Below are 138,131 nucleotides of genomic sequence, written 5' to 3'. Positions count from 1 at the left end.
GGAGTTCCAGAAACTAGAAAAGATGCTCCCCGGTGTGCATACCCGCGCCAGGAAGCTGAGCTTCTGGTTTCCGGTGCGTGCCGGCTACCTAGTCTTTCGGTTTCTGGCATGCAGGCGTGCACAAATACCAGCTGGCCAGCGTGCATGCACAAACCAGGAAGCTGCTCTTCCCATTTCTGGCACTCCCGCACATGCAAAGACCAGCTGGCCGGCACATATGCGCGCACCAGAACCCGGAAGAGCAGTGGGCTAGGGCTGGCATGCCCAGAGAGATGGCTCTCTGTGTTACTTCTGGCATGCATGCCATAGGTTCACCATCACGGTTCTAGGAGATGTGATCAAATACTGAAAGCTTCTGATTTGAAGCGCTCATATGCAGTGGAACAATTGAGAAAGGTCAAACTTATGGAAGGATATAAATGACTATTTTATTTAGCAAAGCTAGTGGGTTATAATGAATTCTGGTCCTGTGCACCTGGTGCAGGCCAAAACAAACATCATAGGAATACCTCAAACCATCATAGGGATTTGATCAAAGAAACACAGAGCATGTGCTCAATATAATGAAACAAAGAAATGTATTTGTACCTAATGCAGGAGCAGGCTTGGAATGGTTTCAGAGTAGGAGAAGCAACAATGGTGCATTTTGAAAGGTAATATAACATCTTTGGTTCAAGGCAGTGCCAGCATTCTATTGTTATTCTAGCAAGCTTATCCATTGTCTCCTTCACCACAATAATTGCAGAAAAAGGGAAATAAGAGGCCAACTGGCACATTCCCATGTACTTAGCAATCTCCCACAACATTAAACATGGTTGTGAATTTTAAAGGTATTTGGAAAAGGACCTGTGGATCTTTAACTATGTATAGCCTTGCCATTATATTTGGTTGGTGTCTATAAGTGAATTTGAATTTGTCACCCCTGAGGAAGTGGACAAGGCCATGGGAGTGATGAGTGCCTCCACCTGTTTACTGGAGCCGTGCCCCTTCTGGCTGGTTTTGACCAGCAGAGAGGTGACACGAGGCTGGCTCCAGACGATTACCAACGGATCTTTGCAGGAGAGGTTTTTCCCGTAACCATTAAAGGAAGCAGTGGTAAGACCCCTCCTTAAGAAGCCTTCCCTGGACCCAGCTATTTTGAAAAACTATCGTCTTGTCTCCAACCTTCCTTTTTTAGGGAAGGTTGTTGAGAAGGTGGTGGCGCTTCAACTCCGACGGACTTGAATGAAACGGATTATCTAGACTCCTTTCAGTCTGGTTTCAGGCTTGGGTACAGCACAGAAACCGCTTTGGTCGCCCTGACCAATGATCTCTGGCAGGCCAGGGATAGAGGATATTCCTCTATCCTGGTGCTTGTTGACCTCTCAGCGGCCTTCGATACCATCGACCATCACTGTTGAGGTCCAGCCCCGATTAGAATGAATGTATGAGGGTGTTGCTGTTTTAAAACTGTTTCTTTTCTCGTTATATGTTTTTTTTCTCTTATTTTTTGTAAGCCGCCCGGAGTCTTTCGGGATTGGGCGGCATATAAATATATTTAATAAAATAAATAAATAAATAAATAAATAAATAAATAAGATACAAACATCACTGGCATAGAAATCAATCAAATTAATATAGAATGAGGGGGGGGGGAGAAAGGCACGGATACATAATATTTTCTAATGAATATTCCACTAATTTTCATTACTATAAATGATTCCATGTAGATAGGTGATACAAAATAGGATACAGAATATCAGAAGTCAATGCTTCAGAACACCATTTCTATTTCTTCCCCAGCTTTATATTAACATCGACACTTCCATCTTTTAAATTGATACTAGACAACTTGTGACCCATGTGTCATTGTTTCAGAGATATTTCCTTAATTGAACAGAGAAATATAGTAGCCATGACAGGCAAAAAAGCAGTGGGACCAACTTCCAATTTCCTTCCTTTTGAGTTTCTGGTAGAAAGCTGGCTGCTAGCCCTGGAAACCATTTTTAGCATTGGAGTTTCAAGGCTGCCTCATTTAGTGACCGGGAAAACGGGAGGTGGGATTGCACGGAGTGGTGGAAGATTAACCATAACAACATTCCTTTCTCTGGGAGTCAAGGGCATTCGGCCAGCATCTGGATAGGAGTGACTGGAGGTTGTCTCCAGTTGGGATGGTGAATTGATTGGACCATGTGATGGACTTGTGGGTGCAGGGCAGGGGTGAAATCCAGCAGGTTCTGACAGGTTCTGGAGAACCAGTAGCAGAAATTATGAATACTTCGGAGAACGGGCAAATGCCACCTCTGGCTGTTCCCAGAGTGAGGTGGGAATGGAGATTTTACAGTATCCTTCCCCTGCCACGCCCACCAAGCCACGCCCACAGAACTGGTAGTAAAAAAAAATGAATTTCACTACTGGTGCAGGGGATGGATCTTTGACTTTCTTTTGGGTGGGGAAAACCTGGAAACTTTCAGATTGGGGTTTTTCCAGATGTGCCAATATGACATCTCTAATAAAATGGAACTTTGAGGAACTTCAAGCCTTGGGGTCTTCTTTTGTTGAGGGTGTTACTTGCAACCCTGACATTAACAGAATCCTCGACACTGGCAGGGAACATTGGAAATTCCTTTCCCCTTGCATTCTTCCAGGAGACAAGGAAATAATTGCATAAGTAACCAGGAAGAGATCAAGGAACATTGTAAATGAGGATCACGTAATTGCAGTGACTGAAGCAGACACAGCTTCCCCAAATTTCATTCCCTTAGGAGTACAATGTCCTGGCATTTTGAAAGTTAGTCCATTTGAATGATCTCAGTTCAATAATTATTGATCTATACCATCTAATTTTGTCCAATTGAAAGTTGCAAAACACACATGACCATTGTACTCTATAGATGCAGCAGAAAGCTTGCATAAATACGAGAGTGGTATTTCTATGAAATTTAGAGCCCTGGATGCACCAAGTTTAAAACTGTTGGTGGTGGGTGGGGGAGAGGGAACACAACACAAAAAAATAATAGTAGCATCTTTATTACCCAAAAGTAATTTTTAATAAAGTATGTTACAAGATACATGCTATTTCATTTGCAAAATAAAATATACACACAATTAAAATCTAATTAGGCCTCAACACAACTCACAGTAAATGACTCTAGTCCAATAAGCTAAATCTAAGTGGCACAATATACTTAAACTAAACATCCTATCATATCCAAATAATAGACGTGAGTGAATATAATATAATCAGGTTCAAGAATCCTGCTTCCATGGAAATAATAATAAACAATACCATGTTGTTATTTGATGAATCAATCAAGTTTTACATTAGATCCAGAACCAGACTGCAACAAGTAAATTATATTACTAGATCCCTGCAAGAGAATACAAGTAGTCCTCAAAGTACGAGCACAATTGAGCCTGGAATGATTGTCAGAGGTTATAGTGGTTGTTAATGCCCATAGGATTGCCTTGTTTAAAGGCCACAATCCCAGCTCTGCCAAGTTCAGCAGAGCAAGGGGTGCCTTGGGTGGGTGGGTGGGGAAGACACCTTGGGAGACTTGGTGCAATCAGACTATGGATCCTACCCAGCTCATATGAGGCCTGTTAAACCCCAAAACTCACTCTCCCATGTGCTTTGTGCCCAGGACCTCAAGCCGTGTGATCTTGTCCACCATTAAAACCATCTTTTCAGGCGGCCACCATCTTCCCAGTGTCTTTCTCCCCACTTGGAATTGAACCTAGAAGGACATTTCTTCCAACAAAGGAAAATGCAGGGCAATTACATAAATCGAATAAATACCCCATTTCCCGGAAAATAAGACCTCAGCAGATAATAAGCCCAATCGGGCTTTGGAGCGCATGCGCTAAAATAAGCCCTCCCCCGAAAATAAGCCCTCCCCCCAAATATTGCAACTCAGCAGCAAGCCATGAGGTGACCACGTTCGCCGCCTCCTGTACCTCAAAAATAATAAGACCTCCCCGAAAATAAGGCCAAACGTTATTTCGGGGGTCAAAAGAAAATAAGACCCTGTCTTATTTTCGGGGAAACGCAGTAAGTTACAAAAAACAATACATGTTCCAAGCCTTCAGAGGGTTTTTTTTGTTTTGTTTTTAAGTACTTGAAATTAACCCAAATAATTCAAGATGTGAAACTGCATATCTGTAAACATTACCTGCTTCTTTCAACTGCCTTTAAAATAAAAATCACATCCAGCTTTTGAACACACTTACTTGGGAACCGCATTTTTCTACGTTTAGAATTTGCTGAGTTTTTAGACGAAGGAGCCAAGAATTCTGTAACTTTAAGGGGTTCTGACAGAGGAGTAATATGAGGTCAATGCAATTTAGCAAAGAAGCACCCTTAGTTTTAATAGGAGTGGAGCTGGGATTTGGTTGCTGTTCTGAACTCTTGATATCAATGCATTAATATGAATAAATAACAGCTAGGTCCAACTCCCCTAGTCTTTGTTTCTTTCTTGCAGGAGACTTGACTTAATTAGCTAAGACCTAAGTCTGCTCCCTTTAATTATGCCAGTCTACAATTTGAGATTCAGAAGAAGTTGGAAATGAAAGGGAAACCTGTTTGAGAAGTATATCCGTGTGTGGAGACGAGACTGGCTGAGGATAATGGCTTTGGTGAAGGTCAAAAAGAGAGCTGCAGGTAATGAGACAACATACTAACTAGTTGAAAAGTTGGAGGGCCAGGAGAAGATATAAAGTGAAAGAATTGGGTTAATGCTGCTGCAGCAGGGGCTTAATGGCGTCAGATAAATGAGCATGACAGTGGGAAGCTGAGACAAATGGTAGCCAATTAAATGGAGTCAGCCCAGTGGAATGGGAAGTGAGATGGGTGCAATTAAAATAAATGACCATGGGTAGATATTAAATATAGTACAGAAGCACAGCCATCACTCTGCCTGGCATGGACAAATAAGAGATCGCTCAAGTCAGTTGGGAAGCAGACAATTGCAAATGTCTGCAAAAGTAGTAGCTGGAGGCGAAAAAGGCGCATTGAGCACTGATTTAGAAAATATAGATGTATTTTGTCCACAGCCTGGCAGAAATCTGAAAATTGGGCTTTTTAATATGCCCTGTTTGTGAGTGACATAAAATACCCCATCAATTCATGATAGCAATTAAACGCTATGTATGAGCTATATTTAAATGAAGTGAATATCCAAGAAGAATGGAGAAAAGGCAGGGGTGAGATTCAGCAGGTTCTGACCGGTTCTGGAGAACTGGTAGCGGAAATTTTGAGTAGTTCGGCAAATACCACCTCTGGCTGGCCCCAGACTGGGGTGGGAATGGAGATTTTGCAATATCCTTTCCCCAGGAGTGGGGTGGGAATGGAGATTTTGCAGTATCCTTCCCCTGCCCCGCCCACCAAGCCCCGCCCACAGTACCAGGAGTAAAAAAAATGGAATTTCAGCACTGAGAAAAGGAGTCCAGATCTGTTGAGCTTCTAACAGTCTTTTGATCTATCAAAATCAATTGGTGAGGTTCTTTACTTACGCACTTAAATAATTCCTTATATTTTCAATGCTTAATCTTATTCAGATATTGACAAAATGTAATACTATTGTACACTCCAGAATGTTAGTATGCTAAATAGAGTTGAAGTTTACTGATTCTTCCTTTGAATAAGTCTGCTTTTTGCCATTAATCATATTTTGATTAATTTTTACCATTTATTCTGATTTAATTACCATAGTCAATTATATTGCAATGCTTCATTTTTTGTGCTTTAATGCATGCATCATTAAATATTATGATATCATTCAGTTTGTTAGGTAAGCTCCCCATTGGAAGAGCGAGTACGTTCAGAGAAGCGTTGTGAGAGTGTTGTTGGAGAACACACAAACCAGCATACAGAGACACTGCAGTTTAAATAGGCTTTTACGTTCATGGAAATAGAGGTATCAGAGTCCATCAAACAGTCCAAGTCATACAGGGATAAGACAGTCAGTCATCAATGTCTTTCAGTTAAGGGATAATCCAAATAACATAGTCCATAATCATACAAACAGTCTGGTACTCAGTTTGCTAGTAGTTGCAAAACTTACAATAGCTCATGGCACTTTCTAACAGCCAGCTTCCAAAACACTCAGATCAGATCAGCCCAGCATCTAACAAAACAGAGAGCTAACAGTCATTCTGGCTCCCTCTTATGGCCGATTGAGGAAAACAGCAAACAATCACATTTTACAGTATGATTTAAAGAAACAGGTACAGCATTGCTATATGACTTATATATAGCCAACCCAACCATTAGATTCTATTCCTAACAGAGTTTTTTCCCCCCAAAATTTGTCATATTTTTGCTTAACTGGTTTAAACTGATCTTCCCAGATGCTGGTTTGTTATAATGGGCAGCTTCCTGGAGCAAACCAAAATCGAGAAAATAAAGCAACCTGTAGCTTTTCATTGAATTGAACCATATTGCAATGTTTAGGTTTATGTTACTGTCTGACAACTGTTCCTAATTATTGACATATCTATTGAAAAATTGGCAAGATTACCATGAAACAGAAAGATAACAAAAGAGGCTCCTTCCTACTTCTTTGATCATTTACAGTATTTTTTTGGAGTATAAGCCGCACTTTTCCCCTCCCCAAAGTGGGTGGAAATGTTTGTGCTTCTTATACAGTGAATATTGCAGGAGGAGGATTGGTGTGGCGCTGAACAGCTGTTCTAGAATGGGCCGTGGCAGAGAAGAGACTGCGGCAGTGGTGGCGAACAGGCTGTGGTGGCAAACAGGCTGCAGCAGCGCCGAATGGGCTGCAGCAGCAAATGGGCAGTGGTAAATGTGCACCAGTGGCAAACAGGCTGCGGCTAACAGTCCAGATGAATATGGGATGGATGCTAGGAGGCAGAGATAGATTATTTTCCCTTGTTTTCCTTCCCAAAAGCTTGGTGCATCTTATACTCCAGAGTGTCTTATAGCCTGAAAAATATGGTAAATTTATATGCTACCCATCTCACTCTGCAAAACAATTAGTGTTAAATGGCATGCAAAATCTCTGCTATTTAGACAAAATAGCATTTTGATTGCAGTTGCTATGTAGTAACAAAGATAGCATCTGAATAAACTAAATTCAAATAAACTTTGGTGTTGAAGAAGACTATTGACCTCTTGAGTTCTGTGGACAACCCAGAAAACAAACTAATGAATCATCAAACAAATCAACTCGAAGTCCCACTTGGAGCACAAATGACCGGACTCAAATTATCCTACTTCAGACAGATTATACAAAGGCCCAACTCTCCAGGGAAGGCTCTAATGCTGGGGAAGATGGAAGGGAAAAGAAGAAGAACAGAAACAGCAGCAAGGTAGATGGACTTGGTTACAGTGGTGATGGTACACAACACTGGGAGACCTGAAAGGCCAAGTGAAGGGATAAATCGTCATGGCGAAAATATCCCTATGGGGCAGTTAAGAGTTCAAATGCATTAAAGGATTTGTTTGTTGTGTGAACAATAATAAATAAGTATGCAAAGTAATATTTATGAAGACACATGACATAATGACCTTTTTAACTTAACAAAGGCCAAATGATAATAATGTCAATTGTAATATTCATTAAATTTTGGTGCAAACTACCTGTATATTATCTATTATCTATCTACCTTCCTACCTACATATCTATCTATCTATGTATCTGTCTGTCTGTCTGTCTGTCTATCATCTATCTATCTATCTATCTATCTATCTATCTATCTATCTATCTATCTATCTATCTATCTATCTATCTATCTTGTCTGTCTCCCTCCCTCCCTCCCTCTTCTTTCTTCTTTCCTTCCTTTATTTCTTCTATCTATCTATCTATCTATCTATCTATCTATCTATCTATCTATCTATCTATCTATCTATCAATCATCATCTATCATCTATCATCTATCATCTATCATCTATCATCTATCATCTATCATCTATCATCTATCATCTATCATCTATCATCCATCCATCCATCCATCCATCCATCCATCCATCCATCCATCCATCCATCCATCCATCTATCTATCTATCTATCTATCTATCTATCTATCTATCTATCTACCTTGTCTGTCTGTCTGTCTGTCTCCCTCCCGCTCCTTCCTTCCTTCCTTCCTTCCTTCCTTCCTTCCTTCCTTCCTTCCTTCCTTCCTTCTTTTCTTTTCCTTTCTTTTCTCTACCTATCTATCTATCTATCTATCTATCTATCTATCTATCTATCTATCTATCTATCTATCTATCTATCTACCTACCTACCTACCTACCTACCTACCTACCTACCTACCTAGCTAGCTAGCTAGCTACCCACCCACCCACCCATCATCATCATCATCATCATCATCATCATCATCATCATCATCATCATCATCTATCTATCTTTCTATCTAGGATATGCATCTAGATTTGCACAAAAAATCTTTATTCATACAAGTTAGCTATTTTTCTTTTTAATGTTTTTTTCTTTTTCTTTTTTGCTGTGTTCTTCTACATGAAATCTAAGGAACTCATAATTTAATAAATACAATAAATTATAAATATTTTATAATCATGAAGTCAAGAAGAGAAATTCAATTTAGTGATAAAGCAGAATATTCCTGAGTGCTCATAGTCTGGTATCCAAGTTTTCTGTTCCACTAAACCTGAAATGTTTCCTGCAGCTCATGGATGGCATGGTAGAAAAGTGTAGAATGAAGGAAAGGGAAATTACTATTGCATTCATGGACTTCTTAAAGGTATGTACAGGTAGTCCTCAACTTACAACCACTAGTTTAGTTTGAAGTTACAATGGCACTGAAAATAGTGGCTTATGATTGGCTTTCACACCTATGATCGTTGCAGCATTCTCATGGTCATGTGATAAAAATTCAGGCGCTTGGCACCTGGCATGAATTTATGACAGTTGCACTGTCCCAGGGTCATGTGATCATCATTTGTAACCTACCTAGTTGGATTCCAATGAACAAAGTCAATGGGGGAAGCCAGACTTGCTTAATGACCATATAATTAACTTAACAGCTGCAGTGATTTGCTTAACAACTATAGTAAAAAAGATTGTACTCACTACTTTTGGGAGTATCTCCTAGAGAGCTTCAGGATTCAGAGCAACGTTATTAGGGGGGTTTACTCAACAAATATATGGAGTTTTCCAGATCCAAGAAACAATCTTTTCTAATGAAAGCCAGACATGAAAATGTGGGATGGCATTTATCTGTAATACCATATTCTTTCTTGAAAGCAATGAGAAGCTGCATGTGCCATCTACGCCCAGAAGCTGTACATTAATTAACTATGATTTGATCATCTGTGCAACAAAAATAAATTATTGCTCTTGTTAATGGAATAATGGTCTTGTTAATGGGATAATTCCAGATAAATGAATCAGTCTACACATTGAATTATCACAGTGATGGATGATTTGGCTTTTCCTGGAGCATGTTATGAAACCTTGCTTAAATAAGAATGAATAAAACATAAAAAAAAACTCTGCTCAGAACATGTGTAGAAATATTGGATCAACAGGATAGCTGGAAAAATTTTTTTAAGGGAGTGTAGAAAGTTAGCACTCACCACTCTCCAATGTTCCCTCTAAATTTTTTTCAGTGTGTGCGGAAAAGAATAGTGTTTGAACGGTACATTTTCATGCCTGAGCACCTGATTTTTTTTCACAAATGTTTCACAGAGCAATTGATTTATAGGATCCGAATTGGATTGGAGAAAAATGGTTGTGTGTGTGTGTGTGTGTGTGTGTGTGTGTGTGTGTGTGTTTGAGTGAGCGAAGGATCCGGTAAGGGAACTGTGCCTATTTAGAAAAGAAAGGAAGAGGAAGAGAGGAAGAAAAAAGAGGGAAGAGAGACAGAAAGAGACAGAGAAGGAGAGAGAAAGTGACAAAAGAGTGGGAAAGAAGGAGAGAGAGAGAGACAAAGAGGAGAGAGAAGGGGAAGGAGAGAGAAAGTGACAGAAGAATGGAAAAGAAAGAGAAAGAGAAGAAAGACAAAGAGAAAGAGGATGAGAGAGACAGAAAGAGACAAAGAGGAGCAAGAAGGGAGAAAGAGAGAGAAAGTGACAAGAATGGAAAAGAAAGAAAGAAAGAAAAGAGAGACAAAGAGAAAGAGGATGAGAGAGACAGAGAGAGAAGAGAGGAAGAGGAAAGAGGAAGAGAGAACATCCCATTTCAACTCTGAGGTACAAATATTCTCTTTGATTGGTAATTTTATTTGTCCATTTACTATCCAATACTCTCATTTCTCCTTAAGTTCATCAAGAATTCCCTTCTTTTTATTGAATTTATCACAATAGCTTGAGAACAACTTTTTCAGCATAGCTTTACAGCTATTTAAAATATATAGTAATTTAGGTCAGGTTTTCAGAACATTAGCCTACTATTTATAAGTCATTAAGTGCAAAGAAACAGAATTCAGAAAGTTGGCTTCCCTTTTTGTAATTGCCTATTGTCTGCTTAATTTTCTACCTACATTTTTGATAACTGATATTCACGTTGACCCAAGAAGCACATCGTAGAAAGAAACCCTCCCTATGAGCTTTGTTGGGTTTCTATGGAATGAAGTTTGATCTTTTTCTCAACCATACAGTAGCATATTCTTTCTAAGGAGGATATAATCAAGATAGTCCATAATTGCCTATCAATGTAACAGTATGGCAATTGACAATCTCTTTATATTTCAACTCTAACTCTTTCAGTCTTAAAGGTTTGGTGAGGAGAAATCCAAAAATTCTTTTAAAGAGGGAAAAAATGCGTGCACAATTTCACCCATGGAGACATGTATATATACACAATACACAGACAAACAAACTTAACAAAGTGCTAAGTCTACCCAGCAATTAACTAACTAACTAACTAACTAACTAACTAACTAACTAACTAACTAACTAACTAACTAACTCACTCTCTCTCTCTCTCTCTCTCGCGTGTGTATCCCTCCTTCCTTCAGCCCAACACTCTCGCTAGCATCCCGGCCAGATGAGAGGGCCTGCAGAGGGTCTCCTCGAGACTAGGGCAGTGAGTCATTCAATGGGAAAGTTGCCTCTTGGAAAGAATGACCCAGCTTCGATCTGCCTCCCAACGACCGGACGGAGAAGCGAAGAGGCAGGAGAGACGACGCAGGAGAGATGAAGCGGGAGCCAAGCCGGGTCATTCCTTTCAAGAGGCAACTTTCCCATCGAATGACTCACTGCCCTAGACTCGAGGAGACCCTCTGCAGTCCCTCTCATCTGGCCGGGATGGCAGCGAGAGTGTTGGGCTGAAGGAAGGAGGGATACACATACACTCTCGCTCTGTCTCTCTCTCTCTTTCTCTCCCTCCCTTCCTCTCTCTCTCTCTCTCTGGCAAATGGCAAATCCGAGCAGCCACTGCTGGGAGCCCGTCCCATGCCTTCTCCCAACCTCCACACCCCTTCTCTCAGCTACTTTCTGCCTTGTGATTGCTGTCTCCAGGCTGGCTCTCCTCTGCTATTATTGTGGAAGGCGTCTCACAAAAACCACAGCGCTGCAGTTGGAAACTGCTGCACGGTGTTTTGTTGCCACGTGCGTGGCTGCGCAGCCGCGCAGCTTAGAAGGAACATTTCCCCCTCCTAGGAAAATAAAATATTTTAGGAAATATTAAAAGGACAGAAAATTGATTTTTAAGCTTTCATTCTTCTCTACAATTGAGATCTTATATGAACCCCCATCTGAGACTTTTCAGACACGTCCAGCCAAGGAATCTAATTATGAGCAATGGTGGCACAGTGGTTTAAATCAGTGGGGGCTTTCCATTCCTTTTACTAACGGTTTGCTCATGCTGCATGTGTGCTTGTGCGATACTTGTGCGCATGCGCAGAAGCATCTGGGCAGGTTGGCGGAGCCTCCCACTGCCACCGGTTTGCCCGATCTGGGCCGAACCGGGAGCAACCCACCTCTGGTTAGAATGCAGTACTGCAGGCAGTTTGGCTGCCAACAGTTTGGCAGTTCGAGTCTCACTGGCTGAAGGATGACTCAGCCTTCCACCCTTCCAAGGTTGATAAAATAAGGACCCAAATTGTTGGGGACAATATGCTAATATTGTAAACTGCTTAGAGAGGGCTGTTAAGCCCTGTAAAGCAGCATATGTCTAAATGCTATTGCTAATTTGTAGAAACAGTGATTTATGACTGAGCTCAGGTGAGGATGTCTGACAGATATTAATGAAGATATATCATTACTAGCTGACTCCAGTCTTCCAAGTGATAGGATCTTCCAAGTCAAGTCCATATTTTCTTTAGGGAAACAGATAGAAACTGCCTTGTGTTGCCCTTCTAGTTTAGTAATCTAGATTCTAGCATAGATCTCCCTCATCACTTCCCTGATTCTTTCTAACCAGAGATTCACCCTGGAATAGTCTGCTTTACCAATGAATCTCAGGTAAGTGTGCACTAGATGGATTCCTTAAGTAATTGTAATTATAACAGAAAATCAAGTTAGAGAAAAATCACTTATAAATCTATGGTAAAGAAAGATTCCAGGTAGATTATTCCAGGTATATCTAGGGAGATATTCAACTTTTATGTTTTTTTATAAAATACTTTTCTACAAGAGAGGCTATCTATTTTTTTAAAAAAACAAGGCTCTGACCTTAATCAGAGCTGTTAACATTATTCTCTATTAATGATTGGCTATGCCTGAAGCCATCTGGAGTGTGAAGTTTTAATCCATCTGTTTAAATGTTCTAATGAAAGTGTTGTACATGTGTGGTCTCTGAATTGTGAAGGTGTTGGCCCCACTTTCTCATGTATATCAATGTATCTGAAAAACAGATATTTCCCCCAAATGGCATGACTCATAAAGGAAGAATGCTCTCCACAAACTTCTGGAGATTTTAAATATGGTGTCCACTTACTTCTACTGTTCTTAGGATTTACGCATTTTCCTGCTGGTGAAAAAAAAACCCGCTAGCCTTATAAATAGTGATTTGAGGGGTCCATCTTGCCGTTTGTCAACTCTTGACATAATGTAAGCTGCATTCAAAGATTGTACACAAAGGAAACTGTGCTTGTAGGGGTGTTTTTGTATTTTTTCAAAACATCTTACACAACTACAAAGATGGAACAAATTTCAGCTGACAGTATTTTCCCTTCAGTACAGTTCTTAATAGTACAGCCGATAACTCTTGATAACCCTATTCGTATGTACAATAGTGAGAAATATAAGGATCTTGTGCTATTGAGAACTTCAACTCCCTCAGACACTGAAACCAATAAGGAGGAATAATTGGAGCTGTGAATTTGAGAAGGGAAGTCTGAGATAAATCTTAGATTCTGCAGTAAATTCAATGACTATATTGAGTCCTTTTGATGTTAGATATATCATCCCTGTCCATCAAACTGTTTCTTTTATGGAGGAGAGATAACATGATGTCCTTACTTTTATCTCTCTTTTGCTGCTACATACTGTAGCAGTATGTCAGTGGTGGGTTTCAAAATTTTTTAGAACCTCTTCTGTAGATGTGGCCTGCTTTGTGGAAGTGGCTTGCTGGCCATGTGACCAGTGGGAGTGGCTTGCTGGCCATGTGGCTGAGTGGGAGTGGTTTGGCATTCATGTGACTGGGTGGGCGTGGCCAACTTGTAAAATGTGGTGAAACTCAACTTAACAATGCTCTTGCTTAGCAACCAAAATGTTGGCTCAGGAACTCTGGCATTGAAGTGTGCAAGTCTTAAAGCTGTCAAGTTACAAGACCCTTGCACCCCTAACCCTTTAGAAAAAAAACCCCAGGGGTGTTCAAACTTGACAGCTTTAAGACTTGTGGACTTCAACTCCCAGAATTCCTCCTCTCGCTCTTCATCTTGATGATGTGCAGACGGGCAGAGGGAGCTGGAAGCGGCTCTAAACAGCACTGTAGATTTGTGGAACTCTTCTATAAAAGAGGTTAGAACTGGCAGGAGCCCACCTCTGCAGTATGTGCACAAAAGTTGGAATAACCAAACTCCATGCAGGACTGTACATGGTAAATATGCATAGTATATTTCAAGTAAACCTGGAAAGTACTAGGATGTTTGTAGTTATAGATATAATATTTGGATTGTTGATATTAAGTCCTCTGACTATTTTATTTCCCAATTTCTTAGTGTTCTGCCTGCTTTTTGCTTAAATGTTTTGATGTTTTCTGAAACCTTAAACTATATATATATCTCTTTTTTTGCTAGCTTAATTGAGTGTTGTTTCTGCTTGCTCTGATCTGAAGTTGACTGGATGCGTGCTGGGGTTCAAACTAAACTGGAAATTACCCACTGCAATTTTCTAGCGCTTGTCACATTAGTATGTAATGGCAGGCTTGAAAATATCTAGATCTTATAGCAAAATGACTGTTAAAAATAGCAATATGGAGAAGATGGAGGAATATTAATGTGTGTATACAGATAGGTGTCATTGTGGCACAATGTAGTTACCGGATTTTGTTGAATTTGCTACACCTGGAACTGGCATTGTTAGCATACCCATCCTACAAGTAGGATTTTCCTGACAGTTAGAACAACTAGTCAGTGAAATGACTTGCCTCCAGAAGTTGTGTGGATGCTGCAATACTGGAGGTCTTTAAGAAGAGATTGGACAACCTTTTGTCTGAAATGGTGTAGGGTTTCCTGTCTGAGCCGAGAGTTGGACTAGAAGATCTCCTATGTCCCTTCCAAATTTGTCATTCCGTTAAGTCCAGATCCTAACCAAGGTACCATTTCACTCCCAAACAACTTGGCTCAGTTTTCTTTCTGGATTATTTAACAAATTTACGTTGCTGCTGACGTACCGTATGAAAGGAATTCTGAGTGGCACACAGAAATAAAACATAATCAAACTACACCAATCCAAATTAAAAGGAAGTGAGTGAAGCCTCCCAAAATGACATATAATACAAACTCCATCTATGCTAGGGTGCCTTTTTTTTAACCAACACAATTGTGGATTCCTCTATTTTTCACCTTTTCTAAGTTAGAAAAGGCTATACTCCTACACACCTGTTATTGGTGGGGTATGAGCAGTGAGGCCCAATTTCACTTACCCATTGATGGGTTGGTTTAGGCTTTTGGGGCCTATAGGATGCTATTATGAAGGCATTCTTCAGAAGATTTTGTTGCATAAAACTCCGTCATTAGAAGAACAAACAGCCAGATTCTGGGGTGAGAGGTGGAGGTGGGAGCAAATTATTAAGGTTAATATTCAAGGAATTGGTTGTGCTCCTTACAAAGCCATTTAAGGTGTGGGACTTCAAAGTCCCTCTCTCTCTGATTCTCTCTATCCGGCCTATTAGACCTGCAAGAAGTATGCCTCAGGTTAGCCACGTCCTTTGAGATTTGTTGCTATTGGTTTTCTATTTAATTGTATGTTGCCCAGAATCAACAGAGTCAGGCAGAAGGAAACTGAGTGAATGAATGAATGTCATGCCTTTCACTCATCCTCCATAACAGTTGAGCATCTGAGATTAGACTGGTCCCTACCTTGCTGAACTAATAGAACAGGCTATTTGGGCACAAAGAGTCCATTGGAGTTGGGCGAGCAAAAACTTTGAACGAATGAATAAATGTTAGCAGCACTCTCTTGTTCCATGCCTAAGTTCCTTTTTTGTAATATTGTACTGCAAACTAGGGCATGCAAAACCTTTGCTAGACCAATTCTCTTTTTTAAAAAAAATATATTTTATTCATTTTTCACATTCCATTTGCAATCACTTATATACAGGGTATTTACTATAAGAAAAGAAAAAAAAGAAAAAGGGAATAAAACGAACAAATAAAAAGGAAACACAACTCATCATTCACAACCCCACCTAACCCTTCCATCCTCCATACACCCCATCTACCCCCTCCAACTTTCCTTTCTCCCTCTAACACTCCCCTCCTACTTCCCTTTCCCCACAAACCTTTCTCCCCTTACTCCCCAGACACCCTCCTTACATTCCCCTTACTCCTTCCTTACTCCTCCCTCTTCTTTCCCTCTACCTCCCTCCTTGGTGTATGCCTTTATTCGAGTGTTGTTTGATCTGATAAAAGTAAAATGAACCAAGGAAAAAAAAAAATAAAAGAAAGAAAAAACCACCGTATATAAATACATTCTTATTCTTATTAAGACTATATTAACACCCCCCCACCCCCCCCACAAATCCCCATCCCCAATCCTCCCGACTTCCCAGGGCCCACACCTGGCACTACCTTCTGTCTAAAATATCTTGTATACATATGGATTAAAAAATAAAAGTAATATGTCAAAAGAAAGAAAAACAGAAAAAAAAGAAGAGAGAAAAAAAAAGAGAAAAGAAAAAAGAAGGAAAAAAAAAAGGGAAACCACTCTTTGTGTTGATCTCAGCCCCCCATCTTTATCTATGCTTAAATAGTATAAATCATTCTATCTATATTTTATTCTCGTCTCTTACTTCTTTGCTATTTACCCCAACCTTCTGTAGACTCTCCCGTTCCTCTTCCTAAACCTCATGATCCCTTCCGATAAGATTTAAGCAACGTGGTTCATGCCACATATTCAAATATGACTTTACAGAAGAGTAATCAAACTTTCCCTTCTAGTAAAATTTAAACAGCGTAAGTGATCTTTCTTAACCTCCTTTTCAAACAGTAATTCAAAATAATCTAGCCAAGCTTCCCCTTCTTAGTAAAATTAAGCAGCGTAGATCAAATATTACTTTACACAGAAATCAATTTCTATCTTAAGATAATTCCAACCGACTTTCTCTTCTAATAGGATTTAAATAACGTAGTTCATTCCACATGCATTTAAAATGCAAAAAAAATGCTAGACCAATTCTCAAATACAGCTCGTCTGCCTGGAATCCACACTGTATATATTGGATATTAATACAGTTGAGTCCAGAGGTATTTCACGGGAAGAGTACTCCACTCCTCTACTCATAACAAAATACCCTATGCCACCAGGCTTGAAATTTAGGGCTTGGAAAACTTAAAGCTACGCTGCCTGCAGTCTCACCTAAACGTAGTTCACAAAATTATCCACTACAATGTCCTACCTATCAATGACTACTTCAGCTTCCACCACAATGATACACAAACAATAGATACAAACTCAAGGTAAACCGCTCCAAACTTGATTGATTGCAGAAAATATGACTTCAGCAACAGAGTGGTCAATGCCTGGAATGCACTACTTGACTCTGTTGTTACACCCCCAAACCCCCATAATTTTAACCTAAGACTGTCTACCGTTGACCTCACCCCATTCCTAAGAGATCTGTAAGGGGTGTGCATAAGCACACCAGCATGCCTACCGTCCCTGTCCTACTGTCTCCATTTATTTGTACCCATCTGCTGTGTTCATACTTATGTTTATACTTATACCTGTTATCTTTCACATGTTTGACAAACTAACTAACTAACTAAATAAATTTACACCATTCCCCTTAGGTAGTGCTATCTGCCTATCAAATGAATGCATATCTCACCTAGATGACTGAAAGCACCCGTGGCAGTTAAAAATCATAATTCAGGGAAGTCTTTATAAGCACCAATGAATAGATATACATTTTCAATTCCCCCCTCCCCTTTATGCTATTATTGCACAATGTCTCACAGGCCCAAAACTGTTACTTTAATCACGGTGTATAATATTCCCACTTCTGTCTCTGTGATCCTTGAAAAAAGATCAAGAGTACTCAACGGAGAAATGGATGATATGGTAAAACAAGGAGATATAAATAACTGAACAAGACGAAGCTCCTTTTCAACAGAGGGATTGCCCATTTCTCTTCATATTGCCTTCCTGCCTTATGAGATATGACTCTGAATACTTTCTGAAATATATATATATAAGGTTTTCCCCCCACTTTGGCCACACTGGTGAAATCTTCCTTCCCAGACATTAAATATCCCATCTTTTTTTTCAATTGTCTTTTCTGTTTTTTAAAAAAATGTATGCAGTTGCTCATTGTGGAAATTGCCAGTGGCTCATGCTGTTTCTATCAGGGAGCACATTAAAACTCTCAGCTAAATGGGATATGGTGACTCACTTTGCAAAGGTTAATGCCTTCCTGCTGGAGTTCGTGTCATCTGAGACCATTGCCTTTTATTAACATGATCATTTCCCCCCAGCTACCAGAGAAAGATTATAGAACAAAGAGAAAATATTGTCTGCTTGTAACTATGAGGGCTAAACTTAGGTAAGGCTTTCCAAGTAGACAAATAGAAGAGTGCTCTTTTCTTGTCTATCCTTCATTTTGAAAGTGTTTTCTCTAAGGTATATTTATTCTAATATAAAAGGACTTTCTCACCTCCTGAAGATTTTGATTTAGGAATGCTTTGGGTGATTTGTTGTTGTTGTTAGTTGTGAAGTTGTGTCCGACCCATTGCGACCCCATGAACAACGTTCCTCCAGGCCTTCCTGTCCTCTACCATCCTCTGGAATCCATTTAAGCTCACACCTACTACTTCGGTAACTCCATCCAGCCACCTCATTCTCTGCCGTCCCCTTCTTCCTTTGCCCTCAGTCTTTCCCAGCATTAGGCTCTTCTCCAGGGAGTCCTTCCTTTTTATTAGGTGGCCAAAGTATTTGAGTTTCATCTTCAGGATCTGACCTTCTAAAGAGCAGTCAGGGTTGATCTCTAGGACTGACCAGTTTGATTGCCTTGCAGTCCAAGCAATGGTGGGTTGCAGGCGGTACACCATGGTACAGGTGTACCGGAGCCAGCCCCAAGCACCGGAGGGCCCACCTGCCCGAGCTCCTTACTGGAGTTTAAAGGCTTTTGTGCTTCCGCGCAGGTGCATGGCACATACTGCGCCTGTGTGACACTCCGTGGAGCAGCTGGAGCATTGTGGAGGTGCTTGAACGCATGCACACACTGCGCATGTGTGCATGCATGCTACGTGCATCCATGAGGACACTGTGGATTTGCAACCCACCACTGAGTCCAAGGGACTCACAGGAGTCTTCTCTGGCACCATAGTTCAAAGGCCTCAATTCTTTGGTGCTCAGCCTTTCTTATAGTCCAACTTTCACAGCCATACATTGCAACTGGGAAAACCTTAGGAAGGAACTGAACAAAGAGTTTCAGAGAACTATTAGAAAAGACAATTAGCAATATGACAAAAATCTGTATAGATTTTGAAATGGAAACAAACATGGAAAAAATAGGAAATTGTTTCAAAAGATCTCTAAACTCAGAACAAGTTCCAATCTCAAACCAGAATGCAAAAGTATGCCTATGAACTATCCCAAAGAATACCAACAAATATCAATAGGTGCTTTATTGATAATAGAAAAGCCTTTGATTGTGTTGGTCATATTAAACTGTGGAATGTGCTTAAAATGTGTTTACATCAAACCTCATATTGAGATATGTGTCCTGTGCTGTTTTAAATTCTGTACTCAGAAGGAGTGTCCGCCTCAATTCTCTAGTGTAAAATTCAAGATAAAAATTCTGAACCTATGGAATATATCATTTTTGAAAATGGATTTTTCCCTTAATAGAGTGACGCTTTGCCTGGTCCATTTGTCATCATAACTACAGGAGACTCTATTCTAATTCTGTCATCGCCTAAGAGACCATTAATCCCAAGGAACTGTAAATGATTTCCAAAATGGAAGGCCGATATGGGCAAATATTGTAAAAATATTCTCTATGCAGAAATAAATTCAGCACTTGTGTACACATCATGCTGTAATCGGTTTGAATTATTGACCCTGACACATCACATTTATTTTCTTCTGCAGACTGCACATGGGTAAAATAGATCTTCCTTAGCATCTCAGCTCATACAGTTGAAAGACGAGGTTTGGAAATTTGCCTTCTCTTATTTAGGATTTTATTGCTTGCTTTGAAAAAGATAAGTGTTTATAAGAGTATATGTCTCCTTTGAAAGCTATGTTTCATAACATTTCAGCTTGGTATCCTCCTTGACATTTCCTTGTGACACTTGTCTTCTTCCCAAACAGCCTCAAAATTATAAAATGATAAATTGAACATTTTGGTTTAAATTACTTTTTAAAAAACGGAGCAACTCATAAACTCAGCTACGTGCACAATGGTCCCAAAAATTTGAACAGATAGCTGAGGAAAGGACAAAGTAATGCCTCCTCCTCCTCCTCCTTTATACAAAATCTTCAGTATTTTAATGTTATTTTACCATTGGAAATGAGCCACTGTCTTCACTGTACCTTTCTTAGGAGGGAGGGCAATTGTTTAGTAACAATAAAACTCAAGTCACCCAATATCTTGGTTACTCCTGCTTCCAACAGGAAAAACTTAAAAAATAAATAAATCTGATTGATAGGATGGGATGACAGTCACTCGGGCCCTTGTGACCTCTAGGCTGGAATACTGCAATGTGCTCTACATGGGGCTGCCCTTGAAGAGCATCCGGCGACTTCAGCTAGTCCAGAATGCGGCCGCGCGAGTGATTGTGGGTGCACCTCGGTTCGCCCACATAACACCTATCCTCTGCGAGCTGCGCTGGCTACCTGTTGATCTCCGGGTGCGCTTCAAGGTGCTACTTACCACCCATAAAGCCCTCCATGGTAGTGGATCTGCGTACTTGAGAGACCGCCTCCTGCCAATTACCTCCCTGCGACCTATAAGATCACATAGATTGGGCCTCCTCCGAATACCATCCGCCAGTCAGTGTCGACTGGCAACTACACGGAGGAGAGCCTTTTCAGTAGCAGCTCTGACCCTTTGGAACGATCTCCCCGTGGAGATTCATACCCACACCACCGTCCAGACCTTCCGCACAGCCCTTAAGACCTGGCTATCCCGTCAGGCCTGGGGATAAGATCACAATCTGTCCCCACCCGAATGATGAATGAATGTTGTGTACTATTTTATTCTTATGTATTGTTTTATGTTTATTGTTAGTACCCCCCTCCCTATTTTATGTAAGCCGCCCTGAGTCCCCTCAGGGAAAAGGGCGGCCTATAAATATTAATAAAATCAAAAATCAAAAAATCAATGAGTTGGGTTGGAACAAAATAGAATGGAATACTCTGGGGAAAAATGGCTGATTGGATAGAATCCTGATTCCCTGTAACATTTTATAGCAAAGTTTTTAAATTGGGGGGGATGGTGGTTAACAGAATAACAGTTGAAAGGGACCTTGAAGGTCTTCTAGTCTAATTCCCTGAAAGCAGGAGACCTCATACCATTTCAGAAAAATGTGTTGGAAGAAGTATCCAGGTGCAGTTCCAAGCCGGGAGAAAGGCACTGAAGACAAGGCTGGAGGCCGATTGGAAAGATAGTCCATTTATTGATGAACAGAATCATGTTTGTGGTCCTGGTGCAGCTGACCACATGGAGTTGAGAATGGGGGGTATTGACACCTTCTCTTAGGCTTTGCACTTGAGCTTCCTGTTCCTGTGCAAGAACTTGTATTCTATTGGCTGTGGTAGGGGTCATAGCTGGCTCTGTAGGTTGTCTGAGCCAAGCTTGGAGCTTGGTCTGTTGATGCAATGAAGGGGCTTGTTGGGCAATTCTTATTGTGGCCGAGGCCTAATCCTATCTTTGTTCAGACCTTTGCTGCAAGGAATTTGCCTATGAATAGAGCTATATCTGCTGAGCGCCATCAAGAAAGGTGGGGGCTGCTTTCTGACTCCAAGAGCATGTTACTCAATTTCTCATCCAGGGAAATATAATATTCTGCCTTTTTAATATTTCTCATAGCATTTCATTCTTCTAGGAGAGAGGTGGATGCTAACTTTCTACAACTGGTAGTCCAAACTCCCAGTAATGGTGCACCCACAAGAGCCGAGGTGGCGCAGTGGTTAGGGTGCAGTACTGCAGGCCACTTCAGCTGACTGTTATCTGCAGTTCAGCGGTTCTAATCTCACCGGCTCAAGGGTGACTCAGCCTTCCATCCTTCCGAAGTGGGTGAAATGATGACCCAGACTGTGGGGGCAATATGCTGACTCTGTAAACCGCTTAGAGAGGGCTGAAAGCCCTATGAAGCGGTATATAAGTCTAACTGCTATTGCTATTTGAAGGCATTTCTCATTTCTAGATTCTCTCCTTGATTAGTATTTTGAGGCAATGTCTTGGGCATTAATCAGATTTTACTGAAATAAATTATATTTACCTATTTATCTGTCAAAAATGGCTACTGTGATGGGAATCAAAAGTTTGATTGGAAGTTTTTAAACTTCATTGCTAAAGAGTCAGAGGAATTGTGGAATAAAATGAAAGAAAGCAGAAAATTGGTAAAGACCCTTTATTGGAAATATAGCTAATATTTGGGGTCGATACATCATTTTTAATTTATTTTTCAGGACAATACTATTTATTCTACTCTGTAATATTAACATATTAATGTCTTAATATCAAAAATCTGTTTTTTAAAATTTAGAACTCATAAACATAAAAGGAAGTAAGTTTGTTTGAATTTATTAAAGGATTAATTGTAAAATCATTCATAAATAATTCAAATAACTGTAAAATTGCATTATATTGACCAAAATCTCTCTAGATTGTTCAAGTCTAGAATCCAGGTTTCTACTCTGGCCCTTCCTGAGTAATGCCACCAGATAAACTGAGACTATAGCACACAGAATTACAATTGTGTCAGTTGATATGCCAAGCTTTAGTTAGCCTATCATAATCATAATTATTAATATTCATAGCCTTCTCACATTTGTTCTCACCAAACTGTTTATCAAACTTTAGTCCTATTTCCTTTTTTCAGGTGGAAGATAAATATTGCCACACTGCTTGATTTCTTGTGCGCTGTGCTGTTTTTGCTTCATATCTTTAAAGACATGTGCTCTCAGTTGGTCTACAACTGAATTTTAAAAAGTTTATTCAACAGAATTGCATTAATTCCAATTCCCCCTTTCTCCCCCAAAAGGAGAACTGTTCTGTATGATGGGTTAGAAGATCTCCAAGGTCCCTTCCAACTTTGTTATTCTGTTATGGAGAAGACTGCAATTGTTGTTAGTCTAAACTAGTGTTTTTAACTTCAGCAACTTTAAGATGTGTAGGCTCCAACAGCATTTAAGACTTATATACTGCTTCATAGTGTCGGCATCACACTGGCTGGAGATTCTGGGAGTTAGAGGCCACACATCTTAAGCTTGCGGCAGTTGAGAAGCATTTGTCTATCATCAGAACTATTCATCTCAAATGCTATTTGAGAAATGAAAAGTCCTGGCTACTTGAATGGGTAATCCTTGACTTACGACCACAATTGAGCCCACAACTTTTGTTGTTAAGTGAGACTTTTTGTTAAGTTTTACCCCATTTTGTGACCTTTTTAACCACAGTTGCTAAGTGAATCACTGCAGTTGATAAGTTATTAACCCTGTTGTTAAGTGAATCTGGCTTCTCCGTTGACTTCGCTTGTCAAAAGGTCACAAAAGGTGACCACATGACCTTGGGATACACAACAACGGTCGTAAGTAGGCACCAGTTGCCGAGCACCTGAATTTTGATCACATGACCATGGGGATGCTGGAAAGGTTGCAATTGTGAAAAAGGATCCCAAGTCACTTTTTTCCGTGTAACTTTGAAAGGTCACTCAATGAAATGTTGTAAGTTGAGGACTACCTGTAGGAAACTGTTTGAATACTTTATACTGTAGTTCTATGGGCAAACCAAAAGCCACGAAGAAGAGGGGGTCAAGTTATTCTCCAAAGTACCAAGAAACAAGGACAAAAAAAACAATGGTTGGAAACTAATCAAGGAGAGAAGCAACTTGGAATTAAGAAGAAACTTGTTAACAGTGAGGACGATTAACCAGCTTGCCTCCAGAAATCGTGGCTGCTCCATCACTGAATGTTTTTAGGACTAGTCACTTATCTGAAATGATATAGATTCTCCTGCTTGACCAGGGGGCTGGACTAGAAGACCTCAAAGGCCCCTTCCAGCTTATTCTATTCCCTAGTCTTTATTCTCCATTCTTTCTCTCTACTCCTACTCTTTATTCTATTCTATTCCATTCCCATTCCATTCTATTTTAAAAGGCTGCCCACTAAGTCATATATCCCATATTGCCTGAACGGTAATGGTAACCACTTCCATACTTCCTACAATACATTACGGACGCCCGCAATACATCAAGCGACCACAAATAAAAAATGAACCCAGGGAAGAGACTTCAAAATATTGCAGCAACAACTCTATTCAGCCAAGAAGACGAAAAAGCATCAAGCGACTACTCCTGACGACTCCGACTACGCCTGCGCGGAAATGGAAGCCTTACAAGGTGAGTCCCCGTTCTTGGCGACTCCGCGTTGCGCAGGCGCACTAGGCTGTTTCCTTTACGGCAGCCACTCCCCCTGCCTCCCCCTCACGGAACAATCATGGCGTCCGGATTTGAAAGCGAGCGGGTCTTAGCGGCGCGTAAGGAAGACAGGCGTCGCCAGCGCGAGGCGCTGCTGCAGCAGGTGACCCACCGGCTCGGCTTTGCGCACCGCGTCCGGGGCCGCTTTGCTTCCTCGAGGGAGAGTCGCGCGTTTCTGAGCTTTAAAACAAACTCTAGGATTGGGACTCGCCTTCCCTGCTCTCTTTCTCTCTCTCTCTCGCTCTCTCTCTTTTAGGACATGACCGAGCCTTTCCGTCTAGCCCCCCTCGGCTCTCGGCTTGGAGACGTCGCCATAAAAAAATAAAAATAAAATAAACCCTTCGTTTTGAAGGACTGCGCCTTATGCCGGATGGGTCACCCGATGTAATATCTGGGCTGCTTTATCTCGTTTCCCGGAAATTATGGGAAATGTGGTTTGATCAATGAAGCCCTCTCTAGTATTGCTCCTAGAGAGATGCTCCCATGGATTGTAGTCACTGGCGGTTTAGGAATCCAGGGTGGGTGGGGGGCGCTGAGAAACCCCCTAGGGAATGCCCATTTAATAATGTAGACCCCCCACTTCTACCCAATGGCTCTGAGTGGTCCCCAAAGTAAAGTGATTGATGTAGAAAAGATGTGGAGACTCTAGAAAGAGTGCAGAGAAGAGCAACAAAGATGATTAGGGGACTGGAGACTAAAACATATGAAGAATGGTTGCGGGAACTGGGTATGTCTAATTTAATGAAAAGAAGGGCTAGGGGAGACATGATAGCAGTCTTCCAATATCTCAGTGGTTGCCACAAAGAAGAGGCAATCAATCCAAAGCACCTGTGGGTAGAATAAGAAGCAATGGATGGAAACTAATCAAGGAGAGAAGCAACTTAGAACTGAGAAGAAATTTCTTGACACTTAGAACAATTAATCAGTGGAACAGCTTGCCTCCAGAAGTTGTGAATGCCCCAACACTGGAAGTCTTTAAGAAGATGTTGGACAACTATTTGTCTGAAGTGGTGTAGGGTTTCCTGCCTAAACGGGGTTAGACTAGAAGACCTCCAAGAGCCCTTCCAACTCTCCTATTGTATTATTGTAAAGTATAAATCCACTGTTGTTTGATTCTCGGGCATCTTCATAAGGAAGTATTTTTGCATCTGTGAATAGAATGGAATAGAATAGGGATATAAGGAATAGGAATTGAATTTTTTATTGGCCAAGTGTGATTGGACACACAAGGAATTTGTCTTTGGTGCATATTCTCTCAGTATAAATAAAAATAAAATAGAATACTTTCATCAAGAATCATAAGCTACAACACTTAGTGATAGTCATAGGTTACTAATAAGCAGTCAAATTATACTAGGAAACAAATAAAATAATATAAATTTTAAAGATACAAGCAACATGGTTATATTCATAAGTGAAAAGAGATAGGTACTAGGAAGGAAGAGAAGAAGAATAGTAATACAGTCTTAGTAGATAATTTGACAGTGTTGTGGGGATTAGTTGTTTAGCTGAGTGATGGCATTGGGGGAAAACTGTCCTTGTGTCTAGTTGTTCTGGTGTGCAGTGCCCTAGAGCATCATTTTGAGGGTAGAAGTTGAAACAATGTATGTCCAGGATATACAGAATACCTGTACAGACTTATTTACAACTAAAATCTTTCACTGGATTGTTGTGATGTCTTAGGAAATGAGAGAATTATGCAATGTAGTCTTGTACAAAGTCCCCTTTAAACTGCAGGCAAAATATTAATACATTATTAAATCCTTCTGAGTGGGGGTATCATGCTGAGGTCCTTGATGCTCTCTGAGCTTGGTTTTGCTTTCTGCAGATGTTTCATTACCCATACTAGGAGTCCTAGTGGACAGTTGCTTAAATATGAATCAGTAGTATGGAGTGGCAGCCAAAAAAGTCAACGGAATCCTAAGTTGCGTTAATCAAGGGACAGAATCAAGATCATATGAGGTACTAGTACTTCTTTATAAAGCCTTGGTACTATCACACTTAGAATACTGCATCCAGTTTTGGCCACCATATTATAAAAAATATGTAGTAACCCTGGAAAGAGTGCAGAAAAGAGCAATGAAGATTATCGGGGCTGGAGATTAAAACATATGAACGGTTGCAAGAATTGGGTTTGTCTAGTCTACTGAAAAGGAGTAGGAGCGGCATGATAGCAGTGTTCCAATATTTGAGGGGCTGCCACAAAGAAGATGGGGGTCAACCTTTTTTCTAAAACACTAGAAGGCAAGGCAAGAAACAATGGATGGAAACTAATCCAGGAGAGAAGCAACCTAGAACTATGGAGAAATTTCCTACCAGTGAGAATGATTCACCAGTGGAATGGCTTGCCTTCAGGAGTTGTGGGTGCTCCATCCCTGAAGGCTTTTAAGGACAGCCACTTGTTTGCTAGAGGGTCTCCTGTTTGAGCAGAAGGTTGGATTAGAAGACCTCCAAGATCCTTCCAAGTCTGTTATTCTGTTATTCAGTGTATTAATGTTACCTAGTTTGGGTAATGAAACATCTGCAAGGAAACAAGCTTAGGGATTACCAAGAACCCATCATTTCAATTCTGAGCTACAAATATTTTCCTTTATTGATTATCATAGTATCATGTTTTCCTTTTTGTACTCCTGGTCTTTTTATTCCATAGTTCATTTTAAATTGTATGTAAGACAAAACAGTAGTATGGGCTGAGAAGTTTCCACAGGGAGCAAAGGGAATCAAATACAAGTCCACCCTCTGCCTTAGATGGTTATTAATGCCTTATCCCAAGGAGGGAGTTATAAGGCCTTGAGTTCTTGAACAAAAGGTAGGGTAAAATATTATCAATCAGTAAATCATTTCCTTTTTTTACTCCTTGGTGGTCAGAAAGAAGTCCCTTCTGATATACATGTAGATATGTGTTATTTGCAAGTCAAGTGGTGCCATCCTGCAACATATTTATTCACAAGGTATAAGATTCTTGGTAAGATTGAAAATTAGGGGAGCCAGAACCTGTGTTTTAAACTCCACAGCTTTGGTTTGCAAGAATCATGTCAAGTTATTTTTTTTAAAAAAAACCTGGACTTTATAAGAAACTACATTAGAATTATCCCACGAATATTGTTTAACCTAAGAATCAGTTTGAGGGTTTGTTAAAAACTAAAAAGACTGCACTCATGGAAACTTGAGAATAATTAATTCAGGCAGTCAGAGGATATAATCCTTTCATTTTTGGCAAAATATTATTTATGCAAAGAAATGGTTTTTTTGTGTGTTGGTTTCCCATCCCATAGTGTGGGAAAAGTTTTACAAATTAGAAACATTTTGGGGGAGTTTTATGGCTCCTATCCTTATATTTGGGGATGTGAAACTAGTGGTTTTATTTATTGTAGACCACTCCAATCCCAAAGGATTCTGGCAGTTCACAAAAGTCAGAAATAGTATAAAAATAAAGATTCCAAACCCAAGTAAGATTACAGGCAATGAACTCAAGGCTAAAAGTATGATGGAAAAATCTATTTTTTAGAATCTTGTGGAAAGCAAGGATGGAGACAATTATGCTCCATACTTGTGTGTTTGATAACATGGAGGCACTAACAGCTGAGAAAGCCTGCGGTATCAGTCTTTAATGCATACATCTCTCTATATGTGAATCAATAGCACAGAACTTCCATTATCCCAAGATTGCTGATAAAGACTTAGCAGTTCTACCCTTTGAAGGTGATAATGTGGTGCTGGAGAAAATTGTTGATGGTATCTTGAAGGATCAATAATTCAATATATGAGGGAAGACCAGACAGTATGTACTAATAAAGCTAAATTTTAAATAATGTTGATATGTAATGAGGAAGGTAGGCTGTTTGGAGATCATACTGATACTTGAAGAAACCAAAGAATAGAAAAAAGGGTGTCAGAAGACAAAACAGCTTAGTAGTATTTCTGATATGAGTTTGAGATTATAACAACTTGAAGTAATTATGGACAGAAAATCCTTGCAAACCATTATTTGATCACAAAGAATCAAATGATTCTTGAACATGGTGTCAAAATTATTGCTAAATGATTAGCAGACCTGAAACTTAATTTATTATACAGGAATATGGCTACATTGAAAGAAAACTTGGAATTCTGCTTTATTAGATAAGGGCCCCCAGTAATTATTTTCATATGTGTTATGAAAATGCTGTAAGGCTGAAATATTAGAGATTTATATAAAACAAAAACTTTGAATACCTCAGAAAAAGCTGATGTGCTGTGAAAGAAAGCAAGAGTATTACAGTAATGTGGCCTTCTAAACTAATAATAAAAATTAGAATAAATGATGGCTAATAAAGTCTGTAGCCTACATTTTCCTCTCCTATTCAGAATACAGTAAGTAGGCGAAATGAGTTTGAATCTTTATAGAAATGGAAATACGATTTAATAGGAATAATAGGTACTTAGTAGGATAGGTTCCATATTGGAGCTGAGATGGGAAAACCATTATTATTCATATATTCAGTTGAGCTGCCTTGCGAAAACATCTCCCAATCCTGCTTCAAGTTACCTGGTCATCTATGGATATATGAGATGAATTAGAAAGAGAGGTGGTTGGAGAAGCTGGAAGGGAATTTGACAGATCAATTTAATTGTTTTTTCAGGGGATGAAAAGTTTTGACAGTTGTTTTTTCTATTTTTATATGAAAATCCCATTCATGTACCTCAAATGGGTTAACATTTGGGATGGTTCACTGACAAGGGCGAACGACAAAACCACGCCCGACTAAACCGCGGTGACAAAACCGCGTGTTCTAAAGCGCTCCGACGAATGAGCGCTAAATCGCGCCGACAACAGCGCGGCGTCAGAAGCGCGCTGTAAAACTAAACCTAACCCTAAACCTAAACCTAACCCTAAACGTAACGCTAACCCTAACCCTAACCCTAAACTTAACCCTAAACCTAACCCTAAACCTAACCCTAAACCTAACTCTAACCCTAACCCTAACCCTAAACCTATCCCTAACCCTAACCCTAAACCTAAACCTAACCCTTACCTTAAGTTAAATCGGCTTTCTGTCTCCGCGCTGTTGTCTCCGTGCTGTTGTCGGCACGTTGATGACATCACAGTTTTAGCGATGTGGTTTAGTCGGGCACGGATTTGTCGTTCGCCTTTTTGTCGGGTCACGATTTGGGATAGAAGTAGAAATAAAGATAGGAATTAATTTATTTACAGTTTCTGCAAGCAGAAGGGATTTCTCCATTTTTGGCTGGTAGAAGAATTTAGGACGTGGTTGCAGTACAGGACTAGCTCCTTCTTTTTGCCCATCCTACCCAGAGAAACTATCACACCCCGCCTGTGGCTGCTTCTCTTTTCTACCTCCTCTGATCCTTTTCTGCATTCTTTCTTCCAGCCTAAGCATTCTAAGCAGTTGTCTGTAAAGTAACAAGAACCAAGCTTCATTTGATGGAGGCTTAACTCATATCATAGGTGCTAATCCACAGTGAACTCCTCTTGATTTCTTGTAAGCCTATTCTAATGTATAATTGTAAGCATATATTCTTGTGTTTCTAAATGATTCGGCTTATGTTAGTATGATAATGCTAGGTGTATGTAAAGATATTGTTTCAATACTCCGTAATGAATAACATGGACGAATAATTCTTAATAGGGTAGGCAAAGCTATTAATATATCTTAGAAGAACAAGGTTCTATCAACGGAACTAGAACTGGAGATGTTGGAAGCACTCAGCAGTGGCAATAAATTAATTGATTGGAAAAAAAATACACTAAGGCTGCTTGATATAGATGGTTCATTAGAAAGAGCTATATAATGATGTGCTATGACTAGAAATGTGATTGGTGCTTTCCAACAGTTGTTTAAATGGGAGTAAATTAAGAAAAAACATCAAAGGTATATATTTTTCTTATTCCGAGATGAATAGACCCCGAGGAAAGTTTATAAGAGATAACACAGTATATATGTTAGATATGGCAGTGATGGTGAAACTTTTCGGCACCGATTGCTGAAAAGGGTGCATGCCAGGGTGGGTTTCTGCCAGTTCTAACCTCTTCTATAGAAGAGGTTCCACAAATCTACAGTGCTGTTTAGAACCAGTTCCAACTCCCTCCGCCCATCCTCACATCATCAAAATGAAAAGCGAGAGGAGGAATTCTGGGAGTTGAAGTCCACAAGTCTTGAAGCTGTCAAGTTTGAACACCCCTGGTTTTTTTTTCTAAAGGCTTAGGGGTGCAAGAGTCTTGTAACTTGACAGCTTTAAGACTTGTGTGCTTCAAATGCCAGAGTTTCTGAGCCAACATTTTGGTTGCTAAGCAAGAGCGTTGTTAAGTGAGTTTCACCATATTTTACAAGTTGGCCATGCCCACTGTCACATGGCTGGCAAGACACTCCCACAAAGCAGGCAACACCTATAGAAAAGGTTCTAAAAAAAATTTGAAACCCACCACTGGTGCATGCGCATGCTTATCTCGGCCACAACTCAGAAGAGAAGCTGCCCAGGGGGCATGTACTCGCTGGAAAATGAACTTCCAGTTTTTAGCACACGTAGGCCATTCCAGTTGGGGGAGAAGGTCTAACTCTCCACAAAATACGCCCCAGTAGGAAACTCGGGCCATAGTTTGTGGGACTATTCCCCATAGTAAAGACCATCAACCCAGTCATGGTGTAGTTAAAATTGCTCCGACTGCTAGGGAAGATACATCTGGCATTCCATAATAGCTAGTCTTCTGGTTACTGGTTATTGGTGCACATGCCCACGCGACAATCAGCTGGCTGGTGCTCATGCTGGAAAACTGAAGACCAACTCTTCCAGTTTCCGGCTCTGCCGCACACACAAAGGCCAGCTGATCGTCGCACACGCATGCCCGCCAGAAACCCAGAAGGGGAATGGGCGATGCCACGTGTGCTAGGTGACATGGCTCTGTGTGCCACTTCGGGCACACGTTCCGTAGGCTTGCCATCAAGGCTCTATGGTAAGATGGCAATCAATAAATTTTATAAATAAATTATAAATAACTGTACTTCTAAAATGCCAGTTTTCTCCAACCTGTTATCCTTCACATACCAATTTTCAATCTGCTATTCTTCAAACTTCAAGTTGTCTTAGCTATCTGTTGATGTGATAGGGAATAATGTCAGTTGTGACTCTAAAATATTGGAAGAGGGACACACATTTGGACAAAACTGATCTTTGCCTTATAGTGGATTTGTATGTAGTTGAGTAAATCTTTATTACTTGTGTTCCAATCAATAGATATATATTTACTATACTTTGGAATCAAGAAGCAATTATCTAACACGTACCAGAAATGATGTAAGTCGCTTCAAATTAACCCTAAATCAGTCCAGATGTAACCTCAAGATAATTGCTGGCATTGCCTGATAAATTTATTCTTGAAGGTTAAAATGGAAAGGTAAATGAAAAAGGTTTTACTCTAGTCTGGTTGTTTCTATATAGCTAATGAAATGTTGAAGTTTCTTTTCTTTGGAAACATGAACCAAATCCTGGTGAAAGAATAATGTTGGATGGATAAACTGGGTAGCTCAGAGTTGCATGGATGCTATTCTTTCATGGACTGTTATCATTTGTCATTAGCTAATCGAGCAAGTGTTGTCTGAACAGGACCATACCAATTTTAGCTAATATTTTAAAGTTAATATTAAGTAGATGTTAGTATTATGTACATGTAAACAATAATATATAAAATATGTTCTTAGTGGTTTATTAGCTTTTTTGCAGTTAATATTTTTTCAAAATAGTTTTTATTAAACATTTTAATCTTTAAAAACAGAAAAAACGACAACAAAAATGCAGTAAAAAAACAAGACACGCGTAACAATATAAAGTAGTTTTACAGCCTTCTGTATCGGCTTACATATTTAGCTTTTATAGTTCTCTATTCTACATTGCCTTTCTAGCGGTTTTAACATCTGTAATCGTATAATAACAGTTGTATTCACAGTTGTAACAAAAATTTGTTCGTATCACCATTATATTTACATTATGGTCAATAGTTTTAAGTTTGATAGTAATTAGTAACTTTGGTTAATTTTTTTCAATACTAGTTTAGAAAAAGCTTCTGTTTTGTCTTCTGTTTTCTACAGTTAATAAATTACATAGATCAACAGCAAAGAACTCTAAAATAATTCACGTCCTACTCAAGGTGGTTCTTTGAGCTGGATGTTTGTGTATCTTCTTATTAAATTCGAATATGTATTCAAAAATTAATGAGCACAAACCTTCATTTGCACAAGATAGCATTAAATGAAAACAAGGCTATTAAGAAAACATAATCCTATTATATGTAATACGTTTATGGTTGTAGTTATTGTAATAGGATGTATTCATTTGCTCTATTTGTTAATTGTAAGCCTAGCTTGTGTTGCAAAAGATAAGGGAAGTTTATTCATGGTTGAAAACTCATTAATTCTTCCAGCGTTAGATATTTCAGTACCGTATATACTCGAGTATAGGTCGATCCGAATATAAGCCGAGGCACCTAATTTTACCACAAAAAACTGGAAAAGTTATTGACTCGAGTATAAGCCTAGGGTGGGAAATGCAGCAGCTACCGGTAAATTTCAAAAATAAAAATAGATACCAATAATGTTTTTGAATATTTATTTCAAAGAAAAACAGTAAACTAGCTCTGTAAGTGGAAAAGAGGGTCAATAAAAACAATATGGTATCAACAATAACTTTAAAAGTACAAAAACCTTAGCTCATTCAGCAACCAAGCTAAAACACGAGTTAAAATCCTTCAAAACTCATAGGCTCATAATATACATTCTACCAGTGTCCTGCCTGTGCCCATTGAATATACAGCCTGTCCTGTGTCCATTAATTACAGCCTGCCATTGCCCATTGAATAACATATACAGCCTGCCTGTGCCCATTAAATATACAGTAGCCATTGTAAAAATTTGCTCTGGATAACAAATTATTATCACACAATACCGGTGTATTCAATGAAATACTTCACTCACCTCATCTCCATGCAGTTTAAATTCATCTCCCTGGAACACTAAGTTCTCTTTTTATTTGCTAAACTGTTGGACTCCTACAGTAGCATGCAGCTTCATTTTCAGACTTTGCTCTATTGAATGATGCCAAATAAAACTTAAAAAAGAGGAGATTTCTGCAAAGTCCAAATGTATGCATGTACAACATACCTGTGTTAAAAATTCTTCTCTGACACACACACACACACACACACACACACACACACACACACACACTTATTTCTTGGTTATCCCAAAGGGCCACAAAAGCATCCCATTGCCACTGTTGCTTTCAGCATGTTACATTCCACCATGGATATCTTTAAAGAAAGAATTTGAAACTAATAAAGGATGTGCTGTCCAATTTCTTAAATGAATTATATTTGGTGTAAATAAAATGAACCCTGAAACAATTACGTTGGCCATTGATGTGTTTGACCCTTCCCTTGGGCTCAGCTTGGTCATCTCCTACAGCTATCAGTCTTTTGCATACGTGGATACCAAAAGAACAGTTTACAGATAATCCTTATTTAGTGAACATAACTGGGACTAGTATCTTGGTCATTAAATGGTTGTTAAATGAAACTGTGACTGGGCTGAGGATCCTATTCAGTTTTCCTTTGCTTTACAGGTCTTTTTCACCATCATTATAGCTGCAAACAAAACAATCACTAAACAAGGCAGCAGATACAAGGGGGTAATTCAGTCCACCTCATCCCTTTGTAAAACACCCCCCACCCCCAGCCGCTCTGTGAAACACCCCCCACCCCCAGCCGCTCCTCAGCCCCACCCGTTCCCAGACACCTGATGAGTCAGCACTACTTTCCCAGATGGGGACAGCGCACCCAACGCTTAGGTAGTCCGAGAAGAAGCGGGGAAGGGCCCCACTTCTTCTTCTTTCCACCCCACCTCCGCAGAAGGAAAACTCAAAGCATCACGGCGATCCCGGGAAAAAGAGGCGAGCCGGGGAGCGGCGGCATTTCTCTCTCCCTCTCCCTCTCTTTGCCGCGACCTGCTGCCGGCGGGCAACAAGGACGGCCACCCACGCCGCAGATCCACGTCCAGCAGGGAGGAGGAGGAGGGAAACCCACCCACCTGTCAGCCACGGGAGAAAGGAAGTCGGCGAGCGGAGGAAAAGACGGGGGAAAAGGAAGCTCGGCGGGTGAAATGCGGTCCCCGCCAGGATCTCACCTCGCCCTCTTAGCCTCCCCACCCTTGACACACATGCACGCACACGCACCCTCCGCCTAGCCCGCCAGAACATTCCCGGGTGGGAACAGCCGGGGGTGGGGGGAAGAGAGAGAGAGAGAGACGCGATCGCGTTCCCGGCAGTCCAGAGCAGGAGGCGCTTTTTTCCAAAAATAAACACCGTGGATCATCTATCTCAGTGTTTCTCCACCTTGGAGACTTGAAAGTGTGTGGACTTCAACTCCCAGAATTCTGGGAGTTGAAGTCCACATATTTTCAAGTCTTCAAGGTGGAGAAACACTGATCTATCTAATTAATATAATTAGTTATAATTAGTTGGGAGGGAAAAGCGCTTGGTGCAAAGAAGGACTTTCTTTCAACCAGCGGAACCCCCTGGCGCAATCGGGCTGCGATTGGCGGCCGTCCTTGCTACAATCCGCGCCGAGCTCTGATGAGGGGGAAATTAGATTCCGGCTGATGCGGCAGGGGCTGCGCTGGTGGGGACGGGTGGAGGGGATGGGACTTGGAGTCCTACCATCTTGGCGAGTGGGGAGTCTCATCCCACCCCGCCCCGCCCGTCCCCGCCAGCGCAGCCAGGCTGCGATCGGCGGCCGTCCTTGCTACAATCCGCGCCGCCCGCCTCATCAATGGGGTAAAGTCCTTACGTCCAGCTCTGATGCGGGCGTAAGGAAAGTCCTCTCTTTCCCCCTCATCAGAACACAAGCCCGGGAAGCGAGTGGAAGTTCTCTGCGCGACTGAAACGGAAGCCACGGCAGGAGAGTGAGGCTGCTGCCGGCCATTTCACCTCGCGCAGAGAACTTCCACTGGGTCCCGAAATGGAGGAGAAAAAGGGGCGCCCCTTTTTCTCCTCCATTTGGGCAAATTTTTCACTGACTCGAGTATAAGCCGAGGCAGCTTTTTTCAGCCCAAAAAGTGGGCTGAAAAACTCGGCCTATACTCGAGTATATACGGTATGTAGCTTCAAATGGGTTAAATGGCTCATTCCTAAATCTGTTTTGGATTACAGCTTTATCAGATGATTTGGGTAGCATTGAAGCATGCAGGTAGAATAAGAATTGTATATTATCGGTTTGTGTTTATTTTGTGATGTCCGATTTTTACCATTCCACCAGTAGGAGCTAATGAAATTAAATATAAGTAGCGCTGTTTATTCATAATTCTATTAGCCTTAATCTCACATATCTGTTGTTGACTAAAAAGAGAGCAGATCATGGTATCTGAAACAAAATGTTTGTGAACTTTGGGAGCTGGTGGCTTTTTGGGGTGTGTTATCTACTTTATGCAAAATGGCAGACAATCTGGAGTTTCATTATTTTCTGTTGCTAGGCAGGAATGAAAACTATGAATAATGTATAGAGACATGCATGGTCAGAATATCACAATTCGAGTTAAGGATGTCTATCATCAGCCAAAGTCTTACAATCACATAACATATACTGTATTTGTTTGGTTATTTTGGTAGGATAGAAAACAACTATTTAAATTTTTAAGTTGAAACCATCATCATATCTAATAAATGGAAGAGTATAGTGGGCCAAACATTGAAGGACATTGCTAAATGGATGTCTTGCTACTATACTTATCCCTCAGTGCTGACTGCCAGAGGGAATTATGGAAAACTTATTTAGAACAGGGTCTCTGTCCTTATGAAGAGAAGTATAGAAATACGTGAAAATGAGAGTGACAAGACTTATTTGTGTTCTGCTCACTGATTTGTGGCAGTCATCAAAATAGAAACTAGTTTAGGAGAACTGCAAATTCTGGGACATTTTTTGAAAAATAGTAGTGGCACCTGAGGGGATGTCAGAGGTGCATCTGTGGAGCTATCATTCCTTCTGTGACACAACTAATATTTATTTCATTTTGATTGTTATATTCATTTTATAGAAAATAGTGCCATTTATTTATTGATATATATGTAATTTTTTAATTAAGGATTTTAATGGTAAAATCCAATACAAACTAAACTTAGTGGTTTAAGGCAAGAAAGAGAATAGAAAGGAATAAAAAGTGTAACAAAAGAGAAGAAAAGGTAAGAATGTAATAAAAAAGAAATGTATAAAGTGACTTCCAAATTTATCACCTTTAAACAGAGTGAGTGTAAACTCTTCACCCCTTTTAAGATTACAAATGTTTATTTCTTCAACCCATATCCTCTCTGTTATCCATAAATAAATCCATAAAACATATTTTCCATTGGCAGTCAGAAAGTTCAAAAGGGCTTCCAGAATTAACCTAACTTGTTTTATCTTTGATCAAATAAACCAACTTTATATTTCTTTTACTATTAATAGTCTTAAGAGGTAGTTCATGCAAATATTGTCATAGGGTTTGATTTTTCTTTGTTTTTTCTTATTCCCATTGCCAGAATTCTCCAAGGCTTTAACAATCCAATAGGAAAATCCAATAGCAAAAGTGATTCAGGTCACTCTCTTGGTTTGTCATTTGTATTTTCCTTTTAAAATTTAAAACCTTAATTACTTTATTTCATAGATCATGTGAAACTTCCTTTTGTAAGTCATTCTCTCGGCTTGTCAGTTGTAAACCCACATCCAATACCATTTGCTTTCAATACAGAGCCGAGGTGGCACAGTGGTTAGAGTGCAGCACTGCAGGCTACTTCAGCTGACTGCAGTTCTGCAGTTCGGCTGTTCAAATCTCACCGGCTCAAGGTTGACTCAGCCTTCCATCCTTCCGAGGTGGGTGAAATGAGGACCCGGATTGTTGTTGTTGGGGGCGATATGCTGACTCTGTAAACCGCTTAGAGAGGGCTGAAAGCCCTATGAAGCGGTATATAAGTCTAACTGCTATTGCTATTGCTATCAATACGTGTCCAATAAAATGTGTCCTACATCTGTTATTTCTTCAACAACATCTTTTGGACATAGACATCATTACTGACATTGTTGATATTGTGACTACTATTTTCTGAGTTCCATTCTTCAAAATTCTCCTTTAGTATTTTTGTTGTTGCAGTGTTTTGCAACATTTTACAGGCTTGTAAGTCTTTCCCCCATGTAAACACTTCAATCCCCTCTTGTGTCCACTTTTTGAAATCATGAAATTGCTTATCTTCCTTTTGTCTTGTAAAACCAAATCAATATATTTTCCAGTGTGCTGAGGAGAATCCAAGGAATGGGTTAACTCTGCCTTGCTGCTCATTAGACTGAGTCTGTCAATCTTTTGTAGCCACACCTCTCACATCTGTGTTCCCAGTTTTTGACTCAGTCTTCAAAACTAAAGAGCAAAGATAGACAGAATTTCCCTTCCTTGGATTCACACTTGGCAACAGAGGAAAACAATTGGCTTCCTCCAGTGTTCACAGGGAAAGCGAACTGTCAGGCAGGATCCCTGGTCCGAACATAGCCACCATTATCTGGCTCAGTCCAGCAGAGCCGAGGCCCATTGAGGCTGACTGGCAGGTACCCTGGTCTGACTATTTTCCTTGAGAAGTTGTTTATTCTTTATAATTAATTCCAAAAATACACAAAAAGTTCAACATTCCCATTTTATCTGAACCCCAAGTTTATCACTTTCTAAGATCAAAATCTTCTTTAGCTTTTTACTGTTTATTTCAGATTCTTTAAATACTTAAATTTATGATTAATTTTTTTTTGTTCAAGATTGAAGGCACATTCACTCAGCATTTTCTAATTAGCTTAGAAGTAATTAATGAGCAATTTCTGAAGGTCATTAGAAAGTGAGGCTTGTAAACCTAGTGTTCTTTAAAAGTCTCTGCCATGGAAGTTCCCATCAATCAATTATATTTGAAACTTGTGATTCACAGTTGAATTAATTGTATCATATTTGATTACATTACTTTGGTAAATGAGGTTAAAAACAAGTTTTACTTTGCAGAGATATTAAAACTTCATTGACTGTAGAAAAGGAAAAATGCTATTTTACTATTTGTTTTTGTTTTTGTTAGCTCTATTTAAAGTGTATTGCTAAATGTCTGGAGATTCTCAGTCGTCCAGGTCACAGTTGTCCCAAAGGAGCTTTTTCAAGAGGCAGCTGTACTTTCTGGTTTTTCTTTGAAGAAAGTCTGCAAGGAGTATAAATCCTTCCATTCCCCACCATCCAGTCAGAGCTGAAGAAGCTTCTTGGATGAGAAGTGAAATGTCTCCAAAGAAAACCAGAAAGTCCAGTTGCCTCTTGAAAAAAAGCACCTTTGGGACAGTCATGAGCTAGATAACCGTAGACACTTATATCCAGAGATTTGATTTGAGTGAACAGCACAAATGGATCCTTCTGCACAAGAAGCATTTGGAAATGGACAGTTTCCCCTGATTTTCCAAATTCAAATACATAACTCTGTCAAGCTGTCAACTGTATGATCTGACATCTGCCAATATTATAGCTTCCTAACTAGTAAATGTGAACTATGGCTAATTACAATAAAATGACTAATCCAATGTGGCTTTTTAATAAGAGGTGGACATGGTGCTGGGCAGCCTTCTGTTATGAATGCCCAGGTTGCAGTTTTGAAAATGATAATTCAAGAGCTTGCATTTGTTGACTCAGTGAAATGTGGCCCCTTGATGTGCGGGCATGAGATTTTAAGAAGCAGGATACCTTCCTTCTGAATGCTCCTGCGGATATGTGAGCATATGCAGATATTTACATTTGAGCATCTTATTACTGTATATACTCGAGTATAAGCCTAGTTTTTCAGCCCACTTTTTGGGCTGAAAAAAGCCGCCTCGGCTTATACTCGAGTCAGTGAAAAATTTGCCCGAAATGGAGGAGAAAAAGGGGCGGGGCCATGCCGCTGGGTGACACTCGTGAATGGCCCAGTGCCCCTGTGAGTTTCCCCTCCCTCTGTGTCAGTTTGCCGCGCAGCGCGCACCGCACCATCCCCCCTCCTCACGTTCTAATGTAATGCAGGGCTGTCTTACGATTCCCCTTCCTCCCCCTCCTGCCGCTCTGCAACGATGTCCCACCTCCTCCTTGTTATGGCAAGCAGCCACATAGCGATGTCCCACCTCCTCTGGTACAGTGATCCAATGATAGGAATCACTGTGCCGTGTGTCATAGGAGGCGGGACATCGCTCCCGCGGCTGCACGGGACATCATCATCACAGCGGGACATCAGCATCATGAGGTGAGTGAAGTATTTCATTGAATACACCGCTAGTTTACTGTTTTTCTTTGAAATAAATATTCAAAAACATTATTGGTATCTATTTTTATTTTTGAAATTTACCGGTAGCTGCTGCATTTCCCACCCTAGGCTTATACTCGAGTCAATAACTTTTCCAGTTTTTTGTGGTAAAATTAGGTGCCTCGGCTTATATTCGGGTCGGCCTATACTCGAGTATATACGGTAAACATTCCTCATGTGCCTGGAACACTAGAACTTTTCTGTGATATAAAGATACTTCCAAGTTACTGGAAAGTAGATCTTAATCTATATTACACCAAACTGGCTCTATACTTTTTTTAAATCACTGATTATCTTTTTGGGAGGGGAGAGAAGACAGTAGCACAGAGCTGTATGTTTGAGCAACTATATATGGGTAGCATTTATTCTAGCCCTAAACCTTTACATGATGATATGCACAAAACTGGGTTCTTCTCAAAGCTCACATCTGCACATGCATAGGGCTTTGAGAAGTATCTATTTCATATGCTTTGCATTGTGCAAAGATAATGAAAATGTTTTAAATTTAAATATCGCAGGTGGGCTGGCCCACCCACCCTGGCTCTATGCTGTTCTATTTACTCACGTTTTCAATCCAAAGTGCATGCGCGAAAGGCTGGACGCATGCATGGACGGGGTTACATTTGCGAACCGGTTGGGAAAGAAAGTGAATACCACCCCTGTAGTTGGCATAGGTAACCCTAAGTATAAATACTTTAGGGAGGCTAATGCAATTAGAACAGTGTAGTAATAAGGTTGTCATGATATTGCTTCCAATGGCTATGGGAAACAATAATAGCCAATAGTTTAGGAGGAATGCATATGATTAGATAAATAAATATACAGTAAAAAGAAAAGAAGAATATGCCAGTCTAACATTCCAAGCAACACAACCCCACAATTATATGTGTGTGTATGTGACTAAGTCTTAGCTTGTGAAAATTTAGATTTCAATAAACATATTCTTTGATAAATGGGATGATTTACTGTAGGTTTTGAAATTCAATTTTGTTTTCCTTCAGCATTCATAGCGTATTATACTTTCCAGATCTTATAACAGCGTTGAGTGGCAAAATTAAGCTCACTAAAATTCTTTTTCTTTTAAAATTCTCTGGCTAGTCTTATGCTTCATTGATTTGGCATAATCAAGTATCACTGAGATATAATGGAGCATCACTGATTTATTCCAAATGGAGTATTTCACTGAAGAGCCTAAGCATTACTTTATACACATATTTGCAATTTATCCATATCTCTTTCTCCACTTCAGGCAAAAGCTAATTATGAAAAAGATGAAAGACGCAAGGAACTGAAGCGATTGCGAGGGGAAGATACTTGGATGCTGAATGATGTGAACGAGCGTTTAGAAGAAATGAAAAAGGCAAGTCTTGTGATATCAACTAATAAATATTTGCAATGGCCAATATATTAAGGACTGTGGACAAACCATGTTTTAAAAGGCTCTGCTGATACTGCTGTTGCAATCATTTTTAATTTGTGACTAAGCAAAAGATTTGCCCACTTGTTTCCATTCTAGTTACGCTCAACAGGTAACAGTCATTTTAAAATAATATCAAAGTATTGCTTAATTCAATTAAAAACTAATGAAACATTACATGCTGCGGAAATTACTGCATTGTTAGTATCATTACTGAAATGGTTTTCATTCATCATCTTTTTGTAATCATGAGGGGGAAAAAACCCTCTGAGGTAAACTTAAGAATCCAGGAGGACCAGCTGTTAAGTAGTTTAAATAAATGCTCACTAAAATTTCAGGTTTTAACTTAATGAATTTATAGAAAAAGCAAAATGAGGCAAGTGCTTCAAAATGGGATAATTGGCAGTACAAGCCAAATTCAGTTGAAGTCCCAGGAAACCAATGTTCTGCTGGGTTAACAAATAAATAAATAGTTTTTGGAAAGAAATTTGAATGAATTTAAAAGCAAATTCTGGAACACAAAAGCCAACAGAAGAAATAATTGTGAAATGTTGAACTGAAGTTCAGCATAGATAATGACAATATAATTATTACATGTTGTTATTAAGGCATTGTACAAAATACCTCTTGCCACCAATAATTACAAATAATCCAAATAAGATTAGCTTTGAATCTAGTAAACAAATATTAGCACCAAAGGACCAACACAATCCAGTTGAAACAATAAGAGGATATTTACTGCAGAGGATATTTACCTAAAGATTTAACAAAGGTATTAATCTGCAAAAGTCAAACCCTCCGCCTCTAAACCGGTAATTAAATTAAAAATATTTTAAATTCCCTTTTTAAAAGTCATCAAATTTCTATAAAGATATAAAGAAAGAAGAATCACTGGCAACATCCCGAAAGGCCTGGAACTCACAGTTACCTAGGAGTGAGAAACTAAAAGATCAGTGAGAATTAGAGGAATGTAAAAAATGAACAAAAGGATAGGTGGATATTGGGAAATCTCTTAAGTATACCTACCAGTTAGGATCCAGTGAGGAGCCCTGCATTATACTGACATATGAGAATAAGGTGAAAAGATTGGAATAGCCAAAATATTTTGGAGTAAGTTCAGAGGAAGGAGAGAAAATTAGAAACTGTTAAAATAATGTAGTCATGGGAGAACCAAGACACACACTTATAGCACAGATGTCAAAGTCGTTGTGTCATGTTGCCATCACACAGGGGTGGGTTCTGCCAGTTCTAACCTCTTCTTTAGAAGAGGTTCCACAAATCTACCGTGCCGTTTAGAACCAGTTCCAGCTCCCTCCCCCCCAGCCGCCGCTCACTGATTGGCTGGCTCACCAATCATCCCACCCGCCTCTAAGACTCCTATCTAAACCTTAAAGTCTTAAAGCTGTCAAGTTTGAACATCCCTGGGGCGTTTTTTCTAAAGGGTTAGGGGTGCAAGGGTTTTAAGACTTGTACACGTCAATGCCAGAGTTTCTGAGCCAACATTTTGGTTGCTAAGCAAGAGCGTTGTTAAATGAGTTTCACCACATTTTACAAGTTGGCCATGCCCACCCAGTCACATGACTGCCGAGCTACTCATCACATGGCTGGCAAGCCTCTCCCACAAAGCAGGCCACGCCCACAGAAGAAGTTCTAAAAAATTTTGAAACCCACCATTGCCGTCATATGATGTATAGCAATGTTTTTTCCCTTCGCGGAGCTGGGGTAGGCGTGGCCTATATGTGATGCCCACGGACTGCCAGGTTGACACCCTTGACCTATAGCATCCATTTTGCAAGGATGTCCAGAACATGAATCAAGTAGTGACTAGCAGTGGCAGTTGTGGCTAGGTTGACCTTGGTCAGTTTCAGATTGTATTTCCAGTTGTCCCCCTTTGCTTTCAGTCACTCAGACTGATCATTTCCAGAATGGATTACTGCAATGCTATAATGTAATGTTAAAATACTATAAAGGATTATCCTTGAAAAGCATCTGAAATTCATAATTGGTTCAAAATGCAGTGGTGTGGGCAGTTACGTGGGTTCTTCAACCAGCACATGTTATACCTCTGTTATGTGAGCAGCATTGATTGCCACTGTGCTTCTAGTTTCAATTCAAGGTGCTGACCTATAAAGTGAACCACAGTGACGCAGTGGTTAGAGTGCAATACTGCAGGCTACTTCTGCTGCCTGCAATTTGGCAGTTCAAATCTCTCCAGGCTTCAAGGTTGACTCAGCCTTCCATCCTTCTGAGGTGGATAAAATGAGGACCCAGATTGTTGGGGGACAATATGCTGACTCTGTAAAATGCTTAGAGAGGGCTGTAAACCACTGTAAAGCGGTATATAAGTCTAAGTGCTATTGCTATTGCTATAAAGCCAAAACATGGCGTGGGCCAGGTTATTTGAACTATTGCCTTTCCAGGAGAGGTATTGAGGCAGGAGAGGTATTGTCTTTGGATTCAAAAGAACAAATTGCCTCTTATAACCTGCTAGGAGCACCTTACTAATAATAGCAGAAATGCCCCAAGGGAGACATTTTCTCTAGTACCTAATGCTAGGTTCCATGTAGAAGCTCCCCACCACACAACACCTTCCCCCCCACCCCCCCAAAAATCTGTTTCAAAACCTGCTTCATGACCCTGCTAGTCTTGCAGGAGACCAGAATTTGACTAGCACACGACTTCTGGATAGGAATTAAAACTCTGAGACTTTCACAATTTTGAAACTATATGAGGATAGCCCCACTCCCCTTTTATTCAGCAAGGAAGACTGAAAATCAGGCTAGCTCAGAATGACCCCTAAACTGCTAACGGTAAGGTAAATGTTCCCCTCACACATATGTGCTAGTCGTTCCCAACTCTAGGGGGCAGTAGTCATCTCCATTTCAAAGCCAAGGAGCCAGTGCTGTCCGAAGAAGTCTCTGTGGTCATGTGACTGGCATGACTATAAACACAAAAGGTGCATGGAACGCAGTTACCTTCCCACCAAAGGTGGTTCCTATTTTTCTACTTGCATTTTTACATGATTTCGAACTGCTAGGTTGGCAGAAGCTGGAACAAGTAACAGGAACTCACTCTGTTATGCGACGCTAGGGATTCGAACCGCCGAACTGCCAACATTTCTGATCGACAAGCTCGGCATCTTAGCCACTGAGCCACTGCATCCCCCTTTTTTCCCCTAAACTGCTAGACTTTCCTTAATACGAAGGGAAAAAAATCAAAATACCTCACTAAACTCCTCAAAATAACAATGGCCTTCTGCATTGCCACCACAGCTGGTAATGAGCAAAAGGATAATCCAAGCTTGCTTCTTTGCAAGCATACTTAAAAGAGTCCAGAGTTTAAAAACAAAACAGTTCACCAATCCTTCAATATAAGACAAGAAAAAGAAAGGATGATAAATAATCAGAATGGGAAATAATATAAAGATTGCTCTCCATAAACTGTTGAATGTCATTCTCTAAAAAAGATAAATACAGAAGCGGAAAGTGTAGTGGAGGCATAGTGGAGGAAAAAATGAAAAATATTCACTGATATAATAAAGGGAAAAAAAATCTCACAAGCACTCATCTGAAAAAGAAGAGTAGAAAATTATGCCTTGTCTTTATCTCAAATGCTTCTGTGCTGCTTCAGTCATTTGTCTTAAAACATTATGATGAATGTTATATAATTGTCCACGGTTCTACATAACATTTCCCAGTTCACTGGTGGTTGGTGCTGATAAAGAAGGAAAAATGAAGAAAAGCATCAGAAAGGCCCTGAGCAGAAAATGAAGGGTTACCTGAAAGAAATCCAGTTGCAAATAGTGAAAGTGGTTATCCAGAGCTTTTCTGTCTGTGGTTACAGCCACCCTCTCTCTCCCGAGGGCTGCATATACTCATGGTTGTGATTCCTAGTTCTAGTGCAGTGATGGCTAACCTTTTTGACATCTGGTGCTAAAAGCCGGGAGAGTGCGGCGAGGGCATGTACGTGTGTGCCCACACCCATAATTCTATGTGCCCTCCCCCTGTGCATGCATGCGACCCACATGCATGAGTGTGACCCCCATGCATGTGTACGACCCCCCTCCCGTGCATGCATGCCTGACCCCCTCCCTCCCTCGCTTTTGGTGCACGATGTCACGTTGAACCCATTTTTTGCCCTCTTAGTTTAGTTTATAGTTTATAGTTTATTAGGATTTATAGGCCGCCCTTTTCCCTGAGGGGACTCAGGGCGGCTTACAATCATTAGGAAGGGGGTGCAATTCAAAAATAAACAATATGTGAACAAAGTAAAATAATAAAACACAACTTGCATTCAACACTCAACACTCGGGTGGGGCAAATTAGAAGCTTATCCCCAGGCCTGTTGGGATAGCCAGGTCTTGAGGGCTGTGCGGAAGGCCTGGACGGTGGTGAGGGTGCGTATCTCGACGGGGAGGTCGTTCCACAGGGTCGGAGCTGCAACAGAAAAGGCTCTCCTCCGTGTAGTCGCCAGTCGGCATTGACTGGCGGATGGAATTCGGAGGAGGCCCAGTCTGTGCGATCTTATCGGTCGAAGGGAGGTAATCGGCAGAAGGCGGTCTCTCAAGTACTCAGATCCACTACCATGAAGGGCTTTAAAGGTGGTCAACAACACCCTGAAGCGCACCCGGAGATCAACAGGTAGCCAGTGCAGCTCGCGGAGGATGGGTGTTATGTGGGCGAACCGCGGTGCGCCCACTATCACTCGCGCGCCGCATTCTGAACTAACTGCAATCGCCGGATGCACCTCAAGAGCAGCCCCATGTAGAGCACATTGCAGTATTCCAGCCTAGAGATCACAAGGGCTCGAGTGACTGTTGCGAGAGCCTCCCGGTTCAGGTAGGGTCGTAACTGGCGGACCAGGCAAACCTGGGCAAATGCCCCCCTGGTCACAGCTGACAAATGATGGTCGAGAGTCAGCTGTGGGTCCAGGAGGACTCCTAAGTTACGAACCCTATCTGAGGGGTATAAAATTTGACCCCCCAGCCTGATAGATGGAACATTGGCCAAATTGTTGGGAGGGAAACACAACAGCCACTCGGTCTTGTCCGGGTTGAGTACCAGTTTGTTAGCACTCATCCAGTTCTTAACGGCCTCAAGACCCCGGTTCATCACGTCCACCGCTTCATTGAGTTGGCACGGGGCGGACAGATACAATTGCGTATCGTCCGCATATTGATGGTATTTTATCCCGTGCCTCCGAATGATCTCGCCCAGCGGTTTCATGTATATGTTAAATAGTAGGGGGGATAAGACCGAACCCTGCGGCACCCCATATTTTAGGGGCCTCAGGGACGATCTCTGCCCCCCGACCAACACTGACTGCGACCTGTCCGAGAGGTAGGAGGAGAACCACTGCAAAACAGTGCCTCCCACCCCCACCTCCCGCAGTCGTTGCAGAAGGATACCATGGTCGATGGTATCGAAAGCCGCCGAGAGGTCAAGGAGAACCAGGATGGACGCATGGCCTCCATCTCTGGCCCTCCAGAGATCATCGGTCAATGCGACCAAAGCGGTTTCTGTGCTGTAACCGGGTCTGAAGCCAGACTGGAAGGGGTCAAGGTAACTAGCTTCCTCCAAGGCCCGTTGAAGCTGGAAGGCCACCACCTTCTCAACAACCTTCCCAACAAAGGGGAGGTTGGAGACAGGACGGTAATTATTTAAAATGGCTGGATCCAAGGATGGTTTCTTCAGGAGGGGTCTCACCACCGCCGTTTTAAGTGCGGCGGGGAAGTGCCCCTCCCGAAGGGAGGCGGTTACGACCGCCTGGATCCAGGCACGTGTCACCTCACTGCTGTTGGCAACCAGCCAGGAGGGACACGGGTCCAAAATACAGGTGGAGGCACTCACAGCTCGAATGGCCTTGTCCACATCCCCAGAGGCAACATCCTGAAACTCAACCCAGAGATGGTTTGCCAAGTAATCCTCTTGTGTCCTGGCTGGATCTGCAGCGGTGGAGTCCAAGTCCGACAGAAACCGAGCAACTTTGTCCGCTAAGAACTGGGCGTAGTCCTCAGCCTTACCCTGTAGGGGGTCTACCACATCCCTCCTATTTAGGAGGGAGCGGGTGATCCTAAACAGGGCGGCTGGGCGAGACTCAGCGGACGCAACCAAGGTGGCGATATGTGTTCTTTTGGCAGCCCTCAATGCCCTGATGTAATCCTTGGTGCAAGTTGTCAACATTGCTCGGTTCGACTCGGACTTATCGGACCTCCACAAGTGCTCTAGGCGTCTCCTCCGGCGCTTCTTCTCCTGGAGCTCCTCGGTGAACCTCTTCAGGCTCCAGGGGCTTTCTAGGAGCCTGGGAAGGGTGAAAATGGCCTCCCCCCAAGGCCCTCTGGAGGCCGGAAATGGCCCATTTTCTGACTTCCGGTTTGCGTGTTGGGCCATTTATCTCCCTCTGGAGGCTTCAGGGAAGCCTCCTGAAGCCCCGGGAGGGTGAAAAACGGCTGAAAATGAAGACCAAAATCAGCTTGCCAGCGCGTGCATGCACGCTGGAACTGACAGGGCGACACCTCACGTGCCCTAAGAAGTGGCTCCGCGTGCCACCTGTGGCATGCGTGCCATAGGTTCACCATCACAGTTCTATTGCATATCTGCAGCCAGGAGCAACCTGACCAGATTTATCTTGGTAATAACCATAAACAGTTCAATTCTATTTGGCTGTGACAGACAGAAGTGGAAGAAACAAAGATGAGATACATTTGCCAAAGCAAAATTATGTTGCAAAGTTATGAGCTGCGGTGGCGCAGTGGTTACAGTGCAGTACTGCAGGCTACTTGCCAGCTGCCAACAGTTTGGCAGATTGAATCTCACCAGGCTCAAGGTTGACTCAGCCTTCCATCCTTCTGAGGTCGGTAAAATGAGAACCCAGAGTCAGCAATATGCTGACTCTGTAAACCGCTTAGAGAGGGTTGTAAAGCATTGTGAAGCGGTATATAAGTCTAAGTGCTATTGCTATTGCTATGTTGACCTCTTCTTTTATCTAAGATCATTATCAAGCTATGACTGCCTCCTTCCCATTGCATTACTTGATGTACTTGATTTGCTGTTCAGGAGGACATACACCCCTCCTCTCCCAAATAACGTATAACACCATGATGGAGTATAAAATATGGGATAAATCAATACCCAGTCAAATCAGATTATCACTTAGCTTTTGGTATCACTTTGGCCATTAGTCAGTGTATTGAATCAACAATGGTGATGTCAAACGAAGAACAGACATGTTGCTTAGTCAAGTAAAATTTCATTGGGCTGGCAATAATAATAATTGTAGCTTTGTAAAATCAACTCTGTTATTGTAGAATATATCTTTTATATGTATCTTTCTAAGTATCTTTCTATCATGAAGCTTTGGGTGTCATATATAATAAAATAAATCATTAAGAACAAAGTATCCTGGGACGTTTTTTAGCAGGGTGGTGATTTAAAAATGATAAAATACCGTGCAATTTCCTAATTATAGTTACAGTATGTGGCTTGTCAGATTGATACAAATGTTGCTTTTTGTAGGAACATGCTGTTACAAAGAAGCATTCAAAAAAACATAAAAGGAAAAAGAAGAAGAAAAAGATAACAAGAGAAAAAACTGACGATTCATCTGATTCTAGCTCTGTAAGTTTTAAAATCCAAGTCGCCAGTTAGAGAAAGTTATTTGTTACCTATATTAGTGATTCTACCTAGGCCTTAGTTTGGTCAATATCCTGGAATTTAATTTAATTTATCAGTATTTTTTTTTAAAAAAATGATAAGCATGCAAATAGACCATTAGGTCAGAGGAAGAAAATTCCACCTGTATTAAGAGCTGAACAGATAGTGAAATGAACATTCATTTTGAAGCATACAACTGATGTAATATGGAAGAAATAGAAAGTACATTGTAGAAAGAGCCAGATTTCAGCTGCTGGGTTTTTTTTCTCATAGTGAGAAAAATGCATTCAGTATGGGTAATAATGCATCATTAGACACAGCATACAGAATATTGGCCTGCTTGAAATGTTAAATATGAAGTTGCTTATCTCGTTATTGCTTCTATTGATGCTGTTCATTGCAATACTTGACAGCAATGTTATTTGGACTCTATTCTACATTATTACTGGATATGCTCTGCACAATTTTACGAATTTAGCTTAAGATTCTCCAAGGGTAGAAAATCTCCCAGCCTTCTCTAATATAGTAACCTTCAGATAGTATTGGATTTCAAGTCCCTGACACGCAGTTGGATTAGCTGGTTTGATAACAAAGCAGTGTTTTATATCTGGTGGCTGCATGCCTTTTCTTAATTTACAGATTTGCTTATGATCGAGGTCGATTATTTCACTTGAAGCAAGTGCCGTTAACAATACGTTGTCTGCACTTTGGATTTTTCCTTCTAATTGTATTATTGTGCATAGGCTACATTGTTGCTTCTTCTCATCATTTCCCATAAGTTCTGCCGATCGCATGACTTCCAACTGTGAAAATGTGCTGGCTTTATTTTAGCTTTTTAAGTGGCCCTTTATAACAGGAAAACTGCAAAAGTAATTCCTTTGAAAAGTCTTTTGAGAGTTAACAACCTGTCTTTTTATGTAGCCCATTATGAATAATAATACCCAAGGGAACAAATTGGTAGCCTATTTTCAGTGGGGCAAAGTGACTGCAATAAATATCAGTTGTACTTAGTTACTTTTTATCTGATTGGCCAATTCTTATAAATACATTTAAAGAGCTGCAGTCGCCAATAAGTCTATTATAATGTTATACTAGTCCCTTTATTCCCTCTTTCTGGATAGCTATGAGAACTCTCTTTTTCGTATAGAAAAGGAAATAGATTTTTAAATGACTTTTACATTGTTTCATTGAGCTTTAAAGACCTCTACAATCCTCTAAAACCCATAAGATTGTTTGAAAATATGTTCTTAGGGTTCTTCAGAAGAATGGGTGGAAGCGTCTTCTAGCACTGAGCAGGCTTGGAAGGCAAAGAAAGAACAATCAGAAGAAGAAACAGTGGAAAACCCTACACCAATTCAGGTAAGCTATCCTTTTTGCAGATGGGAATTGTGCTTAACATTTTACAATTGTGCAAACATTTTACATTAAACAATAGGCAAGGTTTTTTTAGGATGAGCATTCCACCATTGGAGCTGCTTCTTCACACAGTGGCAGAAGCATTTGGGAAAGCCTTCGGTGATTCAGTGTAGAGCAGGGGGTAGTCAACCTTTTTATACCTACTGCCCACTTTTGTATCTCCGTTAGTAGTAAAATTTTCTAACCACCCACCGGTTCCACAGTAATAGTGATTTATAAAGTAGGGAAGTAACTTTACTTTATAAAATTTATAAAGCAGAGTTATAGCAAACCCCTACCGCCCACCATGAAAGCTGGAACGCCCACCAGTGGGCGGTTGGGACCAGGTTGTCTACCATTGGTGTAGAGGCAGATTTTTTAAAAACTGTATTTTATTTCTGGCTCCTTTTCAGGAATGATTTGGGGTTAGTAACACATCTTAAAATATCACTAAAATCAGTTGTGAGCCTACATTAATATGCTTACCAATCATTTTTTAAAATTAGCTTATCCCTTTAAAAAGTACCGTTCACAAAACATTTTTACAAGGCTTTTGGGGAAATTTAAGGCTGACTCTTTTCCTGTAAAAGAAATATTTTTCACTGTTGCTGGGTCAGTGCTGAGTCCTGTGTACTTAGCTGCCCTTGCAGGATTTCTGAAGGCAAGAGTACATGTATGGCTTGGCCAAAACTGCAAATAGATTGAGTTCATTTCAAAGAATTGCATGAATTGCTGACATTATAGTGCTTTAATGTTTATTGTGGATTGTGGTTGCCAACTATTTTAATACTTTTGGGAATGAGAGTTATTAATTATAATAATGGGGTCAGATCTTTTAATTATTCTCTTTTTGTGGGTCGTGAATATTTTCTCATATTATTTTAATTTCCAGTGGTTCTGGAAAATTGTTTTTCTTGAAAGTCTATGGAGATTCTCAGTCATCCAGTTGTCCCAAGTGTGCTTTTTTCAAGAGGCAACTGGACTTTCTGGTTTTTCTTTGAAGATGTTTCGTTTCTCATCCAAGAAGCTTCTTCAGCTCTGACCGGATGGTGGGGAATGGAAGGATTTATACTCCTTGCAGACAGCTGGTCATTTTCATTCTTTTAGCAGATCGTTAAGGTCAGGTTTATCTGTGTCATCAGGCTCACCTGAGTAGTGCAAATTGGTGTGGAGCCTTCTTGGAATTGTTGAAAGGACTGTGTTGTAGACTGGAGATAGGCGGTGTTGTATCCCTCCCCCTCTGTTGACAGAGGGTTGTTCAATTTTGACATAGATGGCCTCTTTAACTCCTCTTTCAAACTAGCCATCCTCTCTGTCCAAAATATGGATTTTGTTGTCCTCCAAAGTGTGGCCTATGTTCGTTAAATGCAGGTGGAAAGGCTTTTCTTCTTGAAAGGCTTTCAACATGGCCCTTGATGTGCCAGAATACTATTCTGAATAGCCAAACTGGGCCACAAACAAATGTGTACAGTTATTGAATTCATCTTAACGGTTCATCTGACATCTGGACAGCTTGAGCAGCTAAATATTGTAAGAAGTATATAATGCACCTGCCTCATGATGCCCGGTTGAATAAAGCAGGTAAATGAAATGGTGCGGATTGTGTACCACCAATGTTTCATCATCTTGTAAAATTGTCAAAATATGAGACTCTTTAACAGAGAAATAAATTCCCAATTTTCGTATACATTTGCATGTATTCCTATTCTCTTATGATCTATTGTCATGACTTAAAATGCATGTTCTATAAAACATATGTATGGGATTTAAAAAAATGACGGATGGGCTACGCCCGTGATGGCAAACCTATGGCACTCATGCCAGAGGTGGCACGCAGAGCCCTCTCTGTGGAGATGCACGCTGTCGTCAGCTGCTCTTCTGATTTCCGGCATGCATATGCTTCATCTTTGACTGTGCTGGAGCGCTGGAAAACAGCCAGAAAACAGGCTGTTTTTTGTGCCGTTTTCAGGTCGTTTTTCAACCATTTTTGGGCCAAAAATGGCTGAAAAATGGCCTGAAAATGCCCCCCAAATGGCAGAAAAATCCAGGCCACTTTGTGGGATGTTTTCCAGCTGTTTTGGGGGCCATTTTCAGGCTGTTTTGGGGGCCAAAACCAGCCTGAAAATGACCAAAAAATTGGCCAAAAAACAGGCATCCACACACTGGCTAAGCTGGTCTTCAGTTTTTCAGAGCTCCGGTGCACATGCACTCATATGCATGCATGTTTCAGTTTGGGCCAAAAAGCTTTTCCATCACTGGGCTAAGATGGTTAAATGAAATTATTTGATTTTTAATGTCTTCAAAACACTCATTGACTTTCTTTATTCCATAGCCTGTAATTTCATCTTTTCTGTCATTTATCTCAAAAGTAAGCTGTTGCTGTGTTTGGATCTCTTTTAATAATAATAAAAAAGATGTGTTTCTTTTTTTCGTAGAGGGATGAGTGGATGACCTTAGATTTTATGACTGTGAAAACACTGTCTTCAGCATCTCTGAAGGCTGAAAAGCAGAAAGAAAAAATATTGAAGCAACAGAAAGCCCAGGAAAATGAACAGGTAGGGTTGGTTACTAAGTGGTTAAAAGATTGCAAGGGACTAGCCAATAGCCAGCTTCAGTTACCAGATATTAATTTGTGAATTTAATTCCCCTGAGAGCTAATTCAGGTTTCCATGCTTTATTCATAATGTATGTGTAGCCGTAGGACATTCCATCCAGCCCTAATAAGTATTCTGATCTGGTTGATTCTTGCCAAAAAATGAAAATAAAATCCTAGGAGCAAATGAAGTCATACTTTTTGTGATGTATATGAATTAGAAAAACAGAATGATTTAATATAAATATAAATAAAAGTAACATTAAATAAATTTCTTTGCAAACAAAATGCATTACTGAATTTTAATGATACCCTGTTTCCCTGAAAAGAAACCCTCCCCGGATAATAAGTCCTATTGGGCTTTTGAGCGCATGTATTAAAAAAACCCTCCCTCGAAAATAAGCCCTCCCCAAAAATATTGCAACACAGCAGCGGCCATGAGGTGACCATGCTCGCTGCCTTCTGCACCTCTAAAATAATAAGACCTCCCCAAATATAAAGGCAAGTGCTTATTTCAGGGGTCAAAAGAAGTTTTTGGAGAAACACTGTATTACTTTGGCAAGTAAAACTTGGTTTCTTGTTTGTTTTTAAACAAAAAAGCTTGAATTATTTTATTGCTGGCTATGAGGCCAGTGTTGTGATTTCTTACTTTTGACTGTATTTCAATTATTCATTATATTAATGGGTGAAATGCCTTATGGCTACACATATATAACAAATAATGCTTTTTTTGTTAATAATCGACTTATGCCATTGTCATAAAACTAATCCCCCCCCTTTTTGATGTAATGTAGTTACATATATTTATTAGCTGAAATAAGTTAAGTTTTGGGGTACTTTAGAGTACAAAATTAGCAATAATAGTACATTTTACAGTGCTCTCTGGGTGGTTTATAATATCAGCGTTATTTGTGTATTGCCTTCAACCATCTGGATCCTCATTTTATTGACCTCGGAAGGATAGAAGGCTGAGTTAACCTTGAGTCCCATCAGGATTGAACTCCAGGCTATGGGCAAAGTTTGCCTGTAACCATGACTTACCCACTGTATCATGCTGGAACATATAACACAGAACAATAGGGTTGGAAGAAATCTTGGAGGGCAACTCCTGCCCAAGCAGGAGACCTTATGCCATTCCAGATAAATATCCATTTAGTTTCTTCTTGGAAACCTCCAATGATGGAGCACCCACAACTTCTGTTTCACTGATTAATTTTCAGGACATTTCTCCTTAATTCTAGGTTGGATGTCTCTTTGATAATCTTCCACCTATTACTATGTTTCCCCAAAAATGAGACTGCGTTTTGGGGAAACACAGGGTCTTATTTTCTTTTGACCCCCAAAATAAGCGCCTGGTCTTATTTTCGGTGACATCTTATTATTTTTGAGGTGCAGGAGGCAGTGAGCATGGTCACCTCATGGCTGCTGCTGTGATGCAATATTTTCAAGGAGGGCTTATTTTCAGGAGAGGGCTTATTTTAGTGCATGCACTCAAAAGCCCAGTTGGGCTTATTAGCCAGGGAGGTCTTATTTTCAGGGAAACAGGGTACTTGTAGATTGATTTCTTCTTATGTGTATTGTGTTTTATGTTCCCCTTTCCCCCCTTTTGAGTTGTTCGCCGCCCTGAGTCCCTCCCGGAGAAGGGCGGCATACAAATAAACTAAATCTGAATCTGAATCTTCTTCTCTGTGGCAACTCTTCAAGTTCTGGAAGACTATTATAATATCAATATTATTATTATTTTTGTTAAACTAGACATACCTTGTACCTCAATTGTTCTTCGTATGGTTTAGCCTCCAGACCCCTTATCAACTTCATTGCTCTTCCCTGCACTCTTTCTAGGGTCTCAACTTCTTTTTTGCATCATGGTGATGCAAAATTCATGGCATATTAGTTAAAATTAATTAATTGTCACCATGTGATCAAATTAGTAAATACGGAAAAGGTAGAATATGTACCTCTGGGATTTGTTCCAAATGATTGTAGCGGTAAAGTAAATTTGATGAGGCACAAACAGTACATTAACTATGTAACTTTTGGGTTTATTTTTTTTTAAATTGCCAAATAGTTGCTGCTTTCAGAAAGAGAGCTGAATCCATATTGGAAAGATGGTGGTACAGGCTTACCAACAGAAGTATCATCATCAGTAAAAGGTAACATTGTTCTATAAATTTTGACAATCTCTCTGTCTCTGTCTGTCTGTCTGTCTGTCTGTCTGTCTGTCTGTCTGTCTGTCTGTCTGTCTGTCTGTCTCTCTTTGTCTTTCTCTCTCACACACACTCCTTCATCACTATGTTGATGTTAAAATAAAATAAAATTAATATTAGTTGGTAATGATACCTTCATTAAAATTGTAGCTCATAACCACAGAATATTTTGACTCATTTCTTTTTCTTGTAATCTTAAGAGCTTGACCTTCAGAATGTTCAGAATCCATCATGAACTAATTAAAAAAAGCAGATTGTACTAAGACATGATGAATTGTTGTCGTCTCATTTGGCCTGTTTCATTCCATTATACAAATTGCAGCTTTAAAATATTCAGGGGCTGAACTTTGTGAATCCTATTTCAAATAAAGTACATCAAGGGTGCTATTTGGGGCAGAATATTATTTATGTAACCTTTTTCATGTCTCTGCTTTCTCCTGTAGGCTATTTGGTCTCCTTGTGGAAAGAGCAAACACAAGTGTGTGTGAGTGTGCGTATGTGTGTGTGAGTGTGCGCACGCCTGCCCATATGTGTGCAATACTATTTATCAAATTATGCAAACTCTGTGGTGTGCTAAATGGTAGAAATGTTTGCTGAATGGCAAATAGTGATGTAGGATGAAAAATAAAAGCCTAACTTCACAATGCTTGCAGCTCAAGTTACTTAAATGTCAAAGTGCCGTAAGAAAGAAATACTAAAATTGCATGTGTCAAAGAGTTGAACTTTATATGTTTAGATGTACTTTCTAAATAAAAATTCATTATAACATGAAGGGACCCGAGGATTTATTTTATTACAACTACCTTCCTTGCTGAGTTTTTTTCCCTCATGCATTCCTGTTATTCAACTAAAAACAGAATAATAATTCCCCCCGTGGTTATCCATTGAATATGCTATGTGATTAGTGAGAAGTTACAGAATCCATTACTTCCACTGTCTCTCTATCACCTTCAAGACAGGTGAAAGATTACTATTTTTTTAGTAATTTTTACTAACTAATTTTTAAAGACTATTTGTTAGGCTGTGGTTTTCAAAAGCATGTAAGAACGTGAACACAAATGGGAGAAATGTACCATTGCTAAGAATATTTCTGACTGGACTAACATGTCGCAACTATGAAACACACCATATGCATTTAGCACTAAGATTATTAAGGTAATTGTATTACATTTCAGAATGCAAATACTGTATTTACTATCATTATTATGTAGCAACAACAGTAGAGGATGGTGGATTAAGCTGGCTAATGAAATCCTACCAGAGAATGCAGGAGCAGTCTGAGAGAGAAAAACGAGACTTGGAAGAAATTGTAGCGGAAAGATACGGGGTAAGTGTTGGCTGGCGACTCCCAGAGGGAGAGCCTTCTCTGTGGGAGCGCCTTCCCTTTGGAATGAGCTGCCCCCATAGCTTCGCATAATTCCCAACCTCCGGTCCTTCCAGCGCGCCCTAAAAAATTGGGCAAGCTGGCCTGTCCTGAATAAAATAAATTATTAATTTTAATTGTTAATTTTAATTTAATTTTTAAATCTCATTGTAAATGTCTATTGGTTTTTTTGGATATTCTATTTAATCTTTCTTTTAACTTTTGTAATATGTGTTTTTATGTTGTATGCCACCCTGAGTCCTTTGGGAGAAGGGCGGCATATAAGTCCAATAAACCTCAACCTCAAACCTCTCCAAATATTTCTGCCTGATTTTTTAAGATTTGGCACAATTATCATTTCCCTGCAGCTAAGATTAAATGTTTAATTTGGTAATTGCTGGTATATTCCATGAAATGGTATTTCATGCTGCTGTTATTATGGTTTTTCTCTTTGATTTTTAACAGATACTTATTAATCATTTTATGTCACCTAATTTTTTTTTAATGATTGAGCCTGCTCTTAAATGGATTGATAAGTAAACCAATCCATCTGTTCAGATATGAGGCTCACTAGACCAAATCTACAAAGGACTAAGTAATTTGACAAAAAAAGAGTGATTTCTTGGAGGGAACATTTAACATGTAAAAATGAAATGTTTCATAAGTTATCAGCAGGTTTGTGAAACTCAGCGATTTCAAATGATGTTCATTTCAAAGTTAACACCACAAGTTTCTTTTATGTGTTTATCTTAATAGTATTTTCTTTATACAATAATATGTGCTTTTTCATCTGTCTTGTAGTCAGTGGAGCTATTTCAGTCCAAATTAAGAGAAGCTGAGACAGCTGCAGTCCAGAAAGAAAATGATAGAAGGGACTGGCAAAGATACAAATATTCAGAAAGCAAACGTACTTCAAGGGATTGCAAAGAGAAGCAGGAGGAGAACAACCTAGAAAAGTTTTCACATAAAGAACAATTCAAAGAGAAGTATAATAAAGTACGTTGTGAGGAACCGAAAAATTACAGAGAAAGTGAATGGACGGAAACCAAAAAATCAAGGCCAAGTAATAAAGAATCTACAGCAGCAAACTGGACTTGTACAACCAGAAAAGATCCCCATCAATTAAGTCATTATGAGAAACCTTTCTCAAGCTCTATGAAAGCTGCATTTCTGAAACCAAGCAGTGATGCCGATGAAGGAAGCAGACAGCAGAGAACTTCATCCCAATTATTGACTCCTCGTTTTATGAGCTCTGGTTTCCGGAAACCTGTTGATGACGCTGGTGTGACCCCAAGATGGCGCAAAGCGCAACCTAAGGATGAAATTGGAAAAGCAACTCCAAATGAAAAATCTTCCGAAACGAGTAAGGCTGTTACCAGCAAGGAGGAGGAAGAGCCGAAAGAGAAGGAAGAACAGATCTCAGAACCTGCAGTGGAAGAAAAACAGCTAGTGGACAGTAAACCATCATGTTCCAGGTATTTAGGTATCTTCTTGTTTTGAAGGAAAGGGTGGTTTTACAGTTGCACGACTGCTTTATTGTCACATTTTAAATATATCTAAATATACATACATTAAGATATCCTTGGAATTTTGTAATCGTACCATGGGCCTTCTCATAAAATGAAAACCATGGACACCTTGAATGTTCAAAAAATGATTGTCATTTTTTAAAACTTAAAATCAAGCACAGATAAATTACTGCCCAGCATATTTTTTAAATCTAAGAAAATTGGCCATGGGTGTTTTGTTTAACAACTGCAGTGGAAATGAGGTTGTAAGTCCATTGTGAATCAGTGATGTCTCACTTAGTGCCTGCATTGCTTAAATATGAGTTGCCACTCATAATTGTGGTTGTTAAATGAGGAATACTTGTAAATATGTTCTGAACTGGAAGTTTGTACAGATACTTCATCCTACATATACAGTATATCCACTACAAATGATTTACAATGCTACAAAAATAAAGAATAGAATTGGGATAATTCCATAATAATCTATAGATGACTAAATGCAAGGAAACAGTTTACTTTGTTAAAGAAATATAAACTCTTAATTTATATATAAATTTTCTAGGAGACATGTATCATGCATTCTGAGAGTATCTTTTTAAGAGAAGATGGCTTGGTTTTCTTAGTAATATATACATATTTTGTTTAGTAGGTTTTAAGTTTTAGATTTTATTATGGAGTCTTGCTAATCTTGAATGTTGCACTGTTTCTTATTAAAATATACAGTATAGAAACTAATGAATGACCAGATTGTGTAAGTAAAAAATAATTCCTGTCATTCAAATGTCAAGCTACAACTTCCGCATCTGAGATTTGTTCACACAAGATGGTAATGATAGCATTTGCATTCAGTGACATCTAGAAAATACAGTTTCCCAATATTAGTAGTGGAATATAGTTTGTTGAATAATGAAGATGGAGCACTGCAACAAAATCTTGCATATTTCCTGAGGCCAAGGCAGAAATCATGTAAACTTTTAAAATTAGCATTAAAACTAGGAAAACTGACTCTAATTTCAGATTTCAAGTAATGTAGCAAATGTTCTTAACAAATTTTAAAGTTTTTTTTTTAACTACGCATATTTAAAAGTGAATGTAGTCTGATGTAAAATAGGGCCTAAGCTGAATTTTCTGAATGGACCTTTCTTAAGTCACTTTCTCCCACCTAAGTTATCCAGTTGAGATAGTGAATGGCACATTCTCCTTTTCTCCATGCGTAATGCCCTGTGTTTGTATTTGACCAGATCTGTTTCAGAGGATGAGATGCCTCTCATTCTCAGTGACGAAGAAATGAATAAACTGGGAGCCAGGATTGTAAAAGCAGAATTGATGGGAAATAAGGTGTGTGATTGATTTTATTAGATTTTTTTGGTCTTATATTTTAAGATAACTATGAGACAACATTGTAAGATTCGTCATTGTATTCATGTTGGAAGCACTAAGGCACTTCTGGGTTAAAAGGATTAGCTGGTGACATTACCAGAGACACCCAGTTGGGAGCTCCTTTCATGTCCCAATTAATGAGCCCACCAAAGCAATACCTATTTATCTACTCACCCTTGCACGCTTTCATACTACTAGGTGGGCAGGAGCTGGATTGAATGTCAGGCGCTCACCCTGTCACTCATCAACACTCGGGTCTGGAACTACAAGCTTGCAGATTTCCAACCCAGCGCCCTAACCATGTGAGCCACAGTGCTCCACACTTTTAGACTAACTGTGCAATACTGTTCAAATATTATAGCAAAGTAATAAAAAAATTAACCTGGTTTATGAAAATATTTTATAAATGCTGTATCTTTAGAAGCAACTTTATTTGCTTGATTTCATAAGATTTGATTTATTGCTGATAAACATTCATCAGCTGGAATCAAGAGCTTTGGTTAATTATAATGACACTTCTGTTTTCATAGCATCAGCATTTATTTTATAGGAAAAGCTGGAAAAATTATCCAGAGAATATTTTAACACAAAATGCATTGTACATTTTTTTAAAAAAGTTACACTGTGCAATATTTGTTCTGTTTGAAGGATTTAGCTGCCAAACTTCAGTCTCAGCTTGATAAGGCACGCATGCTAAAGGAGAGTGGAGCACACGCTAAAGCTAGAAAAACTGATGAGGTAAGGGGGTATGCATGATCTTGCATTCATTTTGGATTAGCGCCTTTGGAAACAAAAGATTTAATGACAGGTGTGCAGCACCTAAGGCTGTGACACGGTTAAATATAGTTCCTAGCATTGACAGAGAAAACCTTCAAAACAATTAGAAATTATAGTGTGTGGTAAAATACTAGCCTATGAAGCCAAGCTGTGAAAAGACATTGTTCACTGTTTCAGATCTTAGAATGGTGGCCTATTTGGTAATTTTAAATAATATAAGCGAAGAGTTGCTTATCTCTTGTATTTCAGAGTATATATTGTTGGTTTTCCATAAATTCGTATAGTAGACTCTTTACAAGAATTTTCTCTGATTTCCCTATACATACGGAAAATAATATACATATATGATTAATCATACATATATGATTGTATGATTATACACAGTGGTGGGATGCCATTTTTCTTACTACTGGTTTGCTCGTGCATGCGTGCACCGCTACTGCGCATGCACAGAAGTGTCTGGGTGGGTGGGTGGGTGGGTGGAGCCTCCTGCCACTGCTACTACTGGTTCACTGAATCCGGGCCAAACCAGGAGCAACCCACCTCTGATTATACATATATGTACTGTAGTCTTGGGAATAATTTCCTTTTAAATGTGCACGGACTTTTTGTTTGTCTTAAGCTTACTTCAAGATTCTAAGACCACGTTTCTACCAAAGACCTTGGTTAGTTTCTCAGTAGTTTTAAATAATTACTTCTCTTGAGAAAATAGAGAGCAAGAACAGTTTCGCAGTTCTCATGATGTGATTGTTGGTTATACGCAATGGGGATATGGAAGGAAAGTGGCTTCAAGGAGTTATAAAGAGGGTGATGTTTTATGTACTTGTTCATTAAAGAACTGGAATTAGGGTTGCTAGCAAAATTGTTGATTAAAAATCAAATCATTTCAAAAGAATACAAACAGAAACAATGAAAATAAAACAAAAGTGAAGCGTTCCAAAAGGGGCAAAATGAATATTCTGACGATGATGAAAATGGCAGTGTGATTCAGTGCAAGAAGGCATTCAGTGACGCATTTTAGGGCAAAAAAAAACAAACCTAACATTATTCCATATATGCTGATGGTGTTTTGCTGGTGGTGACTCCTAAAGAAAGATTTTTCTGGAAATAGCACTTTGCAATGTGTCAGCTTTCCTGCCCCCCCTCCCAATTTAAAATAACAGTGAGTAAGATTTATGGTAATAAAAACTATTTGTAACAAGGTGTGATTTCAAAGAGGTGGTGATGAGAAACTTGTTAAAAAGCATAACATTTTGAATTTCTACGGGATTTATTCCAGCCATATTTCTTCTCTAGGTAAGATGTTGGGACTTGTATTGACACCAGAGTTTTCTGGATGATTTGATGATGCAGCTGAATATCAGGCTAGTTTCCTATCTATGTCTAAGTAGGGCCGTGCCTATCTTAAAGGAATAATTATGTTACGAGTAGATAAGGAAATAAATTTACATTGATACAATCGATGTATTCTTTTTGTCAGAACAGGTATTATACAAAGGCTTCAGATTTCAGTACTATCACTATGCTGATGACATCTGGTTTTCTTGGTCTTTTTTTAATTATAGCTGATGAAGTTCTTTAAATCAGAGTTGGTTATAAGTAATAAACTATATGAGATGGAAACAAAAGTTCTTGGTCAGTCAATATAGGTAAGGAAATATATATTTCCAAGCTAGAATAACTTGGAGTTCACGCTTTCTAAAAAGAACTAATTTATAGTCTGAACAAGTTTCTATATTTGGCATAAGTTTTACAGAAATTTCAGTCCTGCGTAGAGGCACAATAGGTTTGTGAACTACAAGAATCCATTTCTCTTATCAGGTTAGAATACTTGAATAAGACAACAAGAAATCATTTGTCTTAGTAAGCTCAAATAGTCTATTTCTTTGACAAATGGAATCCAACCCAGTCTTACATAGATTAACAGCTTCTGGAATTTAAGATATTGTTGTAATGATATGTGAGAAACTCCTTCAGGAATGAGTGAAGAGAGGTTCCCTAGGGCAGCAGTCACCAACTGGTGGTCCATGGAGCACTGGTGGTCTGTGAGAAAATTTTGGTGGTCTTCAGAAAAACCTTTGCCTTTTTGCATATTTTATATTGCACTAAATCAGGGATCCTGAAATGACGGCCCCTTGGCTGGATATGGCCCACCGAACCATTAGCCTCCACCTGCTGATGGGATGCGGTACTTCAAGCACATAGTTGGGCTACCTGTTTATTAGCTCCTGCCCTTCCCTCCCTCCCTTCCTGGGAGTCCAGGTGAGCGGTGCACGAAACTTCGGCCGGGCTCCTCGAAAGACAGAGTTTGGAGGGGGGCGATCTAGTACCCAGGCTGGCTACAAGACAAACATTTCTTCTTGGCTGTATTTGAGATTCCTAGCTGCAATTGACAGCAAACCAAGGGTTTCTAGTGGCGCTTTTCTTCACTAACAGGCGGCCAAGCTAAGTGCCTGAAGGACCCCATCCCATCACTAATTCATATTGGTGGTCCACAGGATTTAAAATTATGAATTTAGTGGTCCCTGAGATCCGAAAGATTGGTGACCCTTACCCTAGGGTATGGTTAGGTAAGAGGGCATAGATGCATAATGGTTGGAGAAACAACTATTATGAAAGGACCCTCCCAAACTTCTCAGTCTTAAAAGAGGATGGTAGGAGATTTGTACTTTGAGACTTCTAAGATTGATGTCAGCGTATGTAGACCAGACAGAAAACACAACCATATGAATTAATTCTACTTTCTTGTAAGGTTACATTAACAGAATCTTGCAAATGTTGTAAATACAATTTTCCCACTGTCTCCCTTATATTTCTCAAGATCTTTCTCACATACTATTTCAATTGTTAACCTTCAACTCCTAGCATCCTTCATTAGTGGCAGAACTGGTTTTTCATGGATTGCTTATCCTTATTCAAAGTTCAGTATCATGCCATTGGTCTTCACATTTAATATTAATTATGCAAATGTTCTAAATGCTTAAATAAATGAAGAAAACTTAAATAGATTAAAAAATGAAGAAACCTTTTTTCTTCCAATACATGTCGGAATTCTAAAATGAAAACTTCCCCGATGAGGAGTAAGTTAATCCATTTAATAGAACTAGCTAGTTTAATTAAATAAACTACATTGTCCAACAGTGCTGTTTTTCATTTCTATATTAGCATGCAAGTAACAAGAGCAGATCTCTTGGCTCCAGTATAATCATACCAGACAGTACTTTAATAATTATGTATGAGTTGTAAAGTGGAAATTAACTGAATGAAAGCCTAAAACGGAAGAGTTTCTGAAAAATTGAAATTGAATGTAAGAAAATCTTTGTATTTTCACATTTGAATGCATTCTTATTTGTTATAAAGGGATATACCGGTATTTGGAAAAAAATAAGAGTACTTATTTTTTTATTATTTCACAGTCACTGTGAAATCTTAAGAAAATGAGTGAATGTGCTGTGCCATATTTTTAGAGATCTTTTTAAGATTGTGGTTTGTATGAGAAATTTTGAGAAGTATATTCTTTTTCATTTGTATTCTAATATATTCAGAAGCATTTGATATTTATTTAGGCTGTAAATGTTTTACTGCGTTAACTAACGTCAGAATGCTACTCATAAATAATTGTAAAATCCAGTAACTGCAGGGAACATATAAGGTTAGATGACACTTTCATAATAATTTCTGTTCATTTTCTCTTCTGCGTTTCACATGAAATTAGTGCTTCCTTTTTCTGGTAAAAGCATCAGTGTATTAAGCCAAAAGTAAAAAAAGTGGTGTCATTAAATATTATTATTTGAATTTTGGTAATGTAATCTGGGAAACTGGGTATTTATGGAAAAAGGGTTCTGGGTTGTGGGTTGGTCACTTGTAGCCCAAATTAAAAAAAGAAACAGTCTGCCAATTAATTCTTTACTAATTACTATGAATCTATTTTACTCATACCTTCATAATAGGAGCCGAGGTGGCGCAGTGGTTAGGGTGCAGTACTGCAGGCCACTTCAGCTGACTGTTATCTGCAGTTCGGCGGTTCAAATCTCACCGGCTCAAGGTTGACTCAGCCTTCCATCCTTCCGAGGTGGGTAAAATGAGGACCCAGACTGTGGGGGTGATATGCTGGCTCTGTAAACCGCTTAGAGAGGGCTGAAAGCCCTATGAAGCGGTATATAAGTCTAACTGCTATTGCTAATAGTGAATGTTTCAACTGAAGGTTTATTTAGTTAGGAAACATATATATCTAATATTCTTAAATACATAACTCTGGGCAGCAAATAATAAATGGTATATGTTAAGCACAATTAAGGTCTGATTAAGCAGACAAACTGTAGTTAACATCAGTGGTGCAGTAAAAACTGTATACTTAAAAAGTGTGCTTCTATCCCATTTTCCAGGTTTCTAAACTTGCTAAAATATTACCCTGTGGTGTTTAGAAACTTCAAATGCAGTAGATATAATATCAAGGTTTGTTTTTCATATAAGTCAACAATTTACTGACTTTGAATGTTCTTTCCACATTAGAAGTGGCAGGAATTATTTGAAAGTTAAGCATATTGCAAAGTACTCAAAAGTTGACTCAGGCAGCACATATTAAGTCTACGCCCCAAATTGAAAAGTGTAAGCATAAGTAGAAACACCAGGCAAGAAAGAACAGCAAATTAGTAAGCCTTCAAATTTCATGTGTTGCCAAATAATTTCTCTTTGAGATAAGACATAAAAATTTGAATTTTTATGAATTTTGGTCCCTTCCAGCACGTTTTTAGGACCATTTATGTACCATGCATATAAGTAAACTATGATGCATTTCATAAACTATGGCACTTCAAAGAACAGTTTTAATTGTTCATTCAAAAGACGTTAGATTTAGAAAGATACATAGGAGGAAGTCAAGGAAAATGGAGGTACAGTGATCCAAAACCACCTAAAAAAGGTAAGGTTGGGAATTAATTCTGGGTATCATGGATACCGATGAAAAAGAGAAGTTATTTCAGAAGACCAAAACTTAGAGGCCTTTTACAAAAGGTCAATGAAATGATGATGTTATAGCAGAGGATGAATTTACTACAAATAATAATGCATGAATGCATTAAATAAGTGGAGCCAAAACTCTTAATACAAATATTTTTTGATATTGAAGGTAGAAATAAAGTATATTTAATCTGTGCAAGTCATTTTTTTCAGCACTTTAATTGACTAAGTGACTCCTTAATTTAATCAGTTTAAATCTGATCTGGTTGATACTCGGTGAATAGGTATCTCTTTGCACAGACGTAATTGGTTCATTCAGATCACAATTAATGAACAGAAACTGCAAAATTATGGGAGTTCCTGATGGAAATGAGGCAAGGCCAGACTATATGAGCATGACTTTAGGGCTCATAGGAACAGTGTTGATGAGTTAAATGGAACGAGGAAGGATGGGCAAAAATGTGATCTTTGTACCACTGATAGTATATGCAGTATAGATGTTACGTGTAGGAAGGAATTACCATATTTTTTGGAGTGTAAGACACACCCTTTTCCCTCAGAAAAGAGGCTGAAAATCTGGGTGCGTCTTATACACTGAATACAGCATTTTTTGCCTCCTGAAACCCCGCCCCTTCACCAAAATGGCCTTGCATAGCTTTTAGGAGGCTTTCAAAGTGCTCCTGGGAGCTGGAGAGGGCAGAAATGAGCAAAAAATGGACCTTTTTTTGCTCAACTTTGCCCCCCCCCCCAACCCCCAGGAACACTCTATAAGCATCCTAAAGACTATCCATACCCTTTTTTTTTTGACAAAAAAAGCCCGTTTTTGCGAAAAAGGCCTGTTTTTTGCTTGGTTTTGCCCCCGCCCTCGGAGCACTGTACAAGCCTAAAGGCTATTCATGCCCTTTTTTTGAAAAAAAAATCAGCCTGTTTTCACGAAAAATGGGCCGTTTTGGGAAGGTTTGCAGAGTGCAAAAACTTTTTCTTTTTAATTTGCCTCTTTAAAACCTTGGTGCGTCTTATGCTCCAGTGCGTCTTATACTCTGAAAAATATGGTAGATGTTTTCGGGTTGCAAAGGAAAATGCTGGCCTCGTCTTAAAAATCATCACAGCCTCTTTCAAATTAATATAACAAAAATGTGGCATTCCCCCCCCCTTTTTTTTTTGGCCTTTCTGTGGAAAACTCATCAGAAATGTAGTGTGCTGATTTGATTAAAAAAGCTCCATTAATCTTGGGAGCTTCTGTACTCTTAAGCCAAAGTTAGTTTATTATCTAAAAGACATTAGTTTTTATATTCATTGTCATCTCAGGTGGCACAACCCCTGCTGGAGAGGGTTATAAAATCCACATATTTGGCTTAGTTCCAAAATCTAAAATATGCGTTAATTAAACCAAAATTACTTTTTCCATGATTCAGTGTCATCCAATTAAGAGTGCTTACATTTTGAGAAGCAATTATATAAGAAACTCATCAATATAGCCATATGTGTAATTGGTGTTCTAAAGGTCATTAGTCAGAGGACTCCAAAATGTATGGAAAAGATTTCATACAAGTAATTACACGGTTCAAGATGCATAATTAAGCTATAGTCCTTAAATAAAGATGTTTGGCTTTCAGCCAATGCATCTGGAGAATATGGATTGGTCTTCCAGTTAATTGCAAGTTTGTAATGTGTATGTAGATAAGTGTGTTGATTAGATCATTGTGTTGTGTTTATACTTCTTTTTTACCTTAGTGGGAAGTAATATAGGACAAGATGGAACCTTTTTTAAAAAAATTAGATGACTGAGGTCGTAAAAGAGGAAACTGATCTTTTGAACAAGCATCACACAAGATATCCAGATTCTTTAGTATAATTAGGTTTGCAACAGTTCATTTGAATATTTTTCAAGATATACGGTTATAATATATTCAATTTAAACAGCGCCCAGTGCCAATGACTGGAATATTCAGTGTGTGTGTGTGTGTGTGTGTGTGTGCGCGCACGCGCACACGCGCACACACACACTCATTGACCACCATTTTTATCTTATAGCTAGCATGACAAATCCTTATCTTATTCCATACTTTCATGACTTCATTTCCTTCAGATGGGTGGATTGCTTAATTCATTCTAGATTGAGGATGGGGTTTCTGATACCTGAAGACTCTAAAGACCAAAGGATGCAAGCCATCCCCAAGATAACAAAATCATTTGTGGTAGCAGAGTTGCAATACCAACTAAATAAAAGCTTATTAGAGGAAATACTGTTTGGATTAGCTGAGATTATGTTTCTACAACTCAACTGAATATATATGAAGGCATGATTTAAGTTGAAATTGCTGTGATCAAAGTTACAGTATGGAATTATTTTGACTTTGCAAGGTTACATCATATTCTCAAGAATATGTGAAATCCGCGTAAGACTTTCAGAGAGGACAAAGATAATATCAGATCTCATTCTGATTATCTCAATATAGAAACTTTTGTGCTACCACCATTAAGTAATCAAATGTCATTGAATAGGATTTGATGTCTGGTGATGGTATGGATCAGCATTATCTTGACTTGTCTCTATTGTATTCTTTCCAATATCTTGACCCTGTCCATTGTTTTCCTCTGCTATTTTCTTTAACTTTGTTAAGTATAACAATTGTTTTCCCCAGCCCCATCATTCAAAGTGCCTCAGATGCCTAAAGTATGTGATTTTCTACTTATTGATTACTTTAAGAAAGTAATCAATATTTTTTGATTTGTTATTCATGCTACTCTTCGTAACTTGTTCCAAGCGCATAATCCGAAAGTATTTTCCAATTTTCTCTTGGCATTTCTTATAGTGCAGCTTCACAACATTAGGTTAACCCTGGGGAGACCATTACTTTAACAATTTCAGTCTTTATTGTTATAAGAAATGTCTGCATGCTCATGACCTTAAGTTAACTGTAGGTAGTGCTTATTTGGCAACCACAGTTGGGACTGTCAATTTGATCATTACATGAAGCAGGTGCTAAATAAAACTGGGCTTATGATTTCAGCTTCCCTTTGCTTTACACACCTGTGAAGGTCACAGATGTGAGGATTATTTGCAAAATCACATTTTCGTCACCGCAATTGCCAAACGAGGCAGTCACTAAACAATGACTACCTGTATTGCTTTTCTTTCTACAATTTGTTCTCCAGCAACTGTCAGCTTCATTTTTGAGCCTAAAAAAAAAACCTATTGTCTTCGCTTATTCACTGTCATCTATTCACTAGTCATACAGGTTGTTATTAACTATTTTTCTCGATAGCAGCGTTAACCCATTTTTTTTTCATTTTCCATTTTTAGTTTCATAAAAAAACTGTTCTAAATTGTTTTTACTTTAAAGTAACAATGTAATATCTGCACATCTCAAACTTCATTTTTTTTTAAAAAAAAAATAGAGCTTTCCAGCTTTGTATCTGTCAGAATATTCATGAACTGGAATAGGACATTCCGTAGCAACAGGTCAGACATTGGGGACTGGCTGGAATAGGACATGTCAACTGGGTCGGCCAATGGGAACTATTGGGTGACTGAGAGCCGTGCCAGATGGCTTGGAGCCTGGGTGTGGCTTACCTAGTCTGTGCAAGAGAACTAAAAAACCCAATCTCTCTCTACCAGGTTGGAAGAATCTGCTGTTGGTATTTTGTGTGTGTGTGTGTGTGTTTGTGTGTGTGTGTATATACATATACATATACATACATACATACATACATACATACATACATATAAAGAAGTTTCTTATTTAAATCAATTGCTGAATCAGTTATCTATGTGTGCTTTCTGGATTTGATTTTTGCAACAAACTCTGACAATATCTTCCAATCTTGTCATTCTTCTACCATAACTATGCAAGTTAAACAAAAGTAGGGAAAAATATGAATCCTTGCTTTACTCCCTTGCATATTCTGGACCACTTGGTTTCTCCAAATTCAGTTCTTACAATAGCTCCTTATTCATTGTAAAATTGGTCAGTAGAATAATCGAGCAGTTCTGGCACATTCATTAGCTTTAATGTGTTCTACATTGTTTTATTTTAGCTAATTAATATCACGTGCTTTTCTGAAGTCTTTGGGTTAATATAGAATTTTGCTGTTTTGTGAGATCTTAAGCAAAACTTTACTAGTATGAGGAATGATAATTTGTTGTGTCTTCTTGCGTTCTCTTCTTTTTCAATTTATATCCCGGTCTGTTTTTAATTTGGCCTCAGACGTGTTTATATTTGCTGATGTAGAATTGTTAGAACTTCTGCTCCTTCATGTAACTTTAAACAGTTCAGTAGGCATTTCATCTGCTTCTGTTGCTTCCATCTTTAACAGTTAAACTATTTCTTGTTGTACCTTAATTTCATGTGGAATTAATTCCTCATTATTTTCTCTCTCAACAAGTATTTAATTTTTGTAATCTCATTTGTAAAAAAAATATCCAGTTTTTCTATCTTTTTAAATCTTATGTGATGCTACTTACTTACACATTTACCCTTCCTTCCTTCCTTCCTTCCTTCCTTCCTTTCTCCCTCCCTCCCTCCCTCCCTCCCTCCCTCCTCCCTTTTCACTGAAGGGCTACTCTGAGTGGCTTAAACAATAGAACATAAAAAATGATAAAACTGTAGAAGTAACAATAGTAAAGGAATAAAACAATAAAAGTGAATAATGGAAGTACAATAATAGGAAATTGAAAAGATAAGCAGAAGGGAAGAAGGAAGTACAGGAGGTAGGTAATGTTTGTAATGTTTGTAATGTAATGTTTATTAACATTTGTAGGCCGCCCTTTTCCCTGAGGGGACTCAGGGCGGCTCACATAAAATCAGGGAGGGGAAGTACAAACAGTGACATAGACACATATAATAAAAGTAATAAGCAACATACATTCATCATTCGGGAGGTGGCATCAGCTACTTAGCAGGGGGTTGGATTAGAAGATCTGCAAGGTCCCTTCCACTCTGATGATGATGTACAGGTAGTTCTTGGCTTGCAGCAGTTCATTTAGTGACCATTCGAAGTTACAATGGCACTGAAATATTGACTTATGACCATTTTTCACACTTATGACTGCTGCAGCATACCCATGGTCACGTGACTTACATGCTTGACAACTGACTTGTATTTATGACAGTTGCAGTAACCCAGAATCATGTGATCCTTTTTTGCATCCTTCTGACAAGCAAAATCAGTATTAAAATATTTTATATTGTAATTTAAATATTTTATTTTATTTAATAATAAAATATTTAAAAATCTTTCTGTACCCTTTTATTGGAGTACATAACAAACGTACATACATACACAAATATAATATATCTCTGTGTGTATGTATAAGTATGTACTATATATCTATATATAATAATAAGCTCCTATATAGCTTTCCATTAGTCCAGGGGTGTCCAAACTTGGGAACTTTAAGATTTGTGGACTTCAACTCCCAGAATTCCCCAGCCAGCCAGCTGTGGAATTCTGGGAGTTGAAGTCCACAAGTCTTAAAGTGCCCGAGTTTGGACACGCCTGCATTAGTCCCAAGTATTCCTACCTCAAGTTATAAATTGTCTTATAATTTCTTTGGTCTTAAAAAGATCTCATTTTCCTGTTCTGTTGTATTCTTTGGTTGACATTTTAAATTGAGCTCTCTTGCCCTTGTTTGATATTGAAACTATGCATTCAGTTGTCATATGTGCTTTTTATTGTCTAAGACTTTCATCTTCTCTCTTGTTCAGGCTATCATAATGGCTTTCTTCTCTTTGAAATTCGGAGCCATTTTCCGCGCCTGCTTCAGATTTGATGATGTTTCTTATCTTTTCCTCCAGCTTTTCAGGCTGATGTTTTCCAAAGGAAACATGCATACTAAGACCTATCATTGATCTTACGTTATAAGGATGTTAAAAATTCACCAATTTGGAAAGAGAATATTCTGCAGATCCCTGGACCATTCTGTTCCCCCTCTGGACCATGCTGAAGTTTTTACTGACTGTGCCACTCCACATAGTGGCTTGTCAGTTTCCTGAACAAAAATGATTAGATAGTGTAGATGACATTTTTCATGGTCCAGAATAGGAAAGGAATATTCAGAAGTTCTCTCAAACATTCTGTGGTCAATTTATATATCCCTCTGGCTGTATTCAAATCACATTTGGCTGGCATGCTGTAATTTTATAACTCTAAGCTTCATATTTGAGACAATTTCTAAGTCTAAGCTCCACCTTTGAGACAGTTCAGTTTATTTGACAACATGCTGTTGGAAGTATCCAGACTCATTGAGTTGTCTATTTCCCTTTTCGGTTTCTTATGATGTTATTTGATTTTAGTGTTATCTTTTTTAAATATAACTTGGTTGAAAGTTTTAAAAATGTCTAGAAATTTAATGTAGACTAAAATAGAGTAAGACTAGAGAAAAGAAAGGAAAAAAAGAAAAAGATTAACGGCAAAAAGAAAAATAGGAAAAAAAATACCATGGTTGTTAAGTGAGACAGCATTGTAATTTGTGACTATCTCTGCTGGCTTCCCCATTGACTTTGCTTGTTGGAAGCTGGCTGGGAAAATTGCAAATTATAATCACATAACCAAAGGATGGCTTGCTTTGATCAACATTTAATGTTTCGTTTAGTTTAGTTGACTTTATTGTCATTGCACCTAGTACAACAAAATTCAGTGTATAAATAAAACACAAACACACATCCTTCACATTCTATACAATTAAATTGAAAACCTCTGATATTGCATTTGTGTTACACTGTACAGTAGAATTCAATATAGTTACTGCTCTAGGGTGGAAGCTGTTTTTCAGCCTATTTGTCCTTGTTTTTATTGCCCTGTATCGTCAGCCAGATGTTAATAGTTCAAAAAAAAAATAGTGCCCAGGATGAGATGAATCTTTAAGAATGTTTTGAACTTTCTTAAGGCAGCAGGAGCTATAAAGCTTTTCCAGGGAGGGGAGAGGGCAACCAATGATGCTCTGGGCAATGATGTTAACCCTCTGGAGCACTGTCCTATCTGCCACTGTGCAATTGGCAAACCACACACAGGTGCAGTAAGTTAAAATACTCTCTATGGTGCAGCTGTAGAAGGTCACCAGCAGTTTTTCATTCAGTTGTTGTTTCCTGAGAAATCTCAGGTAGTATAATCTCTGCTGGGGCCTTTGTTTGAATTTCTAAATGAGATTCATTTCCTTCACACTTGCAGAGCTCTATGAGTCTTCCATTTCTACTGTGGATAGCTCTTACTCCCCTTCACTCTCATTTCAATCACTGGCAAACGAAGCCCCATCAGGAACTCACACTGTTATTGGTATAGCTCTCAGAGTATTGAAGCTATTGACCTCTTCTATCACATCGGGATTACAATCCACGAAAAATAACTGTCACTGCTTCTTTGCAAAAAGCTAGAGTTGCAGCTGATGCCTTGTTGCTAAATTGCTTGCAGGAAAATGTTTTGAGAAATTAAAAAAGGAGTTTTTTTTTTTTACCTTTCCAAATACCTTTGCATATAGTGCTGGCAGTTTTTACATTTTGCCCCAAATTTAATTTCCACTCTCAGGGTACAATATACTGTTAAAAGCTCAAAATTTTATCTCACCAACCTTTTTGCACAGCACAATAATTAATTCAGAAGTTCACGAAGTCAGTGAACACATTATTTTGCATGGCTGTTTTTCAGGCTTGATTTTTTTTAAAAAAATTCTTTTAATATACAAGATGAACTTTACTCAGACCTTCTCCTTATAGTTTCAAATTACCGTGTTTCCCCGAAAATATGATATGTCCTGATAATAAGACCATGCCAAATTTTTCAGGTGGGCAAAAATGTAACCCTCCCCTGAAAATAAGCCCCCTGGACAACCTACCCCCCCAGCCAGGCAGAGCGCCACTCACAGACCTAGGGGTATCCCAAAGGCGCCAAGCTGCGGCTTCCAAAGCACGGAAGTAGAATGCTGAGTCTTCCGGAAGTTGCCACTCTGGGCGTATGCTCTGCCAACTGCCAGCCCACAACTATAGAGCATACTCCCAGAGTGGCCGCTGCCGAAAAACTTGGCTGCAGATTTCCGGAGTTTGGAAGCCGGAGAATAGGTTATGCTCGGAGTGCTGTGACGGCAGTAGCACCTTGGCCTTGCAGGGAGAGCTGGGCCAGGGCATGGTGAGGTTGGGAGGCACACCAGCTGAGGATGGAACAGGCGCTCGCGCAACCTACCTTTCCAGCCAGGCAGAGTGCCACTCACCGATTTAGGGATATCCCGAAGGCACCAAGCTGCAGGAACGGAGTTGGTGCGGCAAAGGCTTGCATTGCTTAGCGCCTTTGGGATATCACTGGGTTGCTGAGTGGTGCTCTGCCTGGCTGGAAAAGGGGGGTTGCTGGGTGGCTGCTCGTGAGTGTGGTCACCTCATGGCTGGCATAGTGCACCCGGCAACCCCAAAACAATAAGCCCTCCCCCGATAATAAGACCCAATCAACATTTTGTGGGTCAAAAGAAAATAAGACCCTGTCTTATTTTCAGGGAAATACAATATTTATCTTAATTTTGGTTGTCCCATTTTATTCTGTGTGCCTCGGTGTTAACCTACTACTTGGTTGCATGAATAATAAGTATGCATTCATATTTGCAGTAATTCACTGTTTAAGTCAGTTTTCGTTCACTTGAAATATCCAGTTTGACCAGCTAAATCATTGTTTGTCAATTTTGGCAACTTTAAGATTTATGGACCTCAATTCCCAAGAATTCCCCAGCCAGCAAGACATCTTATAATTGCCAGGTTGAGAAAGAGTAGCCTAAACATTTCCATCCCACTCTGCCTGTTAATGCTATATGACTTCGTTATCTAAATATTGCTGTTCTCTTGTTGATACTGGACCTGGATTAATTTCGCTTCATTTTAGTAGAGAACTACATTTATCTTGCAACCTATTAGACCTGTGCATATGTTTTTCATTAGCTCAGGTCGTTTTTATGTGTCTTTAAGAATCATTATTTTTCCCCTTCCTCCCCTCTCTGTGACAGAGCTATTCTTAAAATGTTATCAATTACCTAATAAGAATTGAAAAACAGTTCCATATTAATAGAAAGTGACCTCGTGTAATCAGTCTGCTTTGCTCAGCTGTATGTTGTGTTCCAATTACACTGCATTAGGGAGCCCTTTCAATTTCTGATGTGAAATTATGGAGAAGTCTACCTAAGAGCATATTTTACTTAGCATGTCATCCATCGAGGGTGCTTCTAGGGGGTAAGGAAGCTTGTTGAATTAAAATGCAGGAATTGGTGGTAAAATTTCTAATATATAATCTCTATATACAATTGATATAAATATACACAATGCTTGACTAATCAAATACATATGATGTAAGTCACAGAATGTGCAGCAAGCAATGAATCTAGCTTATAATTTTGAGGTAATTGTTCTGATGCCAAAAGTAGTAACTCTCATGCTTTTACAATCATGGTTTGATCAGTTAAGGCTTTTTACATATGATAGTCTTTCAGGTTTAACGAAGACCTGCTGATGTGCACTTCATCTGTGAACACAGAGGTGGCTCTGCAGTCCCACTCTAGAATCTAATACAATGGAGGCACTGAAACTCCATTGTTGTGGTAACTGTGATTATAATTCTGCATTGCTGTTCAGTTTTATATCAGAATGTCTATGGAGATTCTCAATCATCCAGGTCATGGTTATCCCAAAGGTGCTTTTTTCAAGAGGCAACTGGACTTCCTTGTTTTTCTTTAAAGATGTTTTGCTTCTCATCCAAGAAGCTTCTTCAGCTCTGACAGGATGGTGGGGAATGGAAGGATTTGCATTCTATTTGTCTGCAAGGAATATAAATCCTCCCATTCCCCACAATCCAGTCAGATCTGAGAGCGAACTATCTTGAATGAGAAATGAAACATCTTCAAAAACAACAACAAGAAAGTCCATGTGCCCCTTCAAAAAAAAAAATATCTTTGGGACAGTTTTATATAAGATTTTGGCAGCTCTTGCCTTCAAAACTGATGAAGAGGCTTCATAACACAGCTTGCCAGCAGTTGGTGAGGTATATCAGCACTGAGTCCCTGATTATCATAGCCCAAATGAAATTAGAAGGACATGTCAACACAACAGATAACCTTCATATGCCTTGCCAGTTGCCATACGTACTGGAGCCTGGGAAGAGACCTCCAGGTTAGTGCTGTAAAGAAACCCTACTCCATTGTGGCCTCCAGCCAAGGGAACTAGAAGCTGCAGCTGCTGACATAACCTGCTAAGAAGCCCTTGGCAAGAGCACAATGGGACTGCAGAGCTATGCCCATAGTTAGCATGCCTTCAAACCTACCATACTGATATGATCCATAGAAACTGTGGATAACTTTATAAAACATAATTTTGTGCCTTTACCGTGGAGAGAATGATCTTCTGCAAATGACATAGTTCCTGTCCAAAATCAGTAAATTAAAAACTGAGCGACTAGCTATCTTGACACATTCCACGAAGCCACAATGCGTGTTTGGTTTTGTTTAATACATTATGTGAGTCAGTTATTTATGTTTGGAATCAAAAGAGGTTTTTTTATGTTTGGAATCAAAACACAGGACACAAAGCAAATAATCAAGGCTCAAAAAACTAAACACACCTTAGGGCTTCGTCCAATGTGTCAACATAGCCAGTCTTTATTAGATGGCAAACAGTGAAGAGACCTGCAAAGACAGAGATGCGTTGATATTTACACGTTCCAAAAAGAAAGGGAAAATGATGCAGGCAGACATATGCATCAATAATAGATGATGTAAGCATACATATTCATAAGTAATAGATCTTGGGTTACTTCCCAACCCTTCTACTTTTAACATCTTCAAAAAGAGAATAATTGTCTTAATGAAAAGAAACATATCAAGGGGTTGCCATGGGAATCTTCTGATAAGATTTGCTGTGAGGTAGCTGCTTCAAGGCTGCATTCCTTGTGTATTTTATTAATGGGTCCCATTCATCTGAAAATTTACCACATTTATTAGTAAATCGTAGCTTATGGTTTTTCATGTTCTACAAACCCATAGTGTGGACATGTTCTCTCTGTTAAAAAGTATTCTCTTCTAATATGTTCATTTATTTCTCTGTAAGTATTGGAGTCTTCCAAATCATGAAATGACTCCCTTTTTAAAGATTGGAAATAATGTTTGCATAATTCCTGCGATTTTCTTGATTTCTGAAATTTTCAAGGGTCTGGAAAATATTTCTGTTGTGGCTGAATTCAGTTGTATTATTGATACAATAATTGATTGTTCCTATCACCCATCTCCTCCCACTTACGACTGCATGATTGTAACTTGCTGCTTGTATTCTTACGATTTATATTTATATTGATGATTTCCTGATTGCTTATTTGTACCCTATGACTATCATTAAGTGCTGTACCATCTGATTCTTGATGAATTTATCTTGTCTCTTATGTACATTGAGAGCATATACACCAAAGACAAATTCCTTGTGTGTCCAATCAAACTTGGCCAATAAAGAATTCTGTTCTGTTCTGTTCTATCCTATCCTATCCTATCCTATCCTATCCTATCCTATCCTATCCTATTCCTATTTGTATTCCTATTCTATTTGATTTTCCAAACCAGTTAATTAGTGATTTTCTTCATAAAAGTGGAATACTTTGAAAATTATTTTAAAAATACTACATCCTTCTGGAAATCTGGTTCTAAAAGAATAACAACATGCCATTCTGCCATCTTAAAACTAATTCTGACCATCTAGTCAGCTAAATGGGATGGCAGAGTTAATCTTACCAGCTACCTCCTGGTGAATGAACATTTTGTAGGTAGCCAAGCCTAGCAGGATAGCATTTTCATCAAAAATTGCAAGTCCATTTCTTTATGGCAGTGACTTTTATTAAAGTAATCATGACATATGAACATGAATTCCAAAGAAATTCATGCTGTCTTCCTCATCTACGTCATTTATGTCATTTAAAAATGTAACTCTGTGGGTTGTGTATGTAGTATGAATTAGTTGATAAAGTGAGAGGAGGAGGATTTTAGGAGTTCAACAACATTTGGAGGGAGACAGATTTCTGTCTCTGATTTGCACATTTTTTAGACATGTTTAGGAACGCCTGATGGAAAACATCTGTCACTATTCTTAAGCAAAAAATAAATAATAAAATAAGCTCCTGATATGGATAAGCTCATCTGAAAGTAATTTATGAAAGAGCTTCCCTGAAATTTGAATGGGAATTTTTGATTGACAGATATTTTAGACTACAGTTATTTGCATATGTTACTGCATATTTCATTGACTTACTTCAGAATTAGTAGATAATTTAAAGATACAGATACATATTAATAGAGTTGGAAGGGACCTTGTAGGTCATCTAGTCCAGTCTCTTAAACATTATATGGAAGATTGTTGTCCAAGAGCAACATAGAGGTTTGTTTTTTTGGGTGGGACTCAGCAGTGGGTTTCACATTTTGTTACCATCGGTTCACTCCTGCGTGCAAGGGCCCGGCCTTCCCTGCATGCACTTTGCTAGCGCACATGCCTTCACTCATACGCCCAGCCTCAAAAACGTGCCTTAATAGGACGGCATAGAGCTGGGGTGAGTGGGTAGGCCCACCCGCGATTTCCATTATTGGTTTGGGTGAACTTGTCCGAACCAGCTGAATACCTCCTCTGGGCAGGACTACTAACAATACTTACCAACATCTGCAAGTTATGAGGGATTTGTGGCATTAGATGCTGCATGGAATTCAATTTTATATATTGTTAGTGAGAAATTCTCATAGTTTGTTTGGACAGTTATATAAAGTAGTCTTTTAAAATAGTAGTTATATAAAATAAAGTACTAATATAAAGGGAATATCAGACCATGAATGAAAAACTTTTGTTCCAACAGCAATGAACAATACATAAGTAAAATGATTTAGTAAAAGTATTATAAAACATCTACAGGGCATGAGAGATTTGTAATATTACTTCTTTCAAAGTCTCCATGGAATTCAGTTGCATGGCAAGAAGAAATTCTCATTATTTTACAAATAAACGTGTGAATACCTTTGATGCCAATATCCAAATTTTCCTTCTTTTTATTTTTTATTCAAATAAACTACTGTATTCATTATCAGGGACTCTTCTTACTTGAAGTGCAACATTTAGTAATTAAAGCATGTCCCGTATCTGGACATAATACAAAATATTGCTTAGTAGTTGACAAAAAATATTAACTTTTCCCAAAAAAAATTGCTTATGCAAAAAGTATGATTAATCTTTTGTGCAGGAGGAGAGAGATTGTGGCAGATCAAAATATAACAAGGGCAAAATGTATAGATCTGCAGTTTTTTCCCCACACTTATTATTGCTGTCCTGGTTTTTCTGAAGAATATAATTAAGCCCTTAGAGCTTTGATACTTCCACAACTATAGAACTTTTTTTCCCTTTAGTAGGTTTTAGAATTTTCAGGGGGTGGGCTGTTATTTAGTGGTAGGACAGATGTGAGATCAACACATTGTTTATTTGCCTGAAAATGATTTGGATAGAGATTTATTTCAGCATATATCAAAGTTGACAAAGTCAGTTTTAATGTGCCCAATTTTGATGACATCCCCCTTATTAGAGTTAATTTAATCAATTAACAGACAGTGAGCGGCTGCTTCTTTAATGACTGAGCAAGAAGTTTATATTCTGCTCTTAATTTCTGTTTACAAAGGTTATAAATAGAAATACACACTTGCATCTTATGGAGGCCTCTATTAATGCAAGTAAGTTGAAAATGTTATTCCAGATTCGGTTTTATATGGTGACAGGCTTTCCTATGAAGCTTTCATGGAAAACCAGAATAAGCATGTCTAAAGGATGCGTGTAATAAAAGAGATGAAGGTTACAACATTTTGTCATACCTGCAAATGTTGAAGAATAAGGAAAGGATCTGACTCTTGCTAATTTTCATAGGTGGAGTGGGAAAGAAACCTTTCTTTTATTCTTTTTAGCACTCATTATTCTTTGGCTTGCTTTGCACATTAAATTAAATCCAGTTTGGTATAATGTTTAAAGCACAGGGCTAGAGGCCTCTGGACAGTATAAGTTCCAGCTTGGGTGTTAGGATCAGCTGGATATCCCTGGACTCTCTCTTAATCCTAAGAATAAGGTAATGGCAGACCACTTTCAAAATCTTTGCCAAGGCACCTACAGTCACCAGGAATCAATACCGACTCAAAGGCACAGAGACAATGTTAACCCATAGTTAATTCTTATAATTTAGTTATCATGTTGAGCCAAAACAAACACAGTCACTATTACCATTCATTACGTTAAGAAAAAACAAAATAAACATATACTTAATATACCCTGATATATTACTGATTGTAGGAATACAGATGGTACAGAAATAGAATTTGAGAGTTATTGGTAAGCAGACAAAAATAATCATAATAGCAATAGCCCATAAACCTATATACTGCCCTATAGTGCTTTACAGCACCCTCTAGGCCAGGGGTGTCAAACTCACATCGTCACGGCTTCGTCACGTGACGTAGTAGGACTTTCCCCCCCTTTGCTAAACCGGGCATGGGCGTGGCCAGCGTGTGACGCATCCAGCCCATGTGATTGGGAGTTTGACAACCCTGCTCTGTTACAAAGTCAGCATATTGCCCCTCAACAATCTGGTTCCTCATTTTACCAACCTTAGAAGTAAAGAAGTAAAGTAAAGAGCCCTGTCAAGATTGAACTTCAGGCTGTGGGCTGAGTTAGCCTGCAATACTGCATTATAGCCACTGCGTCACTGCTGTTGGTTGGTAGAACATTCCAGACATTATTGGATATGACTACTTAGTTATTTGTACAAATAAAAAGTAAAATTGAAAAAAAAAGGTTAGCTATTTGGGAAAGTACAAATCCTTACCTTAGAAAAGAGGCTCAATTCCATTTCCAGATTCTCTTAGAAACTTTTGACCAAATTAATCCTAATGCGAGTTATATCCTTTTAACCTAATCTCGATCCTACACTGAATAGAGAATGGTGGATCAGTTTTTTCCTCCACAGTAAAGATGACATGATAGTGGATGAACACAAAAATCTGGCATATATAACCAAGATTGGTTGGGCTCTGATGTAGGTATAATTTTGGTTTTCCATGACACTTTCCTATCAGCTCAAGGTAATATTTCATGTCAATCACAAAACTTTGAAGTGCGATGAAATGCTATTTGATGTTTTAAAGGTTATAGGGAATAATGTGTATAATACATGTCCAATAAGTTGAAATATATTCAATCATACTTAGAGTATCAGCACTTAGTTATACCAAATGGGTCATTTGTATATGTAGAGTATAGTTTTTGCTCTTGGAAGGGTCTTAATTCTATATTTATTTTAGTAAAAAATATGTTTAGAATTTTCTAGATTTCATGTTCTGTTTAAATGGCGTATTTTTATATAACAGTTGTTGAGTTTATAAATTAAGGTGCAACACCTGCTTCAGTGTTTGTTAACTCTGTCTCCTTTATTATTATTTTTATCTTAATATAGAAAACTGGTTTTCAAGAAGACCATGAAGCGATCTTGGTCAGAATGGATAAATCTGGCAGGGCATGGCCTGTTAATATTCCGGAAGAAACATTGGATCATGTAGGCAGAAGGAGGAAGAATCAAATGGTGGGTGTTATATTAAATGAAAAGAAGGACTAGGAGAAGCATGACAGTAGTGTTCTGATATCTCAGCGGTTGCCACAAAGAAGAGAGAGTCAAACTATTCTCCTAAGCACCTAAGGATAGGATAAGAGGCAATGGGTAGAAACTGATCAACGGGAGAAGCAACCTAGAACTAAGGAAAAATTTCCTGACAGGCAGAACAATTAATCAGTGGAACAACTTGCCTCCAGAAGTTGTGAATGCTTAAATACTGGAGGTTTTTAAGACGATATTGGACAACTATTTGTCTGAAGTGGTGTAGGGTTTCCTGCCTAAACAGGGGGTTAGACTAGAAGACCTCCAAAGTCCCTTCTAACTCTATAATTCTATTCTATTCTATTCTATTCTATTCTTTTCTTTTCCACTCCACTCCACTCCACTCCACTCCACTCCATTCCACTCCACTCTATATATTACTTATTAGTACATATGTATGTTAATAAAATAAGTAATATATAGACTACTTCTTATTAGTTTATACTCCCTAAACATATCTAGCATTAGAGCAATAGTTACCCTGAAGCTCATATACCTTAAAAAGCAAATTCTTAACAATTTCTAAAATATCATCAAACTTTCCTTTGTCTCTTTTATTATGACTTCTGTGGAATAGTAGAGCTCGTATCAGCTCATCAGTAAGGGGAATGACGACTTTATCTATTTTCCTCTAGGAACTTTCCAAAGGTTCAAGATTTGAAATGTCGGTTTCAACCTTAAACATTTTCTTGAGCTGTTTTGGGAAGGAACAAGGTGTTTCAAATGGTTGGAACAGTCCATTTTGAATAGAAATGCTTTATACATCCCTGTTTTTGCTTTCCCTTTGAAGGAATGATTTGTAAACATGTTCTATGAAAAAATATCTTTAAGATGCTTTTCAATAATTTTGAACAGCTTTTTCCAGATGCCCATTTTGTTGATTATACCAAATATAAAGTTATATTTTATACTCCATGTGTTCTATCAATTTACATTTTGTTGACACTAATTTTCTGAACAGGAAGTCCTTATGATCATAGTGGGACCAGAAAATTCATCATTAAACAGCAGTTAAGAGGTATCATGTGACTACATCCAATTCTATGAGTTTTTCCCCCTTTGGTTGTTAAGTGATCAATGATCATTAACAGAGACATTTCCTGCTGGCTTCCCCATTGACTTTGCTTGTTGGAAAATGTCTGGAAAGGTTCCAAATTACAATCATATTATCACAGAATGCTGCAATCATTGTAAAAGCGATCCAATTGCCAAGTGATTAAATCATGATCATGTGAAGTGTAGCAATAGTCATAAGTTCCAAGCTTGTAAATCAGTTTTTTCAGCACCATCATAAGTTTTGACGATCATTAAACAAATGATCATAAGTCAAAGACTACCTGTAATTTCAATTGGCTTGTGGTAGCATGATTCATAATATTTTTCATGGGTTTGTTTTAAAATAAGTTGGCAATCATATCAACCATTTTGATTTTTTGATATTGATTATTAGATACCTACTCATGTGGATAAGGAAAGAATCCGATATTTTCAAGATGATGATAATTTGGACCTGAAGGATTTGATCAGGAATGAAAAGATGAGTACATCAGAGGATCAAAATAAGCTTTTCATGAGAATGGCATCAAAGGTAAGACTTGACAGTCTGAATTCTTTCTAAAAATTAAAAGTACATTTTTGATATTTTAATTTTTTAAACTATTATTTCGTATATTCTAAGATGTCTTTAGACTTAATTTAAATTAGATTAGAATTTAATTTTGAGGAAATTAGTTTAGTAGTGTAATATTTTAGATAACAGAGCTTTCATTTAATAGATTATGTAAGGAAATTCCATTTTTAAGAACAAGAATATCAATTGCTTGTTCTGTGGCATTTATATTTCTTATGTCCCTGAATTTTAGTTTTCAATAGATTTATAATAGGATCCTAACAAACCCTGTTGTTATAAAAGTAAGATTGCTAATACTAATTTACAGATTGCAGACAGATAAAATCATACTTATACACATAAATCTGCTCAGCAGTTGTATGGTTTGTCAAAATCGTGAAATCCGCATTGTAATTTCATAATACAAGCTCCGCCCCTTAGGTATTTGTGTGCAATATTCCAACATAAATACAAAAGAGATGTGTCTCAACACTTGTTTTTTCTTTATCTATCTTTGCCTTATACTTTCTTCTTTCTTCCTTTTTATTTTCTGCTTTGAGCTTTGTTATTGTTGAAACAGCTGTCATGTTTTTTTGTGAGTTCTAATGATTTGATGAAAAATCAATATAAGTGTTCCAATTAGGTGTTTCCTTTTGGTTACTCCAGCCTAGTTTCTCAAGTGTAATTTACAACTCAACTTGGGCTCTCATGCCTGTTTATAATGATAATCAACTGAAAAGAACTGAAGCCACATCTTATGTTGAAAAAGGGGGAACATGCAGCTTAAATGTTCTCTAATAGCTTATGTGTGCGCTCGATAATGTTGGTTTAATTTATATGTACTCTGTTCTATTTCTGAAGACTCTTAAGTAGACTTCAGAAAAGATTAAAGATACTGAACAATTATTGTGATACTGACCTCTCTCTCGGTCTAGCATTAGTACAATTGGATTGGTAGAGCACACTTGTCTGAATTGTTCACTGCTGCACTTCAGCTGTCTTCCCCTTGAACTAGCACTCCTAACGTACATCGGTACTGCAGAGACCATTTCAATCTCCAGACAACATTGCTCTTTAATAAAATAACACATTTTTCAAAAGCCAGTATTCAACCTATATTCATCTTAGGTTACCAGCCATTCCACCTCTTCCCTCGAAGATATACTTCCTCTTCCCAATATTCCTCCTAGTTTTTAAGATTCCATCATCCCCAGCGGTGGATTACACATTTCGTTACTATTGGTTTGTCCAGTGCGCATCTACACACTTTGTGTGCACACACGTGTGAAGTGGGCGCTTGCACCTTTTATGCATGTGCCCGGCCTTCCATGCATGTGCTTTGTTCATGTGTGTGCCTTCCGCACATGTGCCCAGCCTCAAAAGCGTGCCTAAATAGGATGGCATAGAGCTTGGACAAGTGGGCAGGGGTGGGCCACCTATGATTTCTGCTACCAGTTTGGGCGAACTGGTCAAACTGGCTGAATACCACCATTATCCCTTTCCTATTCTCTAATTCTGTTATCTGCTTGCTAAAATTGTGTTGGAATATCTGGGCTGCCTTTGTATCTCTGGCAGATTCGCAGAGAGGCATGGCCTCCTGTTACCTGTCACAGTGTGATCCCCCCCCCCAAGAGTTGTGCTTTTTCATTTGCTGTTCTGCAAAAGCAAAGCAAATGGAAATTGAATTCCTATTTCTTAAAAGTTTACAGTTGTAAATCAGTGGTCTGAGTTTCAGGGGTGATGGGGATCTATTGAAGGTAATTTTACCATATGTGGGCTACAAATTTTTCCATCTCACTTTAAAAGAGCCATTTCGTTTTTATGAAAGAGATTGGTCTGAGAAGTAATTTTTCTACTAGTCCTTTTTTTTTTTTTACAGTTTAGGAATGGATATAATTTTATATTTAGCTGAATACTTGAAAGAAGGTTAAAAAATTTGAACCATATAAAAACCATTAAGTCTTCTTAATCCTTACAACATCTTAGAGAGAGATGATTAACCCAAAGACTCAGAGTGGGCTTTTTTGGAATAAAGAATTTAAGCTAGTTTCATAGAGTAATGGATTGACTTTTAGCATGCACGGGGGTGGGTGGATGAAAGAGAGAGAGAGAAAGAGAGAGAGAAAGGGAGGGAGGGAGAGAAACGGGGGGAGGGAGGGAGAAGGGAATTATATTTACATGATATATAACAATGGATGAAATCTGTATTCAAATTTTAATTTTAGGGATTTTTGCTTCTAATTTTTTTCCTCATTTTTATTTATAATATCTACAGATCAGGATGACTTACTGTTTGATATCTTTATTTGAGGAAGAAATAAAAATACATTTGTTGATATAAAAGATTAAAATTATGAAAAGCCGTAAAATAATATTTTGCTTAGATCCTGAGAAAAGTGATTTTTCAATCACAGAAAAAGGATGTTAGAATAAAAATAACAAAGGCATATAGGAAAATAATCTTAAAATAATTACTTCTAAATTTTTTTAAAAAAGAAAAAATGAAGTGGGAATAGCAAGTAAACTTGTTTGTGTATTTTTTTTTCCTCACCACACCAGGATTATGTCACTAGCCAAGGCCATTTTTGTGTTGGGAATCATCACACATTTTTAAAATGCTAAACTTCCCCAAACTTATCAATTAATAATTATTTTAGTTTTTCTGCCCTCAGGGAAATTTTACATATCTTTCCAGAAACTCTGCCAAGGAACTGTTTGAATACCTTAGTTTGTAGGAGCCACTGACCGTATCTATTAGGAACTGTTACCTGTCCAAGTGAATAGATTTTCTTTGCATAATGAATGTGAACATTGAAAGGATGGAGAAATGTCCTTCGGGAAGGCTTACCTGTAATTACTTAACAGCTTATTTAGAAAAACTAAAAGTAAAATATGATTATCCCCATCATCCAATGTGCTATCTTTGTATAATAGAAGAATTTCATCCATTTCTGGCTTCCTTCAGGTTTTTAATTTTTGTGAAGTTGCATACTGGCCATTGCACATTATGTGATTTCAGTTATTCTTCCTTTTTAATTATTAAATCACCACTGGCTATAACTTTTCTTTTGGAAATATTTTCCAGTAGTACTTTTAACTACATTTTGTATGGGAATGATGTATTTCAATTCTGTCAACTAAACTATTAGCTCTCTAAAAACAGTCTTTTCTAACATATCTATAGCAAACCCTCCAGAATAATTGATTTTTTCCCCCAATCTATTTCTTAGCAGTAATTCAGCATCTAAGCAGGAACAAAGATGTCTGATAGAAATCTATAAACTTTAACCACATAATCTAGCCTTTTGATTTTTGGTTTCATTTCATTTCTACAAAGATAGTGATTTTATATGTTTGTGTGACAAACTCATTTATTAATACTGAGATTCATCTAATAATACTGATGTCCCATGCAGAAAATTTATTCTGCTTCGATTGTATGAGAGAAGCGAAATTAAATTGAAATAGTTTTGCTTCTTTAAAAGAACTCCTGTAGATATATTCTGTATAACATACCAATAATCTAACAAATAAAATTCACTGACTTTGTTTCAATGGAACAAATTGTTGGTGGATATTCTACATTCAAATTCAGGTTCATACAGATATGATAGGAGTTAAACTAATAAAGACATTTGAGTAATGAAATCCATCTATTAATTGGAATGAAATAATATTACATGCATTTAAACTCTTCTTTTTTGCATTTGTAGTCCATTTGTCTAAAATCTTTTCTGTTCACATATGTTTTATTCTCTGTAATATATTTGGAATCTAACATTCTTAGAATACATATTCTACCATTGAGATTGGATGATGTCAGTGTTGCCATGGCAATTTAAAATCGCATTGATGCAGCTTACACAATCTGTACACCTTTTTTTTGTTCTGGCAGTTTTTCACAGTAGCTGTAACTCTTGCATTCATGTGGAAGGGGCATCTTGAAGTGGTATTGCATTAGTATTATTACCAGAACACATGTTAGTTCACTAGCAAGAACGGAAACAGCCCACAGAGGTTGACGAATAGAAAACTAGTTAAAAATAACGCTAATAAATTTAGAATCAAATATGTAAGTAGTCTTCAAATTACGACATCAGTTGGGATCAGAACATTAGTCACTAAGCTGTGTGGTTACGAGGCTCGAAATCATGTGATTTCATCACATACTGTAGCTGTGGCAATCCCTGTTGCCATCATTAACAGAATTCATTTTGGATTTAACCAATTTCATTGTATTTGTTTTGTACAATGACAATAACGGCTATACTATACCATTGGTTGTTAGCTAAGTACCCAACCTGATCCAAGCCATTCCCAGCTTGGCCTCTCTCAGGCCTGACCTTCCATTCTTCTAAGGTAATAGCAATAGCAATAGCAGTTAGACTTATATACCGCTTCATAGGGCTTTCAGCCCTCTCTAAGCGGTTTACAGAGTCAGCATATTGCCCCCACAGTTTGGGTCCTCATTTCACCCACCTCGGAAGGATGGAAGGCTGAGTCAATCTCAAGCCGGTGAGATTTGAACCGCCGAACTGCAGCTAACAGTCAGCTGAAGTGGTCTGCAGTACTGCACTCTGCACTTTGAATGGTATGATTGTTGTGCTTTTTAACTATGTATTTTTCTGTGTTGTTGTCAAATTGTTTGTATCCCCCTTTCCCTTGCTTGAGTTGTGAGCCGCCCTTAGGGAAAAAGGTGGCATACAAATGAAATAAAACTCAAACTCAAAACTCACTGCGCCACCTCGGCTCTCAGGTAAGACACTGCCTCCCCTTCAACTCCCCAACCGCCTATTCCCTGCATTCGCTGCCTTTTTGACTGCTCTGCACCCTGCCTTGTGGGCACCAAGCAGTCCCAGAACCATGCAGCTGTAGGGTTGCTTGTCCTGCTGTAGCTCAAGGATTCCTCGGTGTGTGACACTTCTGGGGCTACATTAAGCTCTTCAACTCCGTGCCACAGAAAGCCATAGTTACCGTAGCAGCGCCATGTGAAACTGCAGCCCTGGCAGTCCCTGGCAGTGGCACAAAGTTACAGTCGCCCCTGCGCTCCAGAGTTCATACCCCGTGTGCTCCACATCCCAGCTGACCATTACCATCTTTTTGCGAAGGCCTTCTGCTGTGCTCAATCTGGCCCTTTGCAAATCTTCCTCAGATCTAATGAGAAAATTGCTGGGAAGAAAGAGCCGAGGTGGCGCAGTGGTTAAATGCAGCACTGCAGGCTACTGCTAGATCAGCAGTTCAGCGGTTCAAATCTCACCGGCTCAGGGTTGACTCAGCCTTCCATCCTTCCGAGGTGGGTAAAATGAGGACCCGGATTGTTGGGGGCAATATGCTGACACTCTGTAAACCGCTTAGAGAGGGCTGAAAGCCCTATGAAGCGGTATATAAGTCTACTACTGCTATTAAGAAAGCCCTGCATAGCCAGGAGCTACGTTGCATCATCAGCAAATAAAAATAAAAATATAGCAAACCGTCAGCTGGGGGCATGGGGTGGGGGAGGAGGCCAAAAGAGCAGAGTTAGTGGGGAGATAGGCCAATGGAGGAAGTTGAAGAGCTCTCATGGTTTTAACTTTGGGCAGACTTCCAAGCGCCCAAATTTTGATCACATGACTGGGGGTGCCTGCAGTGGTCGTAACTTCAGGGGCTAAGCCTAAGTAGAGGTAGTCCTTGTCTTAACAACAGTTCATTTAATGACAGTTCAAAGTTATAACGGCACTGAAAAATGGGACTTAGACTATTTGAATGCAGTTACGACTTTTGTAGCATCCCTATGATCGTGTGATCAATATTCAGGTGCTTAGCAATTGGTTCATTTTCATGACCATTACTGTGTCCCAAGGTGATTTGATCATTTTTTGCAACCTTCTGGCAAAAATGTTGTAAAGTGAGTAAAACTCACTTAACAAATATTTCACTTAACAACATACATTTTGGGCTCAATTGTGGTCATAAGTCAAGGACTATCTGCACCATTCTTTCAGCACCATCATAACTTCCAATGTCGCTGAACGAATGGTTGTTAAGCAAAGACTAATTGTACTCAAGCTTATGTTGTGGCAGGATTTTGATTGTAGAGTTCTGCTGACTCTTCCCTTTTCTATTTTGAGACACTTTTGCCAAAGTAGACATTTTAGCCGTGCTCTTTCCTTCCCTGTTACCATAACTGAGCCTGGCCTTTTCAAGGCAATTGCTGGTCACTCAAGGCCAGCTTCCCCATCCACTCCCAATAATAGCAGTTCCTTAAACAATGCTCAAAAAGCTGAAATAATGATTTACTGGAGATTCAGAATAGGCTTCTTCAGCTTCAGATACTCTCACAAAGTGAAACGTGATCTTTAAAAGTTTAGACCAGGTGTCCTCAACACCTTTGGACCAGTGACCAGATTTGACATTTTGACAGTTGGCACTGTCTTGAAGTAGATGCTTGGAGAGTGTGACCTTGAAGCCTTAACAAAAGGACTGAGCTAAAGTCGTCTCCCCCCCCCTCACAACCTTGAGTACTGAAATGGGCCCTAAAGACTTTGATAGACATGTATGATGTGCTTGAGGTTATTTCTTTGTTTTGGCATGTTAGCTTCCCATTTTTTAAAATTTTAATTAAAAGAATCTAAACAAATATAATTAAATAGAGTAGGAAGTTGGGCAGACATCTAAGTACTTTTTGGCAAGCACATTGTCATCCTAGGCTTATTCCATAATATATGTATATATTGGTTTTCTTTAAAATGTCATAGAACTGTTTGTCCTTCTCATTGCAATAAATTAATAGGACTGTCATTTTGCTGGTCATTTCTTTATGCTATACATCAACATATTTTAACATGGTTGATTTAAAAAAACAACAACCCTCGCCTTGTTCTTTTTTCATGAAGTGAGTGTGAAAAGTGTCCAGCCCTTTTTTTTAATAGAACATCTAGTTAACATAACACACATCAGAGATAGTTGTGTGACAGGCTTATAACAGGGAGAAGCCTTGTCTTTATAGTGGGAAGGGCGGGGGAGACTAAAACTAATCAGCTTATTTTGTTGCCAAGTATTAGGGTACTGTTGAGGTGCGCAAGCAATTGGCTCTTTTGGATCCAGAGACAATAGCAATAGCACTTAGACTTACCCTGTTTTCCTGAAAATAAGGCCTCCCCGGATAATTAGCCCAATCAGGCTTTTGAGTGCATGTGCTAAAATAAACCCTCCCTGAAAATATTGCAACACAGCAGCAGCCATGAGGTGACCCTGCTCGCCACCTCCTGCACCACAAAAATAATAAGACCTCCCCGAAAATAAGGCCAAGCGCTTATTTCGGGGGTCAAGAGAAAATAAGACCCTGCCTTATTTTCAGGGAAAGACGGTATATACCGCTTCACAGTGCTTTACAGCCCTTTTGTAAACGGTTTACAGAGTCAGCATATTGCCCCCGGTTCCACCACAAAAGCGCGTAGGACAAAATCGCGCTCGACAAAAGCGCGCTGTGACGTCATCACAGCGCGACGAAAAAGTTCGAAAAATGTAAAAATAAAGCGAAAACCTTACCCTAAGCCCCCCAAACCTAACCCTAAACCTAACCCTTAACCTAACCCTAAACCTAACCGTTAAAGTAACGAAAAACCTAACGCTAACCCTTAACCTAACCCTAACGCTAACGCTAACGCTCTAAAGCTAACCCTAACCCTTAACCTAACCCTAACCCTAACCCTAAACCTAACCCTTACCTTTATGTGAATCGGCTTGCTTTAATTTAATTTTTATTAATTTTTATTTGAATTTTTCGATCTTTTTCGTCGCGCTGTGATGACGTCAAAGGCGTGATTTTGTCGATCGCGCTTTTGTCGTCCGCGCTTTTGATGGGTCACGATTGCCCCCAACAATCTGGGTCCTCATTTTATCCACCTCGGAAAGATGGAAGGCTGAGTCAACCTTGAGCTGGTGAGATTCCATCTGCCAAACTGTTGGCAGCCGGCAGTCAGCAGAAGTAGCCTGCAATACTGCATTCAGACCACTGCGCCATCACAGCTCGTGAACATTTCAGTAAATAAGGGGATTTTAAGTTTTATTATTAGCTCAAGCAAACAAATTTAAAAGCGTAACATAAAAAACAACATAAATACAAAGCAAGATAACACTAAAATCTCTTACAGGGAGATCCTTAATAATGACAGCTGAGGTATCTCAAGGGCAATCAGTTTCCACAATACCTAGTGGTAGATTCTGTGCAGAAGCTCCACAAACGATGACATCCTTCAGTTTTTATACAAATGTGACTTCAACTTGACTTCATGGTCCCCACTACAGTCATGAGACTGCAAGATCCTGGCCTTGACTGGCTGGCACATGACTCCGCAATGAGAATCAAAAGTCTGAGACGTTCACAGTGGGAAAAGCTTTGAAACTACATATGATTCCCTCCAGGGGTGAAATTCAGCAGGTTCTGACAGGTTCTGGAAAACCAATAGCAAAAAGTTTGAGTAGTTCAGAGAACCGGTAAATACCACTTCTGGCTGGCCCCAGAGTGGGGAGGGAATGGAGATTTTGCAGTATCCTTCCCCTGGAGTGGGGAATGGAGATTTTGCAGTATCCTTCCCCTGGAGTGGGGAATGGAGATTTTGCAGTATCCTTCCCCTGCCACACCCACAGAACCGGTAGTAAAAAAAAAAAGAATTTCACCACTGATTCCCTCCCACCCCCCTTCATTGTTCAGCAAGCAAGAGCGAAAAACAAGCAAGCCAGCGCAGAATGAGCTCTAAACTTCTAGACTTTTTCCTTTATATAAAGGAGAACTCAAAATATATCACCAAACTCCTTGAAATAACAATGGTCTTTCAAATTCCCACTAGACTTATCTCAGTTTTACAATGACCTCTTTTGTTTTGGGAAATCTCGAGAGATATTTTTCAGCGCCGTATACTGTGATGTACATATAGAGTTCCGCATATAATTGCATTATTGACTGTAGAAAGGTAATCCAGAGTTTTCAAAACTTTTTCTCTGGCAGATGTAATTGCTGCAGTAGAAAATGAGTCATAGTCTGTTTTTTGGTGTGCACATGTGTCATTTGGAAATTCACATATCCCATATTTTTCAGAGTATAAGATGCTTCGGAGTATAAGACACAACTTAGTTTTTGGGGAAGAAAATAATAAGAAAATTTTTGCCTCTGCCTACCAGCATCCATGGTATTCAGCTGACACATGGTAACAAGGTCAGCTAATGAATTGGCATAGCAACTAAGTCAGCTATAAGGGCTATTTGGATTCTGAAATTTGCCATGTGAGCAACAAAGAAACAGGAAGGAGCCTGGCTTAGCCGAGAACTCAAAGTGAAACTACTTGTGTTTTGCTTGTATTTACTGCTACCTTGGAAAACCTGCTTTTGGTAATGTATTGTATATTATTGAACAGCTTGCCTCCAGAAGTTGTGAATGCCCCAACACTGGAAGTCTTTAAGAAGATGTTGGATAGCCATTTCTCTGGAACGATATAGGGTTTCCTGCCTAGGCAGGGGGTTGGACTATAAGACCTCCAAGGTCCCTTCCAACTCTGCTATTGTATTGTATTGTATTATTATTATTTTGAATCCTGCTGAATAAGTTACTGTGCTTTCTGAATGTGATTGCTGCTGCAAACTCTGACCGGAGATCAGCTTCAGCACTTATTGTAGCCTGATTCAGCACAGCTGATTGGCGGGTGGATCGGCCTGCTAGAATACCCCCAATCAGCTGTTCCAGGCTCCAGGGATTGCCATAGACCATCACTGCCTCCATGCTTCGCGTTTTTGGCCTCTGGTGGGGGTGTGTGGGGGCTACATTCAGTGTATAAGACACACCCAAATTTTCGCCCATTTGGGGGGTGGGAATAGGTGCGTTTTATACTCCAAAAAATACAGTAGTTTATGAATGATGGAAACTCCTCACTTTTGGGTTTTGAGTTGCTTGTGTCTGTTCTGAAAACAGACCTTGCTTATAGACAGGTCTCAACAGGTCTAGAATTTGCTTTATGGTGTTATCTGGTGCTTCAGAATAATAAACAGTAATGGGCAAGTGAAAAATCTAAGAAAACGAAATGCACTTTCAATTCTCACCCCTTTGAACTATTTCCTCTCCGGAATGCAAAACTCTCCCTCCTACATAATTATTATTCAAAACCCAATAAACATAGAAGAAAATATACGTCAACATGACATAATTATAAACTTATTATTGCATATAGAGGGGAAACATAAAATTTGCAACCGAAGGGAAGTCTAATGGGTATTATTGATTCTGGCTTTTTACTCTATTTATATCTTGTACTTGCGTATATGTATATAGTGTATTTGTGTTTGTACTTGTGTGCATTTTCTCCAAGCTAAACATCTCAAGAACTCTATCCTCATAGGGCACTTTCTTAAGTATCATCTTAATCACCCTCTTCTGAAACCACTCTAGCCTGCCAATATTCTGGAAATGAAGTATATAGAATTGTATAAAGTCCAGGTGTGATCATATCAGTGCTGTGCAGACTTCACATTTCTGTTATCACGCTTCTTCTAATGCACCCCAGATCATGTTAGTCCTTCTGGCAGCTACCTCACAGTGCTGGTTCACTTTCATTTTGGAGTCGCTGACCACATTCAGGTCATTCTCTGATGTAGTGTTTCCAAGCCATGCATCTGCCCTGCAATCTGTAAAATGCTGGAAACAAATGGAATAAAAGAAAATAAACAACACCCTCTCACATAAAATTAAAACCTGGTGAAAATGCGACACAGCTTGAGAGTCTTCTAAAGCAGGGGTCACCAACCTTTCAGACCTCAGGAACCACTAAATTCATAATTTTAAATCCCGCGGACCACTAATATGATTTTTTAAAAAGATAAATGGTAGTTAGTGCAATATAAAAATGCAAATAATTTTTCTGCGGGCCACCAAATTTTTCTCGTGGACCACCAGTTGGTGACCACTGTGAGCTTTCTTCAGGGTTGTTTCCTATCAATAAGGGTGGAAATAATTTTATGGGAGACTTTGCTGAGATTTTTCTTCTTTCAAATATAAACATAGTATTGAATTGCACAAATTCTCTTCTGAGATATGAACCACAGTGATGTTAATGGGCTGGTGAATTTCTGGGAAACACACAATTGTTTATGTTAGCCATCTTTTCATATTTGCTGTATATGGATGATTGGGAATGAATTTGATTTGAAAAGATAAAAATCAAATCATTTTAAGTGAATACTGGATAATTTAAGGGAAATGAAAAGGGATGCCATCAAAGACCTGAAAAATGCTATCAAATTATCGTCAAATAATAGGAATAGATAGTATAGTTTGATAGTAACAATGCTATCAATTTCACTGATATGAAATAAACAATAAACTGAGATTATATATATATATATATATATATATATATATATATATATATATATATATATATATACACACACACACACACACACACACACACACACACACACACACACACATAAAGTCATAATACACACACATATATATAAAGTCACAGGGGTTGTGACTTTATATATATAAAGTCACAACCCCTGGTATGCCCAAATATGGGAGGAACGTCACACTTCCATTCTCTGCCTTCGGCTCGTCACAAGAGACCATCCAGACAGAAACCCAATATTTTTTACTGTTGCCTTTTTGTTACATTTGTTATATTTGTGCTGATAAATAAATAAAGGGAGACTAGTATAGATCTATTTCAAGCTATTTAGCTCTCATCAGCTAGCCATACCCTTGCTGGGAATAGAGCACAGGTTCGATTCCCAGCAAGGGTATGGCTAGCTGATGAGAGCTAAATAGCTTGAAATAGATCTATACTAGTCTCCCTTTATTTATTTATCAGCACAAATATAACATACATACATACATACATACATACATACATACATACATACATATATATATATATATATATATATCAATAGCAGTTAGACTTATATACTGCTTCATAGGGCTTTCAGCCCTCTCTAAGCGGTTTACAGAGTCAGCATATCGCCCCCACAGTCTGGGTCCTCATTTCACCCACCTCGGAAGGATGGAAGGCTGAGTCAACCTTGAGCCGGTGAGATTAGAACCGCTGAATTACAGATAACAGTCAGCTGAAGTGGCCTGCAGTACTGCACCCTAACCACTGCGCCACCTCGGCTCGACTATAATATATAGTCTCAAAAATTACAGTTCTTTAAACCCACACATCATTATACACCTATTAAAACATATTTTTGGAATATTTTTCCAGATGGTATTGATAAGGAAAAAAAAAACCTGATGTTAGTGATCGATAAAGTGTTGAGTCTAGTTGACCTTTCCCACAACATGGTTTCTTCATAATCTTTGCTTTAAAACTAAAACTTAAAATCCCATGTTAAGAAAGTTTGAATTCTGTAACCCATGCAAACTGCCTTATAAAGCTAGTAGATAGTATATGTTATGCTTTGTTTGCATGATTTATTATGGTTGTATTGAACATGGAGATTAACACTGCCTCAAGTCTGGATCAGTGAGACAGAAGAAGCCAAGCACACTATATGGTACAATCATAAATAGCATCTCTGGGCACAGCAAGACCACACCTATAAAATAATGTTGAATTCATATCCAACATTTCACCCTGGAAAGGATCTGTATGTTGCTAAGAGTTGACACTGATTTGATGGCAAACATCAAGTCATCTTGTGAAAAAAGGAAGCATTTGCAAACTGTGTACATGCTCAGTGAGTGTTCATTGGGAATTTTCCAACGTATATGTTTCCCAAGACATGTAAGATACATTCTCCTAGTGAATAATGAGCCTCTGAGAATTAGATCTGAACCTTTGGAATCAGCTCTTTTCCTATAATTGAGCTCCATTAATGTGGAAGCTTTGTCCTGTTCTTGTCCAGGCTTCAGTACTGTAACTTGGGAATAAGAACATGACAACCTATTGAGCTTGGTTTCTATAGAAACCTACGTAGTAACTTTTAATAAAGATAGTTTACATTTAAAAAAGAAGAAAAGGGTGAAAAGAATATAGGGTGGAGAGGGGGCATGCTACATGGTGTAAAAAAAGAGACATTTTCTTTTTCTTCCATAATAGGATGTCATTAAAATGGTGGTAGTAATTTGGACAGTCTTTTAAAAGGGATTAAAGAAATTCATAAAGGATAAAATAGTTGGAGGCTATTAACTGTTGTGGCTATATGCCTCTTCTTATGTATTACTGTGATATTACAGTTTATTACACAGCTTCATTGGACTTTCTATAGCAGTGATGGTGAATCTTTTCGGTGCCGAAAAGGGAGCATGCGTCTGCGCTCTCATTGGGGCCCCAACCCGGAAGAGGTGCTGCCCAGGGGGCATGGATGTACTGGAAAATGAACTTCCAGTTTCCGGCACATGCATGCGCGCCAGCCAGCTAATCTTCCAGTTACTGGTGCGCATGCGACGGTCAGCTGGCTGGCGCGTATGCTCATGACAGAAAATGGAAGACCAGCTCTTCCAGTTTCCGGCACTGCCGCACGGATGTAGACTAGCTGATTGTTGCACGCACATGCACACCGGAAACCCGGAAGTGGAACAGGCAACGCCTTGTGTGCCAGGTGACATGGCTCTGTGTGCCACTTCGGGCATGCATAGCATAGGTTCACCACCATGGTCCTATCTGTTTAGCTATTATATTATAAACAAGTCAGGAAACAAAATAAAAACACAATGCATAGACAAGACAACCCAGGTTTAAAACTTACTCTCTTCTTTTGTATGGTCCTTTAAAATAATTTATTAGATGAGTTAATTTAAAATTCAGTGTGTTCTGATTAATTAGTACAAGGAAAAAGATATAGAAATCACTCTGTGTATGATACATTGTCAAGACTTTAAAATTGTTTTATATTAACTTTCAGGGTCACTGAGTATTCGTTCGGCTGTCAGTATACATTAAAAGATACTGACTCATGGAACTCTAAATAACGCCAGAATTAAACTTTTTAAAAAGTACTACTTAAAAAGACAATCAGTTCATGAAATTATATACTTAGCTTCATAAATGCTTCTGTTTGCTACGGAGTAACCAAAATATTTTTTTGTTTTATAAAAGGGCCAATTTGCTATAGTAGTTAAGGCATCAAGATAGAAACTGGAAGACTCTGAGTTCTAGTCCCACCTTGGGCATGAAGCCTGTTGGGTGGCCTTGGGCCAGCCAGTCTGTCTCAACCCTAGGAAGGAGGCAATGGCAAACCACTCATGAAAAACCTTGCCAAGAAAACTGCAGGGGCAAGTACAGGCAGTCTCTGAGAATTGGGCCAATACAATGGAAGAAGACGAAAAAAATTTCAAGACAATATGTCTTTTGAAAAGCTTTCTAAAGAGCATTTCTTTGGAAACCTTATGAAAATATGTTATAAAACACACCACAGTCTATCATGTATCATGCATTTGTCTGCCACATACTGTGGATGCTCTTCCGTTCATGTGTTATTAAAAAAAAAAAGATGGTAAAATTTTCATCCACGATACTTGGTTTTTTCATCAATAGCATTAGCTAGAGCAAAACTTTGGAAACAAAAAAGGCTTATTTTTTTAAATTTAATTTTACTTTACTTTACTTTATTTTATTTTATTATTTTATTATTTTTTCATTCACCTTTTGGTAGTTTAAACTGGGCAGAGCACTGTGTCCATTAATGTCTTTGTTGTTTCCTTTTACTTTTAGTTATTATATGTAAACAGCAGTGGTGGGTTCTGGATCCTGTTGCAACCGGTACGGTTGCAATGAGGCCCGGTGTCCTTCACATGAATGCGTGCAGCATGTGTGTGGCGCGTGCATGCGTCGTACCGTCCAGCAATGCTTTGCAAGCCTCTGCGACGCTCCAGCTGCTTGGCGGAGCACTGCATAGGCGCTGTCTGTGCTATGTGCGGAAGCGCCAAAAGCTTTAAAGGACAGGTAAGGAGCTTGGGTGGGCCCTGCAGAGCACCATACCGGAACGGTACCTGGTGCTCCGGGCAGGCTCCGGTACGCCCGTACTGGGGTGTACCGCCTGCAACTCACCACTGGTAAACAGGTAAAAAATTGTAGTTTATATCTTCTTTTTTTTTTAAATGATTCATTGCCTTCATCTGGCTATTTTCTTTTTAAACCTATCTGTCTTGATGCATTAGGTAAAAGAAAGCAGGCCCTGATTTCCCAATACCCTCTCCCCACTAAAACAATAGAGAGGGGGAGGGTATCCAAAATCCTAGTAGGAAATACCTCTTTGAATGGATTCGTAATGTGTGAGGGTAAAGGGTCCTTCCAGTATAATATTCCATGGGAGACTTGAGATCCATCCCCCTTTTTGTTTCATACCGTGTTTTCCAAAAATAAGACAGGGTCTTATTTTCTTTTGCCCCCCCTCCAAATAAGCGCTTGGCCTTATTTTCGGAGTGGTCTTATTATTTTTAAGGTGCAGGAGGTGGTGAGCATGGTCACCTCATGGCTGCTGCTGTGTTGCAGGATTTTTAGAGAGGGCTTATTTTAGCACATGCCCTTAAAAGCCCGATTGGGCTTATTATCCTGGGAGGTCTTATTTTCAGGGAAACAAGATGGTTACCTAGAAAGTGCAGCATTTGGCTAAGGCTGTGCAAAATTGGCAGCAAGTCTCTGAAACTGAGTTCAATCATTGCAAAATGAGGCACCTCACTTGCAGTCAGAAAGCTGCGGCTCTTCGTTCTGCTATCTACAGAAGAGTTTTGCTAGAACACATTCCTCTTTGGACAAGACTGGGCCAAGCTACCTGTATGGAATCAAACATAGGAACCAAAGTAAATAATCAAGACTCAGTGAGGTGTTTATTAAGCAGCATATGCTGGTAGGATTCCTTCAGAAGAATATTGAGGGATACCCCACTCAACAAAGTGATGCACTCATATTTATACTTTTTAGAAAGGTGGGAGAAGCCAATGCATAAGCAACAGAAGTAAGGTACTTAATCATAGGTAAAGGATCTCAAGTTTACTATATGTAATTCTAATCTGTACTATACTTCCTTGTTGGAAACACCAAAGTCCTTCTATAGTGAAAGCATTGGTGGTATTCAGCTGGTTCGCACTGGTTCGGGCAAACTGGTTATTAAATTACACACAAGACCCACTATCAAAGTGAATCCTGAGCGCTGCACTGCGCTGCAATCAAGAAACAGGCAACAGAGTGGCTGGCGGGAGGGAAGGAGAAGGCCGCTTTCCCTCTTCCTTCTCCCTGCTCCTCCTCCTTCCATTGTGCCGGCTGCTCCGTTGCCCATTTCTCCATTTTAGCGCAGGGCAGCACCCAGAATCCACTTCGATAGTGTGTGTGTGTGTGTGTGTGTGTGTGTGTGTGTGTGTAATTTAACAACCGGTTCACCCAGGGTCAGGTTGGGCCACGCCTCCAACAACAGCCAACCTGACCCTGGGCAAACTGGTTGTTAAATTATTTGAATCCTCCCACTGGGTGAAAGGATTGGCCAGTGACATCACCCTTGCCTGGGAGACCCCCACTATAGGTAATGAAGCTCAGGTTACTTCCTGCACAGTTTTTCCTTCAGAAACCAGAAGGTAGAAATTAAACAATAAAACAGGGAGGAAAACATCTCCCATAAATCAAAAGGAGAGGGTGCTTGGGAATACTAGGCATCAAAAGAAAAACAGTTCCTATTGCAAATCTACGGGCTTGTTCTAGTAAGATGACAGAGTGTGCCCTTGTATCTATATATTAACTGGATTTAATAGATTCCCCTTATCCCCATACCTGGAACAACTTTTGAATGCCTAAATTTATCGGTCATGACTTTGTCTTAAACTGTCATTGTCATTACTTGCAGTCTGCATTATCCCTGATCATCTTCCATCTAATGCAGATTATAAGAATAAAGACAAGCTGTGGACGTTATGTAAGGCAGCAACTCACACTGATGAAAAGCAAGGTGCCTTAATAAAAATGAAATGAGATTTGGTTTTTATTAGGGCTGTGCAAACATCTCCAGTGGAGCTTCACAGAGTTCACTGGTTGAAGCACACTCCTTTGAGCTTGGAAGCAATTGCAACTTCCTGAAGATTCAGTATGGATGCTGTAGGAGTTTTCACATGTTGTCTTTGTATGTAAGTGCACATGCAAGCTACCTCATGGCAATCCCAGAATTGTCTTGAGTACTTTGAGGTTGAGCACATAGCACCACTGCACTGTGCATTTGCCCTTTACCAAACACCACAGTCCATTGTTGTTATATTTAGATAATGGTAATGAGTTTCTAGAAGTCATCAAATAAATTTTATAATCCAAGTTTAGCTTTCCAGCTCTCCTGATCTATCTTTTGCTTTAGTTTTCAGGCAAAACCGATAGAGATTATTACACTCTGGATGACATGTTCGTTTCCAACGCAGCAAAGAGGGAGGAAAGTGGAAAAGCGGAGGAAAGGGAGAGGCACCAAGCGATCCGTGAGCATCAACGGCTTGCTGCATGCATGGAAAAATGCCCCCATTGCTTTGGTAGCTCTGAACTTCCTAAACACCTAATCATTGCAATTGGCAACAAGGTAAGGAAGAGCATCAGTTATTCTGACATAGAAATGGACGACTTAAAAGAAGGCTGTTCTCTGCGCATGATATTATGAAATTTAAATTAAGATTGCTTCTTATGACATGAATGATTGCTTTTGAATAACCCTGGCTCTTCAATTAAAGAGGAAAAAGCCACTTCAAGGATGCAGCAAATATGAGTGTGACTCTTGTCTTGAATGATAAACTTAATCTTCAGTACTTCAGATTTGTTGATGACCTTGCTGCAATGATACACAAGATCTGAATATTTAGGTGGCACAAGCAGAGTAAATAATTAGGAGGCCAAAGCAGAGTTGAGTTGTAAGACGAGGAGAGTCATAGAGGAAAGGTGAAATTATAATTGGTAGAAGAAAACAAAGGCACAAAGACAAGGAAAGTCATGCGGATATTAAAAAACAACAGATACAGGGTCTCCTCCTTATAAAACGAATTTGGAATTAGTTTCAAAGAGCTGAAGGAAACTATTTTAGGGCATCACATTCAATCTCCTGTTCTTTGCAGAAATCCAGCATCCTTGACAAATGACGTTCAGCCTGTGCTTGAATATATTCAATGAAAGGATTCTAGTCCACATTAGATGATATGGCAATCTTTCTTTCTCTCTGTATGTGTATTTTTTTCAGACTATATATAGAAATAAAAGAACCTTACGGCTGAGAAATAATAATGCTTCCTCTTTTGCCACTTTTTCTCATTCAGGAATCTGTCCCCTATGGATCCTGTCCTATATGGATATATAAAATTGCAGAAACTGTTTAGCAGATTTCCCACTCCTGGAACTTTTAGTTCTTTTAAAATGAGAGTCTCTCTAAGCAAGTTTTATATCAGGTCTAGTTTGGCTAGAATGAATCATGGAAATCATAAGGTCGATATGCACCAACTGGCTGCTCAAACGTTGCATTTTCTTTTCTAGGTGTACTTATCCTTGCCAAAGTACCAGTCTCTTACTGAAGGTCATTGCCTGATCGCTCCTATGCAGCATTACACTGCTGCCACAGTTCTAGATGAAGACATTTGGGAAGAAATTCAGGTGAGCACAGCTTCTACTTTGATCAGGCTTTTTATGATGTGGGTTTTGTGTGCTGTAGGTATAGCATGGTAGCAAGCTTGGTTTTGGTATGTACTTTATACCAGGGGTCCCCAACCCCCGGACTGTGGCCCAATGCTGGGCCGCAGCCTCTTTGGAACCGGGCTGCAGATCTGGTGGTTGAGTGTGCTGGAAACTGCATTTGTGAAAGTGATGTGCACACGAAACCATCCCCATCATCCCGCTGGTCCACCGAGCCAGAAAGGTTGGGGACCGCCGCTTTACGCAGCAGCTGACCTGCCCTTTCTTCTGAATATCTATGGATGACCAGTATTGTAGTTCATATTCTGTGGAATTGTTGAATTCGTCCTTTGAATTACGAAAGTTTGACAAGAAAATGTAAATGTATATTGTTAGGATTAAGAGTTTGTAGCCCACTAGATAAGGACTGCAAGTTCAGACATTTCCTGAGAGCTGTGTATGAAGTGTTCTTATCAGTGGTGGGGTGCAATCAGTTTAACAACCGGTTCGGTGTGCGCATGAGCGCCTAACATGCTTATGTGCAGCGTTCAAAAACAGCAATTTGAAGCTCAGCTGCTTACCTTCTAAGGTTGTCCTGGTAAGTACAACAAATAAGCTGTGCCACGCAAATTAGCTGAGCCAGAAAGAAGGGAATATAGGACAGGGCAGGGCAGGTGCGGGTGGGTGGGACCAACTGATCGTTCTCATTATCGGTTCGCCCGAACCAGTCCGAACCAGCTAAATACCACCTCTGGTCCTTATCTCTTCCAGAAGAAGAGAAAAAAACCCCACAGTAAATAAAAGATAAATATAATCTGTAAAATATGTATTATATCTTTTTTTCCTTCAAAGAGATATGTACTTACCAAAATGCTTATGATAAAAAAGTATTTTGCTGGAGCTTTCCAAACCTCTGGGAAGACCAGTTATCTCAAAAGAAATTACAATGCATTTGTTGACAATCTCACTGATACTGAAATAAAAATATTTCAAAACTGAAATCTCTTAGTTAAAGGCCTTGGCAAAACAAGCCACAATGATAACCTTGCTAATGATGATTTGTAACTGTTGCAGTTGCCAAGTTAGATACTCATTTTTATTGAACTTAAAAAAAATAGACAGTTTATCTTTGGAGATAATGTTTATTGGGGATGATTAATGGTGTTTACTAGAGATTATTTAAGCCCTCAACAGCCTTCAAAAATTCCCCACATTTCTCAGAAAGAGGAAACCAATTCAGTGAAAAGCTAAATATAAATCTTCAAAAATGGTAGTAACCCCTCAAATATATACAGGTGAAACTCAAAAAATTAGAATATCATGCAAAAGTTCATTTATTTCAGTAATGCAAGTTAAAAGGTGAAACTAATATATGAGATAGACTCATTACATGCAAGGCAAGATAGTTCAAGCTGTGATTTGTCATAATTGTGATGATTATGGCTTACAGCTCATGAAAACCCCAAATCCACAATCTCAGAAAATTAGAATATTACATTCAATCAATAAAACAAGGAGTGTACCTAGAACAATATCGGACCTCTGAAAGTATAAACATGCATATGTACTCAGTACTTGGTTTGGGCCCCTTTTGCAGCAATTACTGCCTCAATGCGGCGTGGCATAGAAGCTATCAGCCTGTGACACTGCTGAGGTGTTATGGAAGACCAGGATGCTTCAATAGTGGCCTTCAGCTCTTCTGCATTGTTCGGTCCCATGTCTCTCATCTTTCCCTTGGCAATGCCCGATAGATTCTCTATGGGGTTCAGGTCAGGCGAGTTTGCTGGCCAATCAAGCACAGTAATCCCACTGTCATTGAACCAGGTTTTGGTGCTTTTGACAGTGTGGGCAGGTGCCAAGTCCTGCTGGAAAATGAAGTCATGTTGTAGCATATTGGCACATAGTATATGTGCAGATCCAAGCGGTGTGGCCTTTTTAATTGACAGGTGGAAATTCTATCAATGCACAGGTTTTGCAAGTCCTGTCCAGCATATTTTGGTATGATGGCATGCCAAAATACCTTGGACAGCACTTACAAATGGTTATTGGCACAACCATGGCCTGGTTTATGCATCATAATATTTCAGTTTCCAGATCTATGTGAATACAATCCTATGTTTAGTTACCCATCCCCAGTGCACTAAAAATTTTCATAAAATTGGTAGTTCTGAGCATTTCTGGAAAAAAAAATCCCTGTTCATCCTTCGCCTCTGTTGCTTGAAACGGACATTTGGCACAGAAACTGGGCATGTAACTATTTAATCTGGAATTAGCTTGCTGCCTGGTTTTGTCAGCTGCAATGTGCAAGAACTATCTAATTTACAAAATAAAGATCTTTTAAAATCTCCTCTTGTACTCTGCTTGCCCAACAAATTCTAATATATTGCAGACAAACAAAGTTACAGTCAAACAAATAGGAAAAACAATATTAAAAATGGGTGTCAGGCATTTTCTTTGGAATGTTGCCATTATTGCTTTCTGTCTGAAATATTATAAAGTTTTCAGTTGAGCCATAAACTTTTGCACTCTGATCACAGGCATGAAATACAAAATCTCAGAAGAGGTTTAGTGGAATCCATAACAAGTGCGGACTATTGGATCTCAGTTGCAGAAATCCAGATGACACTCTGTAGCAGGAAAGAAAAATAAAATACGGTAGCTTTTTTTCCTTGCTGTCAGAAGGTCATCCAGATTTTTAAAGCTCAGAGCTGATAGTCCTAGCATCAGAGCGGAGCTGAGCCATGTCTTTTGGAAAGTCAAGCTTTGATCTATTTTATTCTTAAGTCTCTGGTTCCATCAGTCACATTATTAATGCTGTGGATTTTGTCAGTTTCCCAAGCAAGAAACTTTACTTGTGTGACATTGGCGTCAGTAAATTGGGGAAAGTAATGTTTATTCTTCCTGCTGTCTCTGGGTTCCCTCCCAGATATTTTGGTCTGGGTAATGGCAGATAAGGCTACAGGGAAGGGAAATTGGTAAAAATTAAAAAATTGCACCATTTGGTCTCTGCTGGACTGAGAGTACTTCTCTTTGGAAATGGCATTTTGGGATATAGGATTTCTTGTTTCCAGTTTTTGTTCTTAGATTCAAAAATATTGACAGGGTGGTCTGATTTAAAACAATAGTCTATGGCTAACGTTACTGGGCTTTTCAAGTGAACATTGATTCTTCTGCCAAGCAATTTTAGGTCATTAATTTAGTCATAATTATGTATGCTTTATTCTTGGCTGCTATGTATTTTAAAATGTGTGATATTTTAATTGTCTTTATTCTTTAAGTTTTATTCGTTGCTGAGTCATTGGTGAGGTGGCAGCCATACAAAATACATAAACAAACAAATAAATAACAACTTTTAGGAGTCTCTGGGAATCTAGGTAACTTCAGTTTAGCTAACGTCAAGCAATATTTATAAAAATATCAAAATTATCTATCTTCTAGACCAGTGATAGCTAACCTTTTTGTCATCGCATGCTGAAAGCATGTTTGTGCGCATGCCCACACCCATAATGCAATGAGTGTATGACCCCTCAGTGCCTCCTGCTTCCCGGCGCATGCGCGTGTGACCCCCCACCCGTAACTCATTTTGGACCTAGTAGGCCTCCCTGCAGCCTCCTGGAACCAAAAATGGGGCACAGGGGGAGCGCTTGCACCCCCCTGCGCTCTCCCATGCATGCACAGGCATTTCCTGCATGCCCGGCAGAGACCCAAAAATCAGCTGGTGGGCGGGAGGCAGGAGTGCATGTGCGATGGAGCTGAGCTGGGGCGACGGCACACGTGCCCACAGAGAGGGCTCCGCTTGCCACCTGTGGCATGCTTGCCATAGGTTCTCTATCAAGGCTGTAGAGAATTAAACCTGGTACCTGTTATTATTTATGTTAAATGATAACCGAACCTCATACTAGTAACTGCTGTGACAAAGCAGAATTGTGTAGTTTGCCATAGAATTCTCCCAAATACTATCGCCAGAATGAATGCTAGTGGCAACGTCAAGCAGGAATGTGTTAACCATTCAATTAATTCTTAGTCTGGACAAGAACAGGCTATTTAGCTGACTGGTAAAATTCTTGAAGATGTTGGCCAGGGAGCTTGTTTCTGTTTATTTTTCCATTTCATTGTCTTTGAAACTCAGACCTTCTGATGCCAGGATTTTTGGTTGGCAGCCTTTGCCTATCTCTGCAACATGAGGCTGATTAGAATTCTAAGCACAGTGAAACAAAAAATAAAATAAAATCTGAAATGGAAGTTTGTTGGCTGTCTTCAGATTTTCTCCAAATATTTTTTGCAGAGATTTGCATTGATGTATAGCATAAACCAGGGGTGTCAAACTCAAGGCCTGGGGGCCTGCAAGATGCTTAGATCTGGCCTGTGGGGCCTCTACCAGCAAAAATGGAGCTTCGGGAGGGCTGCCCGCTTTCTATGGGCAGAGGGTTGCAGGAGGCCATCACAGCCGAAAATGGAGTTCAGGAGCCTGTTTTCGCAGAGGTGCCCCCAATATGAGTGACGTCAAGCTGGCCATGCCAACCCTGCCCCCCCCCCCAGGTAAAACAACCCTGATGTGGCCCTCAATGAAATCAAGTTTGACACCTCTGATTTAAACTTTGTTTCAGTCCCCCTTTTAAAGTATGCCTTACTTAGGTTTTTGTCGTATTTTGTTTTCTTTCAACACTGCCAATACCATTGCGTTACTTTATTGGAGCACCAATCATCTTGGCAGCTAGCATCAGGCTATTCAATTATTTGGTTTGTCATTGTTTCTGGTACTTCGTGAAAATAAAAGATCTGTCACCTTTCATCCTGAAATTTTTTTGGACCACAACTTATGGCAGAACGTATGCAAGTCCTAGATTCAAACTGGCATCTCTAGATAATAGTTCAAGTAACAACTAATGGATGTGTTGGTCATAAGCCTCTGGAGTGTTTCTACCATTCAAACTATGTCATGTTTTTCTGAAGGACAAATAGTCTGATTTATTGTAAGGCAGTTTGGATATTACGTAATTGTTAGCCAGAAAATCAACAACACAACCTTCTGTAGTTAGGTTGCCATTATCAGATGTATTAGTATTTGATATTTGTATAAAAATATATTGCTTTTTCATTTGTCCTTTATTCTGTATGGATGTTTTGGCTTCAGCAGCAAATGCAATTTCACATGGTCACAATGTCATCACATGATGTATTGAGACTCCCCCCCCCCCCACGTTAAACTGGTTGGAGTGACACATCCGGCCTGCAGGCTGTGAGTTTTGACACCCTTGGTGTAGCCTGTCTCCTCATCATATATGACTTATGAAATGTGACTTTTATAATATATATGATGCTGTACAATTGGCCCATGATTCAAGCAGATACAGACGTAACATTATTATTTTGAGGACCTCAAGTTCTTAGTACTTTCATCTTCTTTATCAAATACTTGCCTGGGTATTTATTTATGGGGGGAAATGTCCGGATCGAACGTAATTTCTAATGTTGGATTTTCCCCCTTACCAGAGGGAGCCCCCTTGTGGAGTACTGTGAAGCCGTTATCATGGCAACTCCACTGAGCTGTACAGTAGAAGCCAGTACGGCAGTACAGTGCAACAGGCTGTATCTTAACAGAACACACACCCCAAGAGGGCGTTAGGGGTGTCTTACCCCCACAGTATTTTTCTCCAGAGAATAAGTCATCTGTGTACCATGTTTGTTTGAAATTGCTCGAGGTGTCCCAGAGTTATGCTGGAAAACACACACACGCACTTTTATGTATATAGATTATTACAACATTTCAAGTTTGGGTTATAGACTCATCTTTCATTTACTGGAAATCTGGACTGTGATTTCCACCTTTCCCGTTTATTTCTAAAAAAGTCCCAGTTTACAAACACTGGGACAGATACAAACTGATGCTCTCTGTGTGACATTCCATCCTATGCAGGAGAATGAGTGAACGTGAACAAAGGTCAAGTTTGTTACAGTTAACAGGTTGGATAAACTTCTGTAGAACAGAGATTAGAGATCTACGATTACTCTTCTTTAAAGGGAATATTGTTATTGCACTTAAAGGTCAATAAAGCCTGATGAAAATGTCACATTTTGATAAATTATGTAATTGGAAGGCAGAGTGGAAGAATGGTGGCATTTGGAGTCAATATAAGACAAGAGATTAACTTCTGTGTAAATGTGCCTAAAGGACCTCCTGTTGTTTCTACTTCCGTTTATGTTGCCCAATAAATGAACTTCGGTACATACCTTTCCTTTGACATATAAGAAGGCTCTCTGCACCAAGGACTCCACAAGAAATTCCTCTGACATTCTGCATATTGTATAAATATTTAAAATTACCCAGTTCATTATATTTTATTTTGCATGCAGCAAAAATGCAAAATGTAGGACATCCCCCCCCCCAATTAAAACATTCTTCATTCTTAATATTTAAAAAAGGCAGGATAGACTATTTCCCCTAAAAGAGAAACGGAGAATAGTCTTAACAAAGGCAGAAAGCAGCCCCAGTTGTTAGGAATATAATCTAACGGTTGGATTGGCAATATATAAATCATATAGCAATGCTGTACCTGTTTCTTTAAATCATTCTATAAAATGTGATTGGTTGCTGTTTTCCTCAATCGGCCATAAGAGGGAGCCAATGAATGACTGTTAGCTCTCTGTTTGTTAGATGCTGGGCTGATCTGATTTGAGTGTTTTGGCTGTTAGAAAGTGCCGTGAGCTATTGTAAGTTTTGCAACTGCTAGCAAACTTTGAGTACCAGACTGTTTGTATGATTATGGACTATGTTATTTGGATTATCCCTTAACTGAAAGACGTTGATGACTGACTATCTTATCCGTGTATGACTTGGACTGTTAAAGTAAAAGCCTATTTAAACTGCAGTGTCTCTGTATGCTGGTTTGTGTGTTCTCCAACACGACTCTCACAACGCTTCTCTGAACGCACTCGCTCTCCCAACAGGGAGCTTACCTAACACCAGTCTTCCTGCCATAAGAAAACAGCCTCAAGCAGAAGAAACTGGTCTTTTGGATAGGAGATTTTGTATCCATTCTGGGCCAAGACTGGGCCAATCTATTCATAAACAGAACCCTTTTAGCCACAAACTCTCACAGAAGGCTGGAGCTGATCAGATTAAGCATTTACATGCCCCCCACCCAATTTCTAAGGACGTGACGTGTCCATTAGGGCATTATAGGATTTACCCACCTCCATTAGAACAGTAAAAGACCCAAGGCTCACTACTTTGCACAACCCCCTGGAGCATTACTCAGCCATTTTGTCAGCCATCGCAGAAACATGCTGCTATCTCTGAAGTTTCTGGAAAACCAAATAAACTGAGACCTTTTTTTCTTGTAGCCAGCCTCCATTTTATTTCAAGTGGAGTTTTCCCCCCTCACAACTTGGAACCAGACTGGATTTCTTTTAATACTGTGAAAAGCGTAAAGTTTCTCAGTTCGCTGCAGACATTTGCATAGTCACATTGCCTAATAATGTTAAGGTTGGAATAACTATTGTTTTCTTCTCTATCTCTCTCCCTTCCTCCCCTCCACCCCACCTTTTCTTGTACCAGGTATTCAGAAAAACCTTGGTAAAGATGTTTGAAGCTGAAGAATTGGATTGTGTCTTTCTGGAGACAAATTTAAGTATAAGCAAACAATATCACATGATATATGAATGTATTCCTCTCCCAAAGGAAGTGGGGGATATGGCTCCCATTTATTTCAAGGTAACAATTTTTTAAAACATCTCTATCAGATACTTTCCTTTATAGGCACTTCATAGAAACTGTATTTTTATTTTTAACAAGACCTTCCATCAGCAAAAAGATTACTGCTTGTTGAAGACTCAGATGATGATTCTTTTTTTCTTTTCTTTTTTCTTCGTTTCAATTCTTTTTAGCAACAAAGTATTTTTTTTTTTAAGTATGCCACTACCTGGAAATAGTCATATTAAACTAGCTGTGGAGTTGGTATTATCTGCTTTGATCCACTTCCCAGGGGATCAAAGAGGGGAAAGAAAACTTTTTGAAATGAATGAGACCCACCAGTAGAAGTGAAATATAGGATGTTGTAAAATGGAAATCAAATTTTTCTAAAGATGGCTGATTTGGATATATTTGCCCCAACAGACATGTTGAATCCAAAATGCCTTTTATATACTGTGTATATTGAAGCAATGTAAATGCCATGTGAAGATATTAGTAAATATGGGAGCTTTTACTGACATTTGTCTTTGGCCTGAATTTCCTTTTCCTTCATATGGTGATAGTGGTGGTGTGTGAGTGTGTATACACTAGAGGTGGGTTCCTACCAGTTTGGCCTGGTTCAGCTGAACCGGTAGTGGCATGCGGGCGTGGGTTGCAGAACCGGCAGTGACACAGGCTGGCCACACCTCCGAACCGGTTCCCCGTTCCCCGCCATTGTCTCCATCATCTTTTTTTTTTAGTTCTGCGCATGTGCAGAACAATTTCTAATTGCGCGCGCACGAGTGAACCGGCAGTAACGCCAGCCAGAACCCACCCCTGGTATACACGTAAATAGATTTCACATAATTGTCGCAATTATTCAGAGGCAACAGCAAGTATAATTCTATAATGTGAACTTTCTTACTTTGAACTAATTTATGTCAGATTGCATTTAAACTGCAGTTCTGAAACAGTAAAATAAAAAGAGAAAAGGTACAGAGTAAAGTTATTACTGCATCAGTCTTCATTAGGCTTTAATCTAATACATAAAATTGAATTACCTAATTAATATGTACTAATGAAATTTCTGAGAGCCAGTTTGGCATAATGGTTAAGGTGTATAAAAAGCTAGAAACCAGGAGACTGTCAGGCACAAAGCCAGCTGCGTGACCTTGGGCCAGTCGCTTTCTCACAGCGCTATGAAGGAAGCCAATGGCAAACCACTTTTGAAAAACTTTGCTAAAATAACTACAGTCTCCGAGAATCTGACACAGTTGAACAGGGCAAGAAAGATAAAGAATCTGCAGTCTCCATTCTAATCATAATTTGGTGGGGTGGGGAGAGGCTCAAATGAATTCTACTTTGTGTCATGCGTTGCCATTTTGTGGTCGTTTTATATATTTTGCAATATTTCCCCCTCCCCAGAAAGCTATAATGGAATCAGACGAAGAGTGGGCCATGAATAAAAAACTAATTAATCTAGGCTCAAAAGATGTTCGCAAATCGGTAAGTATTCCAAGCTCATCACTTGTAATGCAGAGCTGATTTCTACTTGTGAATGTGAGCAGTGCTTTTAAAAGACAGCGCCTTTATAATGAAAGACTACATAGAAAAATACAGCTGATGAAAGAACACATCTGAATGCCAAGGCTAAATCTAACCATAGTGACTGGTGTATTTCAAGAAAACTCCGAGAGATATCCATGGGAATACTTTTTTAATTATCTCGTAAGGTAATCCTTGAAGGTATTGGCTTTATTGACAGCTTTTCTCTGCTTCAGTTCCATATGTCTTACATATGTAATTACTCTGTTGAGTCCCATTGAATTCACTGAGAGTTTAGTGAAAGATGCATTTATATGCAGTGGCTTCTGAGAGTCACATTCACTTGGAATAATTTGAAATTTTCAGCTAGGTGGTTTGTTTCTTTCAGAAGAGCTATGATGCAGAATTGGGTGGAAAGACTATTTTATTTTACTTTATTATCCTGCCTTTCTTCCAGGGTTTTAGTGCTGCTTATAAAGAGAACATGTTTCATTTTCATTTTCCAAACTGTGTGAGGTATTTTGGACCAAGAAATAACAATTGGCTCCAAATCACCTACTGAGATTCCATGGGGAAGGCTGGACTTTGAATCTTTAACTTTTCAAGGCCTTTTTAACTTTGTAACCTTTAATTTACTTTTAATAAATTTACATTTAATTTAATAAACCCTAAAATTTCACTTGGTTTCAATTCAGTTTTAACTTTGTTTTTAACTCTGCTTTACATTGGTCTATGTTTTTTATTTGTAAAGCATCTGAAGTCACTTAGACTAGGTGAGACAGCGATGTAGAAATTGGATAAATAAATCTAGTCGAAACCGCTATATTCACTGTCTTTGGGAATTCATTACGTTGGGAGTTCACCATGTAGAGAAATCTAATTACTAGATCCATGTCAATCTGTCAACTGAAATGTCTCACCCAGTGTTTGTACAGAACTAGCAGTTATTATTTATTTTCCTGTCACTCCTAATTCGTAGTTCTTCAGGGCAACCAAGTATTTATTCTGAAGTTTCCAAAATTTCTCTTTCTCCCACTCCCTCTCTTCCTCTCCCCCTGCCTCTCCCTCCCTGCCTCCGTCCTTAACTTCAATAGCTATACAATGACTTTGATATTTTGAGAAAATAGATTCTAAATCTGTGATGGCGAACCTATGGCACAGGTGGCACGCAGAGCCCTCTCTGAGGGCACACAAGCCATCACCCCAATTCAGTTCCACAACGGATACAAGTGGACCTCCTGCCGGCAGCTGGTTATTGGGTCTCTGCTGCGCATGCACAGGGGGAAGGCCGTATTTGGGAGAAGCACATGCATGGACAGAGGGTCAGGGCGTGTGTGTGGGTCATGCAAGCTTGTGTGGGGGTCATGTGCACATGCCTGGGGGATGGGGCACTTGGAGGGGAGCGCAAGGGGTCATGTGCACATGCATGGGTGTGGGGAAGTACGGGGGGATCACACATGCATTGCATTATGGTGTGGGCACGCACTTTCAACACGCAACGACAAAAAGTTTAGCCAACACTGTTCTAAATCATACAAAGAGTAGACCTTTTAGTTCAGGATTAGGCAACATTTTGTATTTTTGAAAGCATGTCATGGATACATTTACAAAGGCTGAACTTGCCTATTTACAACAAGGCGCTCATAGCTGACAGGCCTGCCAAAAAGCCACTTGTTTATCAGCAGGGAAATTAATGAGGTTGCCACCCATCATTGTGTTGCAAGCCACAGAATGCTCTCCTCTCATTCCGGCTTACCTTTATCTTTTTTTTCCTGTGCAGATAGATATCCTTTGCATCCATTTTATTTTTATAATACTTTATCTCGGGTCACAGAAACACCATTAAATGGTGTTTTGCTTTGCAGTGTGTTTACTTCTATTATATTTCATACTGAGCAACTTTAAGCTGGGAAAAGAACAATTAATAAATCACAGAATTTAAAGGTACAAGATTAAGATAGGCATAGAAAAACTATGTAGTATTAGTACATAGTTTCCCATCCAATGCCATTTTTTTATTATTAACATGTGCTCCTGTGTTATTTGACTTTATAGAAGAAAAATGAGTGAGTTATGTAATGGGTTATTTAACACCATTCTTTTAAATCATAAAAGCATGCAGTAATGTTAGGATCATTTATTTTCAGAATAAAAAGTAAAGTATCAACCTTCATTTCATTTTATAGATGCACAACTAAGTTTCAGGACTTAGTGCTTCTACCATAAAATCATTTGTGTTCTTTTTTTTTTGGTTTGCTTGGTATTCCCACTTAACTTTCTCTGGTTATTCTTCAACAATAAATTGACTAGGGGAAGGCATCAAAATAAATTTTGCAAAGCAAAATTTTTGGAATAATTTTTTTTAAGGCATAGTAACATGTTTAGCTAGTGCATCTTATAGTCCGAAAAATACTCCACAAAAATTAGTCAGCCTTTATTTATTTGCATTTCGGCCAAGATGAGGGCAAAACCAGATCTAAACTATGTCCCGCAGAAATCCACATAGTTAAAGTTTAAATTCTCCCTCCCCCTATTAGACCAGACCACATTGTCCAATGGAGTCTCCTGGTATTGTTATGAGTCTTTTGGCTTTGGTACACGCCTGCCAATGTTTCCTTCATTTTACAACTGGCTTCTTGATGTCTGGAGTCTACATTCCATCTCCCCCCCCCCCGAGTTTGTTGGCAAGCTGAGAAGCAATAATAGTTATAACAATTTCGAAGCTTGACAATACATGCAGGTACAGTGCTTAACTAAGGACTACTGTACAAGCTTTGCTTGTACAGAAAGCTCTTGATTGTGGAGGAATCTCCCTGAAAGAGATAGCCTTGCTGAATGAATGGATGTTATGAGCTGTGGTGGCGCAGTGGTTAGAGTGCAGTAGTGCAGGCTACTTCTGCTGATCACCAGCTGACAGCAGTTTGGCAGATTGAATCTCATCAGGCTCAAGATTGATTCAGCCTTCCATCCTTCCGAGGTCGATAAAATGAGGAGCCAGATTGTTGGGGGCAAGAGGCTGACACAGAAACTGCTTAGAGGGAGGTGTAAAGCGGTATAGTAGACGTCTAAGTGCTATTGCTAAATACTGGAGAGTTGCTCGACACATCAGAGTGTTTTGGGGTTGGAAGAGAGTGAAGAATTACATAATTTCCTCTGTTGGCAGGAGGAGACTCTGGATTCACATTGCAATGTTTGTAGTTTTCATCTAGTCCAGGTTTCCAATTTTTAACTTTTTAATTATTTACTAACCATATGCCCATAAGGTTCTCCAAGTCACTTACAAATTATTAATTCTGGATTTTTTGTTTGTTTAAGAATTAGTGTTTCATTAAATAGCCCGTTGACTGCCTTGTGATGAACATTCATATGGTTGTGGCAAGTGGCCCAGAGTGCTGTTTCTTTTTACCACTGTTTGTTTTAATGGCAGTTTAAAATAAAGAAGCAAACTTTTGCACCTCAGTTTTCCTAACAGTTTTGAACAGTATGGAAAATGTGTAGAATGAGTTCATGAAACTTTATTGTCATCACAACTCAGCAATATTACACATAAGATATGTAGAACTCAAAGACAGTGTTTACACAATATCATGGCTTCCTTTATCCAAAGTCACTATTTTGTAGGAATATTATGTAATGCCTGGCTGTGTCAGGCTTTAGTCCAAGAACGACATAGCACAACCCAGCCAAAAGTTCAGTTTTTTATTTGTTTACGCACAATAGACAGAATCTTGCCAGTCTAAACACTTATTACTCTCATCCTAATGAATATGTCCTGAGAAATTTTAGGGAGTGACTATTCTAACATTCTTCCTCTGAATCCAGCCCTGGGCTATGATGCCTCTTGTCTCACCTGTCTTCCTGGGAAATTGCTCTGCTTCACTGTAGTCCATCACAGTTTCCCCTCTGTAGGTACCAATTTGCCTAGGCTGCCAGTTTTAACAGCAGGAGGAGATGCTGTAATTGCCTGGAGACAGCCATTATTAGGATGTGTTTAGTTTCTTCAACATTTGGCATGCTTGCTCCTCCAAGGAAATCTTACGAAAGAAGCCTTCTAGCAAGGCAGATAGCAGAATGTTAAAGCAGGCCCAAGAGAAAGTTCTTTGCTACTTAGGCAATTCTAAAGTTGTAAGATGCTAATAATTGGCTTGATTTGAGTCTAGAAGTCCTAACATTATTGATTACCAAAAGTAGGCCATTTTGCATCGGTAGCTCATTGTTTAAGACAACCTCTACTTGTATTTCCTTGGTAACAAAAGCTCGGCTGAGAGACCATATGACTGCATTGTGTCCTTTGGGAGTTTCTTCTACCATGGCTCCCATTTGTCATGGGTTGTTAAGCCCACAGTGCAAAAATTTTAGTTTCAGCCAGAAACTGACAATTACCAGCTAGGCTCGAATCTATCCTACATTGACTTCCTTCCACTCACAAGTTTGATCAGGAAATCAAACACTTTTGCTTAACTGACTTCATCCAAGAATAGTTAGAATACAGGCCAGACTCAGCTACATATAAAGCTATGTGCAATACAGAATATTCAAAAACAATATTTCAAAAATATACAGTATTTTAAATGTTTGTATGTTTTCATGGGCAAAAAGCAAAGCTGCTCTCGCACCTCTCTCCCCCCCCCTTTCCCCAAACTCTTCAAAAGCACCTACCCATTTGGGATTTAGCTTGAGCCGAGGCGGCACAGTAGTTAGAGTGCACTACTGCAGGCTACTTCAGCTGACTGCTAACTGCAGTTCGGCAGTTCAATTCTCACCAGCTCAAGGTGGACTCAGCCTTCCATCCTTCTGAGGTGGGTAAAATGAGGACCCAGATTGTTGGTGGCAATAGGCTGACTCTGTAAACTGCTTAGAGAGGGCTGTAAAAAGCACTCTCAAGTGGTGTATAAATCTAAGTGCTATTGCTATTCCTATTGAGTAAATTTGGAAACTTTAGAATTTTGGAAAATATCTGAAGGTAAGTAAATAAGCCAAACTTCAATTTAAACATTTTAAGGATTTGGAATTTAATATGTTTGAAAGAAATAATTAATGCACTGTCTGGATTATTATTGTTCTTCTTATTTATTTTTATTTTTTTTGTATTTAGGTGCCAAAAGGTTTGCCTTACTTCTCTGTAGATTTTGGCCTCCAAGGTGGTTTCGCTCACGTCATTGAAAATCAGTACATGTTCCCTCGTTACTTTGGAAAGGTATTAAAATGTTCTGTTTTTGTTTGGTAAGATTAGTGCTTTCTATGTATTTACTTGGTGGGATGCGGTGGCTCAGTAGTTAAGATGCTGAGCTTGTTGATCAGAAGGTCGGCCGTTCGGCGGTTCGAATCCCTAGTGCCACGTAATGGGGTGAACTCTGTTACTTATCCCAGCTTCTGCCAACCTAGCAGTTTGAAAGCATGTAAAAATACAAGTAGAAAAATAGAAACCACCTTTAGTGGGAAGGTAACAGCATTCCGTGCGCCTTCGGCTTTTAGTCATGACAGCCATATGAGCACGGAGATGTCTTTGGACAGCTCTGGCTCTTTGGCTTTGAAACGGAGATGAGCCCCCTACAGTTGGGAACGACTAGCCCATATGTGCGAGTGGAACCTGTACCTTTACTTTTATGTATTTACTTAAGACATTTACTGTAGGCCAAGAGGATTACACTCCACAGTTTTATAACTATATTCTTCATTGTACCTGGGGTTTTATTTGTTGTTAAAGCTCCCACTATGCAATGTGAAAATTGCCGATAACTATTTCCTTAAAGAAAATTATTAATATGTGGTTTTTAATATAGGTAGGTAGGTAGGTAGGTAGGTAGGTAGGTAGGTAGGTAGGTAGATAGATAGATAGATAGATAGATAGATAGATAGATAGATAGATAGATAGATAGATAGATAGATAGAGATAGAGATAGAGATAGAGATAGAGATAGATAGATAGATAGATAGATAGATAGATAGATAGATAGATAGATAGATAGATAGATATAGATAGATATATGATATATGATATATTCTGTTCCTACAAGCATCAAGAATTTATGGAATAATATTCCACCCCCAGCCTCCCGTGGCCTTTGAGAGGTCTAGCATGCATAAAACATTTTAATGTGGTAGCCAGTTAGATGACTCATCTCTTCTTAGCATGCAAAGCTAGAATTGTTTTTTTTCTCCTGCTTGACACTCTTCTTGTTCAAACAGGTGTGGGTTTTTCTGGTTATTTTAAGAAAAATAATATTCTTTCCTATTTTGAAAGGAAATAATTGGTGGCATGCTAGATTTGGAACCACGGCTTTGGAGGAAAGGACTACGAGAAAATTTTGAAGACCAGAGGAAGAAAGTGTTGCATTTTGCTCAGAAGTGGAAATTGTACGACTTCACTAAAAGTAAAGAATGAAAATAATACTGCAGATGCAAATATATTGGATCCTGAAAAGTTAATGAAGCATCACAATCTACAGAATTATTTTTGTGGAAGAACTCCTGCTGAAAATAATAAACATATTTTGTTTATTGAACACTGGAAGGGATAATAATACTTTAAAGGAAGACAAAAACTGGATTGGAGCTGATATTTGAGTCATATATAAATCATGTCCAATATACAATATGTAGACATATGTTTGAAGAAAATAGGAAGTCCTTATTTTAATAGGTAATGAGTGTGTCTTGTTATCAATATTCCTGCTGTGTATTGTGATGACCCGGGACAAGGAACGAAGGTCACATAGCCAGCTGAGAGTTCAAACTCCCCATTAATGGTCCACATGTCCCCCCAAATGCTTGACAAGTCCCAGAGCAAAGTGCACGCACACACATGGCAGCTTCTGGCTGCGCCCAATCCTGCAAAGCAAAGGAACAGGGAAATGAGTCCACGAAATAAGGAACAATTGAGTCCACAAAGTAAGGAACAAGGCACTGAGTCCATGAAGTGAGGAAGAAGACCTGCAAACTCCAAATTTCTCTACTGGCACATGGAACTCTTACCAGCATTTGTTCCCGACAAATGCCCTTCCCTACTGTGTCCTTAAATCTCAGTCCCTAGGTGTCCCTTGTGAAGAGGGCGGGGTGCTCTCCTCCCGAGTTGTTGGGTTGGCATGTGCTGTTCCCGCCTTCTCTCCACTCTCTGTGCTCGGGGATCAGGAGGGGGCAGTCCTTGCTCATCGCCTGAGCTTCGTTGCTCCTCATGTTCAGTGCTTGCCCACCTTCCTGCCCCCGTTCCTCCCTGCTAACAAGTCATCCCAATCCTGAGGTGAGAGCCTGCTCCTCCCCACATTTCTCTGACGACAATAAAGCTGCCCCCTCAATGTCTGCTCCTCAGATTCAGGCTGTGACGGGGGCATGACATGTATTCTTTAATGTTTCCCTGTTTTACATTGTATATAAGCCTAACTTGTCTTGATAAAGGATAATGTAATGAAGAGATTTTTAAATATTGAAAATGCCGACACATTAAAAGTTTTTGAAATATTCTGTTTAAGTGTTGACAATTTGAGAAGGTTTAGTCTGAGGCACACTATTGAAATTTAAAAGAAAACTGATGTAATTAAATTGTTTTGAAAATAATGGCATAACTTTTGAATAAATATGTCCCAACCTTTAAACACAAAGGAAGACAATATTTCTTAAAGTATTGATTCTTTAAAAATGTCGGGATTACCAAAGATTAGGGAATCTTGATTCCTATATTTTTTAAATGAAAAAGGGAGTAATTGTTCAAGGTATCCTTTTCTCCCCTAAATGGACCCATAATCACAGACTTTCAGAAACATAGTAAACCAGGTAAGGGTATTTTCCAAATTCAGAAGCGACCATTTTCAAAATGATGTAAAGAAAAATGCAGGGAATGTAAGACTTGACAGGACAAAAAAAATCCCATATAGAGAATTCTCTTTGAACGAAGTGGTATTTATGGATAATAAAAGGTTAGTATATTTTTTTTCTGCTAACCTTTGCTTCATCCCGAGAACTAAAGTTATAGAAAAATTGCTTGCAATCCCTTTTGAATGTGGATGGTGAGAGTATTTTTGAAGGTGGCTCTGGGTCAGAGTATCCACTCTTTGGGATTATTGGGCGATAGTACAGAACTGTGGTGGGATTCAAATTTTTTTACTACCGGTTCTGTGGGTGTGGGTTGGTGGGTGTGGCATGGCATGGCTTGGTAGGCATGTCAGGAAAGGATACTGTAAAATCTTCATTCCATTCCCACTCCAGGGCAAGGTTACTGCAAAATCCCCATTCCCTCCCGATCAGCTGGGAGTCGGGAGGCAGAGAATAGATGGGGGCAGGGCCAGTCAGAGGTGGCATTTACTGGTTCTCTGAACTACTCAAAATTTCCGCTACCGGTTTTCCAGAATTGGTCAGAACCTGCTGAATACCACCCTGATACAGAAGCATAAAAAACGGTTGAGGGAGCTAGATATGTCCAGCCTTTGGAAGAGAAGGATTTGGGGGAACATGATAACTGTCCTCCAGTTCTTGAGGGGCTGATACAAAGAGGAGGGGATTGGCTTATTTGCCAAGGCACCAGCGGACAAGACAAGAAATAACAGGTGGAAGCTAGTTAAAAAGAGATCTGACCTAGAAGTAAGAAATTTTCTGACAGTGAGAACAGCTAATCAATAGAATACAAATAGCCCTCAAATTACGACCACAATTGAGGCCAAAATTTATGCTAAGCGAGACATTTGTTAAACTAGTTTTGCCCTACCTTCCTTGCCAGAATTGTTACGTCAATCACTGTTGGTAAGTTAGTAACATGGTTGCTGAGTGAATCTGGCTTCCTCACTGATTTTGCTTGTCAAAAGGTTGCAAAAAGCGATCACATGATCCCTGGACACTGCAACCGCCATAAATATGAGTCAGTTGCTAAGCGTCTGAATTTTGATTGCGTTGACCAGGAATGTCCAAACTTGGGAACTTTTGAGACTTGTTATCTTCAACTCCCAGAATTCCCCAGCCAGCATGTTTGGCTGGGGAATTCTGGGAGTTGAAGTCCACAAGTCTTAAAGTTCCCAAGTTTGGACACCCCTGGTGTTGACCATGGGGATGTTGCAATGATTGCAAGTGTGAAAATGTGCTTAAGTTACTTTTTTTAATTCAAGGACTACTTGTAGCTTTCCTCCCTGTGGATGCTCCATTACTGTAGGTTTTCAAAAATTCATTGGACAACCATTTGACTGGAATGATATTTGGTCTCCTAATTCCCTCTGAGCAGGAGTCCGGGATTCAAGAACCCTCCAAGGTCCCTTTGTTGTCCCCAATTCGGGTCTGAGCCTGGTGGCGAAGCCAATGATGGACACCAGACACCAGGTGCAGGTTTTCTGATTGCTTTTTATTGGAGTACTCCAAGGAAAAGGGTTCCTGGTCAAAAGGCCAAGAACAAAGGATTACGTAAACTTTATACATTTTCACTAAAGGAGAAGGCGGGACAAGGTGAGATAACAAGAAATATCATCTAACCTACAATTTGTTCTATTGGTCTCTAGCTGTCCCTATTCCTATGTGTTGGCTAATGAATGCCCCAGGAATTATCTAATACATATTTCATTTGCTGCAGGCCTTTCCTAACTTGTAGCTGAGGTCTGCAAGTTGTCTAACTACCCATAATTACTACAAGCTTTACACATGCATAAGCATTCTTTGTTCTTTCCAGACAGCCCCCCACAATTGCAGTCCTGATTTATTTTCAAGTGTGTGCCATGATCCTGCCCATCACCCTCCAGCTCTATGATTCTATGTTCTGTTGTAAAGTCTGCATTAAATGATCATCTTAGCTCAAATATATTGTGTCCATTTATATTAAATTTGCCCTATACCTGCGAATGATGCAAGTCATCAAACTGCGGCCTGATGATGTATTTTTCTCCTTTTTTTAAAAAAAATCATATGAAATTCATGTCTCTGTACTAGGACTGCAACTGAAAAATGGAAAGTTATTTTTTCATCATGTAAGTGAACAGTCATTGCCCGAGATAGTCACTAACCAAAGTCTACCAGGTGAATAAGCAGTTAACTCTAAGGAAATCTACACTATAGAGTCTCAATTTTACACAAACACACAGTGGACTTTGGCTGAAACAGACAAAAACTGGAATGGGTCTCCAAACAATGGATAAACCTCATTGTTTGACTTAATAAATGTGGACAGTGTGGATAAATTTTACCTACATTCAGATTTAATAGCCAAGGAAGCCTCCGGAGGGCAAAAAACGGCCTCAAAAGAAGACCGAAGTCAGCTGGCCAGCGTTGGACCTGACGGCAACACCTCGCGTGCCCTAACAAATGGCTCCACATGACACCTGTGGCATGCATGCCATAGGTTTGCCATCATGGTCCTAGAAGATTTTAGATGCCTGAGAGATAATTGGCTTTGATTATGTATGGTAAAAGATTTATAACGTTTTTGGTGATGGACTCGGAGAATAGCAGGCTGATTTCTTGCAGAGAATTTTTTAACTTAGCGTATGGCATATTATACATGGACTTGCAATATATATTAATATTTTATCTAGATTAAAAAAACTAAAATATAAATATTAAAAAGATATATATTCAATTACCAATGTCTACGCCATCTATTCAATGAAGCACATTTATTTCAGATGCAGTAAATGCCCTTAGCTTTCAGATGGTCACAATGTGATCTATAGATTGACATGGATCCCATAGGAGGAGACGACACTGTGCCCCATTTGTACAAAGAGTCCTGGCAGATGCCAACTGAGGTGTGAATTCTATTGAATGTCCATTGCTGGTGGGGTACTTCAAAGTGTGGACGTATTGTATGTTCCTATGTTTGGATGTTGAACAACCAAATTGGCTTTCCATTAGGAATCAATGTTAAAGTTGTTAAGCAGATGTTGTGCAAGTGCCATGGAGGCTTCCTGGATTTGAGCCTTCTGGTGGATAAATGAAGTCAGCATGCACTAGTAGGAGTTAGTTGTTCATAGTTTTTCTATATTCTCTCATGAGTATATCTTGCCTTTGTAAAGATGACGGTACTATATGACTCAGAACAGGAAGCCAGAAAATTGGAATGGTTTTAATATATCTACTTTATAATCCTCATGGTGTCATTGAGTCTCACTAGAATGGCCACCATGCAGGGGCACAGATTCCTGCTGCGGAGTAGATCAGCAGTGCGGATAGCAATACCAATAGCACTTAGACTTATATACCGCTTCGCAGTGCTTTATAGCCCTCTCTAAGCAGTTTACAAGAGTCAACATATTGCCCCCAACAATCTGGGTCCTCATTTTACCATTCTCGGAAGGATGAAAGGCTGAGCCAACTTTGAGCCTGGTGAGATTCAAACTGCCGAATTGCTGGCAGTCAGCAGAAGTAGCCTGCAGTGCTGCATTCTAACCACTGTGCCACCAACGGCTATTGACCTGAAGCTCTCCATTCAGGTCTGCACAATTTCTCGAGTATCTTGTTCCTAATATTCATTTTTGCCACCATATTCTGTAAATGTATCTTTCAAGAGGGAGTCAGGTGCAATGTTACTCCAAGGTATTATGGATGGGGGTTATGCTAGTTTGTTGAAAGCACATAGTTACCATTTTGCTACCACTAGGAGTGAGCCTCCAGACATTGAAGAATTTTCCCAAGATCTTAAGATTTTGGGAGAAGAGGCTGACTGCCACCTCCATGTGTTTTTTCTTGTACTGCTATGGCCAGATCATCAGCATATCCAAATTTACACCCTCTTGTTGCTGGCATATCTGATAAGTATAAGTTGAATAGTGTAAGTACCCTTACAGAGCCTTGCGGGAAGCCATTGTTTAATCTTCTTACCTTACTTATGTTGTCTGCCATTATAATCTGAATCTATCGCTCAGCATGTTGTTAATTAATCAACAAAGATTTTTGCAGGGGTTAATATAGCCCAGTTTATATAACAACACATCCTTCCAAATTATGTTATGTACCAAAGTTAAGTCTATGAACACAGCCATAGTTTATAGGTCTTGTTGGAATCCTGTTTTACTATAGCCTGTTAGGCTTAGCACCTGATCAACACAGCTCCAGTTTTGTTGGAAGTTGGCTTGTTCCATGGGAGATGTTCATCTATTATGAGACCTATCAAATAATATGACATATTATTGTATAGAAACTTTTGTTATTCTGATGGTATTCTAGTTCAGGATGCAATACTATGGGCCAGTTGGATATTCTCTCTTTAGGAGTAGATTTGTAGATTTTTGTAGATTTTATTAACATTTGTAGGCCGCCCTTTTCCCTGAGGGGACTCAGGGCGGCTCACATAAAATCAGGGAGGGGGAACACAAACAATGACATAGACACATATAATAAAAGTAATAAGCAACATACATTCATCATTCGGGAGGGGCGGCTATCCTTATCCCCAGGCCTGACGGGCTAGCCAGTTCTTAAGGGCTGTGCGGAAGGCCTGGACGGTGGAGAGGGTACGAATCTCCACGGGGAGCTCGTTCCAAAGAGTAATATGCTCCTGGCTGAGTAAATGATATGCTTTACCCAGAACACATGAAAGTGTTTTTAAATGGAGGAGGCTTTAAATAATGGATCTCAGTTCTCCCTACACCACTCTTTAAGTAGTCAAAATAATCCTATCCATGCATGACATCCAAATTAGGTGGTTTGAGGGATACCTCCTATATTTTTAAAAAAGGCAAATCCCAATATAGACTGAAAATGGGCCTTGGGGGAGAGGAAGGAGGAAAGGAAGGAAGGAAGGAAGGACGGACGGACGGACAGACAGACAGACAGACAGACAGACAGACAGATAGATTTTGGAGTATGCCTGCCACCAGAGGATTGCTTTTTTCTTCTTCTCTCAAGCAACCTTCTCATTTTTGTGATTGCTATTCGAAATATTTTCTGCTATTTGAATCATTTATTTCTCAGGAGAGCATTATCTTGTAGTAAATTAAAATAATAGATCTTTATTGTGTTCATCTAACACCTGTAGGAATAAATGGCTCTTGATCCTGGAGGCTGAATTGTGTGTGAAACGCAAATGTTCTTTTTCTTCATTAAGAAAAAAAAAATGCTCAAAGTAAAATTGAATAATAAAGGGAGTTGTGGGAACATTTTACAAGTCTAATTTACTAGTCCTCGACTTAAGGACCACAATTGAGCCCAAGATGTATCTTGCTAAGTAAGATAGTTGTTAAGTTATTTTTGCCCCATTTTATGACTTTTACTGTTACAGTTGTGAAGTGAATCGCTGCAGTTTTTCATGCTATTCCCAGGTTCAAATCTGGTGCTTTCACTAAACTGAAGTTTTCACACACCTTCCTGAGACATTTTAATTAAACACTTAGTTGTGCTAGCTTGCATAGGTTAGTCCAGAGGTCAATGCCCTGAACAAAGTTAGAAAATATGTTAATTCAGGAATCACGTTAAATGTGGGAATACAGCTGCTGGTAAATTCAAATGAGAGCAATAATACATTCATGTACTGTTTATGAGTGTCCCAGATGCATCTAATTGACTAGTTTGGAATAGAATACTGGACAGACTTCAGGACTTTGAATCTGCTTTGTCTTCTCTCCCATATGACCCACCTCATAAGAGCAGATGTGAGAATAAAGCCAATATTTCAATTAGTCCAGGATAGGAAAAGCATTGGCTATGTTCACATAAGATCTTAAATTCATTACTGAATGAATTTGCTTTTTGGGGTTTATAGAATACACTGCACCAGAAAAAGACTGGGTTTGCATAACACTTTAAACCACAAAAGTAATATAAAGATACAGGTTGATAAATGGAAGAGTATAATTTAAAACTAGCTAAACTTAGTTAAATTTAGTGATAATAGGTATAGTTAAATAAAAAAATGATAATGATAATAATGTATACAATGTGTAGTGTTATGATAGGCAATAATTGGATATGAATATTGAATGATACTCATGAAGGGAAGATCAGAAAACTTTTTGGATTATATATGAAGGTCAATAAAAAAGAACTAAATTAGATAGAGTCAAGCTTTGATTATTAGGGGGAAAATGTTATGATATAGGATATAGTCAAATAAAGAAGGGATAATGATAAATAATTTATATATAGGTATGGGTACATCATAAGGAAACTGGATGTAAATTGCAAACAGTGTTTTGAAAAGGAGGATTGGAAATTTTTGTTACTAAATATTATGGATGTTTAGCTAGAATAGAATATAAGGACTCAGTACTATTGGAGGATTTTAGAAATAGTAAATGAAATGCCAGTATGTGGTTATGTATTAAATCTTGGTCTATTTTAAGATGAAGGATGTCTAAACAATGATAGTCAAATGAAACTGGAGGTATGATGATAGTAACATATATAAACATTGGAGTTAAAATACTTGAGTTAATATGAACTATACTTGATGACGGTGGAAGAGATACACGAAAGCTTTTTGCAACCAACTGAAACACTTTCTACAGTATGTAAAGAAAGAAGATTTTATGTGTTATGTTTGTTTTGAAAATTAAAAATAAAAATTATTTTTTTAAAAAAGTAATATAAACCAAGATTGCACTGCGTGAATGCAATTGCTATGGGGAAAAACTCAACTGAAATAAATATCCAAGGATAAGCTTGAATGTGTGGGAAAGGAAGCCTACTTTCCCAAATGATATTCATAATGAGTACAAAACAGGGGGAAAATACTCTGAAATCTGCTACCGGTTTGCGTACTTAAAAATGCTTTAAAAAGTTAAAAAAAAAGTTCTGACAATCAGCTGTGCGACAATCATCTGAACTTTTTAAAAACTTTTTTTAGGGAGAACCAGTAGTTAAAAAAATGCTTTAAAAAGTTTTTTAAAAGTTCCAATGATTGCGAGGCACAGCTGATTGTTGCATAGCTGATCGTCAGAACTTTAAAAAAACTTTTAAAATAATTTTTTTAACTACCGGTTCAGGCCAATCAGTAGCACTTCACCCCTGGTACAAAAGAAATGTCATCAGATGCCCTTGATAAAGGAAAGGATTCAGTCTCCTTCAGGTTCATTGAAAGTGATGTGGGAGTTAAATTCACCTTATATTCCTTTTACCTCAGATGCTTACAGGTATTCTAGGCTATTTCTCTTGCTCTTCTTTCAGTTGTAGGTTATCCCAAACTTTAAAATAGATGTGTGAACGTACAAATAACATTCTGAGAATTATAGTTGTGGATAGGTAATCTCTTACATTGTTCTCTACCCACATGACGGAGGGAAGCTGCAGATCTGAAAACCTGCAGTAATTCTATTTTGAACTTCCCTGCTTCCCAGGTAGGGCCTAAATAAGTCCTCAAAGCAGAACACAGCAGTCATTGATTCTGCAGCATCACAATAGGGCCTTCAGCCTGAATGAAGGAAAACTCCAGAACTATATATCCCCTCACTTAAAAATAACTATTTTAAGCAATAAACACAATAATTCCTGAAGGATTATTGGAGCACAGAGCAGTGAATTAAGAAGACAGTACAAAATAACTGAAGCATACCAAATTGAACAGCAGCCCATCAGAACTGATTCTATAAAACTTATCCAAATAAATTGAGCTTCAATAAATTCACAATAAATTGAGAGGGATTGTCTTAATACATCCCTCTGTTTTATGTTTTGTATAGATCTTGTTTAATACCTGATTTTTTTCCCCACAGCAATTGAAAGACCATCTCATAAAATCAACACTTATTGGAGGCCTAATTGAATGCAATCTTTATTCTAGTCTCTAAAAGTGGTGTGGGAACTGCACCCCAAAGAAGACAGTGCCAGGAATCCCTGAAACTGCAGGACATAAAAAGAAGCCTTTCCCTTAGTAGAGTCAAAAACCCCAGAGTCAAGTACTCAGGAGATGATTGCAGGTCTGGGCAGACTACCAAAAGATATTACTAGAAATAACAAAGCACATCCTGAAAATAATCAGGCTAAAAATAAACTCTCCAACAAATCAAAACTCCCTTTTTCCTGCCCCCTGACAAGATTAAACCCCAGGATAGAAAAGACAAAGATCCTGGGACAAGATTAACCCAAGATTTAAGGCTCAGATTCACACCCTCAAGTTGCTTGCAAGCCAGGAATGCTTGAGCAATATCACTTTTAGCTTCTTGCCTTCCTACATTAAAAGAATTCCACTTTCTGGCAGCTGGCTTCTGCATCCATTTTTTCTGTGGTGTGTCCTAGCTGGGAACGAACCGGGGAAATTTCTTCCAATAGTGTGTACAACTATTAAGAGCTATAATCATTTATCTAAAAACCCCAAATCAGGGTCTTTGGATTTGATCATTTTGGGCTTGAAAAAGATTAATATTACACCAGCATCCACTCAACATTTTTCTAAAAATTTGTACAATGGATTAACTTGGGCTTGTGCATGTGTGTTTTTTAATGTCCAGAAGGATTGGTTCTAGGTCTGAGGCAGGGGTGGGTTGCTCCTGTTTCGGTGTGCGCAAAAATGTGCATGCATGCACATTTGCACAAAAATAGGTCTGCGCATGTGCAAAATGTTAAAAAAAGGAAAATAATTTCATTTGTGCAATTACAACTGTTCTGCACATGTGCAGAACCAAAAATCAAGATGGCGGCCCCATAGGACAATCAGTTCGGGGGCGTGGCAGGCCTGGTTCCAGCAACCCAGGCCGCCAAATCACTACCGATTTGGCTGAACTGGTCCAAACCGGTAGGAACCCACCTCTGGTCTGAGGGGAGCTGAGTGACCTGTCTGAGAGCTTCTGTCTGAGAACTTCTCTGGTGGTCGATTTCCTCAATGTTTCTGACAGAACATTGCTCCAGGGAACTATAGAAAGTGGCAAGTAGATTTGACACTGGGACACAGAGAAGGAAAGAATTGTGGTCTTGATGTTCCTGTTGATGTAACATCAAGAATTAGCTGCAGGAACAATATAGCCAACACCATATTGCCTTGTCTAAGATGGCAAGATTCATTGTTGAAATGTTCCTGCTTTGCTAGGCAGTTTTTTTTTCATTTCTCCTCACGCTTGTCTGCTGTCTGACAATTATTTTTGTTAGAAATTGTCTACTCTATACTATATGCTGCTAAGAAATCTTTATTCCCTCCTAGATCTCTGGAAGGTTTTCTTTCTTTTTTATTGTTTATTATACAAATTTTTTTCCATCTAAGCAAACTTCTTGTTTCAAGCTTCAGCATATTCTCTCTTCACACTCTCTGAAAAGAAACAGCCATGTGGAAATAAAAAGTTGCAAGGCTGATAAGGAAGTGCTAACACCAGGCTTCCCTCGTAGAGCCTGCTTTGACGATGCCAAACCCTCTTTGCTTTCCTGTGTAATCCTGCTCTCTCTTATTTTAAGATAAAAAGTGTTCCTAAATAAGAAATGAGATATAGAACAGAAGATAATGGAGAATGCAAGCTAAAGAGAGATTGATGTTTGAAATCATCAAGCAGCGAAGTCCCGCAGTGCTGGCTTTATCTGTATATTTATAAATAAATGATTACATATGCATCCATTGCTATCTTTCCGAACAAAGATTAATTTTCGTAACATAAAGCAATATTTCTTGAATCATGGGTTCTGAAAAAAAGAAAAGGAGGAAGGGAGGGAGGGAGGGAGGGAGAGAGAGAAAGAGAGAGAGAGAGAGAGAGAGAGAGAGAGAGAGAGAGAGAGAGAGAAGTGTTGTAGTCCACCAGCAGCCAGCAGAGCTGGCAGCAGATTCAGACAGTGCGAAGGTTGGGGAAGAACATGGACCAATCCTGGAGCCTGGGGAAGGCTCAGATGAGGGTTATGTGTTGGAGGCAGAGGGGAGGGCAAAGCCATATGCCAGTTATCAGATGCCTTCAGAGTCAGATATCAGTGAGGCAGATGAACAGCTGGAGCATGTTCCCATTGTGCACATGCGCAGGGTTGCCAGATGAAGGGAACAGTTAAAGAAGAGGGATCGACTTGGGAGTAAGGCCACAGGTGGATGATGAATGGCCCCTCCCAGAAGAAATAAAAGAGGAGGAAAAGGGGAGTGGAGTTTTTGGGAGACAATTAGTTTGTTTAATTGGTTTTGCAGATATCGGCCTGGTAGCTCTCCAAGCCAGATAAGGTCTGTGATTGTAAATCCTCCCTTGAAAGACTTTGCTGGATATGAATGAGCAGAATTCACAGTAGATTAATAAAAGAGGTTTTTGTTGGGACAAGGAGTTTGCTTCATGCTCTTGGGAAGCCTAGGTCAGAACAAGAAAGGAAGAGATGGAGGAAGGAAAGAAAGAAAAAAGAAAAGAAGGAAAGATGAAAGAAAGAAAGAAAAAAAGAAGGAAGGAAGGAATTAAAGAGGGAATGAAAGAAGGAAGGAAGGAAAGAAACAAAGAAAGAACATTGTCAGTACAGTGCAGTTCTAATCTTCATGAAGTTTTATTATGTTCTTTTTGTTCATGGTATCAAGCTGCTTCTGAAACGGTTTCTAGAATCTTTCAGAAGTTGAAAATATCAGAATTGTTTATGTCTCCTTCTAAGCACATCTCACCACCAGGTATCTCAGGAACTACCTTGTAAATAGTTTGGGAAACCAATAGCAACAAGAAACAGTCTCAAACAGAGAGAACATTATTCATGGCATCAGTTTAGGTAAAGGATTGAATCTGTTTGTGTAGAATCAACGGGATGACACACAAATGATTTTAACGCCTATTATGCTATCACAAATGACAGAGTAGCATTTTGGCAAATCTCTATAAAACAGACAAGCAATATTAGAAAAGCTAGGAAATCAAATATCTAGACAGTTGTTTTATGACATCTCTTCTTGAAGTAACAGAGTGAGCAAAGGAGGGATGCCAGGATGAAGCTTTTTTATGATGGAAAAGGAATGGCTTATGGGCAGGACACAGTACACCTATCAAGATGTCAGGATCCAGAAAAAGGACATGGTTTATACAATATGCTGGGCCTGTCAGCACACTTTTTCTTCTAACATTTATTTATTGCTCTCCTCTGCCTTCCACACATTCTGCTTCTCAAGCCACAGTGGAATAGTCCCGGGGCTTAAGGAAGACTTTAATAATTGGCTTTAAACAAATTAATTAGTGTTGACTACTGTTTAATTCATTGTTATTTCACTGTTGCTTATCAAACGTTTATTACAATTTATTATTAGGGTCAATGGTTACGGTATTGGACTGTATGACAGTCATAAGTTTAATAGACCCAGTAGCATACGTATTTAATGAATATCGATAGAATAGAATACAGTGTACATAAAAAGTCAAGACACTTTCATCCAGAATCATAAGGTACAACACTTAATGATAGTCATAGGGTACAAATAAGCAATCAGGAAACAATCAATATTACTATAAATCATAAGGATGCAAGCAACAAAGTTACAGTCCTGCAGTCATAAGTGGGAGGAGATGGATGATAGGAATGATGAGAAGACTAATAGTAATAGTAATGCAGCCTTAATTATTTGTTTAGCATTCGGGGGGAAAAACTGTTCTTGTGTCTAGTTGTCTTGGTGTGCAGTGCTCTACAGCATCATTTTGAGGGTAGTAGTTGAAAAAATGTATGTCCAGGATGCGAGGGGTCTGTAGATATTTTTTAATATCTACATGAAACCACTGGGCGAGATCATTCGGCGGCACGGGATAAAATACCATCAGTATGCGGACGATACACAGCTGTATCTGTCCGCCCCGTGCCAACTCAATGAAGTGGTGGACGTGATGAGCCAGGGCCTTGAGGCTGTTAGAGACTGGATGAGGGTTAACAAGCTTGTGCTCAATCCGGATAAGACCGAGTGCCTGCTGTGCTTCCCTCCCACTAATTTGTCAAGTGTTCCATCTCTCAGGCTGGGGGGTCAAATACTACGCCCCTCAGACAGGGTCTGCAACTTGGGAGTCGTCCTGGACCCACAGCTGACTTTTGAACACCATTTGTCAGCTGTGACCAGGGGGGCATTTGCCCAGGTTCGCCTGGTGCACCAGTTGCGGCCCTACCTGAACCGGGAGGCTCTCACAACAGTCACTCGTGCCCTTGTGACCTCTAGGCTGGAGTACTGCAATGTCCTCTACATGGGGCTGCCCTTGAAGAGTATCCAGCGACTTCAGCTAGTCCAGAATGCGGCTGCGCGAGCGATCGTGGGTGCACCTCGTTTCACCCACACAACACCTATCCTCCGCGAGCTGCACTGGCTACCTGTCGATCTCCGGGTGCACTTCAAGGTGCTACTTGTCACCTACAAAGCCCTGCATGGTATTGGATCTGGGTACTTGAGAGACCACCTACTGCCAATTACTTCCACTCGACCAATTAGATCCCATAGATTAGGCCTCCTCCGAGTTCCATCAGCCGGTCAATGTTGACTGGCAACCACGCGGAGGAGAGCCTTCTCGGTGGCAGCTCCGACCCTATGGAACGAACTCCCCGTTGAGATTCGTACCCTCACCACCCTCCAGACCTTCTGCACAGCCCTTAAAACCTGGCTGTCCCGACAGGCCTGGGGCTGAAGACCTTAACCGCACCCGAATTGTATGAATGTTGTGCTTTTAACAATGTATTGTCTTATGTGTTTAACTTGGTTTGTCCTCCCTCCCTTTGAAGTGTGAGTCCCCCCAGGGAAAAGGGCAGCATACAAATAAAATACCTATACCTATACCTATACCTATACCTATTTTCACGGCCCTCTTCTTGACTCGTGCAGTATACAGGTCCTCAGTGAAGGCAGTTTGGCAATAATTGTTTTTTCTGCAGTTCTAATTATCCTCTGAAGTCTGTTTCTGTCTTGTTGGGTTGCAGAACCAAACCAGACAGTTATAGAGGTGCAGATGACAGACTCAATAATTCCTCTGTAGAACTGTATCAGCAGCTCCTTGAGCAGTTTGAGCTTCCTGAATTGGCACAGAAAGAATATTCAGTATACAGTTATTATTCATCAATATACAGTTATTATTCACTCCTTCTGAAAAGGCGTTAAAACATGGCCTTGTGAGCCCATAGGATCAGGGAGCTGAGGTGGTGGTGGGGCTGGTTGGTGCTCTGAGAGCCCTCCCTTCACCTTTTTAATTAATTTTTAACAGGGGTTAATCATCCTTGCCTCCTAAATTTAAATTTCATATATTTTTTAAATTTCTATATGCCATTTTTGCAGTGACGTGCAGTCAGGGGAGACATGGGAGGCAGAGCCTCACCACTGTCATCATGAAAAGAAAAAAAATGTAAAAGGAAAAAGGCTGAGGTAGTTGCTGCCAGAGACACAGTGGATGACTTTGCTTATTGCTTAACTGTTTAAAAAAGCCTCTAAAAAGTGCCCTCTACAGGAGGAGGCAGGAGAACCATGTGCCTCATCTAGTCTGACTTTATGATCACTCGAGCAGAGTTAAGCAAGGGTTAAAAGCCGAAAAATTCCTTATGTAGATGAGGCACAGGGTTCTCTTGCCTCCTCCTGTAGAGGGTGTTTTTTTTAGAGGCTTTTTTAAACAATTAAGCAGAGTCATCCATTGGAGACTCTAGCAGCAGCTAACCCAGTCTGACCTCAGCAGCTCTTGCCTTTTTCTTTTTATATTTTTACATTTTCATGATGGCAGGCAAGAGCAGAGTTGAAATCCTCTGTGATTGTGAAACAGCTGGAAAAGGTATGTGGGTCAGAGGGAGGGGGAGGAATTCAAAATTAATGTAATTGTAAGTAATTTGTGTGTGTGCATGTGTGTGTGTGTTTATTTCTTCACTCAGAGGGAAGGGGGTAGGAGAGGCAGGGAGAGCAGCCCGCCAGCTTTCTTTCTCTGTGCCGGAGAAGCCTGCCAGCAGAGGCGGGTCTTTTACCCACCTCTGCTGGCGGGCTGGCACTTTCTTTCTTTCTAGAAAGCGGCTTGTTTGAGAAGAGAGGGGCAGCTTGCCAGCTTTCTTTCTCTGTGTTGGGGCAGCCCGCCAGCAGAGGCGGGTCTTTTACCATCCCGCTTCTATGTTGGACATAGCGCCGGGGCGGCCAAAAGCCGCTTTCAAGAAAGTGGGCAAAAGCCTTTCTTTCTTTCTTTTTGCCTCACCAGCCATAAAGCTCACCACACATCACTGCATTTTTGTATACTAACATTTGAATATACATTGCTTAGAATCCCTATCTGAGGGAGATGGGTGGGTCAAAAATGTGTAAAGAAATAAATAAAATGCAACTATTCTACTGTAAATAAAGAAAGTGGTGTTTGTAATTGTGAAAAATGTCTTTCCTCAGCCAAATAAAAAATCAATTGAACGAGAGTTAGTATCATGTCAGCTCCCTGAAACTATCATTCAACACCATAGAGAGCCAGTAGTGGTTAAGATACAAGACTAGAAACAAGTAGACTGTGCTCTCTGAGAAGTATACTAGCAGTCACTCTGGGCCTGTCTGCTGAAATGAAACTAACTGCTTGTGTTTGCCTGTAACTCTCCTGTCTTGTGTTTACTTGGAAGAACCACCTGTTGGTATTGTACATTGATTCATGTATATATATTGTACATTGATTCATGTATATAAAGAAGTTAATGAATCCAGCTGAATCAGTTACCTGAGTGTGCTTTCTGGGTCTGAATTTATGAAACAAGCTCTGAGACTTTTGAATTATAATTATTGCCTTTCTCTTCTGCAACATACCCACCCACAATGCCATATATGCTGAAATCCAGAAGACCATCTCCATTTAACAAATGGATCAAAGAAAAGGACAGCTGTTATACCTGGGCTGCAAACACCTGGATGCCCACTAGAAGTAAAGAGTGAGTTTTGAATCTCTTTTGCTTCTCTCGGGTGGTTATTTGGATTTTTGCAACTAACCCACTTACAATAACAAGCATATAAATTACTCTCAAAAGTAGTGGAAGGGTTTCAGGTTTTATTTTGCTGGATGTTTTTGAATGGAAGATAAGATTTTCTGGTTCCTTGACATCAGAAAAGAGAGAAGAGAGCAGGTGTTAGCAAATAGCTGGCAGCTGGTGTTTTAATATGATACATGGATTGCTAATGTCATTACCATTTAGCAAAATGGTGCAGCAGAATGAATGTTGGATCTGACATTTAATTGTAATGCTGATTTCATTTGCTGTCAGTTTTATAATTTGTGCTAGGACATGCGTAGAGGTGGCTTTTCAATGTTCTTGCTAGCTAATGGGTCAGGCAGCAGGGGGCAGTGTGGGCTACATTTCCTATGCACAGTAATTGTAGATTCAGGAAGCCCTGGGCTACGCATTATTTTAATGATACCTAAGAAATGTGAGAAGATATCACTAGTATGTTATCAGAGGTGGGTTCCTACCAGTTTGGACCAGTTCAGCTGAGTAAGCAGTAACTCAGCCTGCCACGTCCCCAAACCGATTCTCTCCATGGCACTGCCATCTTGTCTTTTGCTTCTGTGCATGCGTACGGTGTTCTGGATGCCCCACCCACCCACCCAAGCTCCTTACCAGTCTTTTAAGTCTTTGGTGCTTCCACACACACAGTATAGCACCTGCGTGATGCTCGACTGAGCAGCTGGAGCGTCAGGGAGGCTCGCAAAAGTGCTAAGATGCATGCGCGCACTATATGTATGTGTGCACCTGCTGAGTGCGTCCATGTGGATGCCATTGGGCTCGTTCCAACCGGCATTTTTGGAACAAGATCCGGAACCCATCATTGGTATGTATGTATGTATGTATGTATGTACATACGTATGTATCAGTGGTGGGTTCCAAATTTTTTTAGAACCTCTTCTGTAGGTTTGGCCTGCTTTGTGGGAGTGGTTTGCCAGCCATGTGACTGAATGGGAGTGGTTTGCCAGCCACGTGACCAAGTGGGAGTTGCTTAACAGTCATGTGACTGGGTGGGCGTGGCCAACTTGTAAAATATGGTTAAACTCACTTAACATCGCTCTTGCTTAGCAACCAAAATGTTGGCTCAGGAACTCTGGCATTGAAGTGTGCAAGTCTTAAAGCTGTCAAGTTACAAGACCCTTGCACCTCTAACCCTTTAGAAAAAACGCCCCAGGGATGTTCAAACTTGACAGCTTTAAGACTTTAAGGTTTAAATAGGACTCTTAGAGGTGGGTGGGAGGATTGGTGAGCCAGCCAATCAGTAAGCGGCGGGTGGGGCAAGCATGGTGCGGATGGGCGGGGGGAGGGAGTTGGAACCGGTTCTAAATGGCATGGTAGATTTGTGGAACCTCTTCTATAGAAGAAGTTAGAACTGGCAGGAACCCACCCCTGGTATGTATGTATGTATGTATGTATGTATGTATGTATGTATGTATGTATGTATGTATGTAAATACAGGTAGTCCTCAACTTACGAACACAACTGAGCCCAACATTTATGTTGTCATGTGAGAAATGAAGTTTGCTCCATATTATGAATTTTCTGGCCCCATTTGTTAAGTGAATCACTGCAGTTCTTAAATTAGTAACATGGCTGTTAAGTGAATCTGTTTCCCCCCCTTGACTTTGTTTGTCGTAAGGTCACAAAAGGGGATCACGCACCTCAGAGACGCTGCAACTGTCATAGACATGAGTCATTTGTCAAGCTTCCAAATGTAAATCACGTGACTATGGGGATGCTGCAACGGTCATCAGTGTGAAAAATGGTCACAAGTTCAGGATTACCTGTGCCCTCCTGGAAACTGAAATACAATTTCAGGACACACATGTTTGTTCATTTCAGTGTAGGCAACCTTTGGGATGTATGCATTTCCTGAAGCCTCCAGAGGGCAAAAAATATCCCAATGCACAACCAGAAGTGTGTTCCCAAACTTCCGGTTTGCGTGTTGGGTGATTTTTCCCCCTAGGGAGGCTTCGGGAGGCTTTCCTGAAGTCTCCGGAGGGAGAAAAACAGCCCAACATGCAAACCAGAAGTCGGAAAATGGGCTGTTTCCGGCCTCCGGAGGGCATCCAGGGAGCCTGGGGAGAGTGAAAAATGTTTCCACCATGTCATCGTGTGCCAAAAGCGGGGGGGGGGGGGGGCTGCACGCACATGCATGGCATGGGTCACCCTTATGTGCAGGGGGAGGGCACATAGAATTATGGGATGGGCACACACATGCACGATCTCCCTATGCTTCCCCCGCTTTTGGCACACGGTGGCAAAAAGGTTAGCCATCACCGCCTTACAGCCTGCTTCTGTCTGAAACAGTGATAGATTTTGCTCGCATTAAAAGAGGAACATTAAAGAGATTGGAATGTGAGAACTCAGAAAAATAGTTATTTTTGAAAAAGAAGTTTTGATTTAGAAGTTATGCCAATTCATTTCTCACATATCTTGCCTTTGGAAGAGAATATGATTGTTTCCTTCCCATTTCAAAGCAATTTATAATAGCCCAGCATTAGTCCGGTGTATTTCAAGCAAGGCCTTGTCATCAGTTATTGCTAGGAAAATTCACTAATTGGTTAACAGCACTGAAAAGCAGGCAGGGCTCAATCGACACAGCTTCTTTTGACTGATGTCTTAGTTTGTAGAAGAACTAGAGACTAGCATCTTTCAATAATCATTTTGATTTGGGAAATGTTGGCTTTTTATAGAATAAGCGTCCTTTGCTTTCTTTATAGACAATCAAGCATAGATACTGTGGTATCTCCTTGCAGGATAAGAAGGAATTCTGTTGCCCACACATTTCATTGAGAAGAAAACTGTATAAGTAAACATCAGATGTATGTTGTTTGGAATTGAAAGCAGTTACAGCAGAAAATATCCTACCTCTCTTTTGTGCTACCTAAAAGGAAGACCCTAGAAGTGTCAAGTAGACCAAGGGGTAAGGTGACCAGACATCCCGCTTTTGGCGGGACACCCCCGCTTTTTAATGCATTTTCCTGCGTCCCGCCCGCTTTTTTAAAAAGCACGCTTTTTTTGGCGCTGGCAGCTCCCGCCCATCAGCTGCTAGCTTGCTGGGCTGGCTCATCGTTCTGTTCTCTATCCTACCTACCTACAAATTTAAGCCAGCCCAGCCTGCCGCTCACTGATTGGATTGGCCTGGACTCCAGGCAATCAGTGAGCTGGCTGGGATGGAAAACGCGGCGTGCTTAAAGTTTTCCATCCCAGCCAGCTCACTGATTGGCTGGAGTCCGCTTAGCATGCCGCATGAGTCCCCCGCCCATCCGTTGCCGCTCGCATGGGCAGGGTAGCGTAGCGAGTGAGCGGGGAGCGAGCTCGCCTTTCCAGGTCCACTTCCAGACAAGCTGTGGGAAAACCTCTGCGAAAAGTGCCACCTGGGGCCGCTGCTTCTTCTCCGAACTCAGAGTAAGTGACGGGCGGCGCGAGTGAGGGTGTGTGTGTGGCGGGATCGCCGCCCGCTGCACTGCAGCTGACTCACCCCGGGCCGGGCGGGCTGGGAGGCTCTGGGCGTCTGGGCGGGAAGAGCGCAGAGAAAGGCAGAGCGGCGCTCGACGCGACTCTGCTATTTCTGCTGGAGGAGTCCCTAGATAGGGAAGGCGGGTGGCGAGGCAGAGCAAGGGAGCGCAAACGGCGGATCCCAGGCTCATATGCAGAGGGAGCTCTCCAGGCACAGGAACGCTGGAAAAGTGCTCCGCTCATGCACCCACCGGGACGGAGCACGCTCGCTCACTCGCTCCAGCCCTGCCTGCCGGCACAACTTTGAAGTGTTGGCTTGCCGCTTGCCTTCCACGTCGGCCTGCGCGGAAGGCAATCCAGCCCTTTCAAAGTCATGCCGGCAGTTTAGAACTTGCCCGTCATTCAGCGAAACATATTTCGCTGAATGGTGGCCAAGGGGCACGCTAAAGTGCCGGCATAAGTTTGAAGGGCTGGCTTGCTGCTTGCCTTCCACGTCGGCCCACGCGGAAGGCAATCCAGCCCTTTCAAAGTCATGCCGGCAGTTTGGAACTTGCCCGTCTTTCAGCGAAACATATTTCGCTGAATGGCGGCCAAGGGGCACGCTAAAGTGCCGGCATAAGTTTGAAGGGCTGGCTTGCTGCTTGCCTTCCACGTCGGCCCACGCGGAAGGCAATCCAGCCCTTTCAAAGTCATGCCGGCAGTTTAGAACTTGCCCGTCATTCAGCGAAACATATTTCGCTGAATGGCGGCCAAGGGGCACCAGGGCTGGCTTGCCGCTTGCCTTCCACGTCGGCCTGCGCGGAAGGCAATCCAGCCCTTTCAAAGTCATGCCGGCAGTTTAGAACTTGCCCGTCATTCAGCGAAACATATTTCGCTGAATGGCGGCCAAGGGGCACCAGGGCTGGCTTGCCGCTTGCCTTCCACGTCGGCCTGCGCGGAAGGCAATCCAGCCCTTTCAAAGTCATGCCGGCAGTTTAGAACTTGCCCGTCATTCAGCGAAACATATTTCACTGAATGGCGGCCAAGGGGCACGCTAAAGTGCCGGCATAAGTTTGAAGGGCTGGCTTGCCGCTTGCCTTCCACGTCGGCCCGCGTGGAAGGCAATCCAGCCCTTTCAAAGTCATGCCAGCAGTTTAGAACTCGCCCACCATTCAGCAAAACATGACTTTGAAGTGCTGGCTTGCTTGCCGCGTTTCCCCGGAGCGCTCAGGCTCCTTCTCTGGGCAGAGTTGGAGCCTATCCTCCACCTCCTCCCAACGGAGTGGCGCCCTAAAAAAAAAAAAGAAAGGAGCCAAGCCGTTCCAAAGATGTGAAGGGAAGCAACGCAGCTAGGCGGAGTGAGGGAGCTTCGCTTGAGATGACCAGGCTCTCCCAAGCAGAGCCCGCCTAGCTGCATTGCCCACACCTGCGGGGATTCAAGGAATCCGGCCAGATACCTTGAATCCCCGTGCATGTGGGCAACGCAGCTAGGCGGGGGGGGGACTCCGCTTGGGATGCCGGGTCATGCTGTTGAAGACGTGCTGGACGTGGCAGGGCAGGGGCCCGCGGCCGGGAGCAGAGCCAGCCACTGCTGCAGGGATTGGGTGCCGCAGCAGCAGTAATTCCCAGTTGGGACTGGGCACCCTTAACGTAGCAACCCTGCATTGCTCGTAATCTTGAGGCACCACGCGAAAGGGCCAAACACGGAGGAAAGGAAGGCGCGTCGGGCATCCAGATCGCAGCGAGGAGAAGGAGGAGGAAGTAAATACAAGTATAATAAATACAAGTATTTATTATACTTGTATTTATTATACTGTGGATTTGGTCTGCATCAACCTGCCGCCTCCCCTCACCAGGCAAATCGCGGTGAAAACTCTGGGTGAGTCTCCGCGGAGAGCTTGGCGGGCAGCTGGCTGGACTTCTAAGAGGTGGGGGGGAGGAGTGGCAGCTCCTTGAAATGGAAAAAGGCTTGCTTCCCCCTCCCCAATGAGACGCCTTCCACGATAATAGGAGAGGAGAGCTAAGAGAACAGGGCGGG

General features: G+C 39.7%; 1 protein-coding gene across 1 annotated transcript; it reads left to right on the top strand.

Moving 5' to 3' along the window:
- Positions 1–24,208: 24,208 nt before the first annotated feature.
- On the top strand, positions 24,209–117,376 carry CWF19L2 (CWF19 like cell cycle control factor 2). Its single transcript, XM_032219876.1, has 18 exons — positions 24,209–24,319; positions 40,820–40,930; positions 48,502–48,603; positions 49,891–49,998; positions 52,470–52,589; positions 54,696–54,780; positions 56,046–56,161; positions 56,999–57,672; positions 58,950–59,046; positions 59,737–59,826; positions 80,302–80,427; positions 81,950–82,087; positions 99,416–99,628; positions 100,567–100,683; positions 108,260–108,415; positions 109,799–109,879; positions 115,014–115,115; positions 116,163–117,376. Exons 1-18 carry the CDS (start codon positions 24,236–24,238, stop codon positions 116,301–116,303), a joined length of 2,661 nt encoding a protein of 886 aa, XP_032075767.1. The 5' UTR covers positions 24,209–24,235; the 3' UTR covers positions 116,304–117,376.
- The last annotated feature ends 20,755 nt before the right edge of the window (positions 117,377–138,131 follow it).

Source organism: Thamnophis elegans, chromosome 6, assembly GCF_009769535.1.
Source record: "Thamnophis elegans isolate rThaEle1 chromosome 6, rThaEle1.pri, whole genome shotgun sequence".
NCBI lineage: Eukaryota > Metazoa > Chordata > Lepidosauria > Squamata > Colubridae > Thamnophis > Thamnophis elegans.
This window is presented reverse-complemented; position numbering and strand designations above follow the sequence as displayed.

Bases quoted from the DNA above. Each gene is read 5' to 3' on its own strand.
- CWF19L2 (XM_032219876.1), top strand. From the start codon at position 24,236: ATGGCGTCCGGATTTGAAAGCGAGCGGGTCTTAGCGGCGCGTAAGGAA. The intron at 40,931-48,501 runs GCAAGTCTTGTG...TGCTTTTTGTAG, and splicing joins GTTTAGAAGAAATGAAAAAG to GAACATGCTGTTACAAAGAA. The intron at 49,999-52,469 runs GTAAGCTATCCT...TTTTTTTCGTAG, and splicing joins AAAACCCTACACCAATTCAG to AGGGATGAGTGGATGACCTT.